We start from the raw sequence: 144,039 nt of genomic DNA on the forward strand, positions 1-144,039 counted from the left end.
AGATTGAGAAAGGAGAGAGAGAGAGAGAGAGAGAGAGAGATTATGACTGGTGGTGTTTATTGTAAGTGTTTGTTGACTTTTTGGACTCCTTTATCATTTGTAATGTTGCCTCCCATTGCATGACTGTCACTCTCAATGTGTGATACTTGACAGCCCTGTCTTTTATATGTACCTGGTTTGTATATAGTTTACTGTTAAGTAAAATACTTTTATATTTTTGTTCTGTTTTTTTCTTTTTTTTTTTTAAGTTATTATTCCAAGTCTTCTGATGCTATACATTTGAACTGCACATTATTATTAACTGTTAATTTTACATTCTTGCATTGTCCAGTGTAATGTTATAGTGATACAAGATACCATACTAAATATATAAAAGCAGAAGAATAAAAATTGCTCATGTTTATCAATTTAGCAAGTAGACTATGGTTATGGGTACTGATGTTCACTCCATGGTCTGAAGTTACTTGTGTAGGAAAAAACTTGGACAGCTGTAGTTCAACACGTACAGATGTCAAATTTATATGAGAAAAAAAATGACACAAATTTCACTATATGGTCAATTTGAAATCTTAAAAGTGTATACAAGGAATTTTAACTGCTTACAGTTGGATACTGTAGAATAATTTTATTAATCTAGTCATCCAAGTTCAGTCCCTGAAGGATCAACTGACGAATCACGAGAATTGTAGAGAAAAAAGTCAGAATTCTCACAGTACATTTGAAATTCGGAAATCAACACCAATAGAGTTAATTTCAACACTTTAAAAGTGTATATATGGGAACCACATTCAAAGTGTTAATTCAACACTTTCAAAAGTGTTGACTCTCACAACACAGACACAGTGTTACAATTAAACTCTAATAGAGTAAAATATTAACACCAATGCAGATAACAACAACACTGTTACAGAGTTGAGTGCAGCTTTGTAGAAAACACTGGCAGAGTTAAAATTCTACACTGTTCTGGTGTTGACCTAACACTTAAGAAAAATGGAAATCACAATCTACTCAACTTTATACGAGTCAAATATTACACCATCCTGGTGTTGATAGAACACCTTTTTAGAAATACCAACAACACTAAAGAAGTTAACTTTTTTCTTATTAGGGTTCTGCATTACTCATCATTTAATCTGAGTCAATCAATACATCAATAATAATCTGAATTAAAACACATCACTCCATATAACTCCTTCAAAAATTTATTCCAGCTGTTGTGAAAAATCCTTGAACCTTAAGAGAATATATTATAGTTAATATTATTATATTAATACCAAGGCAATATATAACTAGAGATTATGTTAACCAGAAGTCAGAGGGAGGAAGAGGAACTGTCTATTATAGTAACTCAGCAGATAGGAGAAGAAATAATGTACACAGGGGATTCAGGGCCAGAATCGGGAGAGAGAGAGAGAGAGAGAGAGAATATTCTTTGAAAATAGAGTGATATGCCTTAAGGGAAGTATGATTGGAGTCATAAGACACACGTTGCAATAACTTTAAGGTAATATTTAACTAGAGAATAAAATAACCACACTGGAGTCAGAGGGAATGTTTATATGTTTATTATAAACAAACTTAGTAATCAGAGGGAGAAGAAAGAATGTAAACTGGAGATCCAGGGCCAGGACCAGGGGAAGGAGATGCCAAGACAGGAGTGAGAGGATGAATATAGGCATGAGGAGGAGAGACGGGAGTCCCGAGCTCAGGGTAGCAAAGCTCAACATGAGGACAGCCATCAGTTTGAGTTCTCTGGTCCACGAGGTTAGCCAGAGGGGTTTGAGAGGAGGAAGTGCTAGTAGGAGGCCCCCTCACAATATGGACCAGCAGATGAGGATGCTCAGGAAGGTCAGGAGAATAGAGCTGTTCCAGACATGCAATGAGCTCATGGGTGAAGGACGAGGATGGTGAGGTAAGGACCTGATGGTGCGACCAGGATGAGTTGGTTGACCTCGAGGCGAAGGATCTGAGGGGAGATAAGGGGAGTTAGAGGAGATAGAGGAACCGGAAGCTTGAGCTATGTGTAAGCAAGCCCAGCCTGGGCAAGGACAGGCTGAGATCATAACAAAATTCAAGCACTTAGCAGGTTAGAGGAGTCATCAAAGAACTCCATTTTTGTACACAAGCAGCATTATAGCAGCAAAAGCTTAGCAATAGTGACAACATTATAGCAGCAATAGTTTAGCAATAGTGACAATATAAGATGACAATAATCGTTAAAAATCATGTATAGAAGAAAATAGCAAAGGAGAAACTTACTCATTGTAGTTGAATGAAGGATTAATCCTCAGGACGTCCGTCATGAAAAAACTGAGAGGCAAATGTAACATTGACCAGGAAGTAAAGCTCTTTTGAGCCCATTTTTAATAACAAAATTGTTGTTTAGAATAAAAACGACCTTGGTTCCCAGACCATGGCTCAGAATTGTTATGTAGAAGGAAAACCCAGGGTCGCAGGCCTGGGCTCCCAGACCTGGGCCCCGGGGAACTAAGAGGAGGAAAATCCATAAATGGGCATATGGGTAAAAGGTGATGGAAAACAAGGGGATTGTAGGGAACAGGATGTTACAAAACATATGAGGTAATTCCGGTAAATAAGGTGATATGATGAAAAACATACTGGAAACGGGCCTGTGAGGAGGGGAACCAATGAGGAGGTGCCTAGAAGCGCCAGGGTATATATAGAGGAGAATTTTTCGGCCCAAATTGGTATGTGTAAAAAACCCGTTTCTCTGCAGGACCGTCCTGAGAGTTTTTTGTTTTTATTTTTGCATGCCGATGCTCTTCATGAAGATGCTCTTTTTTGGGTTTTTGGGATTTCTTTTGTTACTTTCAACTTGGCAATTTCTCTTAGAGAATTGTGGGCTGATTGACCACAATAAAGAAGTTTGCTCATTCTCATCCAGGTCTGAGGAGCGTTCTCATTGTTTTATTTGTATTAATGGTAGTGCTATCAGTAAATTAAGTTTAATTAAAAACTATAAAGTATAAAAGTATTATAAAGTATATAAGTACAAATCACCCTGCGATGTGTCGACTTGGAGACGGGCTCTAAGTTCTGACTCAGCACATGAACACCAAGCCGTCACATTTATTACAAATAACAATCCAAAATGATGTAAAATAGACTGTCATTGCCATAGGACATTTGTAAATCAAATGGCTTGTAGTAAAACAATTCTTCAGGCTTTCTGATTACAAGACCGTGCTCTTGTGCAACAATACTGAAAGCATGAAGATGTTCAACAAACTCGGATTCCATACATGAGGTCAACAAATAAATTACATCCTTGAAAAAAATTTTAACAATTTTTCCAAAGGCAGGTGCATCATCAACCAGGTCTAAACAAACAACAAGACCTCAGTGATACTCAGTACCACAACATTTAACCCATGGTGTGACTGTTACCTCACTAGAGGGATCAATGTGGAGCTGCTGTGAAATAAAATCACAGTGTTCAAGGTCAGACAACAATTTATTTGAAACCGGACCTATGGATGGAGTACAATGGATGTTTTTTGTAATACTGTCCATCACAAAAATCTCGATACATATCACTTTGCTGTTTCCCTTGAATGAGATTACACATTTCATCATTCCTAAAAATGAACTCAAGAGTCTTCAGAAGGGGGATATATATGAACGTGTCATTAACTGGAATCTGTTCAAACATTCCAGAGATTTTATTTCTTCTTGAATCGTATCTGACACCTAAAGGCATTTCAATAGGCTCGACAACCCCCCATTTCTCACTGAAATATTTCCTCCATTTTGTATCGTATTAAAATCAGAGAACGGATTATGAAAACTATTAAAAACATCGTCAACTGAACCTCTACTTGTGCTATCAACTGGCATGACATTTAAAATTCTCTCTCTTAAAAATCATTAACAAAATCCTCCATGCTTTCAACAACTGACATAATTAAAGTGTTTGCAACACCGTTACCCTGCAATTTGGCTATTATCGATGCACACATTTCCCTGGAACTATCCCTTGAAACAGAAGAACAATCTTGCAAACTTGCATCATTATCTGATCTTTGCTCTGTGTCAGACACAACAAGTGACACTGCTTCATCAGGATTTGGAGCTTGTTGATGTTGTAGTGATATATTTGCACCGCTTGATGCTACACCCCCAAAATGAAATTTAGTTAAATGTTTTCTAAACCCTGCATAACTTTTGAATTGCAAGTTACAACCAACCTGAGCACAAACTAGCTCAAATTTCTTCCCAGGGTACAAAGCATGTACAAGTTTAAGGTACCGAATTAATTTGACTGTTGTAGCAAGCAGTGATTTACAGATGTAGCATCTAAACATCATTCAAGAATTTAGCTCTGAGCTCCTTTGCCCTTGGGCTCTCACTTGTGGTGCCAACATCAATTCCGTAGACAGTAGTTTGGACAAAAGTGTATAGATTTTTGAGTGGAAGATCATAGCTGATGCTGAAGACAAAATGGACCTTGAAGAGTTCATCAATTGCTGCTAGTGAAGAGGATGCTTGACAGGGGATGATCTTTTTATCAACCATGATGAAGAACTGACTGGTGGCTTCCTTGCTGCACCCTGAGGCAAGAATGTATGGTTAAACTATGGTATAGTTATCTTCTGTCTCAAGGTGTTCCTGTATACTCCGGCATGTCTGAATGGAAAAAAAAAAAAAAAATACTATTAATACTAATGACAAATTAATAAGTACAGCTTAATCAGTTAAACATTTATTTTAATCTTTTTAGCTTAACTGAACATCGTAAAGAACAGGAGAGAGTCCAGAAGAAAAGTATATGCACCAACCGGCTGTTAATTTAATTTAGGTTGAGAATTATCAATTTGCTATATTAACCCCCATTTTAGAGTTTATCTCATATTGAATTATCAACTGTAGAAATGGATTGATTCGAGGTACAACACTCATAGCCCATGTTTTATGTCACCAGTTACCTACTTTGTGAAATACCACCAGATGGTCAACAGCCTGACAAGCACTGATCTTATGGATTTTCTTTCTTCCTGAAGCCTGGGGTGATAAGAGATGCAGAAGCAGAAGGAATGAAGATGTGTCACTGTCCCGATCTGAAAAACACAGATCATATGTAAATGTGTATAATAAGTTTAGTAGATTTAAGCTGCAAAGCCAGTGCAAGTTATTGGTGTACAACTCTACCTGGGGAGTCTTGTGCCTCGCTGCCTTCTCTGTTCTGTTTGGCAGATGACAGTAATCTTTTCAGCAGTGGAGTAGGAGTCAAGGTTTCTGCTGGTCTGATAACCTTTGCTTTGAAAGCAGTTGGCCACCTTTCCAAAAGTCTGGAAGCAGTTTCTGACCCAAAGACAAGAGTGAAGTCCTGAAGAATTTGAAGCAGAAGAAAACATGTAAAGGAATGACCATAAAACATTAATTCTATTCACAAGCTTAATGTGTTCAGTTTCAACGAAGGAGACAATTTAACAGATCTCTGATTTCAATTCAATTAGCATTTCAATTTGCTTAAAGTAACACTCCACCGTTTTTAGAAATAGTGCTTATTAAACTTCTTTCCTACATTTAGATATGTGGCCAAATGCATTTGTCTCAGTGCATGCATTGTTTTAGTATGGCAGGGTCACCGCTAGCTTAGCATAATGAATGGAATCATATGTTGCCAGCTAGCATGTCCAGAGTAAAAGTGATCCAAAAAAAAAAAAAAAAAACCCTAATTACTTCTTGTGGCCTGCGTATTCACAACGAGTACAAGTGATGCAGATTAAGACTATGCGATTTCCTAGGCAGATATTGACTTTGATATTGATATTATGGGGAAGCATAGGCGAAGCACTGCTACTTGGGCACAGAGATATCACGCAACACATTGCGATCGCTCAACAGCCGGAGGACATGAGGATGAGAGCCATGATATCTCTGCGCCCAAGTAGCAGTGCTTCGCCTGTGCTTCCCCATAATATAGTCCCAAGTCAATATATGCCTAGGAAATCGCCTAGTCTTAATCTGCATCGCTATTTGTACTCATTGTGAATATGCAGGCCACAAGACAATGACAAGTAATCTGTTAAAATTTGTCACCATATACGATATAATATTACCAACTGTGCATATTTAGTTACATTTCCATACATTTCCAAAGTATATAAAATGCAAACTTTTTTGCGTCTTTACTCACCACTTGCTGTTTCTCTGAGGGAAATGACACACTCCTGCCTGACGATGCTGTTTGCTGTTTTGGCGTTTTAGTATATGGTTTAATGTATTTTAAACTTTCGAACATCAGAAATCATCGTGTACCCACTCATAAATATCTACAAATTTATTTTTGTTTTGAAAATTGCAGTAATTGCAGCTTTAGTGTCTTTACTCACCGACCGTTATCTGACTGAAGCGAGGAGAAAATGGCGCTTAGAAAATTCTAAATTAGGTCGCTGCAGAAATACACGGATGTTGGAAATAACACTGACAGGTGTTGGTTACCTGTAACTCTGTACTTTTACACTGTCACAATTCAGCTACTAACATGTATAGTGTTAATTTCTCAAGATTTAACACTACAGTTTCAACACTTCACTCTGAAATGCTTTAACACTGGGAATTTAATGCTCATGAATTTGCTGTGCTGAGATATAAAGTCAGAATTATCTTTTATTATTATTTATTGATTTATTTTTATTTTTTTTAAATGAGGCAGAAACAAGCCCCCATAGACATTTTACAATAAAGGGAAACATTAGGTTTTAAAAATATATTTCTTCTTTTTCTACCTTAATGGTGAACATATTGTCTGTAACGGAGTGGTACAAAGAAGCTACGTTTCCTGAATAAAAAGAATAATATTAATAATAATAATATTAATAAGGATTTTGTGTCTGAGGTGGGAAAATATGGTTATTTGGGTGGACTAACATATCTTTAAGTTTACTCTTAATAAAGATTTTGAAGATTACAAAGTGAAAATGTCACGTTTTGTAGAATGACACGTGAATGTTGTAACCTGGAAGTATGTAAACGTGACACTTCATTATAAAATTAGGAGAAATGTTCAGACAGTTACAGAAGAATGTGTTTAACAGATTAGACACATTACTTAATGTCATAACATCGTTTTACCAGCAGATGGCGGAAATGGATTGTTGTATTTTCTTATGTACAATTTCTTTTACAGTTAGTGACATGTATTTATGATTACTGTGTTCACATTTACAAACCTCTTCACACAGTTAGAACAACAACAGTCTATGTGACTGAATCACCTTTCACTGCTTTGTATTATGGAAAAGCATATGGAATTCTTCTATTGTTTAAACTCATCAAAACTTCAACAAAACTGTGTATCTACAGAACATTTTTCACCTTTACATATTGTTTTATAAACTAATCAATATAATTAAAAAAGTCCAACCAAATTATCTTCATTATTATAATAAAATATATTTATTCAAAGTTTTAATAAAATAAATAAACCAATAAACTAAGAATAATGTAACAAATGCAGTATATCATTAAGTGTATTATTAATGTATTAATTATATATTAATATATATATGTGTTACTGAAGTAAATAAGTGTATTGAAGTGTAGGTGTTAAAAATGCAAACAAAATAATAATAATAATAATAATAATAAGAAGAAGAAGAAGAAGAAGAAGAAGAATTAAATGTAAATATAATCATTAGCCTAATGTTAGCTAACCTGCTAGCGACCATAGCTGTCAGTTTAAATTCCGTACTAAAATCCTGAAAGGAGTTGATGAGCTTAGATAATGAGAATTTAGTTTATTTCCACAATCTAATATTCAAGTCCATTAAAAAGTCACTTTTCACAACCCTGACTACTGGATTTACACTAAATCCTACTTAGACTAGTGATTAGTCAGATCTGGTGATAAATGGCTTGGTGACAGATGTATGTTGTCTACCTAGAGAACTTCACTAATCATTTCATTTACACAACATCATAGTGACTATAAAGGTGGTTAGCTTGCTGAAGTCAGTTTGAACAATTATACAGGAGCATTTTTTAATAGATGTGGGTGGTGGACAGGGGCAGGAGGTTTTAGACAGTTTAATCAGGTGACTTGTACAGTGAATTTAAACTGTTTAAATCTAACAAAACATTATCTACAGGGTATGAATATTAAGATGTTGTTGTTACAGAATTCAAACAGTAAAGTAAATGAATACCCGACTCTGCTTAGCTTCAGAGATCAGACGAGATCTGCATTTATTTATTTGTTTGTTTGTTTGTTTACTTTATTTGTTTATTTATTATTAAAATATTTAGGGGGCATGGTGGCTTAGTGGTTAGCATGTTCGCCTCACACCTCCAGGGTTGGGGGTTCGATTCCCACCTCCGCCTTGTGTGTGTGGAGTTTGCATGTTCTCCCCGTGCCTCGGGGGTTTCCTCCGGGTACTCCGGTTTCCTCCCTCAGTCCAAAGACATGCATGGTAGGTTGATTGGCATCTCTGGAAAATTGTCCGTAGTGTGTGATTGCGTGAGTGAATGAGAGTGTGTGTGTGTGTGTGTGCCCTGTGATGGGTTGGCACTCCATCCAGGGTGTATCCTGCCTTGATGCCCGATGACGCCTGAGATAGGCACAGGCTCCCCGTGACCCGAGGTAGTCCAGATAAGCGGTAGAAGATGAAATTAAATATATATACGTGTGTGTGTGTGTGTGTTTTTTTCTTTTTGGTTACTGTAATGAGTCTGTCTGTGTTTTGCCCTGTTTCTGTCTGCTGGTCTGACTTGCTGTTAATTGTTTGCTCCGCCCACTCATTTGTTACCATGGACACTGATTGAACTCTAGCTCCCCCCAGGTGTGTCGTCTTAGTCTCTAATTGTCTCTGTGTTGTGATCGGTTCCTGTTTGGTGTATCTACTCTGTTTGTTCACTTCCCTGGTGTTAATTGTTATGGTGTGTTCATGTCTATGTTCCTGTTTCGAGTTTTGCTCAGTGTTCTGTCCTGTTTTGCCTGCTTGTCTGTTTGCCTGTTTCTTGTTTTGGTTTATTAAAAGTTTAAAATGCATTTGGATCCTCACTCGCCTTTGCCTCACCGCGACAGTTACTGTACTTCTTTCCCAGATTGCACTTTTTATCATCATTGTACATAGACTATTTTTTTGTTTATTTATTTGTTTATTTGTTTGTTTGTTTCAACACAAGCATTACTATTTTCTCCCCAATCTTCTTCCTTCGAATTTCCATTCATCCAATTTTTTTAAAAGTTTTTATCTAAATGAATAACTGACCTTGTACAGAAGACAAACACTTTTACAAATCAGTTTTGCAACACAAGGACACAATCAGTGAGGGATTAATGTAGTAAATTTTATTTGACGTCCAGTAAAATAGATATATTTTATTTGATTTTCTACTGTACTTTATTATTTCCTTTTTTCAGCTTGTGAAACACAACTCCATCTGGTTGTTTACGCCATTTCACTGTGATCTTCTCTGTCCCCAAATCATCCTTCAGTTTCTGGTTGATCTGAAGAACAGAATAATACTTTTATTACTAAATAATGCAGGATAGAGACTCACCTGTAGGAAAGATACAGAAACTGTATACAACAGTCAGAATCTGATTACAATACAGTTTATATATGTGTCAGAGTTTGATGAATACTGGGAAATGTACATTATAAGTCTTGTGGAGGATGAGACCCACCTGCTCCAAGATGGCCATCATCACTGCAGGATCATTCACATCCTCTTTGTGGACCAGCGCCAGCTGTTGATGTCATTGTAGAGTCCAATCCAAGCACTGGAACTGAATTGTTGTCTCTGTGCTTCATTCTGAAGTCGGACCATGTTGTCATTACTGTCACTGATAGCCAGGTCAATGTGTGTGGCTCTGCAGTAAGCCTGAGCATCACTCCAGGTTTTCCCCTTCTGGATCAGGTAATACTGAAGAGTGACAGACAGGACGAGAGGAACTGTGGGTAAATTATAAACATTTTATGCAAATTACCTCAGTCACAAATTTTACTTATTTTAATTAACTCCTCTCATAAGTTTCCTTCATTTGATTGTGCAACTTCAAACTGAACATTTATATAATGAAACTTTTTTTTATAATTTTTCTTTGGTACAAAACAAGAAATTATTTTAAATCAGCAGACACACACACAATCTCACACACTCACACACATACTTCTCTCACCTGTGAAAAACAGGAGCATAAAGAGACATTTATTATAAAGAGTATAAAGACACATCCATTACTGATGTGTAGATAAACACACTAAGACAAAAGAAATGTGATTAAAATCCCTCAGCAGTTCTGATCAGCAGTAAAACTGATAACTAAGTACCACATCACTACATTATATGATTATAACTGAATTTAAACACCGATTAGTTCGGGGGAGGCAAACTCAGTATTCATGTAATTATTGAATGTAAAAACTCAAGCAATGTTCATTTGGACAAGTTTATTTTATTTTAAACTGTCAGAAGAACAGAGGATGTCTGCACACAAGTATTATAACTGAAAACAAATCCAAAGGCAGATAAAACCAAAAAAAGCACAAAGTAAAAGACAGGTTAGTAAACAGCAGGTAATAAATCTGAACCAGACTTTGATCACACAGAGCAAAACACAGGCTGTAATTTAAATTGAGAACAGGGAAGACAGGACATGAGGATTAGTAACATCACAACCAGAGAGAAAACAGAACATGAGGATTAGTAACATCACAACCAGAGAGAACACAGAACATGAGGATTAGTAACATCACGACCAGAGAGAACACAGAACATGAGGATTAGTAACATCACAACCAGAGAGAACACAGAACATGAGGATTAGTAACATCACAACCAGAGAGAACACAGAACATGAGGATTAGTAACATCACAACCAGAGAGAACACAGAACAACAAATTAAACATCATAAATGATAAACTGATAATGAACTATTTTTTAACCTAAAGACTGGAATTAATTTTGTGACACTATCTGCTGTGACAGTGAAGATTTTCCCATTGTGTTGTTTCAACATTCCTGCTCTCCACCATTCATCTCACTCCATTAAAGAGACAAATATTGTATTTACTGTAAAACTGAAAAAAAAAAAAAAAAAAAAAAATTAGAAGAAGAAGAAAAAGAAGAAGAAGAATCTGGACTGCAGGCAGCTGATTTAACACCCAAACTCTTCTATACTTCTATACATATTTTATATACCTTTCAGCATTCATAATGTCTTCCAACACATGCAAGCTGCCCAGACCGTATGTACTTACACACCTCATAACATCAGAGATGCTGCCATTTAAACGGAACAATGAGGAACAATTGTATTTAAAGTATCAAACTTTTTACGTGCTCTTTCACAGATTTGAGTGTCCCTGCCTTTTAACGCTAATCATGTTACAGACCTGATAATTAACTACACCAGTGTTACTCATTGCGCGGCTCGCGAGCCTCCTGCGGCTCGCCAAGCTTTAATATGCGGCTCGCATGGCAGTAAATAATACGATGATAAGATCATGTGGTTAAAATTTATTTTTCATTTAAATAACATTAAAAACAATCAGGGAAGCATAGAAAAGCATGCATGTTTACTGTACACATGGACTAAAAAATGGATCGATTTCTTATCAAACAATCGTGTGCACAAAATGAACAACAAAGCAATGTGACAGTGACAAAAGAGGTAACTGATGGGGAGCATCATGCATCATCCGCAACTCGAGTAATTATTGTATTGCAATATTGTACATTGTATTTAAGCAGATAAGCTATTTAAGACTGAATAACTTGGCATACTTTGCGGTGAAAGTGGCTCTCCTATTGACTTTGTCCTATCCGTGTGGCTCACATGAAAAAAATAGTGAAGACCACTGAACTACACAGTCTTATTCCTGTGTGTATGTGTTTATATCCCTAAGTGTGTGTGGGTGTCTTTTTTGTTTCCATATTTATGACAAACTTGTGGACAAAAAGATCTTAGGTAACTTGACTTCTGTTTTAAATGGAAGATGTAGAAAGATATCTTGATATACTTCCTTTGTGTTTAACACACCATGAACATTTAAGATCATAACACTTCTACTTCACTTAATAAGAAGCAGTAGAGCCAGATGAGGATGTTTCTCATTAACAACAGCAGCTCAGTGTGTTAGATGCAGGATAAAGACATTTGAAGCACATGTACTGATGGCACTATAACTGAGTTTAAAAGCTCTTTATTAACTACCGACCTGCTGAACAAAGAGCGGTCACATTTTATTACTTTAAAACAACACAAAAACAGTAATAATAAATTTGAAGTTTTCCACCAAATGTGTGGGTGTTTGTGTGTGTGTTCCTGCACACCACCTGCATGTGACATTCTCACTCCTCACACAACTGCTATTCTAAATAAGGATACATAATGTAAGAAGTGTTTTTAAATGTTTCTCTGTTTGTTACCAAATGATAAGAAGAAGAGAACATAGATTAAATAATTAATAAGCTAAAAAATACCCAAAGAATACTAGCATTGTGGATAGATGTTGACCGCCATCGTGTGGCCACGTTTAAGAAATGCAGGTCACTCACACCTTAGAAATTATTTGTAGTAGTAATAATTTATTAGTTCATTTATTTACTATTACTGCTAAAACTAATAGTACTAGTACTACTGCAATTAGACCAATCTTACACAAAATCAAACATGATGAAAGAATACAAGGTGTAAAAACAACGGCAGGAAGAATGGTTAAGATTACAGTTTATGCTGATATAACAATTTCAATTAATATTTACTTTAAATTAAAGGTGATAATGAGACATTTCAAGAAATATAAAGAAATATCTGGAGCTAATCTGAATCAAAACGAAACAGAAGCGTTATGGATGAGCAATAGTGTTGTTCCACCCCAGACACCCGGAGCAAAGAAGAGGTGAAAGTATTAGGCTTAACAATTACAAACGTCCTGAACACAACTGGGGAGAGAAATAATATTAAATAAAAACTGGAAATAGCTAATTATTAAATCAAGAATTTAATATTTTTGTATTCAAATGTATGATTGTAAAACACATGATATGTACTTGTGAATGAGCTTTTTATAAAGTTATTTGAAATCTCTTAATAAATTTGGAAAAAAAAAAAAAAAAGCAAAGCATTCAATTGTAATTACAAATTGAAGTACTGATAGAATACATAAAGTGGCTATCCTTTGGGGTGTGTGTGGCTCACTCACACGCAGAAAGGAGATTTGCACGTTGTATGAAAAAGTGGGTGGCTCTTAAAAGAGCCTTTGTGTTGATAAAGACGGCGGTAAGGCGCTTTACTTGGAGCTGGTGTACTTGGTGACGGCCTTTGTGCCCTCAGACACGGCGTGCTTAGCCAACTCTCCGGGAAGCAACAGACGCACGGCAGTCTGGATCTCCCTAGAGGTGATGGTGGAGCGCTTGTTGTAATGAGCCAGACGAGAAGACTCACCGGCGATGCGCTCAAAAATGTCGTTGACGAACGAGTTCATGATGCCCATGGCCTTAGAAGAAATCCCGGTATCAGGGTGCACCTGCTTCAGGACTTTGTACACGTAGATGGCGTAACTCTCCTTCCTGGTCTTTCTGCGCTTCTTGCCGCCTTTAGCTGCCGTCTTGGTCACGGCTTTCTTGGATCCCTTCTTGGGCGCGGTCTTAGCTGGTTCAGGCATACTGTTGCTGCTCGAGTGAACTGCGAGAGAATGAGTAACACCCACCTAGCGGCTGGTCTATTTACAGTCTGACATTGTAATTAGGCACAAGAGAACAAACGTTTGTTATTGGTCATAATCCCAAAGCTCCTGACGCGGAGCGCCTCCTCCCGCTCCTCCTACACACTTACTCCTCCCCACTGTCCCCTCTGTGCTTTGTTCCCCTTCCGCCGTTTTACACTCAACTTTGTGCTTTATGACAAAAGAAAAGGGGAAAAAAAATCCTGTTTCTTCCACCAAACTTTACACGCGTTTCACACACACACACAAAATAGAAAATAAAATGATAGAGCTGTATATAAATCAATTAAATTATAATAGCGATTATATAAATACATAGGATATTACTTTATACGGCTTTTGACGTCATTTGCGTCCCCACCCACAAACACACACTCGCAGTAAAGAAGGAAAATCTCTCCGTGGATATTTGGGTGGCTCTTAAAAGAGCCGTTGTGTTGACGTGGTTCGGTGTTGAACGTTTATCCGCCGAAGCCGTACAGAGTGCGTCCCTGGCGTTTCAGGGCGTACACCACATCCATGGCGGTGACGGTCTTTCTTTTGGCGTGCTCGGTGTAGGTGACGGCGTCGCGGATGACGTTCTCCAAGAAGACTTTGAGCACACCGCGAGTCTCTTCGTAAATCAAACCGGAAATACGCTTAACACCGCCACGGCGAGCCAGACGGCGAATAGCCGGCTTGGTGATTCCCTGGATGTTATCGCGAAGGACCTTACGATGACGCTTTGCGCCCCCTTTGCCGAGTCCCTTACCGCCTTTTCCTCTACCAGACATGATGCTGCTCTATCGAAGTGAAGCCGCTCAAAAAGAATACACCACACAGAGGCCAAATATTTATCCTCCATCTCCTGGACCCAGTTGAGAACAGGCAAGGAGGCGGGTCTAAGACCAGTACTCACACAAAGAACCCGTTCATAAACAGAGAAAGCCAAAGCTTTTAACTTACTAGTGTATTTTTCTGCTGCAACCTCTCTGTACATACAAGGATCATCATTATAATTATTGTTGTTGTTTATAAGTCTTAGTAGTAGTAGTAGTAGTAGAATTTAACCCAAGGTATGCAAAGTGAGTATTTCAATAAAAATATACAGACCAACACCCAGCAATGTATAGAGCTTAGTAACAGCACTCTGTGGTTGTACAACATTAACCTGCACTGTTTAGATGTAAAACATCCATTTGAGCACATCTGTGGCTTGAGAACTGTATTCTATACTCCTAGGTCCACTACTAGGAGGCCCGGTGTTCCCCGTTCGTCTGGGTACATTATAAACCGAGCCCATGTTTAACCCTGATAGTAGATTACAGGCAACACAGAAAGGAATGTAAAGACAACATTCAGGAGTCATTTTATCAGCTGTAAAACACAAAATATTACAGAATCTATAAGGTTTAAAGTCTAAATGAGCTATATTGTCTCCAACACTAATCTCATTCTAAAACTCAGTGTCATTCACAAAGAAAGCTCATTGAAGTCAAAATTCAAATATCAAACGTGTCTAGACACAGGGCTCACTGTAAATGGGATCATTTGAACAGCTATGTTAGATTACATCTATATAAGTAGACTCTGTTTCTTATAAATGAACAAGACAACAGCTGAACAACAGAGTCTGATACACTGTACACTCTATTTCACTGAAAGCAGAGCAATGAAATGTGATTCTGATAGTTGTGTGTGACTGCCAGAATCTGGAAACTAACATATAAACTGGTTATAAACTGTGACATGCCGTATTCAATCAAAGGGTTAACCAAGATTCAGAATTGAAGACAGAACCAAACAATACACAAACAATAAAAGAAAGAAATCAAAAGCAATACAGAATGTACAGACAAACTGAAACACGTTTATATATCGTCGCTGTCGGGTGGAATCCTCGTATCTCCAAAAACATTACTTTTCAGGAAATTAAAAAACGCCGTACCTTATCTGATTAAATAATAATAATAATAATAATAATAATAAATCAGCCTTCCGTTTCTTTATTCAGTAAGGCAATAATCTTATTTTACCAGCTCCAGTTGGACTCTGCTTCATTAAATATTCAGATATACTAAGAGGAGATGATGACTACATGTGGTCTTTGAGGACAACATCCTCATCATCAATACAACCTTGTCAGACTATGTATTTATAATCACACCGTCCAGTGTCACCCACATGAGGAGGAGGATCCCCCTTAAGTCCTGTTCCTCTCAAGGTTTCTCCCTAAGGGTGTTTTTCCTCAACACAGTCACCTCAGGCTTGTTCATTTGGAATCAATACAAACACATTTAAATATAATTCTAATACTAACCTTGAGGTTTTTGTTTTATATTAATCTCTATATATCCATATTGTGTTCATGTTCTGTAAAGCTGCTTTGAGACATCTATTGCTAAAAGCACTATACAAATAAATGTGTATTTATTTTCAATTACTCTTCTTATCCCTGAACACAATATTCCTAACACAAACACTCTGTAAATCACTTCTGTTAAGCAGATTCACATTTTACATACATGTGATTATATATTTTAATATTATACACACAAACACAAAGTGAGCTTTATACAACAAACTCTGAGTACACACAGACAGATATGAAAAAGGGCTCATTTATCCGAGAGAATGTGGTGGCTCTTAAAAGAGCCTTTGTGTACGTTAGACAGAATTGAGGTTTAAGCGCGCTCTCCGCGAATACGGCGGGCCAGCTGAATGTCCTTAGGCATGATGGTCACCCTCTTGGCGTGAATGGCGCACAGGTTGGTGTCCTCGAACAGACCGACCAGGTACGCCTCGCTAGCCTCCTGCAAGGCCATGACGGCCGAGCTCTGGAAACGCAAGTCGGTCTTGAAATCCTGAGCGATTTCTCTCACCAGGCGCTGGAAGGGCAGTTTGCGGATAAGCAGCTCAGTAGACTTCTGATAACGGCGGATCTCCCTCAGAGCCACGGTGCCAGGCCTGTAACGGTGAGGCTTCTTCACGCCGCCGGTAGCCGGGGCGCTCTTGCGAGCAGCCTTAGTGGCGAGCTGCTTCCTGGGCGCTTTGCCACCAGTGGACTTGCGGGCGGTCTGCTTGGTTCTTGCCATGGCGTCGAGCTGTGAACTTCACGGAGGAAAAACACAATATGCAGCGCTGGCGAACGCTGTCTTTTTAAGCCCTAAAGCCGCCCTGTTCTCATTGGGCGGATTGAAAGCAGTCGTCTGCCATTGGATAGAACACGTTACGTCACCTGATGACTATTGGACGGTTCTCTGTCACGGACACCGTTTGATACCCAAACCGCCCGCCCCTATTTTACTGGCGCTCTCAGTAGCACAGCGCTTTTGTTTTCTGTCAGCAATCATTTAGTCAGCAGGCTTCATTATTTATTATCATCATCATTAATTATTATTATTGTCGTCTGTCATCCGTCTTTAAACAAGACCAGTAATTATTAATGTTAGATCTTAACGCTTATTTGGGGAATTGTCTTTATAAAGTTCACACTCACAGCATTAATAAAAACTAGGATGAAATTGCACTTTTCCAGTAAAAGTGGGTGGCTCTTAAAAGAGCCTTTTTGGGGGGCGAGAAACGCAGCGCCGAGCGAGTTTACTTGGTCTTGACGGCCTTCTCGGTCTTCTTGGGCAGCAGCACGGCCTGAATGTTGGGCAGTACACCTCCCTGAGCGATGGTCACTCCTCCGAGCAGTTTGTTCAGCTCCTCGTCGTTACGCACAGCGAGCTGCAGGTGGCGGGGAATGATACGGGTCTTCTTGTTGTCACGGGCGGCGTTGCCAGCCAACTCGAGAATCTCAGCGGTCAGATACTCGAGCACGGCGGCCAAGTAAACCGGGGCGCCGGCACCGACGCGCTGGGCGTAATTACCTTTACGCAGAAGCCTGTGCACACGACCCACGGGGAACTGCAGTCCGGCCCTGGATGAACGAGTCTTGGCCTTAGCCCTAGTTTTACCGCCGGTTTTGCCTCTTCCGCTCATCTTGTAGCTCAGATACGTTCTAAGAACAACAACGAAATAACAGCGCTGTTCTTCTAGCACTCTGCGATATAACCTTCACGTCAACTCTCTTATTGGCTAAGATACTTGTGACGGAAGAACCAATCCGAGACACGCCGTAGAATTCCAGGGTCAGTCCACCATTCTATTGTACGCCACACGCCCCTCCCACTCCCGTGTGTGTGCGCGCGTGAGTGAGTGTGTGGGAGAGAGAGAATGAAATTAAAATAAAAAAAAGACTAAATGCATATGATTGTAGAGAGAAAATATTTTGTAAACTGATTTATGATCAGTATCTTGATTATTCACTGGTTTTATATCTATAAAGCATATATTAGTATAGAAGAGAGTAAAGGCAAATGCACATGGATTTAAAATGTAAACTGTCCAATTGTCCCTAGTTGTCCATACGTTTATGTGAAGGTGAATGTACAAGTCTGTAGCTGCCTAAACACTCGGTACAGAATCCACTAAAGTCATCATTTTGTTTATCAGAATAGGAAACAGCTGTTTAAGGGAAAATATGGGTGGCTCTTAAAAGAGCCGTTTGAGGAGTAAAAAAAAAAACATGAGAAACACCGTTTACTTCTTCTTGGGAGCCTTTTTGGCCTTCGCCGCTTTGGGCTTTACAGCCTTTACCTTCTTGGGGGTCGCCGTCTTTTTGGCCCTCTTGGGGCTCTTGGCTGCTTTCTTGGGGCTCGCCGGCTTTTTGGCCTTCTTGGGGCTTTTGGTGGCTTTCTTGACGGCAGCGACGGGCTTCTTCGTCTTCTTGGGAGACTTTTTGGCTGCGGGTTTCTTGGCCGCTACTTTCTTGGGCTTCTTAGCCGCGGCGGGCTTTTTGGCGGCCGCCTTTGTCGCGGCTTTCTTTGCGGGCTTCTTAACTTCGGTCTGCTTCTTGTTCAGCTTGAAAGATCCAGACGCGCCGGTCCCTTTGGTCTGCACCAGAGTGCCTTTAGTAACGAGGCCCTTGACGGCGAGCTTGACGCGAGAGTTGTTCTTCTCCACGTCGTATCCGCCGGCAGCCAAAGCTTTCTTCAGGGCGGCAAGAGACACGCCGCTCCTCTCCTTGGACAAGGAAACCGCTTTGACGATGAGCTCGCCGACGCTAGGGCCTGTTTTCTTGGTCCTCGAAGCTGCTTTCTTCTTGGGCGCTTTGGCCGGCGCGGCGGCGGGAGCGGGAGCGACTTCAGCCATTTCTCTCTCTCTCTCTCTGGGAGCTAATAGTAGAATAAACGAGTGTACCGCTGTACGCTGTGTAACACAGGAACCTTCCCCCTCTCGACCGGGGGGCTGGGCTTAAAAGTAAGCATGAGAACGTTGTAGACTCAACCCGGCCGTGGTTGAACGACTGCGCTTCCGAGACACAGTGACAAGTGTGTTTTCTCACGGCGTTTCTCAGCGAAAATACGACGCTGCAGACAAGATCCCGAGCGTTCAGCAACAGGTTGGTTGAGCAGGGACTTTGGTGCTCGCTTCGTGCTCGCGTCGGGTCTCGGGAAAAAGGACAATGTCGTGCAGCGAGCACAAAAGTGTACGGCGCGTCTGGGGCTCGCTCCGGCTTGCAGCGCATTTAGGGCGATGTGGCGTGTAAAAAGTAGACAAAAAGAGGCACGGGGCTTGTAAGTCGTGTTTACCGAGTTGCGGGAGAACCTTGTGAATGACATTGATGTATTTGTATCGACTGAGTGTCGTGTGTAATAATTGTAACGGAGCTCCGTTTGTGCTGCGTAAAGCACATGTATACTAGAGACAGACAGACAGTGCGAGTTGTGGGTGTCCATTTGCGTGTTTCTTTGTTTCTGTTTGCTTGTTTAGATTTGTTGCTGTTGTTGTGTTCCCTTGTTTGTGCTTGTACCTTTGTCATGATCTGGTCTTCCACACTCTGGCCTGGCGCAATCTCTCTCTCTCTCTCTCTCTCTCTCTCTCTCTCTCTCTCTCTCTGTGAGATGCCCTTCTCCCTGACAGCTCTCAATAAAACTTCAGCTAGTGATAAACAAAATTAAACACTATTTGTTTTTTTTTTCTTTCATTTAATTAATTATTACATCTGATTGAGTGATCAATTACATGAAAGTAGTTAAAAAAACAGACTACGCAAGGCTCTGTTTTTAATTATTTTCATTTCTTTACACTGTCCATGTTCTCCTACCTTTGCGAGTCTAGCTCCCCTGTCCCTTTGTGTTTCGAGTCCTCATGTTCTGTCTGTAATTTCTTGTCATTTGGATCATTAAAGTAATAAGCTAAAGTAATAAGTAATAGCTGCTTTCCCCCACCTAAATTTTCATGATTTTCAACTCTTATATTAATAGATATGACATCATTATAGATAATTATTTGTGTATTAATAAAGTGTCCACTTTCAGTAAATGATACTAATACAAATTCTATGTAATAGAGTATGGTGATTATTCTGGGGAAGGAACAGATTGATCTTTTGTCCTTTACCTGGCCTCTACTCAGGAGCGCTGCTTCTTTAGTGTCTTTCCATATAATAGTGAAGTCCTTTGGGGAGATTTTCTTTTTGTTGTTGTTTTTTTCCCCCTCATTAAAATTAGCATAAAGCATCATAGTGTCTGGTGATGATTATATTTAATAAAAATCATATTCAATAACCAATAAACAAATATAATGAATTTACTGACAGTCACTATAACTCTAATGTATAACATTTTTAAATGCTGTCTATGTTCAGTTTAACATTCTTGCTGGCTTTAAGTCTGACGTAAGAAAACATTTCCATAAAAAATGCAAATACACGATTTAGTCATAAAAGTCTTATGCTGTCCTTATTCTTATCCTAACATCCCCATGTTTGTTCTGCTGATCCACAGGACTTATATCTTAGACTTTATATCTCAGAACACTGACTTTTTCCTTGCCACACATGCACTAGATGGCGACATCTGACCGCAGTAAGTGAACCACACAATGTGCTGCATCTGTTACTGCTCTCTTTCAGTAAACTTTCATCCTCAACATTAGTGTGCAGAACATTTCACGTCAACAACGTATTACATTACTGTACAATATTTAATACTTTAAAAGTAAATCTGACTAAATCCATGTGATGTTACCGGCACATTACCAGCATCAGTAAAGCTGATATAGACCAACATCTTCACAGAATGTTTATCTAACACAGTTGGATCTCTAAACTGCCCCAATAGTATAAAACCATTCTAATACTTGGTTAACAGTGTTAAAAATTAATGCATCTTTTGTTATACTTTAATGTTTTAGTTGTCATCAAAATGTATACAGTGTTGAAGTTACACACCATAGTAGTCAGAGCACTGCAACATTTTTATTAAATAATTTCAGGCCATCCATTCATCTTCCATCAATTTTCCAAAATGTCTTAACCTCTGTAAAGTCACAGGAGGCTATCCCAGCATCGAGGGCTAGAGGCAGGGTACACCCAGATCATTCTCACACACACACACACACACACACACACTAGGATAGACATCAGCAATTCAAAAATGTAAAATTAACAGTGAATAATAATGTGCAGTTCACATGTATAGCTTCAGAAGATATGGAATAATAACTTTTATTAATAAAATAAAACACAAGGGATTATTCACATTAGTCACAAAAAGACATCATTGCTATAATTTTTTGCAACTATACAGATAATACCTAGGGTAATATAATGTCCAAGCTCATACTGAGCTTGATTTAATGGATGTCTGTATAAACTTGTGATAATGATGTGGCCAAACAATGAAGGCAAAAAAAAAACATAGTGTAAAATGTATACACAGTGTGTGACAATCACTTTAGGATATTTTCAAATATTCTGAATATGATCTTCAGTCAAACCCAAGACCAAGGATTTTCATTCATCTTCTGAATTTGTCACATCTAAGGGGAACTTTTTGGTGGACCCAGAGTTTTAGTGATACAGTGAAAAGGAACTGAGTGAATAGGTTTAATCAAGTTAAAATGAAACATAATTAGAATAGTGATAAAGAGCATGTCAAACCATGTAGACATTGTACATCTCCAGAATTGTGATTGAAAAAAAAAAAAAATCACAATGGTTACATATAGTTGAAGGTTACTATTAGTAGTAGTATTTATAATTATTATTATTATTATTATTATTATTATTATTATTATTATTATTATTTGTTTGTTTTACCCTGTGCTACTTTTGCACATTTTAGAATATTGCATCTACAACTACTATCAACAACAACAAAAAAACTAATATAAAAGCAATAAATTACCTAATTAAAACTGTTATGAACACTATTTGATCTTATATGTTGTTAGACAAATGTCAAAATTGCAAATACATTTAGTTCTAGATTGATAATTGATATAATTGATAACTAGATTACAATTTCCATATACAGTTAGGACCATATATATTTGGACACAGGCACAATATTAGATTTATTTTGGTATTTACCAAAACATATTCAAGCTATAGTTGTATAGGTATAGTGGGCTGAAAGTCTCTCAGCTTTAATTTGAGGGTATTTAAATCCAAATTGGAGGAAGGGTTTAGGAATTACAGCTCTTGAGAGTAGCCAGCCCCATTTTTTTCAAGGGACCAGAAGTAATTGGACAGTTGAATCAAAAGCTGTTTCATGGACAGGTGTAGGCTATTCCTTCATTATTTCTTCATCAATTAAGCCGGTAACAAGTCTGGAGTTTATTCTAAGTGTGGTATTTGCACCTGGAATCTGTTGCTGTGAACCTACATCATGCCTTCAAAGGAGCTCTCCATGCAAGTCAAACAGGCCATCATTAGGCTTCATAAACAAAACAAATCCATCAGAGAGATAGCAGGAACATTAGGAGTGGCCAGATCGACAGTTTGGTACCTTTCTGAGAAAAAAATAGAATGCAATGGTGAGCTCAGCAACATAAAAAGGCCTGGCCGTCCACAGAAGACAACAGTAGTAGATGATCGCAAACCATTCATAAGCCTCAAGAATAGAAAGGCCAGACTTTGTCAAAAAATAAATAAATAAATAAATAAATCTAAAAAAAGCCTGACCGGATCTGGAAAAGCATTCTTTGAATATACACTGAATATAATTTCTCTACACATCATGTCTTTCCATCAAGTCAAGCTGACACTGTACTTAGGGTTCTCTAAGTAATGTCTGTGGTGTTTCTGCTTTATCCATTTGTGTTTTATTCCATAAAATAATAAACCAGATAAATTAAGAGTATAAAACTTTGTTTCTTTTTTTTTCTTTCAGTTTTACAGTAGATACAATATTTGTCTCTTTAATGGATCTTTACTGAGTCAGATGAATTGTCCATGATGGAGAGCAGGAATGTTGAATCAACACAATGGGAAAATCTTCAGTGTTACAGCAGCATGTGATAGCAGCACAAACTTTAAGGAGTAGACGGAGTCTTTAACAGTATATATTAATAACTGCATATCAAGATGCATGCCAAACTGAAACCATAGCTGCCTCGAGATGTCCACTCACTGTGAACAATCCACAATGATGCTTTAAGATATAAAGACACTGCATCTTACAGTCCTGAGTTATCAGGTAAGCAAAGACACTGTATGGACTGAAGCTGAAACAGATTAACATCCATTACACAGACAACAATGACTCACCATGTTTGTGGTAAGATTTTCAGGACATTAATGAATAAAAGCCCCCTCCAGAGTCTACAACATCTCCATCAATGATGACAAGCAATAGAATGTAATCAAAACCATAGATGGTAATCAACTTCAGGAAGGCCGACACACCCACAGATATGGTAGTATTAATAGGGTCAGCAGCATTAAGTTCCTGTATGTATACCTGGTTGATGACCCATGGCTATTGTCAAGAAGTAAGACAATACTTACTTAATGTGTCTTTTGCTTTATATTATGAACAGTACAATGTATCTATTATTTTTAATTTGTTTATATAATATAATTATTTTATTTTGAACAATTAAGGAAATTAGAAGAGATTAAAGCTTTCTCAATTGCAGAGAACTGCTCAAGCCTTTATTCTGAAAAGTATAAAGTACATTTACGCCATTTGGAAGATTCCCTTATCCTGTCTGAGATGCAGTTGACATGGCAAGGATGAAAAACAACCCAAATGCAGGGTTAACCAAAACAAAATGATAAATGATAATAAAAAAAAAAAAAAAAAAAGAAAAAAAACATTGACAGGGAAAAAAAAGTATTGTATAAGTATTGGCGGAGTTATCAGTTCATGTTTGTAACGTGTTTCAGGAAGAAGGTCAAGTTCACAGAGATGTCTGAATGCACAACCTGGTTATTTTCTTTATTTGCCAAAAGCATAGCGTTTTGTTAATATGAAGGCACTCAAATAAAAGTAGACACTTCACAGTTTTGAATGATGTATTATATGTATGTGTATGACTATGAATGACGGAGTTTTTTAAGTGGACTTCACGCTGAAGAGGAAAAAATGCGCCAAAGGCACGCCGGTGCGCCGTTCGACCCCAGAGGGTTAAATTCACCTTAAGATTCAATGCAAGGTTTATACTTAAAATACGCATCTAAATTGGTTGGTAAAGGAAACGGTTACTTGCATTGGCTTGCTGCACAAGAGTCCGGATGCAACAGAGAAATCTCTGAAGAGTCAGTTAGGGTGGGGTCAGATGTTCTTCTAAGTTCTCCTGAAGATCAGAGCAGTTGTTGTTCTTGGAAGTGAAGCTTGTCAGAAGTTCTTTGAAGGAAGAAAGAGTCGTCTCCAAGCTGTTCCGAAAGTCTGACCACAGATTGGTGGTGTTTGTGACATTTTAAAGTTCCCGAACTCCACCCATCTTTGGGGTTATGGCCAATACTATGGCCTGAAATTATTTAATAAAAATGTTGCAGTGCTCTGACTACTATGGTGTGTAACTTCAACACTGTATACATTTTGATGACAACTAAAACATTAAAGTATAACAAAAGATGCATTAATTTTTAACACTGTTAACCAAGTATTAGAATGGTTTTATACTATTGGGGCAGTTTAGAGATCCAACTGTGTTAGATAAACATTCTGTGAAGATGTTGGTCTATATCAGCTTTACTGATGCTGGTAATGTGCCGGTAACATCACATGGATTTAGTCAGATTTACTTTTAAAGTATTAAATATTGTACAGTAATGTAATACGTTGTTGACGTGAAATGTTCTGCACACTAATGTTGAGGATGAAAGTTTACTGAAAGAGAGCAGTAACAGATGCAGCACATTGTGTGGTTCACTTACTGCGGTCAGATGTCGCCATCTAGTGCATGTGTGGCAAGGAAAAAGTCAGTGTTCTGAGATATAAAGTCTAAGATATAAGTCCTGTGGATCAGCAGAACAAACATGGGGATGTTAGGATAAGAATAAGGACAGCATAAGACTTTTATGACTAAATCGTGTATTTGCATTTTTTATGGAAATGTTTTCTTACGTCAGACTTAAAGCCAGCAAGAATGTTAAACTGAACATAGACAGCATTTAAAAATGTTATACATTAGAGTTATAGTGACTGTCAGTAAATTCATTATATTTGTTTATTGGTTATTGAATATGATTTTTATTAAATATAATCATCACCAGACACTATGATGCTTTATGCTAATTTTAATGAGGGGGAAAAAAACAACAACAAAAAGAAAATCTCCCCAAAGGACTTCACTATTATATGGAAAGACACTAAAGAAGCAGCGCTCCTGAGTAGAGGCCAGGTAAAGGACAAAAGATCAATCTGTTCCTTCCCCAGAATAATCACCATGCTCTATTACATAGAATTTGTATTAGTATCATTTACTGAAAGTGGACACTTTATTAATACACAAATAATTATCTATAATGATGTCATATCTATTAATATAAGAGTTGAAAATCATGAAAATTTAGGTGGGGGAAAGCAGCTATTACTTATTACTTTAGCTTATTACTTTAATGATCCAAATGACAAGAAATTACAGACAGAACATGAGGACTCGAAACACAAAGGGACAGGGGAGCTAGACTCGCAAAGGTAGGAGAACATGGACAGTGTAAAGAAATGAAAATAATTAAAAACAGAGCCTTGCGTAGTCTGTTTTTTTAACTACTTTCATGTAATTGATCACTCAATCAGATGTAATAATTAATTAAATGAAAGAAAAAAAAAACAAATAGTGTTTAATTTTGTTTATCACTAGCTGAAGTTTTATTGAGAGCTGTCAGGGAGAAGGGCATCTCACAGAGAGAGAGAGAGAGAGAGAGAGAGAGAGAGAGAGAGAGAGAGAGAGAGAGAGAGAGAAAGATTGCGCCAGGCCAGAGTGTGGAAGACCAGATCATGACAAAGGTACAAGCACAAACAAGGGAACACAACAACAGCAACAAATCTAAACAAGCAAACAGAAACAAAGAAACACGCAAATGGACACCCACAACTCGCACTGTCTGTCTGTCTCTAGTATACATGTGCTTTACGCAGCACAAACGGAGCTCCGTTACAATTATTACACACGACACTCAGTCGATACAAATACATCAATGTCATTCACAAGGTTCTCCCGCAACTCGGTAAACACGACTTACAAGCCCCGTGCCTCTTTTTGTCTACTTTTTACACGCCACATCGCCCTAAATGCGCTGCAAGCCGGAGCGAGCCCCAGACGCGCCGTACACTTTTGTGCTCGCTGCACGACATTGTCCTTTTTCCCGAGACCCGACGCGAGCACGAAGCGAGCACCAAAGTCCCTGCTCAACCAACCTGTTGCTGAACGCTCGGGATCTTGTCTGCAGCGTCGTATTTTCGCTGAGAAACGCCGTGAGAAAACACACTTGTCACTGTGTCTCGGAAGCGCAGTCGTTCAACCACGGCCGGGTTGAGTCTACAACGTTCTCATGCTTACTTTTAAGCCCAGCCCCCCGGTCGAGAGGGGGAAGGTTCCTGTGTTACACAGCGTACAGCGGTACACTCGTTTATTCTACTATTAGCTCCCAGAGAGAGAGAGAGAGAAATGGCTGAAGTCGCTCCCGCTCCCGCCGCCGCGCCGGCCAAAGCGCCCAAGAAGAAAGCAGCTTCGAGGACCAAGAAAACAGGCCCTAGCGTCGGCGAGCTCATCGTCAAAGCGGTTTCCTCGTCCAAGGAGAGGAGCGGCGTGTCTCTTGCCGCCCTGAAGAAAGCTTTGGCTGCCGGCGGATACGACGTGGAGAAGAACAACTCTCGCGTCAAGCTCGCCGTCAAGGGCCTCGTTACTAAAGGCACTCTGGTGCAGACCAAAGGGACCGGCGCGTCTGGATCTTTCAAGCTGAACAAGAAGCAGACCGAAGTTAAGAAGCCCGCAAAGAAAGCCGCGACAAAGGCGGCCGCCAAAAAGCCCGCCGCGGCTAAGAAGCCCAAGAAAGTAGCGGCCAAGAAACCCGCAGCCAAAAAGTCTCCCAAGAAGACGAAGAAGCCCGTCGCTGCCGTCAAGAAAGCCACCAAAAGCCCCAAGAAGGCCAAAAAGCCGGCGAGCCCCAAGAAAGCAGCCAAGAGCCCCAAGAGGGCCAAAAAGACGGCGACCCCCAAGAAGGTAAAGGCTGTAAAGCCCAAAGCGGCGAAGGCCAAAAAGGCTCCCAAGAAGAAGTAAACGGTGTTTCTCATGTTTTTTTTTTACTCCTCAAACGGCTCTTTTAAGAGCCACCCATATTTTCCCTTAAACAGCTGTTTCCTATTCTGATAAACAAAATGATGACTTTAGTGGATTCTGTACCGAGTGTTTAGGCAGCTACAGACTTGTACATTCACCTTCACATAAACGTATGGACAACTAGGGACAATTGGACAGTTTACATTTTAAATCCATGTGCATTTGCCTTTACTCTCTTCTATACTAATATATGCTTTATAGATATAAAACCAGTGAATAATCAAGATACTGATCATAAATCAGTTTACAAAATATTTTCTCTCTACAATCATATGCATTTAGTCTTTTTTTTATTTTAATTTCATTCTCTCTCTCCCACACACTCACTCACGCGCGCACACACACGGGAGTGGGAGGGGCGTGTGGCGTACAATAGAATGGTGGACTGACCCTGGAATTCTACGGCGTGTCTCGGATTGGTTCTTCCGTCACAAGTATCTTAGCCAATAAGAGAGTTGACGTGAAGGTTATATCGCAGAGTGCTAGAAGAACAGCGCTGTTATTTCGTTGTTGTTCTTAGAACGTATCTGAGCTACAAGATGAGCGGAAGAGGCAAAACCGGCGGTAAAACTAGGGCTAAGGCCAAGACTCGTTCATCCAGGGCCGGACTGCAGTTCCCCGTGGGTCGTGTGCACAGGCTTCTGCGTAAAGGTAATTACGCCCAGCGCGTCGGTGCCGGCGCCCCGGTTTACTTGGCCGCCGTGCTCGAGTATCTGACCGCTGAGATTCTCGAGTTGGCTGGCAACGCCGCCCGTGACAACAAGAAGACCCGTATCATTCCCCGCCACCTGCAGCTCGCTGTGCGTAACGACGAGGAGCTGAACAAACTGCTCGGAGGAGTGACCATCGCTCAGGGAGGTGTACTGCCCAACATTCAGGCCGTGCTGCTGCCCAAGAAGACCGAGAAGGCCGTCAAGACCAAGTAAACTCGCTCGGCGCTGCGTTTCTCGCCCCCCAAAAAGGCTCTTTTAAGAGCCACCCACTTTTACTGGAAAAGTGCAATTTCATCCTAGTTTTTATTAATGCTGTGAGTGTGAACTTTATAAAGACAATTCCCCAAATAAGCGTTAAGATCTAACATTAATAATTACTGGTCTTGTTTAAAGACGGATGACAGACGACAATAATAATAATTAATGATGATGATAATAAATAATGAAGCCTGCTGACTAAATGATTGCTGACAGAAAACAAAAGCGCTGTGCTACTGAGAGCGCCAGTAAAATAGGGGCGGGCGGTTTGGGTATCAAACGGTGTCCGTGACAGAGAACCGTCCAATAGTCATCAGGTGACGTAACGTGTTCTATCCAATGGCAGACGACTGCTTTCAATCCGCCCAATGAGAACAGGGCGGCTTTAGGGCTTAAAAAGACAGCGTTCGCCAGCGCTGCATATTGTGTTTTTCCTCCGTGAAGTTCACAGCTCGACGCCATGGCAAGAACCAAGCAGACCGCCCGCAAGTCCACTGGTGGCAAAGCGCCCAGGAAGCAGCTCGCCACTAAGGCTGCTCGCAAGAGCGCCCCGGCTACCGGCGGCGTGAAGAAGCCTCACCGTTACAGGCCTGGCACCGTGGCTCTGAGGGAGATCCGCCGTTATCAGAAGTCTACTGAGCTGCTTATCCGCAAGCTGCCCTTCCAGCGCCTGGTGAGAGAAATCGCTCAGGATTTCAAGACCGACTTGCGTTTCCAGAGCTCGGCCGTCATGGCCTTGCAGGAGGCTAGCGAGGCGTACCTGGTCGGTCTGTTCGAGGACACCAACCTGTGCGCCATTCACGCCAAGAGGGTGACCATCATGCCTAAGGACATTCAGCTGGCCCGCCGTATTCGCGGAGAGCGCGCTTAAACCTCAATTCTGTCTAACGTACACAAAGGCTCTTTTAAGAGCCACCACATTCTCTCGGATAAATGAGCCCTTTTTCATATCTGTCTGTGTGTACTCAGAGTTTGTTGTATAAAGCTCACTTTGTGTTTGTGTGTATAATATTAAAATATATAATCACATGTATGTAAAATGTGAATCTGCTTAACAGAAATGATTTACAGAGTGTTTGTGTTAGGAATATTGTGTTCAGGGATAAGAAGAGTAATTGAAAATAAATACACATTTATTTGTATAGTGCTTTTAGCAATAGATGTCTCAAAGCAGCTTTACAGAACATGAACACAATATGGATATATAGAGATTAATATAAAACAAAAACCTCAAGGTTAGTATTAGAATTATATTTAAATGTGTTTGTATTGATTCCAAATGAACAAGCCTGAGGTGACTGTGTTGAGGAAAAACACCCTTAGGGAGAAACCTTGAGAGGAACCGGACTTAAGGGGGATCCTCCTCCTCATGTGGGTGACACTGGACGGTGTGATTATAAATACATAGTCTGACAAGGTTGTATTGATGATGAGGATGTTGTCCTCAAAGACCACATGTAGTCATCATCTCCTCTTAGTATATCTGAATATTTAATGAAGCAGAGTCCAACTGGAGCTGGTAAAATAAGATTATTGCCTTACTGAATAAAGAAACGGAAGGCTGATTTATTATTATTATTATTATTATTATTATTTAATCAGATAAGGTACGGCGTTTTTTAATTTCCTGAAAAGTAATGTTTTTGGAGATACGAGGATTCCACCCGACAGCGACGATATATAAACGTGTTTCAGTTTGTCTGTACATTCTGTATTGCTTTTGATTTCTTTCTTTTATTGTTTGTGTATTGTTTGGTTCTGTCTTCAATTCTGAATCTTGGTTAACCCTTTGATTGAATACGGCATGTCACAGTTTATAACCAGTTTATATGTTAGTTTCCAGATTCTGGCAGTCACACACAACTATCAGAATCACATTTCATTGCTCTGCTTTCAGTGAAATAGAGTGTACAGTGTATCAGACTCTGTTGTTCAGCTGTTGTCTTGTTCATTTATAAGAAACAGAGTCTACTTATATAGATGTAATCTAACATAGCTGTTCAAATGATCCCATTTACAGTGAGCCCTGTGTCTAGACACGTTTGATATTTGAATTTTGACTTCAATGAGCTTTCTTTGTGAATGACACTGAGTTTTAGAATGAGATTAGTGTTGGAGACAATATAGCTCATTTAGACTTTAAACCTTATAGATTCTGTAATATTTTGTGTTTTACAGCTGATAAAATGACTCCTGAATGTTGTCTTTACATTCCTTTCTGTGTTGCCTGTAATCTACTATCAGGGTTAAACATGGGCTCGGTTTATAATGTACCCAGACGAACGGGGAACACCGGGCCTCCTAGTAGTGGACCTAGGAGTATAGAATACAGTTCTCAAGCCACAGATGTGCTCAAATGGATGTTTTACATCTAAACAGTGCAGGTTAATGTTGTACAACCACAGAGTGCTGTTACTAAGCTCTATACATTGCTGGGTGTTGGTCTGTATATTTTTATTGAAATACTCACTTTGTATACCTTGGGTTAAATTCTACTACTACTACTACTACTACTAAGACTTATAAACAACAACAATAATTATAATGATGATCCTTGTATGTACAGAGAGGTTGCAGCAGAAAAATACACTAGTAAGTTAAAAGCTTTGGCTTTCTCTGTTTATGAACGGGTTCTTTGTGTGAGTACTGGTCTTAGACCCGCCTCCTTGCCTGTTCTCAACTGGGTCCAGGAGATGGAGGATAAATATTTGGCCTCTGTGTGGTGTATTCTTTTTGAGCGGCTTCACTTCGATAGAGCAGCATCATGTCTGGTAGAGGAAAAGGCGGTAAGGGACTCGGCAAAGGGGGCGCAAAGCGTCATCGTAAGGTCCTTCGCGATAACATCCAGGGAATCACCAAGCCGGCTATTCGCCGTCTGGCTCGCCGTGGCGGTGTTAAGCGTATTTCCGGTTTGATTTACGAAGAGACTCGCGGTGTGCTCAAAGTCTTCTTGGAGAACGTCATCCGCGACGCCGTCACCTACACCGAGCACGCCAAAAGAAAGACCGTCACCGCCATGGATGTGGTGTACGCCCTGAAACGCCAGGGACGCACTCTGTACGGCTTCGGCGGATAAACGTTCAACACCGAACCACGTCAATACAACGGCTCTTTTAAGAGCCACCCAAATATCCACGGAGAGATTTTCCTTCTTTACTGCGAGTGTGTGTTTGTGGGTGGGGACGCAAATGACGTCAAAAGCCGTATAAAGTAATATCCTATGTATTTATATAATCGCTATTATAATTTAATTGATTTATATACAGCTCTATCATTTTATTTTCTATTTTGTGTGTGTGTGTGAAACGCGTGTAAAGTTTGGTGGAAGAAACAGGATTTTTTTTCCCCTTTTCTTTTGTCATAAAGCACAAAGTTGAGTGTAAAACGGCGGAAGGGGAACAAAGCACAGAGGGGACAGTGGGGAGGATTAAGTGTGTAGGAGTAGCGGGAGGAGGCGCTCCGCGTCAGGAGCTTTGGGATTATGACCAATAACAAACGTTTGTTCTCTTGTGCCTAATTACAATGTCAGACTGTAAATAGACCAGCCGCTAGGTGGGTGTTACTCATTCTCTCGCAGTTCACTCGAGCAGCAACAGTATGCCTGAACCAGCTAAGACCGCGCCCAAGAAGGGATCCAAGAAAGCCGTGACCAAGACGGCAGCTAAAGGCGGCAAGAAGCGCAGAAAGACCAGGAAGGAGAGTTACGCCATCTACGTGTACAAAGTCCTGAAGCAGGTGCACCCTGATACCGGGATTTCTTCTAAGGCCATGGGCATCATGAACTCGTTCGTCAACGACATTTTTGAGCGCATCGCCGGTGAGTCTTCTCGTCTGGCTCATTACAACAAGCGCTCCACCATCACCTCTAGGGAGATCCAGACTGCCGTGCGTCTGTTGCTTCCCGGAGAGTTGGCCAAGCACGCCGTGTCTGAGGGCACAAAGGCCGTCACCAAGTACACCAGCTCCAAGTAAAGCGCCTTACCGCCGTCTTTATCAACACAAAGGCTCTTTTAAGAGCCACCCACTTTTTCATACAACGTGCAAATCTCCTTTCTGCGTGTGAGTGAGCCACACACACCCCAAAGGATAGCCACTTTATGTATTCTATCAGTACTTCAATTTGTAATTACAATTGAATGCTTTGCTTTTTTTTTTTTTTTTTTTTTTTTTTTTTTGCAAATTTATTGAAATATTTCAAATAGCTTTATAAAAAGCTTATTCACAAGTACATATCATGTGTTTTACAATCATACATTTGAATACAAAAATATTAAATTCTTGATTTAATAATTAGCTATTTCCAGTTTTTATTTAATATTATTTCTCTCCCCAGTTGTGTTCAGGACGTTTGTAATTGTTAAGCCTAATACTTTCACCTCTTCTTTGCTCCGGGTGTCTGGGGTGGAACAACACTATTGCTCATCCATAACGCTTCTGTTTCGTTTTGATTCCGATTAGCTCCAGATATTTCTTTATATTTCTTGAAATGTCTCATTATCACCTTTAATTTAAAGTAAATATTAATTGAAATTGTTATATCAGCATAAACTGTAATCTTAACCATTCTTCCTGCCGTTGTTTTTACACCTTGTATTCTTTCATCATGTTTGATTTTGTGTAAGATTGGTCTAATTGCAGTAGTACTAGTACTATTAGTTTTAGCAGTAATAGTAAATAAATGAACTAAAATTACTACTACAAATAATAATAATAATAAATATCTAATAATAAATATTTAATAATAATATTAACTCTGACTTGCACAACTCAGTGCTACTTTATACACTATATACACTATTTACACGCCATTCTGCACCTGGACACTTGAGCAACACCCGCCTAGCGGCTGCTCTATTTACAGTCTGACATTGTAATTCTGCACAAGAGAACAAACGTGTGTTATTGGTCATAATCCCAAAGTTCCTGATGCGGAGCGCCTCCTCCCGCTCCCCCTACACACTGTCCCCTCTGTGCTTTGTTCCCCTTCCGCCGTTTTACACTCAACTTTGTGCTTTATGACAAAAGAAAAGGGTACCTCGGGTCACGGGGAGTCTGTGCCTACCTCAGCCGTCATTGGGCATCAAGGCAGGATACACCCTGGACGGAGTGCCAACCCATCGCAGGGCACACACACACTCTCATTCCCTCACGCAATCACACACTACGGACAATTTTTCAGAGATGCCAATCAACCTACCATGCATGTCTTTGGACCGGGGGAGGAAACCAGAGTACCCGGAGGAAACCCCCGAGGCACGGGGAGAACATGCAAACTCCACACACACAAGGTGGAGGCGGGAAACAAACCCCGACCCTGGCGGTGTGAGGCGAACGTGCTAACCACTAAGTTACCGTGCCCCTCAGCTTTTAAATTACTAGTGTATTTTTCTGCTGCAACCTCTCTGTACACACAAGGATCATCATTATTAGGGGTCAAGCCCCGAAGGGGCGTAGACACCTATTGTTATTGTCGGTTTTCTTCTTCTTCTTCTTCTTCTTCTTCTTCTTCTTCTTCTTCTTATTATTATTATTATTATTATTCCTCTTCTGCCATTGAAGTCAATGGCAGCCCATAGAACCGTACGTAGGAAAGTTATGTAATTTGGCACACATGTAGAGGCCAGTCTTAGAAGTTACTATAGCAACTTTTGTGTGTCTAGCTCAAACCCTCTAGCGCCACCAACAGTCCAAATATCCAATTATGTTCATGTTCATAACTGCTGACTCGTAAAGCCTAGAAACAAAATTCTCGCATATTTTGGATCCTTTGCTCATGCCGATTCGAATGCACCATATGACGTCATTTCTGTCATGAATACCTGTCCGCCATTTTGAATTTTCCGTAAAACCTACTTTTTTACGAACTCCTCCTAGACCGTTTGTCCGATTTGCATGTACTTTGGTATGTAGCATCTAGAGACACCCGAGACAAAAGGATATCAAAAGCTTTTTGATAGACCAATGCCTTCTCGTATACCGTGGCAACATACATGGTGGCGAGCACGCCAAAACAGACGTGAGGCTGTATCTTTGTAAAACTTATGCGTGTCGACACGCAACTTGGCATATGTCATACAACGTTTCGTGACAGCGCCACCTGGTGGCCATGAGATTTTAAAAACAGCTATTTTCGCTTATAACTACTGCAAACTTGAGTCTAAAATCATGAAGGAGGTGTTGTTAGACTCCTTGAGGCATGCTGAGTCAAACGATACCAAACGATTTTCGGACGGCCATTTTGTGTGTCGGCCATTTTGAATTTTTACATTAAGTTCAGTATTTTACGAATGCAATGGCAATGGCAACATAACAATATGCTTTCTTTTATTGCAGAAACGTACTATGGTGAACACAACACTACATCAGGATGACACTTACCATTTTACATACAGTAGGTGTATCAGATTGGTAGATCTGTCGTGTTGTAACGAACAGTTGGTGTGATTGACATTCAAAAGGAAGTCATCCTGATGTAGTGGTGTGTTCACCATAGTACATTTTCCTGCAATTTAACAAAGCCCAATAATGTTATGTTGTTATTGGTTGTAAAATTTATTGGTTGTTATTGGTTGTTGGTAGTAAAAATTATAAAGGCAAAATAAATGTATATAACAAAATGATGAATAACTACACCTACTGTATGTAAAATGGTATGTGTCATCCTGATGTAGTGGTGTGTTCACCATAGTACGTTTCTGCAATAAAAGAAAGCATATTGTTATGTTGTTATTTATTTTGTTATTTATTAAGTTAAAATAAAAATATAAAGGCAAAATTAATGTATATAACAAAATTATAAATATAAATGCACTTTCTTTATGTAAAATGGTAAATGTATTACTGATTACTGATGATCGCTACGAAACTTGGTACGGTTCATCAGTGACATGTTCTGAGCGCATCTGATCGGCTTGACCCCGGTATCGCTGCTTGCAGCTATATTTATACTTACTATACTTCTCGAGCTCTGTTTTCGAGCTATTGTGTTTCATTTTGTTAAATGTTCCAGTCAGCCTGTTCCTTCTATCGCTGTAAAGTTTAGTAACTATTGCTTTCATCCTTTTGTTCTACTACATTGTAAGTTGAAAGCTTTAATAGAGAGCGTTTAAAAAAACCTTCCACCAATATACCCAGATTGAAAATGTTTTCAGAGGAAGAAAATTAAATTCAAAATTACAAATTCAAAAATTAAAACGCACCAATGGAGTGCGGCTTAGTGTTTCTCCACCAATGAGAGTCAAATCAGGAAGAGGAAATGCCCCGTCTCCATGACGACGGAGCCGAGAAGTATAAATAACTCCACCCCCAAATTTAAGACCATTCCTTGTTCTCGCTACAGACTCATTACGTTTGAACTTTGAGAATTCAAGGTCAAGTTCAACTTTTTAAAGAAGCTTGTATTTAGATTCACATTAAAGCCACTGTCTTCAAAATGGTAAGTATTATCTGTCTTATTATTTGTCTACCATTAAAATTGTTAGCTACCGATCAGTTTATTCATACTTTATGTATGACATTTGTAGAATCGTTAAAGTTTATTAAACCTTAATGTATGCAATATAATGTTTTTTTATAATGTCTTTGTACTGAATTTACTAAACATTTTACACTGTTTGATATTTAATCTAAGGTTTCACACTTAATTATTTCCTTGTATGAAATAATAATGGACATTTAGAATCAGAATCAGAAGGAGATTTATTGCCAAGGATGATTGTGCAAACAATGAATTTGTTTTAGTGTAAAACCCTTCCACTACACAGAGACAACACACAGAAAATAAATTTAAAAAAATAAAATAAAAAAAAAAACACTCATTTAAATACAAATATACAAACAATTTTAAAAGTAAATAAATTGTCTGCGGGGGCATGGTGGCTTAGTGGTTAGCACGTTCGCCTCACACCTCCAGGGTTGGGGTTCGATTCCCGCCTCCACCTTGTGTGTGTGTGGAGTTTGCATGTTCTCCCCGTGTCTCGGGGGTTTCCTCCGGGTACTCCGGTTTCCTCCCCCGGTCCAAAGACATGCATGGTAGGTTGATTGGCATCTCTGGAAAATTGTCCGTAGTGTGTGATTGCATAAGTGAATGAGAGTGTGTGTGTGTGTGTGTGTGTGTGTGTGTGTGCCCTGCGATGGGTTGGCACTCCGTCCAGGGTGTATCCTGCCTTGATGCCCGATGACGCCTGAGATAGGCACAGGCTCCCCGTGACCCGAGGTAGTTCGGATAAGCGGTAGAAGATGAATGAATAAATTGTCTGCTAAGGAGCAGATGGCTTTGTGCATGCTGAGCAACACCACGGCCATTGCCGAGGCCTGGGCTTGTCTCGATCACAAGTTTGATCTGATGTACGCCAAGAGTGCCTTTTTTTTTTTTATTATGTTCAGAAGAAATTTACTGTGCTCTGTTTTAGCAGTTACTCACACACACACACACACACACACACACACACACACACACACACACACACATACATACATACTGTATAAATGTAGAAATTATATGTTTAATGTGGAGATAGAAAGTTATCTGATTTTCATATCTGCACTGCCAGGAAGTTAAATATTGTGTTCAACAGCACAACAAATATGGCACACAGCAAGAATAAAATGTCTCACATCTGTCCTTTTTGTTTCTACAGCGTGAGTGCATCTCTATCCACGTGGGTCAGGCTGGTGTCCAGATTGGCAATGCCTGCTGGGAACTCTATTGTCTTGAACACGGCATCCAGCCGGACGGACAGATGCCCAGCGACAAAACCATCGGAGGTGGAGATGATTCCTTCAACACTTTCTTTAGTGAGACTGGAGCTGGAAAACACGTCCCGAGGGCTGTGTTTGTGGATCTGGAGCCTACTGTTATAGGTAAGATTAAGATCTTATGGCACATGACTTTCAGTTACTAGTGCTCTGGATGTTCATATAATTGATTTATATTTGATTTCTTTTTTCCTTTAGATGAGGTGCGTACTGGAATATACCGTCAGCTGTTTCATCCTGAGCAGCTCATCACAGGAAAGGAGGACGCTGCTAACAACTACGCTCGTGGTCACTACACCATTGGCAAGGAGCTGATTGACCTGGTACTGGACAGGTGCCGGAAACTGGTGAGCATTTTTTGGGCAATCACTTTGTAAAATGATCAATATTCTTTTGAAAAATCATTCTGACCAGCTTTTTAATTATCTCTCCAGGCTGATCAGTGTACAGGGCTCCAGGGTTTCCTGGTTTTCCACAGCTTCGGTGGTGGAACCGGTTCTGGTTTCACCTCCTTGCTGTTGGAACGCCTGTCTGTTGACTACGGTAAGAAGTCCAAGCTGGAGTTCTCCATCTACCCAGCTCCCCAGGTGTCTACAGCTGTGGTGGAGCCCTACAACTCCATCCTGACCACACACACCACCCTAGAGCACTCTGACTGTGCCTTTATGGTAGACAATGAAGCCATCTATGACATTTGCCGTAGGAACCTAGATATTGAGCGTCCTACTTACACCAATCTCAATAGGCTTATTAGCCAGATTGTGTCCTCAATCACTGCATCTCTCCGTTTTGATGGTGCCCTCAATGTCGATCTTACTGAATTCCAGACCAACTTGGTGCCCTACCCCCGTATTCATTTCCCACTGGCCACCTATGCTCCAGTAATCTCTGCAGAGAAGGCTTATCACGAGCAGCTCTCTGTGGCCGAAATCACAAACGCCTGCTTTGAGCCCGCCAATCAGATGGTAAAATGTGACCCACGTCACGGCAAGTACATGGCCTGCTGCCTGCTATACCGTGGTGATGTGGTGCCCAAAGATGTGAATGCTGCAATCGGCAACATAAAGACAAAGCGCAGCATCCAGTTTGTGGACTGGTGTCCCACTGGGTTCAAGGTGGGCATCAACTACCAACCCCCCACTGTGGTTCCAGGTGGAGACCTAGCCAAGGTGCAGAGGGCCGTCTGCATGCTGAGCAACACCACGGCCATTGCCGAGGCCTGGGCCCGTCTCGATCACAAGTTTGATCTGATGTACGCCAAGCGTGCCTTCGTGCACTGGTATGTGGGTGAGGGTATGGAGGAGGGCGAGTTCTCTGAGGCCAGAGAGGACACAGCTGCCCTGGAGAAGGATTATGAAGAAGTTGGTGTTGACTCCATTGAAGGTGAGGGAGAAGAAGAGGGAGAAGAGTATTAAAATTTTAGATGAAAGTCATTGTCTACTGTGAGATGTAATGAATCTTAAATAAAAAAATAAAAAATTAATTAATTAATTAAAAAATCACTGTATGCAAAAACATAAAAATAAAACTTCTTTCCAGTTCACACACTTGTTTGTCTTTAATTGCATTGTCCAAGAAAAAATTCCAATAGAAAAAGGAAAAAAAAAAACTCAATTTCCAATACAAAACAGTTTTAGTAGCCAACACACATTGTGGAAGCTTTGAGAAAATAGCACACTGGTAGGCATGTGCAAGAGTTATAAGGCTCACAATTTATTTGTCAGGAATGGCTTGGACTGTTCCCTGCCAGGACACTAGGAGGGCCATCTGGCAGGTCTTGTTGTGTGCTGTGTGATTTTGTTTTTGCTTTTGTGTATCGTGTGTTGCACCGCCCTATCCTTAATCCATTAACACACCTGTTCCTTGTGTTTCAATGATAGGCACAAGACAACAGGTTTATATATGGATGACATGCTGAGTTCTTGTTTTTGGTTTGTTGTTTTCTGTTTCAATGGTCCTAGAGTTTGTAGTCTTTCTTATTGTCATTAATTAAAAGCCTTTTAATATTATAACACAGCATCTTTCACAACATTTTTGGTGTACCAATATTTAAAGATATTGCACATTTACAAATAGCGATAGATTTTGTTAATATGACTTCATCCAGGAGAACAGAAATCAGGCCATTGTGTGTGATTTTCATTTACCTAAAAAGGAAAACCCTGTTTCCTTTCAAAATCATGTACTGTTCTGGAAGCATATATGCTATCAGTATAAACACTTTTACCTTGTGCTAATTTACATGCTTCTGTTAGAGCAATTAACTCTGCTGCTGCAGAGAGGTGTCCTGCTGTGATTCAGCTTTCACTATTTTATATTCTGTGATTAATGCATGTCTTACGTAACTATGGCCTGTTTTCTGGTTTCCGATGGCTGATCCATCTACAAATAGTGCAAGGTCTGGATTCTGTGATGGCATCTCCTTTACATTGGACCTGTCAATTTAATTTTAGGGGGCACGGTGGCTTAGTGGTTAACACGTTCACTGAGAATCAGTACACAGAGCAAACAGAATGTGGAGCAATCATGTCCAAAAATGCTAATCCAAAACACAGAAATGAAAAATACAGAAACAATGGTTAAAATACAGAGAGGCAATAACATGGTTTGGTAATAGTAACAAATCCCCCGTGGACGATACCATGTACATGTGGATTATGTCCTCAACTCCGGAATTGTTCAAAAGTCGGGAGATTTGTCTCCCCCTGGCAGACAGAGTGGGGAGCCACTGTTAAAGCCGTCACATATGTACAATTTATGTAAGCGTAATTACATCATTACTTTATAAAACTATGAAACCAACTTTTGTCATCCTTTTTTAATTTTTACTTAAAATATTAACTGACACATAATCTCTCAAACACATGCCCTCTTCTGGTAACATAGTCAATGATCTTTAACTGTTGTAAGCTGTAACTGTTCCAATGGCTTCTCCATTGCAAACTCTAAAGTTATGATAACGCTCATTGAATCAAAGAGCAGCATGACCCATTGAATTATTTCAATTAATAAAATACACATTAAAATCCCAGGAGAATCTCGTTTGTGTCTGTGATGGTGGGGAAACACTGGGCATACTGTATAAATTTTGTCCTCAGATATATGCATGAAGGAATCACAAAATTATGCTACCATTATTATTTGATTTTTTTTGTATTAAATTACATTTCTATGACTGAGAGTGTAAATTTAAGTGCACTTTCATATTAAAGGAGTCATTCAGTGCCCAGTTATGCAAAAGGGTTCAAGAACAGTATATGAAAGCAGCCAGTATGGAGTTATATTTGCCAAATGAGTTCTACAGACAAAAAGAGAAAAAGAACAAGACTAACAGTGTTTTAATATCTACATTTTAAGGTTATTTCAAAGATAAAATGTGATAAAAATTCTGAGACCACTGTAAAGTGGATTTGGCCATATGCAGAATGAATCTTTATTGTAATCTTATAAAATAAGAGAGATTGTAAAGATTATGTCTTATAATAATTAAATATGTTAACTTTTAAATAGGGGGGGCACGGTGGCTTAGTGGTTAGCACGTTCACCTCACACCTCCAGGGTCAGGGTTTGATTCCCGCCTCCACCTTGTGTGTGTGTGGAGTTAGCATGTTCTCCCCGTGCCTCGGGGGTTTCCTCTGGGTACTCTGGTTTCCTCCCCCGGTCCAAAGACATGCATGGTAGGTTGATTGGCATCTCTGGAAAATTGTCCGTAGTGTGTGATTGCATAAGTGAATGAGAGTGTGTGTGTGTGTGTGTGTGTGTGTGTGTGTGTGTGCCCTGCGATGGGTTGGCACTCCGTCCAGGGTGTATCCTGCCTTGATGCCTGATGACGCCTGAGATAGGCACAGGCACTTTCACATCTTTAGGCAAACAAAAAAAAATTCTCTAAAACAATACATGCATTTTCAGTGAAAACCTACTACAAATTCCCTAGTACATAATCATTATTTTAAAAATGTATATAGGTTTTCTGTATATTTTTCCATGCTTTTCTTAAAAATAGACCAAACATCTATATGTTTTTTTTTTTCTTTTTGGTTACTGTAATAAGTCTGTCTGTGTTTTGCCCTGTTTCTGTCTGCTGGTCTGCCTTGCTGTTAATTGAAATTAACCCCCCCCCCCCCCCCACTGTACTTCTACTGTACTTTATTATTTCCTTCTTTCAGCTTGTGAAACACAACTCCATCTGGTTGTTTACGCCATTTCACTGTGATCTTCTCTGTCCCCAAATCATCCTTCAGTTTCTGGTTGATCTGATGAACAGAATAATACTTTTATTACTAAATAATGCAGGATAGAGACTCACATGTAGGAAATGATACAGAAACTGTATACAACAGTCAGAATCTGATTACAATACAGTTTATATATGTGTCAGAGTTTGATGAATACTGGGAAATGTACATTATAAGTCTTGTGGAGGATGAGACCCACCTGCTCCAAGATGGCCATCATCACTGCAGGATCATTCACATCCTCTTTGTGGACCAGCACCAGCTGTTGATGGGATTGTAGAGTCCAATCCAAGCACTGGAACTGAATTGTTGTCTCTGTGCTTCATTCTGAAGTCGGACCATGTTGTCATTACTGTCAATGATAGCCAGGTCAATGTGTGTGGCTCTGCAGTAAGCCTGAGCATCACCCCAGGTTTTCCCCTGTTGGATCAGGTGGTACTGACAAGTGACAGACAGGACAAGAGGAACTGTGGGTAAATTATAAACATTTTATTCAAATTACCTCAGTCACAAATTTTACTTATTTTACTTAACTCCTCTCATACGTTTCATTCATTTGGTTGTGCAACTTCAAACTGAACATTTATATAATGAATTTTTTTTTTTTTTTATAGTTTTTCTTTGGTACAAAACAAGAAATTATTTTAAATCAGCAGACACACACACACACAAACACACACACACACAATCTCACACACACACACTCACACACACACACACATACTTCTCTCACCTGTGAAAAACAGGAGCATAAAGAGACATTTTTTATAAAGAGTATAAAGACACATCCATTACTGATGTGTAGATAAACTCAATAAGACAAAAGAAATGTGATTAAAATCCCTCAGCAGTTCTGATCAGCAGTAAAACTGATAACTAAGTACCACATCACTACATTATATGATTATAACTGAATTTAAACACCGATTAGTTCGGGGGAGGCAAACTCAGTATTCATGTAATTATTGAATGTAAAAACTCAAGCAATGTTCATTTGGACAAGTTTATTTTATTTTAAACTGTCAGAAGAACAGAGGATGTCTGCACACAAGTACAGGGGAGCTTTTATTATACCTGAAAAAAAATCCAAAGGCAGATAAAACCAAAAAAAGCACAAAGTAAAAGAAAAAGACAGGTTAGTAAACAGCAGGTAATAAATCTGAACCAGACTTTGATCACACAGAGCAAAACACAGGCTGAAATTTAAATTGAGAACAGGGAAGACAGGACATGAGGCTTAGTAACATCACAACCAGAGAGAACACAGGACATGAGGATTAGTAACATCACAACCAGAGAGAACACAGAACATGAGGATTAGTAACATCACAACCAGAGAGAACACAGGACATGAGGATTAGTAACATCACAACCAGAGAGAACACAGAACATGAGGATTAGTAACATCACGACCAGAGAGAACACAGGACATGAGGATTAGTAACATCACAACCAGAGAGAACACAGAACATGAGGATTAGTAACATCACAACCAGAGAGAACACAGAACACCAAATTAAACATCATAAATGATAAATTGATAATGAACTATTTTTTAAACTAAAGACTGGAAATAATTTTGTGACACTGCTGTGACAGTGAAGATTTTCCCATTGTGTTGTTTCAACATTCCTGCTTTCCACCATTCATCTCACTCAGTAAAGATCCATTAAAGAGACAAATATTGTATTTACTGTAAAACTGAAAAAAAAAAAAAAAAAAAAAAAAAAAAAAAAAAAAAAAAATTAGAAGAGGAAGAAGAAAAAAAAAGAATCTGGACTGCAGGCAGCCGATTTAGCACCCAAACTCTTCTACGATGAAGGCATGCTGTTGTAATAGCTGCAGTGTGTTTTTCATTGTCCTGCTGAGATACACAAGGCCATCCCTGAAAAAGACGTCATCTGGAGAGGAGCTTATGTTGCTCTAAAACCTTTATATACCTTTCAGAATTCATAATGTCTTCCAACACATGCAAGCTGCCCAGACCGTACAGTACAGTATGTACTTATACACCTCATAACATCAGAGATGCTGGCATTTAAACGGAACAATGAGGAACAATTGTATTTAAAGTATCGAACTTTTTACGTGCTCTTTCACAGATTGGAGTGTCTCTGCCTTTTAAAGCTAATCATGTTACAGACCTGATGATTAACTACACAGTCTTATTCCTGTGTGTATGTGTTTATATCCCTAAGTGTGTGTGAGTGTCTTTTTTGTTTCCATATTTAAGACAAACTTGTGGACAAAAAGATCTATTAGGCAACTTGACTTCTGTTTTAAATGAAAGATGTACAAAGATATCTTGATATACTTCCTTTGTGTTTAACACACCATGAACATTTAAGAAAATAACACTTCTACTTCACTTAATAAGAAGCAGTAGGGCCAGATGAGGATGTTTCTCATTAACAACAGCAGCTCAGTGTGTTAGATGCAGGATAAAGACATTTGAAGCACATGTTCTGATGGCACTATAACTGAGTTTAAAAGCTCTTTATTAACTACCGACCTGCTGAACAAAGAGCTGTCACATTTTATTACTTTAAAACAACACAAAAACAGTAATAATAAATTTGAAGTTTTCCACCAAATGTGTGGGTGTTTGTGTGTGTGTGTGTGTGTGTGTGTGTGTGTGTGTGTGTGTGTGTGTGTGTGTGTTTGTGTTCCTGCACACCACCTGCATGTGACATTTTCTCACTCCTCACACAACTGCTATTCTAAATAAGGATACATAATGTAAGAAGTGTTTTTAAATGTTTCTCTGTTTGTTACCAAATGATAAGAAGAAGAGAACATAGATTAAATAATTAATAAGCTAAAAAATACACAAAGAATACTAGCATTGTGGATAGATGTTGACCGCCATCGTGTGGCCACGTTTAGCAAGTGCAGGTCACTCACACCTTAGAAATAATTTGTAGTAAATATTATTATTATTATTATTATTATTATTATTATTTGTAGTAGTAATAATTTATTAGTTATTTTTTATTATTTACTACTACTGCTAATACTAATAGTACTAATAGTACTGCAATTAGACCAATCTTACACAAAACCAAACATGATGAAAGAATACAAGGTGTAAAAACAACGGCAGGAAGAGTGGTTAAGGTTACAGTTTATGCTGATCATATAACAATTTTAATTAATATTCACTTTGAATTAAAGGTGATAATGAGCTAAACTGAATCAAAACCAAACAGAAGCTGTATGGATGAGCAATAGTGCAACTCTAGTGTAAACCCTCGACACCCAAACCAAAGAAGAGGTGAAAGTATTAGGCTTAACAATTACAAACAGTAAATGTGCTGAACACAACTGGGGAGAGAAATAATATTAAATAAGAACTGAAAATGAAAACTGGAAATAGCTAATTATAAATCAAGAATTCAGTTAATTAAAACATTTGTATTATCTAAATTATTGTCTTTCCCTCTGACAATAAAATGATAATTAAATTAAATAAAATGTGTAGGTTTTATATGGAGAAACAATAGAGAAGTTACAACACAAACATTTCTATACAAACCAAAAAACTAGGAGGTCTGGGTGCTACTGAGCTGGGTAATAAATTAAACATAGCTTTTTGTAAACATGTGACACAGGCAATGTAAAAAGGGAGTGAATGGATAACTCATGGAGAAAGAGGATAGGAAGAGCGAGAGAAAACTTTTTATAAATTAGTATACAGAGAATTTACATTTAACCCTCTGGGGTCTGACCTTTTTGTGACACTGGCAGAGGTTCTGACATGCTCTTACATTTGGTCTTTTTTCAGTTACTTCAAAACATATTAATGGCTAATATCACATAACACTGTATTCAGCACAAACTGGGCTACAATATTATGTAAGTAAAATGTATGTACATGTTTGTATTTTTAAGTAAATGATGTTTATGTGTGGTTAGTAAAAAAAAAGAAAAAGAAAAGTTGCTGAAATAAGGCCAAGAAACACATACTAAACATTTGTTCACAAACTCTTGTAGAGTTGAGAATTTGCTACAAAAAGATGTAAAAAACCATTTTACCCACTAATTCACATGAAACAATACATTGATTTAACTTTTGTAAGACAGTTTTTGTTGTGTAAAGGCAATATGCGAGGGCGGGTTAATGGTCATGAATATTGATGATTCACACCTGAGGAGGCCCAACCCCTAATGGCTTAGTCTGGATTGTGTTGACAAAAGAATGAGTGTGGGGGGACTCAAAGAGAAAATCTTATGCTTGTAGTTTACTAAAATAGTGTACAATAAAGTACAAAAGACTTTTATATCTGTACTTGACAAAATAAAACTTTTATTTTACCAATGTTAAAAAACACTTGAACAATACAATAGAGTCAAGAATCAAGAAGGTTTATTGTATGGAATGATTCTTTACAATATAAAAATATATAAAGATATAAATTTGTAAGCCATCACACACTGTCTGCTGCCTGCTGCTTGCCTGGATGATGGTCTTGAGTCTCTTTGCAACAGGTGCATTATCACTGTCAGTGTTAAATCTGTAAATAAATAAATAAATGGTTAGGGCTAGAAATTTTTTTAACTTAGAATAAAATATAAAATAAAATTATTTCTCAGTATTTTACTGTAGCAGTGACACTTTAATAAACTGTACTTACACATTAGTCTCAGTTGCTTTAAGAGCTGAAAGAGACCTACGGCATGTGTGAGTAGCAGGTGATGGTAAAGGTAAAGGTGATGCAGACACATTCCTAAAAAAACATAATTAGTCTCATCGTTTATTTTCCAAAGTACTAAGCAACACATTAGTAATATTAATATATAACTAATATATACTAATATACAATATAACAGAAAAATGGGTACATGTGGACGTACTCTTTTTTGTTTCCAGTTGCGTTGCTGCGTGCCCTCGTGCGAGTATCAGACAAAGGTGAACATGTTGCAGCCACATTCCTAAAAAAATATCATAATTAGTATCATGTATTTGCAAAGTACAAAGCAACACACCAGTATTACTAATACTGAGAACATAAAAAAGGGTAAATGTGGCTTACACTGGATGAATGTCGCTCGTGTTGCTGCGTGCCCTTGTGCGAGTATCAGACGAACTTGAACGTGTTGCAGCCACATTCCTAAAAAAATATCATAATTAGTATCATGTATTTTCAAAGTACAAAGCAACACAACTAATATAATGTATTTTCCACATCAGTAATACAAATATTCTGCATGCATAATAGAAAAAAATGGTTACATGTGGACATACTTCTTATTGTTCTCGTTGCTGCATGCCCCCGTGCGAGGATCAAACGAAGGTGAAAGTGTTGCAGCCGGTGCAGGTGAAGACAAGAGTGATGCAGCCACATTCCTACAAAAGTTTTTAATAATTAATATAATGTATTCTCCACAGTAACATACTTATAAAGCAATAACTAAGGCAGTTAAGCATAGCTGAGATAAGATAATTGGGTACAGAAATGCGCTGTATATGTTTGTTAACAGGCCATTACCGGACATATTTATGGCTAAACATTAACACATGACATATCTCCGGGCACATTTACAGCTCATCGACACCACATCGATACATTTACACCCGAACAGATAGTCACGTAAACAAGACTAGTTGAGGCATAAACACTAGTCAAAATATATTCTAAATAGTGATATTGCTATTCCTATTACATTAATCAGCATACAGCTTAATAAGAACTAACATTTTAAGGTAAATAAAAGTTGCCAATTACGAGACGTTTCTATAAAGTCACTCTTAATATCTGCTTGCAAATAGTCTGTATACAATACAGTATATATAATTTTACATCACACAAGATTTCAACAAATGTAAGTAAAACTTACTCTTCAGAAATCATATCCTCAGCTGGATCAATTCGCTCTTCAAAATACAAACGTTCGTAATCGGAGTCCTGCTCTTCATCTGAGGAAACGGTGAAACTCTTCCTCGCTGTTAAAACTTTGTGCTTCTTATAGCATTGTTTGGGGGCATTGATCTTATTTGCATAGCCCGCTCAGGTAATTTTCATATGAATGGCATGCACGGCGGTAGATGGGATCACATTAGTGGTAATGTGATCCCACTAAAAACTGTACCTCTCTTTACTTACATACATATTACACAAAAAGACAATATTTGCTTTCGAGTTTAATTATCTCATTTAAAAGTAGACATTTCAGGCTTTCATTAGACATATGTATCATGTTCGTGTGATAAGTATTGGCGGAGTTATCAGTTCATGTTTGTAACATGTTTCAGGAAGAAGGGCAAGTTCACAGAGATGTCTGAATGCACAACCTGGTTATTTTCTTTATTTGCCAAAAGCACAGCGTTTTGTTGTTAATATGAAGGCACTCAAATAAAAGTAGACACTTCACAGTTTCAAATGATGCATTACATGTATGTGTATGACTATGAATGACGGAGTATTTTAAGTGGACTTCACGTTGAAGAGGAAAAAATGCGCCAAAGGCACGCCGCCGCGCCGTTCGACCCCAGAGGGTTAAATAAAAGACTGGTTTAAACAATCTAACAAAAGTATATACATGAAAATAAATAAGTACAAGTATAGTGAAATATAAACATCTTACTTTAAATGAAAGTGAACAATGTATTAAAAATGTAAACTTAAAGCTTATATCTGAAAACATTAGTAATGTAATATGGCCTGTTTGAAGACTTGCTGTGTGATTAGGGCTGGGCGTTAAAACGATACCAATATGTATCTCGATAGACGTGAACAATAGCGATAAAAAATGTGCTCAATAAAACGTTCGATATTTTTTATTCTTCGTCGGAAGAAAACAGAGGATGCGAAGCAAGTTTGGTTGCATTAACAAAGGCAGTCGCTCTTTGGATGTTAGCATGTCACTCCCTATGTTGCTAGGTTACCAATCATGTAACAGTATCAAGTCTGGTTGCGCCATATTGTTGTCTCGTGCCGGTTCCGCTTCAGTAACCGGCGACTGATAAGCTGAAAATGAGCGCCGCAGCAGGTGAGGAAATTGTAAATAAAAGAGGAAAAGTCAGCTACTTTTTCATATTTCTGCAGGTTTTATATTTCAATGTTACTGTACTGTTTCAGGTTTGTTTTTTTATATTACAGATGTATCTCAGTTTGAGGCGGAAACGATTCCTCGAGTAACTCTTTTATATAGCAATTATTTTGTGTGCATGTGTGTGTGTGTGTGTTTGTGTGTGTGTGTGTGTGTGTGTGTGTGTGTGTGGGACAACGCGCTTATGTCAAAGTGGAAGGAGATGCAAGGAGTTAGCGGTCTTTTGATTTGAGGGCGCGTGCACGTGCTAGTGCGGGCTGCAAATGGAAGGGTGCGGTAACAATGTCAATGAGCAAAGAGAAGAAACAAACAGGAGAAAATGACAGAAAATGTCCAAGTTTTGGGATCATTTCAAATCGAAAAGTAAAGAAAATGCTGTGGTGTGTGTCCATTGCAAGATCGAGCTGGCATACCACAACAGGTTGTCAACAGCATGTCATCCATGCTTATATATGCTTAAAGCACTTGGTGTGAAACCATGCATGGCCTCTAGTTCCAAGTTCCTGTCCATGTTTTTGCCTCTTAAACACCACAAAGCATTCCAAGAAGACAGTAAAGGCTTATGTTATGCCTGAGCTGTAGATTTAGAATCTTTTAGTTCTGAAGTTAAGTTGCATGACTTAAAGGCAGTATTTTTGTATTATTATTATTATTATTATTATTATTATTATTATTATTATTTATTTATTTATTTTAATGTATGCCTTAGTTTTGATACTTTAAAAAGTAATTTGAAAGTAATTTTTGTTGTTGTTTTTGCATCTCAGAAAAGGGTTCATTTAAAACCCAGAATGTTTGGCACTTAAATGTACTTAATTCTTCTCAGTCAACTTTGTCATTGTTCACAGTACAAATACAGAGAAACAATGGGTAATATCTAAATGTTTATTTTAATAGAAAATATTATTGTATGCATTGCATATTGTCGCTGTCGGGCAGAATCCTCGTATCTCCAAAACCATTTCAGGAAAGTTTTCAGGAAATTAAAAAAACGGCATATTTTTTGAGTTACTAAACATGGTATCGTTAAAGTTGTTATTATACCTTATATTGCTATCATTTACTGTTGTGTACCAACATTAACACAACATTTTCCCAAAGTCACATTTTATCGGCGATACAAGCTGCCGCGAAGCTCTCCCGCGGAGTGAAGAAGAGGTGGAGTTACAAGATTTCTCAGACAGTTAAAGTGTCCAATGGAGTTAAGAGATTTGCGAGACTATTTTCAAGACTTTAGATTGGTTAATAACTTGCATTTAAAAATGCAATATAATATAAAATATAAATATAAAATGCATTTAAAAAATGAAAGTTAATTTTTCCAAAAAAGGAAACCAATTAGTTGTTCATTTTAAGAGACCCGTCTTATTTTCTCTTGTATATTTAATATTGCTCTTTAATTAAGCAAAAATACATTTTATCTGATTACTCAATTAATCTATGAAATTTTCGGCAGAATACTCGATTACTAAAATATTCGATAGCTACAGCCCTAATCTCAGTCTACCTCACTTTTATTTATGTTTATAAAACCAGCACATTTTTAAACACTTTATTCACCAGAAGGTGAACAGCTAGTGAACTTCCTCGCACTAAACTTGCACTAAATTCTCAGGTTTCTCTATGTTTTCTTACATTTTCTTTCATTTTGCACCTTAAATGTTGAGATAATTATTAAGTGCTCATTGTGACTTTAGACTTATGTTTACATTTTAATTATGTGAGTTTTCCATAGTTGTTGACATTTCTGTCTTAATAACTGAGGGGAGTATGATCAGAGGAAGGTTCAGTTTAAAAAAAAAATGTTTAAATGTAATATATTTTTCTCCTGGTCCTTACTTTAAAGGGGTCATAAATATCAATAATTATCGATATCAACCGATATGAAACACTGATATCGTGATACAGTTTTTAATCATATCGCCCAGCCCTATGTGTGATGTGTAGTTAAATATAGTTGTTTATATAGTTCATTTACAAAAGAATGCCCTGTAAATTAACAGGGAACTTCAAAACTTTAAAACATTGTTCAAAGTTACAATGAAAAAAGTTTTAAACTCATGGTATCTTAAGTATGTAACCTAGTGAACCAGCATTAATGTATCCAATGAAAGAGATTTAAGCACTTATGTACTTTGCTCTGGATAAGAGAGTCTGACAAATGCTGTAAATGATTTTAAAGAGAAAGAAAAAAATTAACAACTTTTTATAAATTGTACACAATCAGCTGAAATATGGCATAAAACAAAAAACTTAGATTTAAATATAATGTGAAAAATATATATGAAAAAAAACACTAATGTGTTGTAATATATTGTAATAATATACAGTAAGTTAACAAATATGTGATGGAACTTTACTGGCTAATTGTTTGTATCGTCAATACAAACCAGTGCCATATTCCTGCTGATGTAGTATACAAACAAATTGTGAGCTAAAAACACAAAAGAACATAAACCGACAATCAAAAAACAATTTACATTGGACTTTATTAAAAATGGTTTGCTGATAGATGCTTGTAAATGTGTAAATTTGTCTAAAATGTTAAAGCAGATATGACCAAATTTCTGTTTTTTGCAAGTCATTTTTTTATTATTTAAATGAATGATTGTAAAACATGATTTTTTTTTTTAAATAAAAAAGTAATTTAAATGAAGTCTTTCAAATAAAGTTTTGGGAAAAAAACAAAGCAAGACCGGTAGCAAAGAATCTAATTATAGTTACACATTAAAATACAGAAGCACTGATGGAATACGTACGTGAATAAAGTGGTTATTCTTGGTTTTGCTGTGCGTGCGTGTGTGTTTCACTCATGCAGAAAGAAGATTTGCACGTTGTATGAAAAAAGTGGGTGGCTCTTAAAAGAGCCTTTGTGTTGATAAAGACGGCGGTAAGGCGCTTTACTTGGAGCTGGTGTACTTGGTGACGGCCTTTGTGCCCTCAGACACGGCGTGCTTGGCCAACTCTCCGGGAAGCAACAGACGCACGGCAGTCTGGATCTCCCTAGAGGTGATGGTGGAGCGCTTGTTGTAATGAGCCAGACGAGAAGACTCACCGGCGATGCGCTCAAAAATATCGTTGACGAACGAGTTCATGATGCCCATGGCCTTAGAAGAGATACCGGTATCAGGGTGCACCTGCTTCAGGACTTTGTACACGTAGATGGCGTAACTCTCCTTCCTGGTCTTTCTGCGCTTCTTGCCGCCTTTAGCTGCCGTCTTGGTCACGGCTTTCTTGGATCCCTTCTTGGGCGCGGTCTTAGCTGGTTCAGGCATGCTGTTGCTGTTCGAGTGAAGTGCGAGAGAATGCGTAACACCCACCTAGCGGCTGCTCTATATACAGTCTGACATTGTAATTAGGCACAAGAGAACAAACGTTTGTTATTGGTCATAATCCCAAAGTTCCTGATGCGGAGCGCCTCCTCCCGCTCCTCCTACACACTTACTCCTCCCCACTGTCCCCTCTGTGCTTTGTTCCCCTTCCGCCGTTTTACACTCAACTTTGTGCTTTATGACAAAAGAAAAGGGGAAAAAAATCCTGTTTCTTCCACCAAACTTTACACGCGTTTCACATACACACACAATATATGAAAAACAAAAGATATATATAAATCTTGTAAAAACTTATAACATTGTACTAAAGAGCATTTATTATATAAATATATATCGGTTATTGCTTCATACGGCTTTTGACGTCATTTGCATCATACACACACACAAGATGAAAAAAAGAGAAATATAGAGAGGTATATCAAATCAATTAACTTATATAATATTGTACTAAAGAGCATCTATTATATAAATATATATTGGATATTGCTTTATACGGCTTTTGATGTCATTTGTGTCTCCAGTCATGTTATCAGCTGTAAAACACAAAATATTACCGAATCTATAAGGTTTAGAGTCTAAATGAGCTATATTGTCTCCAACACTAATCTCATTCACAACATTTACATTTACAGCATTTGGCAGACGCCCTTATCCAGAGCGACGTACATAAGTGCTTAAATCTCTAACATTGAATACATTAATGCTGGCTCACTAAGTTACATACTTAAGATACCATGAGTTTAAAACATTTGTTCAAAGTTACAATGAAAAAGTGTCAAAGGTGTGTTTTTTTTTTAATGCGAAAGAATTAAGGAAAGAAGTGCTAGTTGAAGTGTTTCCTGAATAAGTAGGTCTTCAACCGCCGCTTGAAAAGAGATTCACAAGAGATCAGATTAGATCTATTAGAGATAGATTACATGTATATAAGTAGACTCTGTTTGTTATAGATAAACAAGACAACAGCTGAACAACAGAGTCTGATACACTGTACACTTTATTGTACTGAAAGCAGAGCAATGAAGTGCGTTTATATATATATATATATATATACACACACACACAGTTAGGTCCATATATATTTGGACACAGGCTCAATTTTCATACTTTTGTCTATATATACCACAGAATAAAATTAAAATGAAAAAAAAAAAAAAAAAGAAAAAAAGATGCCTTTGAAGAGCAGACTTTCAGCTTTAATTCAAAAGGTTGAACAAAAATAAGTAAAAGGTTCAGGAACTGCAACCATTTTTTATGCACAGCCCCCAATTTTCAGGGGCTCAAATGTAATTGGATAAATGAATATAATGATAAATAAAATGTTATTTTTTAATATTTTGTTGAAGATCCTTTGCAGGCAATGACTGCCTGAAGTCTGGAGCCCATGGATATCACCAGAGACTGGGTTTCCTCCTTTCTGATGCTTTGCCAGGCCTTAACTGCAGCTGTCTTCAGTTGATGTTTGTTGGGTCTTTCTGCCTTTAGTCATCTACTACTGTTATCTTCCATGGACGGCCAGGCTTTTTTATGTTGCTGAGCTCACCATTGCATTCTATTTTTTCTCAGAATGTACCAAACTGTCGATCTGGCCACTCCTAATGTTCCTGCTATCTCTCTGATGGATTTGTTTTGTTTATGAAGCCTAATGATGGCCTGTTTGACTTGCATGGAGAGCTCCTTTGAAGGCATGATGTAGGTTCACAGCAACAGATTCCAGGTACATATACCACACAGAATAAACTCCAGACCTGTTACCTGCTTAATTGATGAAGAAATAATGAAGGAATAGCCTACACCTGTCCATGAAACAGCTTTTGATTACTGTCCAATTACTTTTGGTCCCTTGAAAAAAGGGGACTGGCTACTCTCAAGAGCTGTAATTCCTAAACCCTTCCTCCAATTCGAATTTAAATACCCTCAAATTAAAGCTGAGAGGCTTACAGCCCACTATACCTATACAACTATAGATTGAATATGTTTTAGTAAATACCTAAAAAAAAATAATAAAAAATTGTGCCTGTGTCCAAATATTTATGGACCTAACTGTATAGAAAAATTGTACTCTACTTCTAAAGATTATCAGTCAAGAACTAAATGTATTGTTGCAATTTTGAAATTTGGCCAACAACATATAAGATCAAATAGTATTCATAACAGTGAAGTTTTAATTATGTCATTTATTGCTTTTATATTAGTTTTCTTCTTCTTGTTGTTGTTAGTAGTAGTAGAAGCAATATTCTAAATGTGCAAATGTAGCACTGGGTAAAAGGAAAAAAAAAGAAAAAACAACTACTACTACTAATAGTAACCTGAAACTATTTGTAACCATTGAGTTTTTTTAATAGAATTTACTACTAATACCACCACTACAACTACTACTACTACTGATATCAGCAGCAACAGTACAACTACTACTTAAAGGAGCAAATTGTAGGAGCAAATAGAAGCAAAATTGGCAATCAAACATTCATCGTAATTCTAGAGCTCTGTACCTGAGGTCATAATTAGCTCATAATAATCAACACTGGTGAATTTTGCTCTCTTTTAGTTTAAACACTCTTTTTTGTCGATGCTACTATATTTTAATACGTAATTACAAATCATGTTCATGCTCTGTTAAGCTGCTTTGAGACAACAGCCATTGCTAAATGCACAATACAAATAAATGTGTATTTATGTATCAATTACTCTTCTTATCCCTGAACACAATATTCCTAACACAAACACTCTATACTCTATGTCTGTAAACCATTTCTCTAAAGCAGATTCACACAAGATGTATAGATATCACATGTATGTGAATCTGCTTTAGAGAAATGGTTTACACACACACACACATATATACACACATATATATAAATATATATATATACACATATATACATACACATATACACAGATATGAAGAAGTGCTCATTTATCCGAGAGAATGTGGTGGCTCTTAAAAGAGCCTTTGTGTACGTTAGACAGAATTGAGGTTTAAGCGCGCTCTCCGCGAATACGGCGGGCCAGCTGAATGTCCTTAGGCATGATGGTCACCCTCTTGGCGTGAATGGCGCACAGGTTGGTGTCCTCGAACAGACCGACCAGGTACGCCTCGCTAGCCTCCTGCAAGGCCATGACGGCCGAGCTCTGGAAACGCAAGTCGGTCTTGAAATCCTGAGCGATTTCTCTCACCAGGCGCTGGAAGGGCAGTTTGCGGATAAGCAGCTCAGTAGACTTCTGATAACGGCGGATCTCCCTCAGAGCCACGGTGCCGGGCCTGTAACGGTGAGGCTTCTTCACGCCGCCGGTAGCCGGGGCGCTCTTGCGAGCAGCCTTAGTGGCGAGTTGCTTCCTGGGCGCTTTGCCACCAGTGGACTTACGGGCGGTCTGCTTGGTTCTGGCCATAGCGTCGAGCTGTGAACTTCACGGAGGAAAACCACAATAAGCAGCGCTGGCGAACGCTGTCTTTTTAAGCCCTAAAGCCGCCCTGTTCTCATTGGGCGGATTGAAAGCAGTCGTCTGCCATTGGATAGAACACGTTACGTCACCTGATGACTATTGGACGGTTCTCTGTCACGGACACCGTTTGATACCCAAACCGCCCGCCCCTATTTTACTGGCGCTCTCAGTAGCACAGCGCTTTTGTTTTCTGTCAGCAATCATTTAGTCAGCAGGCTTCATTATTTATTATCATCATCATTAATTATTATTATTGTCGTCTGTCATCCGTCTTTAAACAAGACCAGTTATTATTAATGTTAGATCTTAACGCTTATTTGGGGAATTGTCTTTATAAAGTTCACACTCACAGCATTAATAAAAACTAGGATGAAATTGCACTTTTCCAGTAAAAGTGGGTGGCTCTTAAAAGAGCCTTTTTGGGGGGCGAGAAACGCAGCGCCGAGCGAGTTTACTTGGTCTTGACGGCCTTCTCGGTCTTCTTGGGCAGCAGCACGGCCTGAATGTTGGGCAGTACACCTCCCTGAGCGATGGTCACTCCTCCGAGCAGTTTGTTCAGCTCCTCGTCGTTACGCACAGCGAGCTGCAGGTGGCGGGGAATGATACGGGTCTTCTTGTTGTCACGGGCGGCGTTGCCAGCCAACTCGAGAATCTCAGCGGTCAGATACTCGAGCACGGCGGCCAAGTAAACCGGGGCGCCGGCACCGACGCGCTGGGCGTAATTACCTTTACGCAGAAGCCTGTGCACACGACCCACGGGGAACTGCAGTCCGGCCCTGGATGAACGAGTCTTGGCCTTAGCCCTAGTTTTACCGCCGGTTTTGCCTCTTCCGCTCATCTTGTAGCTCAGATACGTTCTAAGAACAACAACGAAATAACAGCGCTGTTCTTCTAGCACTCTGCGATATAACCTTCACGTCAACTCTCTTATTGGCTAAGATACTTGTGACGGAAGAACCAATCCGAGACACGCCGTAGAATTCCAGGGTCAGTCCACCATTCTATTGTACGCCACACGCCCCTCCCACTCCCGTGTGTGTGCGCGTGAGTGAGTGTGTGGGAGAGAGAGAATGAAATTAAAATAAAAAAAAGACTAAATGCATATGATTGTAGAGAGAAAATATTTTGTAAACTGATTTATGATCAGTATCTTGATTATTCACTGGTTTTATATCTATAAAGCATATATTAGTATAGAAGAGAGTAAAGACAAATGCACATGGATTTAAAATGTAAACTGTCCAATTGTCCCTAGTTGTCCATACGTTTATGTGAAGGTGAATGTACAAGTCTGTAGCTGCCTAAACACTCGGTACAGAATCCACTAAAGTCATCATTTTGTTTATCAGAATAGGAAACAGCTGTTTAAGGGAAAATATGGGTGGCTCTTAAAAGAGCCGTTTGAGGAGTAAAAAACATGAGAAACACTGTTTACTTCTTCTTGGGAGCCTTTTTGGCCTTCGCCGCTTTGGGCTTTACAGCCTTTACCTTCTTGGGGGTCGCCGTCTTTTTGGCCCTCTTGGCTGCTTTCTTGGGGCTCGCCGGCTTTTTGGCCTTCTTGGGGCTCTTGGCTGCTTTCTTGGGGCTCGCCGGCTTTTTGGCCTTCTTGGGGCTTTTGGTGGCTTTCTTGACGGCAGCGACGGGCTTCTTCGTCTTCTTGGGAGACCTTTTGGCTGCGGGTTTCTTGGCCGCTACTTTCTTGGGCTTCTTAGCCGCGGCGGACTTTTTGGCGGCCGCCTTTGTCGCTTTGGGCGCGGCTTTCTTTGCGGGCTTCTTAACTTCGGTCTGCTTCTTGTTCAGCTTGAAAGATCCAGACGCGCCGGTCCCTTTGGTCTGCACCAGAGTGCCTTTAGTAACGAGGCCCTTGACGGCGAGCTTGACGCGAGAGTTGTTCTTCTCCACGTCGTATCCGCCGGCAGCCAAAGCTTTCTTCAGGGCGGCAAAAGACACGCCGCTCCTCTCCTTGGACGAGGAAACCGCTTTGACGATGAGCTCGCCGACGCTAGGGCCTGTTTTCTTGGTCCTCGAAGCTGCCTTCTTCTTGGGCGCTTTGGCCGGCGCGGCGGCGGGAGCGGGAGCGACTTCAGCCATTTCTCTCTCTCTCTCTGGGAGCTAATATTAGAATAAACGAGTGTACCGCTGTACGCTGTGTAACACAGGAACCTTCCCCCTCTCGACCGGGGGCTGGGCTTAAATGTAAGCATGAGAACGTTGTAGACTCAACCCGGCCGTGGTTGAACGACTGCGCTTCCGAGACACAGTGACAAGTGTGTTTTCTCACGGCGTTTCTCAGCGAAAATACGACGCTGCAGACAAGATCCCGAGCGTTCAGCAATAGGTTGGTTGAGCAGGGACTTTGGTGCTCGCTTCGTGCTCGCGTCGGGTCTCGGGAAAAAGGACAATGTCGTGCAGCGAGCACAAAAGTGTACGGCGCGTCTGGGGCTCGCTTTTAGGGCTCGCATTTAGGGCGATGTGGCGTGTAAAAAGTAGACAAAAAGAGGCACCGAGTTTACCGAGTTGCGGGAGAACCTTGTGAATGACACTGATGTATTTGTATCGACTGAGTGTCGTGTGTAATAATTGTAACGGAGCTCCGTTTGTGCTGCGTAAAGCACATGTATACTAGAGACAGACAGACAGTCCTGGCGCAAGCTCTCTCTCTCTGTCTCTGTCTCTGTCTCTCTCTGTCTCTCTCTGTGTGAGATGCCCTTCTCCCTGACAGCTCTCAATAAAACTTCAGCTAGTGATAAAGAAATTAAACACTATTTTTTATTATTATTTAATTAATTATTACCTGGGGGCACGGTGGCTTAGTGGTTAGCACGTTCGCCTCACACCTCCAGGGTCGGGGTTCGATTCCCGCCTCCACCTTGTGTGTGTGGAGTTTGCATGTTCTCCCCGTGCCTTGGGGGTTTCCTCTGGGTACTCCGGTTTCCTCCCCCGGTCCAAAGACATGCATGGTAGGTTGATTGGCATCTCTGGAAAATTGTCCCTAGTGTGTGATTGCGTGAGTGAATGAGAGTGTGTGTGTGTGTGCCCTGCGATGGGTTGGCACTCCGTCCAGGGTGTATCCTGCCTTGATGCCCAATGACGCCTGAGATGACGCTCCCCGTGACCCGAGGTAGTTCGGATAAGCGGTAGAAGATGAATGAATGAATGAATGAATGAATGAATGAATGAATAATTATTACCTCTGTTTGAGTGATCAATTACATGAAAGTAGTTAAAAAATAATTTAATTGAATTTTTTTTCAAGAATTCATTTCAGATTTTCACCTTCTAACATTCACTTTAAAAAATCACTAGATCTCAGCTCAGAACGAGCTCATATATGAAACATCACTTCAAATGTTTACTCACAGTTCATGTTAAAGTCTGTAATGCAGCTGAATTGACAAAGTTCACTGTTTATCAGTTCAGTCATATAAATAAATGGATAAAAGAGAGAAAAACACCAGTGGGCAGAGAGATGACCCTGATGTAGAGCTAAGAGTCCTGGTGCCACCCACTGTACTTTTAGTTAGTTTAGATTAGGGTATGCAGCTAATTTTTCTTTGCTGTCAATTTTTCGCTGGGGAAAAAAAAAAAAACATACACAAGGCTCTGTTTTTAATTCTGTTTATTTCTTTACACTGCCCATGTTCTCCTACCTTAGTGAGTCCTGAGTCCTCATGTTCTGTCTGTAATTTCTTGTCATTTGAATCATTAAAGTAATAAGCAGTAATAAGCAGACGTGGCTGCTTATGGTTAGAGAGTCTGAATTGTAACCCGAAGGTTGTGGGTTTGAGTCTCGGGCCGGCCATGACTGAGGTGCCCTTGAGCAAGGCACCGAACCCCCCCAACTGCTCCCCGGGTGCCGAAGCATAAAATGGCTGCCCACAGCTCCGGATGTGTGTTCACGGTGTGTGTGCACTTTGGATGGGTTAAATGCAGAGAACAAATTCTGAGTATGGGACACAGTACTTAGCCGTGTGTTACTTCACTTTCACTTTCAAAAAGTAATACCTGCTTTCCCCCTCCTAAATTTTCATTTTCACCTCTTATATTAATAGATATGACATTATTAATACACAAATAATTATACATAATGAAGTGTCCACTTTCAGTAAATGACACTAATACAAATTCTATGTAATAGAGCATGGTGATTATTCTGGGGAAGGAACAGATTGATTTTTTGTCCTTTACCTGGCCTCTACTCAGGAGCACTGCTTCTTTAGAGTCTTTTCATATAATAGTGAAGTCCTTTGGGGAGATTTTCTTTTTGTTTTTGTTGTTTTTTTTTTACCATTAAAATTAGCATTAAGCATCATAGGGTCTGGTGTTGATTTATATTTAATAAAAATCATATTCAATAACCAATAAACAAATATAATGAATTTACTGACAGTCACTATAACTCTAATGTATAACATTTTTAAATGCTGTCTATGTTCAGTTTAACATTCCTGCTGGGTTTAAGTCTAATATAAGAAAATACATGATTTAGTCATAAAAGTCTTATTCTGTCCTTATTCTTATCCTAACATCCCCATGTTTGTTCTGCTGATCCACACTCACCTGGTATGAAGTTCAGGACTTAAGATTTATATCTTAGGGTTTTTTTTACACCTGGGGTCTCATTTATAAAGCGTGCGTACGCACAAAACGGGGCTGGAAATGTGCGTACGCCAGTTTTCGCGCAAAGGTTGTGATCTATAAAAAACAAACTTGACGGGAAAATGTGCGCACCTTTAAGCAAACTTTGAGCTGTGTGTACGCACATTCTGGAGACTGTGAGACACTGTGAGACAGGGAATTGGCGACACAGATGGTGAGGTCGTGAACTGAAGTTAGATTGTAGAAAATACATGTGAGAAGAACGATTATAAGAATTACTGACATTTAATTTTCACTCTATTTCATACGTTTTATCCACATTATCATGAGGATTAAATCCAACAGTGTTATTTGTGCCGATTGTTTTAGGCTATATACATCTAGTAAAATCTAAACGTAATTCAAAATGTATTAAAAATAAAACAATAATAATAATAATCAGCGCTACTCCGTCCAGGGTGTATCCTGCCTTGATGCCCAATGACGCCTGAGGATAGGCACAGGCTCCCCGTGACCCGAGTAGTTCGGATAAGCGGTAGAAGATGAATGAATGAATGAATGAATAAATGAATAATCAGCGCTGCCTTACAGTCACATTGTCCACAACAGGAGCGCAGGAGGAGACGGCGCGACTACATGTGATACAGAATAGCATGAAATACCCTTTTATTAGAGCACTGCAGAGCACAGTGTAAAAATGAAATATTTTCCTTAATGTACATAAATCATAAAATGTCAAAGTCTGCAAATACAGTCATGAAGCACAATCGCTACTCATCATCAGTCCTAACTATTACGGTGTTCATTACAAAACCGTCATGAAGAAGTATGTGTTCACTATAACATTTTCATCTTAAATTTTCGCCCACAAATTAATTCTGTGATTTTTAGGTGTTAACGATCAGTCTAATTGCTAGAAACATATAAATCCTCTGGTGACCCGGGTATGTAATGCTTCATGATGGCACTGCTGGCACTGTTGGAGGATTACGCCGATGGCAGAATAAGGAGAGAATGAGTTTTCAGGGACCATGATGATATCCTGGCCCATTATGATGACTGGCTAATAAGCCAATTTAGATTCCCTAGAGCTGTGCTCTTAGATCTATGTGTTGAATTGGGTCCAGTATTAGAGAGGGCAACACGCCGGAAGCATGCAATCCCAGTCCAAATACAAGTCCTCACCACTCTGGGGTTCTTGGGAACCGGCTGTTTCCAGCGGGAATTGGCAGACAGGTAAATTATTTATATAAAAAAAACTAGAAGTAATCCTCAACTTTGTCTCTAAGACCTTTTTGTATATGAAATAATTCTATTGGAATCTATCATCTCACCCTATAGGTCTGGTATATCACAGCCGTCCCTGAGTGCCATAATATCTGTCGTTTTGAATGGTATACTTAATATGGGTAGTCGATACATCAGGTTCCCCTACACTGTGCGAGAACAGGCTGAAATTACAATGCAATTTGCAGCAATGTCTGGTTTCCCAAATGTAATCGGCGCAATTGACTGCGCTCATGTTGCTATAAGGGCACCATCTGAAAATGAATTTGCTTATGTTAATAGAAAGCATGTGCATTCTATTAATGTGCAAATCATATGTGACTCCAACATGACCCTCACAAACATTGTGGCACGCTGGCCTGGTTCAACACATGATTCCTTTATCTTGACACATAGCAGTGTAGGGAACAGACTAAATGCAGGTGCAGTACGTGATGGCTGGCTTATTGGTGAGTTTAACAATATTAAAAAGTAGAAACTAACAGTTTTGTTTTTAATATAATTTTAACAATGTTGCTTTTAATATAATTATAACCTGCAGGCGACAGTGGCTACCCCCTGAGAAGCTGGCTCTTCACCCCATTTTTAAACCCGCAGAGCGCAGAGGAAACTCATTATAATGAGGTCCACTCTTGTGCCTGCGCAGTGATTTGCATTGACTTTTTATGGTTAAAAATGTACAGGGCGGGATTTGAGGCTGGTTCACGTACGCACATCTGCGTGTGATCTGTGATTTATAAAGGGAACATTGCTTAGAGGAGTGCATACGCACGGTTTTATAAATCAGAATTTTTTTTGGCATATGCCATTTTTGGCTTTTGGGCGTACGTAAACTTTTAGTAGGGATCCTACGCACAGTTTTATAAATGAGACCCCAGGTGTAAAAAGGCCCTTAGACTTTATTTCTCAGAACACTGACTTTTTCCTTGCGACACACATCCACTAGATGGCGACATCTGACCGCAGTAAGTGAACCACACAATGTGCTGCATCTGTTACTGCTCTCTTTCAGTAAACTTCCATCCTTAACATTAGTGTGCAGAACATTTCACGTCAACAACGTATTACATTACTGTACAATATTTAATACTTTAAAAGTAAATCTGACTACATCCATGTGATGTTACCGGCACATTACCAGCATCGGTAAAGCTGATATAGACCAACATCTTCACAGAATGTTTATCTAACACAGTTATATATCTAAACTGCCCCAATAGTATAAACCCATTCTAATACTTTGTTAACAGTGTTAAAAATGAATGCATCTTTTGTTATACTTTAATGTATACAGTGTTAAAGTTACACACCATAGTAGTCAGAGCACTGCAACATAATTAATTAAATAATTTCAGTCCATCCATTCATCATCCATCAATTTTCCAAAATGTCTTAACCTATGTAAAGTCACAGGAGGATAGGAGCCGATCCCAGCATCTCGGGCTACAGGCAGGGTACACCCAGTACACCCTGAGCATTCTCACACACACACACACACACACTAGGCAAGACATCAGCAATTCAAGAATGTAAAATTAACAGTGAATAATAATGTGCAGTTCACATGTATAGCATCAGAAGATATGGAATAATAACGTAAATAAAATAAAACACATTATTCACATTAGTCACAAAAAGACATCATTGCTATAATTTTGTGTAACTATACAGATAATCTATTGTACCTAGGGTAATATAATATCCAAGCTCATACTGAGCTGGATTTAATGGATGTCTGTATAAAATTGTGATAATGATGTGGCCAAACAAAGAAAGCAAAAACATAGTGTAAAATGTATACACAGTGTGTGACAATCATTTTAGGATATTTTCAAATATTCTGAATATGATCTTCAGTCAAACCCAAGACCAAGGATTTTCATTCATTTTCTGAATTTGTCACATCTAAGGGGAACTTTTTGGTGGACCCAGAGTTTTAGTGATACAGTGTAAAGAAACCGAGTGAAAAGGAACTGAGTGAATAGGTTTAATCAAGTTCAAATGAAACATAATTAGAATAGTGATAAAGAGCATGTTGAACCATGTAGACATTGTACATCTCCAGAATTGTGATTAAAAAAAAATCACAATGGTTACATATAGTTGAAGGTTACTATTATTAGTATTAGTAGTAGTATTATTATTTATTTATTTACTTTTTCTTGTTACTTTTGCACATTTTAGAATATTGCTTCTACTACTACTATCAACAAAAACAACAAGAAGAAAACTAATATAAAGCAATAAATTGCATAATTAAAACTTACTGTTATGAATACTATTTGATCTTATATGTTGTTGGCCAAATTTAAAAAATGCAACAATACATTTAGTTCTTGACTGATAATCTTTAGAATTACAATTCTTATTAGAGTACAATTTTCATATACAGTTAGGTCCATATATATTTGGACACAGGCACATTTTCTTCTTTCTTTTTTTTTTTAGATACATGCCAAAACATATTCAAACTATAGTTGTATAGGTATAGTGGGCGGAAAGTCTCTCAGCTTTAATTTGAGGGTATTTAAATCCAAATTGGAGGAAGGGTTTAGGAATTACAGCTCTTGAGAATAGCCAGTCCCCTTTTTTCAAGGGACCAAAAGTAATTGGACAGTTAAATAAAAAGCTGTTTCATGGACAGGTGTAGGCTATTCCTTCATTATTTCTTCATCAATTAAGCAGGTAACAGGTCTGGAGTTCATTCTAAGTGTGGTATTTGCACTTGGAATCTGTTGCTGTGATCCTACATCATGCCTTCAATGATCCAAAACACACTGCAAAAGCAACCCAATCACCTGATCTCAACCTGATTGAACATGCATTTCACTTGCTGAAGGCAAAACTAAAGGCAGAAAGACCCATGAACAAACATTAACGCAAGACAGCTGCAGTTAAGGTCTGGCAAAGCATCAGAAAGGAGGAAACCCAGTCTCTGGTGATGTCCATGGGCAGTTTATGAAAATTGTGCCTGTGTCCTCCAAATATATATGGAACTAACTGTGTGTGTGTGTATATACAGTGTATATATATATATATATATATATATATATATATATATATATATATATATATAGGATTCATCACATGATCAAAGCTGGTCACTTTTGCACATAACGCCTGCTGTGAATGATGCAGTGGTAGTGTAGAGATTTTAGGAAGTCTGAATTACCTTGCACTGCGCAATGAAGCCTGCATGCCAGCCCGTCATGGCGCGAGGCCCGTCTGTTGTCACCGGCTCTATAATGGCACCTTTTTCTCCACGGAGCAGATTTTCACCGTGTTGTAGATGTCAATTCCCCTTATTGTTGTCTACAGGGGCAGAAGTGTCAGCAGTTCTTCTTTTGTAGTGAAATCATCAAACACCATTCAGATGAATATCATCAGCTGAGCTGTGCTGGGGCTGTCAACCGACTCGTCACACTGGATGCTAAACCACCTGCATGTGGCGAGATCTCAGTCCAGTTTCTCTGTTAAGGTCTTGGACATAGATGACACTCTTCTAGCCATCATACTTGCTCCAAGTTGGACGTCGGAGAGGGCAGAGATGACTTCAGAACCATGCTTCTCATCTTTATGTTTGCAACAATCATCATAGCTTCTTTAAAAACCTCCCCATCCGAAAAGGCTTTATTGTCCTTTATCAAAAAATGTGCAGCTATAAAGGAAGCTTCAGTTGCTTTTTGTCATTTTTTTCAGCGGCCTCGTGAAAAAAACACTGTTGTTTGACCAAAGCTGCCTTCAACCCACAAGCTGTTTTTGTCCTTAATGCGCTGCCGGGTGGGTAGTTAGCATTGAAACTTTCGTGACACGTACTGAAGTGTCTTGCCACATTGTGCCGCTTTGCCGTCTCAACAATTGTCCCGCAAATGAGACACACACACACTTTTCTTTGACTGACGTAAAAAAAGAACTCTTCCTCCCAAACACTGTGAAAATGGTATGTTTTCTGTTGCTTTTCTGCCATGTTTTTGGGGGGGTAAATCACAACTGACTCCTCATCGTTGCTGCACCGCTTCCTTGTCAGTAGTGAAACGTGACGTGCGTGCAATATTGACATTTGACTTCAGAAAAGGCCAGAGTTCGTTATATACATAAAACATTTTTGTTTTTAAATTTTTTTAAAATTAAATAAAATTAAATTAAATATCATCATTTTAAAATCTACATTAATGCAAGTGTTTTTTATTCAAAAACTACAGCAAGAACATTTTTTAGACTGAGCTATATTTTGACCAGTGCTGTTTTTAGAACATGCCTCGCGGGTGCCTTAAGTGCTCCTTGCGGGCAACCAGGTGCCCGCGGGCACCGCGTTGGTGACCCCGGTATAGAGAAACCACATTTTGTGTATAATTAAATTGCCAACATCAATAAACTATAAAGGACTGAAAAATTGACGCATGATTGGCAGCAGTAATATTTATGTAGACTAACAGTTATATCAAATCTGAAGTTAATATTTAATTCTTAGGTGTGGTAGGTTTCAAACCGAGTCAGTCTTGTGGGCAGGGAGACGTGATTTTTCATGAAGTTTGCATAAAAATCTCATTGAAAATTTAAAAAAAAAATAATAAATAAATAAAACGCATGAAAAAAGTGTATAGGAATCACACATGGCAATCTATCTCTCCTTTAATTTTTCTTTCCCTTGTAGGAATTTCCCAGGTCCATCAGACAGTTCTGATGGACTTGTCTTTAAAAAGATCATTACATTTCATGGGTTTCTCCTGTGTTGCTGGTCTCCTGGATGCTGCCTCAATCTGTCTCACCTCATGTTCATTATTGATGTCTCCACTCCAACCCTCTGTGATGTAGAGCTCAGTGTAGATCTCATTCAGACGTGCTGAGCTTCCATGCTGTGAGATTCCATCATTAATTCTTCTAAACTTCTCTCTCAGATTGGACTTCAACTTTGGCTGATACACAGAGGCGAGTTCTAATAAACAAAGCAATAACTAATTTTGAAATAAATAATTTTAATGCAAAATCATTCGAACACTGCTATTAATTCCTGACAGATGTACTAAATATTTTTAGAGCTGAACCAAAAACATAACAGAAAAGCAGCAGATGTACATGATACTAAAAGTTTAAAAATAATAAATAAATAAAAAACTCACAATGGTTACAAATAGTTGCAGGGTACTAGTGTTATTAGTAGTAGTACTATTTTTTTTTTTTAACCCAGTGCTACATTTGCACATTTTAGAAAATTGCTTCTGCTACTAATACCGCTACTACTACTACTACTATTACTACTACTACTACTACTACTACTACTACTACTACTACTGTTGTCAACAACAACAACAACAATAAAACTAATATAAAAGCAATAAAGTACATAATTAAAACTTCACTGTTATGAATACTATTTGATCTTATACTGTATGTTGTTGGCCAAATTTCAAAATTGCAACAATACATTTAGTTCTTGACTGATAATCTTTAGAAGTAGATTACAATTTTCATATACAGTTAGGTCCATATATATTTGGACACAGGCACATTTTCTTCTTTCTTTTTTTTTTTTTAGATACGTGCCAAAACATATTCAAACTATAGTTGTATAGGTATAGTGGGCGGAAAGACTCTCAGCTTTAATTTGAGGGTATTTAAATCCAAATTGGAGGAAGGGTTTAGGAATTACAGCTCTTGAAAATAGCCAGTCCCCTTTTTTCAAGGGACCAAAAGTAATTGGACAGTTAAATCAAAAGCTGTTTCATGGACAGGTGTAGGCTATTCCTTCATTATTTCTTCATCAATTAAGCAGGTAACAGGTCTGGAGTTCATTCTAAGTGTGGTATTTGCACCTGGAATCTGTTGCTGTGAACCTACATCATGCCTTCAAAGGAGCTCTCCATGCAAGTCAAACAGGACATCATTAGGCTTCATAAACAAAACAAATCCATCAGAGAGATAACGAGAACATTAGGAGTGGCCAGATCAACAGTTTGGTACATTCTGAGAAAAAATAGAATGCAATGGTGAGCTCAGCAACATAAAAAGGCCTGGCCGTGCACGGAAGACAACAGTAGTAGATGATCGCAAACCATTCATAAGCCTCAAAAATAGAAAGGCCAGATTAGACTCTGTCAAAAAAAAAAAAACATCTAAAAAAGCCTGACCGGTTCTGGAAAAGCATTCTTTGGACATATGAAACTACCAAAAAGCAAACAGATACCAAAAAGTGTAATACTGAATATAATTTCTCTACACATCAACAAAGCGGTTACATGATGATTAACAGGCAATTAGGAACAGGTGAGTCCAGATGTAAAACACATGACACAACACGCTCCATGAAGGCCCACTAAAGTTCCAGCAGGGAATGTTGGAGCAGAGTCCTGACATATCCAGAGTATTATTTAAAAGTGCTTTGAAGTCTATCAATGAGCAGATCAATCCCGGTTCAATAAGACACAGACTAAGGATACAATCAGTCTAAAACTTTGTTGCGAGGAAATATAGCATACATACATTTTATCTTATACAAAGTCTGAAATTGGCTGCTATACCCCTGCTCTCCGGAGTGATCTTTGTACCTTTGGTTAATCTCCATTGAGTTTGCTAAACCAATATCTAAATATTTGTGACTGTAACTTAAATGATATGTTTGTATTAATGTGTGTTATTTATTACATATACCAAGTAAAACCACAACACAAACTCCATTTCCCAGCAAACACAGCATCCTACTAACATCTTTGTCTTTGCTCATGTTTGTGTCCACTGTTTTGCTTTGGATATCCTGCTTGCTGATTGCTCGACTTTGGTCTGTTTATCACAGAGATTTTACCTTACATTTTGGAATTGTCTTCCTGGTTAAACAGAACACTTACCTGCACTTGTGTCTAACTGTTCTAACAATATGATAAATTATCCTTCCTATAAAAGCTCATCCACACAGCCTTGTATAATGGATGGTATTGTACAGTGTTGTGTACAGTCTAATGTCTGACTCTTTAAAATGTATCGTGTTTGTTTTTTTCTCACTCGACATTTCTGTAGTGAGAAGGAATGACAATAAAAATTAATTGAAGTTTAAGCTCAATTTTTAAAGTTTAAGCTCAAATTTTATTTACTTCATATTATTATTATTTTAACACACACTTTAATACACTTATTTACTTCAGTTACACACACACACACACACACATATATATATATATAGGATATATATATATATATATACTTAATACATTAATAATACACTTAATAATATACTGCATTTGTTACATTATTTTGTAATGATACACACGCCACGGGCCAGGGTAAGCAAAACCAAAGTGATATTTTATTGAAGTCCGTGAACAGATGCATCGTAAATGGAACTGTGAGAAGCACCACAAAGTTGCAGCATGCACAAACACACACGCTGTGGAAAAACACAGGGATAAGACAGACAGGATCCTTGACTGGAGCTAGTGGGTACTGGAGAATTGAAAGAACTGTTGCTCCGAAAGCAAGGGAGAAGGAAGGAGAGCCGTTTGTTATAAAGCAAACGGGAGTCTGGAGCTTGAGTGACTGCAAGGAAAAATCACGTTAGTACATACGAGACCAGACAAGAACTGAGTGATTGAGAGTGGCTTATATAGGGTATGTGTTGATTGATAAATGCGGAGCAGGTGGTGCTGATTAGTACTCAGGGGAATGTGAATGCTGGTGAGTGAGAGAAGGACCTGGTGACTCCGTGACATATTTTTAGTCTTTTGGTTTATTTATTTTATTAAAACTTTGAATAAATACATTTTATTATAATAATAATAAAGATAATTTGCTTGGACTTTTTTAATTATATTGATTAGTTTATAATACAATATGTAAAGGTGAAAAATGTTCTGTAGATACACAGTTTTGTTGAAGTTTTGATGAGTTTAAACAATAGAAGAATTCATGAAGAATTCATGAAGCTGAGTTTATTTAATGCTTTTCCATAATACAAAGCAGTGAAAGGTGATTCAGTCACATAGACTGTTGTTGTTCTAACTGTGTGAAGAGGTTTGTAAATGTGAACACAGTAATCATAAATACATGTCACTAACTGTAAAAGAAATTGTACATAAAAAAAAATCAATCCTTTTCAGCCATCTGCTGGTAAAACGATGTTATGACATTAAGTAATGTGTCTAATCTGTTAAACACATTCTTCTGTAACTGTCTGAACATTTCTCCTCCTTTTATAATGAAGTGTCACGTTTACATACTTCCAGGTTACAACATTCACGTGTCATTCTACAAATGTGACATTTTCACTTTGTAATCTTCAAAATCTTTATTAAGAGCAAACTTAAAGATATGTTAGTCCACCCAAATAACCATATTTTCCCACCTCAGACACACAATCCTTATTAATATTATTATTAATAATATTATTCTTTTTATTCAGGAAAGGGAGCCTTTTTTTAACTCTGTTACAGACAATATGTTCACCATTAAGGTAGAAAAAAAAATATATTTAACCTAATGTTTTCCTTTATTCTAAAATGTCTATGGAGGCTTGTTTCTGCCTCGTTTAAATAATAATAATAATAATAATAATAATAATAATAATTAAAGCTGCAAGCAGCATTACCCAGGTTCAAGCGTTTAAGGCCTTTAGGGAGTTTAAGGCCTTAAAGGATTTTCACATACACAAAGTGACCCACAAGTTACCGAGGGTGGCACCCGCTCCTAACCTAGTGTCTCTAATACAGAAAAGCTTACCAACGTGTTGCACAATATATGTCATGTGAAGCACTCACCTGTCCAGTTTTCCCTAAAATAAACAGTCATATCCATAAAGCGAAGAAACACAAGCATCCAGAAGCTTTAATTATTATTATAGATTTAATTATTATTATTATTATTATTATTATTATTATTATTTAGGGTTCAAGCGCGAAGCGCTGGAAACCTATTGTTTTTGTTAGGATTTTTATTATTAGGGTTCAAGCACGAAGCGCTGGAACACTATTGTATTCGTTCTGATTTTTATTAGGGTTCCATCGCGAAGCGCTGGAACACTATTGTATTCGTTCTGATTTTTAGGGTTCAAGCGCGAAGCGCTGGAAACCTATTGTTTTTGTTAGGATTTTTATTATTAATATTATTATTATTATTATTATTATTCAGTCCAAACCGTAAGGCCTAGAGAGCTCAAACTTGGTCAGATGGTAGTACTGGTCACAGTTACTCAGGGCCAAGGTCACAGCGAAATCGGCCAATCTGGGGCGCTTCAGCGCCCCTCAAAGCCTTTGTGCCCATAACTCCCAAACTGTATGTCCAAATCTCAAGTGCTTTATATCATTGGAATCCTTGGCTCATGACATGAAAAAACGTATATCTCCGATTTCATTTCCTCCCTGAAAACTTTTTTGCTATAACGCATTTTGTCTGAAACCTACTTTTGCGAACTAGTCCTACTCCTGCTATCTAGCGCCACCAACAGTCCAAAAACTGTAAGGCAAAGATTCTGATTCTCAGAATAAGAATCAGAATCTTAAGAATCCGATTCTTTGCTGACTCGTATGAAAGAGGTCAAACTGAGGTCACAGTTCAAAAACACAAAAGGCAAAGATTCTGATTCTCAGAATCAGAATCTTTGCCTTTTGTGTTTTTGAACTGTGACCTCAGTTTGACCTCTTTCACACATGTCCCAAGTTTGGTGTTGATAGCTCATTTAGAGGGTCACTTTGTGTATGTGACTTGCCGGTCACTTTGTGTATGTGATTTGAGGGTCACTTTGTGTATGTGACTTGAGGGTCACTTTGTGTATGTGACTTGCGGGTCACTCGTTCTGCATCTGGATGCTTGTGTTTCTTCGCTTTATGGATATGTCTTTGTTTATTTTAGGGAAAACTGGACAGGTGAGTACTTCACGGTTCAAAAACCATGGCGATTGGCCACTTTGTGGCACTATAACGGAAAATTCACTAAAAACAGCCATTTTAAAAAAAAAAAGCCCTCTAGCGCCACCAACAGTCCAAAAACCCAATTTTGTGCTGACTTGTAAGGCAAAGATTCTGATTCTGGTTCTGACTCAGAGCGGGTGTGGCTTAACCTGGGGCTTAAGTAGGTGGGGCTTGTCTTGAAATGGGCAGGCTTTAACCTGTAATAATTAATTTGTAATATTTATAACACTAGCTTACTACCTTTATGTTTTTATGAAATACAGCAAAAACGTGTCAGACACACAGTGTCTGGTTACTGGTTAGAGACAGTTGAAGGTTTAAAAAAGAAAAAAAATCTCCGACAGGCAGAGACACAATGCGAGTCGCATTCTACCCAGCAAGCACCACGTCTGAACGAACCCACGTTTACCAGAACTCTACTGGTTAGTAAGTACGTATTATTAATGTTACAACCCGAAGTAAAAAGCTGAAGAAACCCTAAACGTTAACGGAAAAGACCCGCAAACCCGAGTGACTGAGGGAGAGACAGAGAGCTGTTCTGTGTGTGACTGTGAGTGAGCAGAGCGAGACACAGCAACACAATACATCTGTATGTGTGTAGGGGAGGGGCGCTGTGACTAGCCTATCACAGAACGCTGACACAATCAGCTAGCCAATGATAATTTTCATACAATCCGAGCACAGATATTGACTCATATTACTCGTATAATACTCGTACTCGGCAGAAGTGCTTTATCCGTACTGGATACTCGTTTCAGCCAAGTATTCGGCTCATGTCTAATGGATATGACTTTGTTTATTTTAGGGAAAACTGGACGGGTGAGTACTTCACATGACATATATTGTGGCACCCTCTGTAGCATGACATATGTAGCATGACATGACATATATTGTCATGTCAATCCAAAGGCCTTAAATGCTTGAACCCGGAAAATGCTGCTTGCAGCTTTAATTATTATTATTATTATTATTATTATTATTATTATTATTATTATTATTATTATTAGGGTTCAAGCCCAAAGCGTTTTATCCGAAATTTTATCGTATTTTATCCGAAACCTACTTTTGCTAACTAATCCTAGGTTTTTCGCCTGATCGAGACCTTTTTGGTAATTTTTGGTAAATTAAAAGAAATTTTGATTCAGGCTCCTTAAGGGGCCCCAAAACGTTCGGACTGTGAGGAGCCGGTTTTACTAAAATGTCAATAACTCAAGAACTAAATGAGCTATCAACACCAAACTTGGGACACATGTGAAAGAGGTCAAACTGAGGTCACAGTTAAAAAACCGCGGGGATTGTTTGTTCTTGTTCTCTCTCTCTCTCTTTGCTCCACTATCTATCTTTTCAGATCCCTACCATTGGACATCTCCTGTCAATCTTCATTATCCTGTGTGACATCACCCGTCGATCCACCAATCAACCAGAATCAGAATCAGAATTAGAATCAGAAACAGAGACAGAAACACAAGGAGAAAGATGTGTGATAATTTGTTAGAGGTCTCTATTGTTGTTCATTCGGTTTTAGTATTTCAGACTGTTCATGTATCCCAATTTCTTAGTTATTTTGTGTATGTGACTTGCGGTCACTTTGTGTATGTGACTTGCGGGTCACTTTGTGTATGTGACTTGCGGGTCACTTTGTGTATGTGACTTAAGGGTCACTTTGTGTATGTGACTTGCTGGTCACTTTGTGTATGTGACTTGCTGGTCACTTTGTGTATGTGACTTGCAGGTCACTTTGTGTATGTGACTTGAGGGTTACTTTGTGTATGTGACTTGAGGGTCACTTTGTGTAGGTGACTTGCCGGTCACTTTGTGTATGTGACTTGCGGGTCACTCGTTCTGCATCTGGATGCTTGTGTTTCTTCGCTTTATGGATATGACTTTGTTTATTTTGGGGAAAACTGGTCAGGTGAGTACTTCACATGACATATATTGTGCAAAACGTTGGTAAGCTTTTCTGTATTAGAGACACTAGGTTAGGAGCGGGTGCCACCCTCTGTAACTTGCGGGTCACTTTGTGTATGTGCAATCCTTTAAGGCCTTAAACTCCCTAAAGGCCTTAAACGCTTGAACCCAGGAAATGCTGCTTGCAGCTTTAATTTTCTCTGCAATTCTTGTGATTCTATTCTATTGCTTCATAATATAATGCACCATATATTTTATCATTCTGACGTCATTTCTTCCCCTTACTGATTTAGATGTTGATCTTTCGATTTTAGATCTTGCTGTATGGTCATGGATAACATTATAGAGTATTATTTTCATTGTGCTATCACAAATAGAGAGATCCTGATTTTACTGTGGAGACACACTACATAGCCAGAAGCCAGTGCATACAGATTTGGATGGATCATTTTGAACAACTTAAAGAAGATGGACACTTTGTTGACAGCTTTATTGACAAATGTCTCATTCAGTTTTGCTTCCAGCATTTTATTCAGTTAACACATTTAGTATAATGTCAGAGAATCATTTGTGACCCCACCTGTGAAACCCTGGCTAAAGTCACATGATCTAATTTAGAGCTTCAAAGAATTCATGACCAAAAAAATTACATAAATATGCAATTAGTGATTATTACTGTAAATGATAGAATAAAAACTAAACTATCCGTATATAATACTCAAACTTTTATTTATAACATGAAAAATACTGAAATTAGTGATTTTATAGACACTACATTTTATATTTCTGCACAAATATATATGAACTTGGCTTGTATACATTGACTTTGGTCGTCTCTGTATTCATTTTAGACACAAAACACATGCAGATTCTTATATTATTCGTTTCAGGAACTTATTTCCTGTCGTATGAAAATGTAAACAGACCATAATATGTTGTGGAAGTTCCGAGTTTAGAGAGATTTAAAGAATAAAGTAAAACATCATCAATCATTGGCTCAAAATTACCTCATGCATCTCCTGACCAAGCTAATCTGACCAGGCCAAGGTCTTCTAGATGACTTATTGGACATTGTTTATGGACAACTCGTCCCCAGTCCCTACTGCCCTTGTCATAATCTTAACAAAACCTACTGATGACGATGTCAGTCTCTGGTCATGACGCACACAGGGTACAAGCATAGAAGGACAAAGCCTTATGAACATCTTAAGATTAGAAATTTCCACCACAATTCCCCCCTTTTGTCCCTGGGACAATACACAAAATTTCAATAATCATTAATCTGTAACCAAATCCAAACTCTAAATAATATATGCTATTACTAATAAACAACTACTTGATCCACAGTATTATTAATCATTTGCTTAATCAGTATCACTTAATCAGTTATGAGTATATTCTCATATGGCTTAGGCTAAGTTTAATCATGTATAATCTCACATAAGCATATCATTTCCCTTGTAAGGTTTTCATGAACGCGTCATAAAATACATGAACTTCAGTGGAAAATACGCTGTTTTTGTGGGGACAGAACCCAAACAGAAATGCAGTTAAAGGCAAAGCATTAAACATCAATCTCATTGTAACTTTTCTAGAGTTAAAAAAGTCAAAAGTTCTCAAATTCAGTGAAATAGTCATCGTCGAATGGAGGAATTCTGTATCATTCCATTCTGTATCATTGTCAACATCGTCTAGTTTCACAAGTTGTTTGGTCGTTAGGTTGGACATTATGATGTGATGGATGCATTTATATGCGCAAGGGCCAAACAAACATAATAAGATCACTACCACACTCACTGGGATTATTATTGATAGATAAGGAGTCTACTGTCCAAATAGTGTATACCAAAGTCCCCAACTATGATCTCCGTGTTCATCTCATTTCATTTGGTTTGCTACTTTATGCATATCATGCAGTGCATCGGAGATAGACCCATGATCGTCATCATTAGAAGGAATGAATGTGCAACATTGATCTCCTATCATGGCACATACACCTCCTTCTTTAGCTAATAAAACACCTAAGGCTATTCTATTTTGTGTTATAGTCAATCTAAGTGCGGCGGGTTCTTGTTTGATACCCTCTGCTGCCCGATTAGTGGAGTTAATATAAGTGGCAAGCCGATAATTTGTGACTTCTAGTTGATTCCAGACCTGAGTCATCCTACTGTATATTGTGGGAAGATGGAATCAAAGAATTTACTTAGTTTACTTTTTAGTCTATGTTCTGGCGGGGGAAAATCATCATCGGAAACGTCTCTTTTGGCCCGCTTTATGGGTGAGTGTGAGTGAAGTATGACCACACCAGGGTACTTAAACCTTGCTAAAGTACATACTCCCCCCAGTTACAGGGTAAGGCCAAATACACATTTTTACCACAGACCTAATACCAATCGTCAGCCCTGAGTAGTGTTCCGGTGTCAGATGGATGAATAAGAGAACACTCTGCCTGTGGGCAGGTCCCGTCATCCGAATATGGGTAATATAAGTGAGTGCATCTCTTGCTGGCGATATTACCTAATGGTATCTTTCCTGTTCCTACAAAACAGTGTGTGTAGTTTAATTTAGGAGGAGGCTGTGCAATGAATGTGTTAATTCTCGTTTGATTTACCTTGGGTGTTCGTTTCAACACACTCATTAGAGTCCGTAGACATACTGTATAGTGGCATTAGTTAAACCAGTCCTCCCAGGTCCTCCGTCTTCACACCATAGGGAGGCTGGTGAATTTATCACCAGACTTAAATGGGTACCATTCGGCACTCCATACGCATCTTGCTTAAACATGCAGTAAGAACTTTTACAGTATTGGGCTATGACCTTCAGTTCACTACAATTACTTTTCATGGGAATCATTGTGTGTTTGCTTGCAGATGTGGGGACCATCATGCACACATAACAGGACTCATTTGTGATAATTTTGGCAGTGTAATGTAATTGGTGAGTTGCCAGTAAGTGTTTTCATACACATCTCTGCAGCTTCTAATAGAAGTGGGATTTTCTGGAGTTCTGAATTCTCTTTTATTAACAGGCAGATCATGAAGATGCCAAGTGTCGAAAGTGTCACATTTACCTCTCTCACTTAGTTTATTAATTTAGTTAACATTTGTGTTCACATTTGTGTGTGTGTGTGTGTCGATGTTACTCTTTTCAGATGATGCTGCTTCTTCTCAGTGTTGGAGAGTAGGTGTTATACTGGTGTTTCTTCTGTTTTCTTCTGACTCAGACAATTTACGCGTCGTAGAGAGTCAGTTGGAGCTGACGGGAGAGGTTACTAGCATGTCACCGTGTGCCCTGATGCTCCCTTTCGTTCTTCTTAACAGTTGTCGGATGCTGTTTTCTCCTCTGGCTCAGGGACCCTCTTACAGTGGCTAACGTGAATCCACGTTGCTCTCTCTGCAACCTTCACCGCAGTCTGCGTGGTCAGAAGTACCTGTAATGGTCCCAACCACTGCCTGGCTCTCCAGCTTTTCCTCCTGAAATCCTTCACCACCACCCAGTCACCTGGTTTGAGATTGTGCAGATCTGTTTGCGTCACCTTGGGCAGTGCTTCCTTCACCTGCTTATGGATTTGAGACAAAATAGAGGACAAATTTGCACAATAACACAGCATTTCATCTTCACACTGGCTTGTGGTTAATCTGGGTGTGTGTCTAGGCTCAATTCCTGTATTTGGGGGTCTGCCAAACAGTATCTCAAACAGGCTTAAATTCACTCTCCCCCTGGTTCTTGTTCTCATGTATAATAACATGATTGGGAGGGCCTTTACCCATGATAGGCCTGTTTCATCACAGCATTTGGACAATTTGTTTTTCAGTGTTCCATTTTCTTGCTCTACTGCCCTTCCGCTGGCAGGGTGGTATGCACAGTGTTGTCTGAGATCTATACCCAAGTACTCTCCCATCCGTCTGCTTGGTTTACAAAGGGAGTTCCATTGTCACTACTGATTTTGTCAGGGATTCTCCAACGAGGGATAATTTCAGACAGGAGTGCTTTAGCTACCGCACTTGCATCCTGTTTGGAAGTGGGGAAAGCTTCCACCCACTTAGAGAACATGTCCACTATTAAATCACAATAACAACAATAGGGTCAGTGAAGGCAAGGCAGATATTGTGACTTCTTAATTCAGAGCAGATATTTTTTGTCATCACCAACATTTCAGGAACATCTTATCTGTTTTGTAGCTCAACTTCTGACAAGATAACCACACTATTTTAAATACATTTTAAAACTCTTTAGTGTCGAAAAAATCTATTGTTTACAGAGCACTAAAAAAACCCTAAATGGCAAAAAAATGACCTTATCTTGGTTTTCACAGGCAGGCTCACACTTTAGATCAGAGGTCACCAACCTTTTTAAGACTGAGGGCTACTTCAAGGGAACTGAGTAGTAGGAAGGGCTACCGGTTTGATACAAACTTCCTCAAGAGCAAAATTGCACAGATCACTTTTTAATAATAATAATAATAATAATAATAATAATAATAATAATAATAATATTATGGTGAAGAGACTGCTCACATGTCAATGTTAATTATTCTCCACAATTATTAACAATGATTTATAGAACAATGATGTAAGGAATATTCACAAGTAATTTAGTCTTTTTCAAAAAATGTTCTCATTTCTGTGCACCATTTTTAGTTTAATGTTATGGTGTTTTCAATGAACACGTTATCTCTTCTTTGTCTGTAAATGTCTGTTAGTGGGAAGCCTGGCACTGAATTCTGCTCACCAGTGTACTGTAATCTGGTGAATAATTTGACACTGCAAGTCTGATTGAGTCTTGTAAATGTGCATCAGTAAGGCGTGTTCTGTGTTTGTTCTTGATAAAGTTCATTTTAGAAAAGGCTGATTCACAGAGATAGGTTGAACCAAAAAGGCATGCAAATTTCATAGTTGCTGTGCATACACCACTGTACATTTCTGTGTCCACAAGGCACCAAAAGTTTGATGCAGACTGATGGGCTTTGAGGTGAAGGTCATTTTGCAACATTAGGATTTCTATCTCTACCTGTCCAGCATCCAATTTGAACAGAGCACTTAGTTGCTCAGCAGTGCATGTCATGTTCACTTGCATGAACGGATTTGTAACGGCTTTTTCTGTCCTTAATGCGCTGCCGGGTGGGTAGTTAGCACTGAAACTTTCGTGACGCAGACTGAAGTGTCTCGCCACATTGTGCCACTTTGCCGTTGCAACAGTCGTCCCGCAAATGAGACACACACACTTTTCTTTGATTGACGTAAAAAGAACTCTTCCTCCCAAACACTGTGAAAATGGTATGTTTTCTGTCATTTTTCTGCCATTTTTTGGGGGGTAAATCACAACTAACTCCTCATCGTTGCTGCACCACTTCCTTGTGTCAGGAGTCGGACGTGACGTGCGCGCAACATTGACATTTGACTTCAGAAAAGGCCAGAGTTCGTTATATACATAAAACATTTTTGTTTGAATTTTTTTTAATTAAATAAAATGATATTAAATATTGTCATTTTAAAATCTACGTTAATGCAAGCGTTTTTTATTCAAAAACTACAGCAAGAAAGTTTTTTTAGGCGTAGCTATATTTTGACCAGTGCTATTTTTCAGTGCGGGCGCCTTAAGTGCTCCTTGCGGGCGACCAGGTGCCCGCGGGCACCGCGTTGGTGACCCCTGCTTTAGATTATATATTATCTTATAAAATTAATTTATATAATTAATTAATAATTTAACCTTTTAAAATATTCAGTATACGTGGCATCTGCATACATAAGATAATAGGAGTTTTCCTTATTTGTTTCTATTATGAAGGAGGTTCTTGTTGAAACAGTAAGTGCTTGGAATTGCCACAGGATACAGACAACTCACAGCCCACATGCTGCCAGTGGTCAACCTTCGCTTTGCTGTTCCCAGTTTATATGGAGTGCAGAATTACTTCCATCCAGTTGATCAAACAAAACTGGTCATTTACAGAGAAGACTGTTTATTTAAGGACTACCCTTGTGATGAGGATGTATTTCACCTCTGTGTGGAACTTATGGCTGAACATAATCTTGTCATGCCAGATGATGTTTATGTAATTACACATCTCTACCTTAGACTTCGTCAGTTGATCCTTCAGGGACCGGACTTGGATGACTAGATTAACAAAAGTATTCTACAGTATCCAACTGTAAGCAGTTTAAATTCCTTGTATACACTTTTAAGATTTCAAATTGACCATATAGTGAAATTGGTGTCATTTTTTCCTCATATAAATTTGACATCTGTACGTGTTGAACTACAGCTGTCCAAGTTTTTTCCTATACAAGTAACCTCAGACCATGGAGCGAACATCAGTACCCATAACCATAGTCTACTTGCTAAACTGATAAACATGAGCAATGTTTATTCTTCTGCTTTTATATATTTAGTATGGTATCTTGTATCACTATAACATTACACTGGACAAAAATGAATAATAACGTGCAGTTCAAGTGTGTTTATATATATCCATCCATCCATCCATTTTCTACCCTTTATACGGGGCCAGGTCGTATCACACATTGAGTGTGACATTCACACATTTGGGTCTTTTCTCACGCTCTCCCGCCACACATCTTATTTCTCACGCAGAAAATCTTTTTGACTATTTATCATATATTTAATAAGCCGCAGCGCCCAAAACGTATCAGTCCGCACTGCTGTCTCTATGGAACCAAGCGCGTCTCCCCAGAGTTCTTAGTCGAGCTGACACTTATTATCCAATCAGAAAAGAGGCTACACAATAGCCAATCGGAAAATAGCACTATCTGGGTAAGATTTAATGCAACAACCAAAAAAAAAACACACATACTCATTAGAGAGGGTATTTTTGATAGTTGGTTTGAACAAAACCTCAACACGAAACATGGATGGGACATTGTCCTCAATCATGACCCTAAAAATGTCTGGGCTTGTGCTGAACTGTTTTATATGGGAGCAACATTACAAATGATAAAGGAGTCTGTCGGAACTTAGAGCCCGTCTCCAAGTCGGCACATATCAGGGTGAATTATACTGATATACTTTATAATACTTTTATACTATATAATTGTTACTTAAACTTACTTTACTGATAGCACTAACATTAATACGAATTAAAACAATGGGAAAGCTCCTCAGACCTGGATGAGAACGAGCAAACTTCTTTATTGTGGTCAATCAGCTAACAATTCTCAAAGAGAAATTGCCAATTTGAAAGTAACAAAAGAAATCCCAAAAACCCAAAAAGAAAAGAAAAAGCATCTTCATGAAGAGCATCGGCATGCAAAAACAAAAACCCTCAGGACGGTCCTGCAAAGTAACGGGATTTTTTACGCATACACATTTGGTCCCAAAAATTCTCCTCTATATATACGCTTCCAAGCGCCTCCTTATCGGTTCCCCTCCTCACAGACCCATTTCATATCACCTTATCCTTATGTCTCATATGTTTTTGTAACGTCCTGTTCCTTACAATCCCCTTGTTTTTCCTTCACCTTTTGCCCATATGCCCATTTATGGATTTTCCTCCCCTTAGTTCCCCGGGGCCCAGGTCCGGAAGCCCAGGCCTGTGACCCTGGGTCTTCTTCGTTCGACATAACAATTATATCTAAACAATAATTTTGTTATTAAAAGTGTGCTCAAAAAAGAGCCTTACCCCCTGGTCGAAGTTACATTTGCCTCTAAGTTATTTTCCATGCCAGACGTCCTGAAGATTAATCCTTCATTCAACTGCAATGGGTAAGTTTCTCCTTTGTTATTTTCTTCTATACATGATTTTTAATAATCATAAGCCACTCTATGAGTCTGATTTTATGTTAAAGGTTATTATGTTAAAAGAAAGCTCTTATCTATTTGTCATCTTATATTGTCACTATTGCTAAACTCTTGCTAAACTATTGCTGCTATACTGTTGTCATTATTGTTAAGCTATTGCTACTATAATGTTGCTTGTGTACATAAAAGTAAACATGGAGTTCTTTGATGACTCCTCTAAACTGCTAAAAGCTTCAACTTTGTTTTGATCGCATGTTTCATGTTATGATCTCAGCCTGTCCTTGCTCAGGCTGGAATTGTTTACCCTTATCTCAAGCTCCCGTTCCTCTATCTCCTCTAACTCCCCTTATCTCTCCTCAGACCCTTCGCCTCGAGGTCAGTCAACTCATCCTGGTCGCCCCATCAGGTCCTCGCCTCACCATCCTCGTCCTTCTCCCTACCCAAGGCCAGTGCCCGCTGATGTCATGGAGAGCTATCGCCGCTTCCAGCTACTTCATATCTCCCATGAGCTCATTACGTGTCTGGAACAGCTCTGTTCTCCTGACCTCCCCGAGCATCCTCATCTACTGTTCCATATTGTGAGGGGGCCTCTTACTAGCACTTCCTCGACTCAAACCCCCCTACCTAACCTCGTGGACCAGAGAACCCAAACTGATGGCTGTCCTCATGTTGAGCCTTGCAACCCTGAGCTCGGGACTCCCGATTCTCCTCCTCGTCCCCCAGTGCCTCATGCCCATGTCCGTCCTCTCAGTCCGGCCTTGGCATCTCCTCCCTCTGATTATGACCCTGGATCTCCAGACTATTCCCCTACTTCTCCCTCTGATTACTAAGATTATTTATAATAAACAATAAACCTATATCCATTCCCTCTGACTTCAATGTGGTTATTTTATATACATATATTATCTTCAATTAATTATTACACCACATATCTTATAACCCTGTTTCCACATTATTCCATCCCCTGTCTATAATAGACAGTCCACCTTCTGACTTATATTGCCTTGTTATTAATATAATAATAATTAATATAATAATAATAATAATAATAATAATAGTATAATGTGTTCTCTTAAGGTTCAAGGATTTTTCCCAACAAGTCCAAAAAGGTAAACACCATCAGTCATAATATCTCTCTCTCTCTCTCTCTCTCTCTCTCTCAATCTTGCCCACACACACACACACACACACACAAATTAATAAATGGAAATTGAACAAATACTTGGTATGTGGTTAAATTGTGGTCAGTGATCCTTACCAAACACCAGGTGCAGTTCTAGGATTTTATCTTTAGGGGGTTTTAGCCCTCAGTGAGAATTTAAAACAAGAAGAGTTTTATATTATATATTATATGACTACACAGTAAGACAAAAGTTATGGTATTATTTAAAATGGCAAAAGTGGACACCAAAATTTTATGCATGATGTAATGATGCCAGTCTTGAATCAAATTAGTTCATGTATAGCACTATTTGGACGGGACTACTGTAGTTTTCCAAACGACGTTTGAGTTTGAATTTTTTTCAGCCGACGTCTGTCATTTCATGTATGGATTCGGACGGGACTAACATCTCTGTGTTTATTACAGAGGTAGGAGTGTCAGTGTTTTACATGTGGGCATTGCACCAGATCACATGTCCAGAATGCGTGGATTGCGTATGGTCATATGACCGATCAATAGTAAAATGGTAGCAAACACATTTACATCCATTATTGGTGTGCAGAAAGCAGAAACCTGAATACCGGTGCGCTAGGGTTAATACGGTAGTTCACGTTGACCAAAACAGACAAGAAAACACGTTTTGGAAAAAACATTTTCGGCAATCACAGACACTCGCATTCAGACGGGATTAGGTTTCTCAGAGGAGCGCCGATTTTGCATAAAAACAGTAGGTAATTTGCTCTGGAATTTTTACACAGGTTGTGTGAGAAAAAGACAGACATGGTAGATTCGGACAGAACTAAAATCATAAAGTACGTCTGTGAAACTGAAATTTCTCTAACGACCCCCGTAAAACTAGTCCTGTCCGAATAGGGCTTAATTGAGTCCTCTTCGTATTCATGGCAAGTTTTGAAGACAGGCAAGCGTGACATCTCCAACCCCCCGCAACCCCAATTTTTTTTATTGGTTGTTGCGTTAAATCTTACCAAGATTGTGCTATTTTCTGATTGGCTATTGTGTATCCTCTTTTTTTGATTGGCTGATAAGTGTCAGGCTCGACTAAGAACGGAGACGCGCTTGGTTCCTGCCCGGTTCCATAGAGACAGCGGTGCGGACTGATACATTTTGGGCACTGCAGCTTATTAAATATATGATAAATAGTCAAAAAAGTTTTTCTGTGTGAGAAATACGATGTGTGGCGGGAGAGTGTGAGAAAAGACCCAAATGCGTGACTGACACTCTCAATGCGCGACACTTGACAGCCCTGCATGACATCAAAATTTTAACTTGCCGGCTGCAGCAAACCAAAAATGCGTCTGCTTCTGTGTCGTATTTCGCAAGTCGGCAGTTATGACGCATATTTTGAGCAACAAAAAAATTAAACACGGTTTATTTTAATGTTACAAGAGCATCATAATCTTAGAATTTAGAATTACATTTTTTTTTTAAAAAAACTAACAAACTAAAATAAAATAAATTGAAATTAAATATTTATTTTCCAAATCTACAGGGAGCCGCAGCAGAGAGATGAAAGAGCCACTTGCGGCTCCGGAGCCGCTGGTTGCCGACCCCTGGTGTAGGGGGAGAGAATATACAGTTTGTACAAAATAAATAACATTACACCTATGTCCTCATAAACAACATGCAATTTAAAAAAACACTGAATATGAATGCAATTATGTCTAATAAAAGTTGGTTTAAAGCACTTAATGACATTTTTCCATTTTCCATGAATTTTGCTATATATCCTAATCATTCTTAACACGTATTCATTACTTCCATTAGCTTTGTTTTTATTTTAAATTCATACATTGCTTAAATTATTACATCATTAGCTAACTGTGTGATGTACATTTCTGAAATTACAAAAATTGGACACAGCTATCTGATAACAGATCACTAAACTGTAATGTTGATATTCATTCTCTGTAAAGCTGCTGTGAAACAATATGTACTGTATTGTGAAAAGCGCTATACAAATAAATGTGAGTTGAACAGAATTAATCTATTTACTCCTATTAATTCCTTTTAGTATGAGCTAATTAAACTATAATAATTGCTCACTAATAACTCACTAGTAATAATAACTAATAATTGCTCACGCAGTGACCGTGAATTCACTATTTATATATTAATATATGTATATTAATATTTTAACTTTAAACTAATAGTTTGGTAATGATTTGAAGTACTTTATTCCTGTATACTTTATTATAAAGTGTTACCCTAATTCCTCAGTGCATATCGATATAGATATCCTCTCTTGTGTTTTTTATTTTTATTTTTGTAGTTGAACATGCCATCGCTGTGTTTACCGCCCTGCCACTGCTCTTCCCATCTGGCTCTGCAGCGCCCAAGAAACTGGTCCCAATCAGTGAGGCTTTTTTCCACATTCTTACAGTGAGTAAGATTTGCCATGCAAAATAATAAAAATTAAAATAAAATAACCTCAACCTTCATGTCTGGCCGGATTTTTCGAAGAACTAAATCTGCTACCGTTGGGGCAACCGGTACAGCCAGTTCTCACCTCGTACCAGGTTTCAAATCCAGGGCTAATCACCCGAATTTGAGTAAAAACCAGCATCGATTCCGAAATCAACAAAAGAAGTACAAATTCCGGGCAACAAAAACTCGTTTTCGTTTGGTCGCTGCTTGAAATCTCACCAGAGATCTCAGTCTATGACAGGGCATGCAAATGCTCTCGATAACGCAACGGTCATTCGAAGACAAAAACGACAACATCAACGAAACACAAACCCGAAGGCCCCGTTTTGACCAAGGTCGGCCACAATAATATCAACTTACAACGTTCGAACACTCAAGAAAATCGGCAAACTACATCAGCTAATTCATGGGTGTATCGAAAATGGAATAGAAATCGTTGCCATACAAGAACATCGGTGGCAAACTAATCAAGTTGACACGCACACGGAGACGCTTGAAGACGGAAACACCTGGCGTTTTGACTATTCCTCAGCAACATCAGAGGGTCAAGGTGGAATAGGCATCCTAATGAACACTAGACTTTTGAAGAGTCTCAGCTCTATGGTGAAGATATCTGAACGAATAATGGTGGCAAACTTCGTAGGCAATCCAGCAACAACAATAGTAATAGCCTATGCACCAACCGAGGATAAATGCGACTCAGAGAAAGATAAGTTCTACGAAGACCTTCAAAAGTGTGCGAAAGATGTCCCAATCCACAATGTCCTTCTGATACTAGGAGATTTCAACGTTCGTATCGGCAAGGACCGACACTTGACCAACCCAAAATCAATCGGGCCTCACACTTTCCATGAAGAAAGTAACGATAATGGCAAGAGGCTAGTCGACTTCTGTGAAATGGCCAACATGAGACCAACACAAGCAAGATTCCTGCATCCCAAATTTAGAATATGGACTTGGCAACATCCAAGCAACAGAGATAAGGATGAAGGAAATAGAGCGCAGTTGGACCATATCCTAATCAACGGGAAATGGATAAATTCAGTCGAGAATACAAGAGCTTATAGCACGGTCAAATGTGGGTCAGATCACAGAATTGTCAGTGCCCGTATCAAGATCAAGCTACGAGTTGAATGACACAACAGGTGTATCAGAACTAAATTTGATTGGGAGAAGCTCAAAACGAGTCAAGAGCTTCAAGCCCAGTTCAACATAACAGTGAGAAACTGATTCGATGCTCTCAACGAAGAAAACAAAGTCAACAACTTACAAACCAAATACAACATCTTCAAAAGGTCCATGGAGGAGACAGCAAGCGAACTGCTCAGAAAGCTAAGAAAACCCAAGGCCAAGCATTGGGTCTCAAAAGCAACAACTAGCATACTAGAGAAGAGAAACCGAGCGAAAAAGGCCTTCAAAAGTAGTTGTCTGGAGAGAGATAAGGAAATCTGGCAAAACTTTAATCAAGAGTTGGAATCGGCCTATGCAAACATCTCAGTTCTACATCTCAAAGGCAAGCTACAACAACTCAAATCAGCAGCAGCCTCTGGTCACCTTAGAACAACATGGGAGATTGTTAATGAACTTGGTGGGAAGAACATGTCAAAACATCAACATAAAATGAAAAGAGCAAACGGAAGTAGTATTAGCAACAAAAAGGATCTATGAGACGAGTGGAGTAACTACTTTAGAGATCTTCTCAATGTTCATTCCAATTTATCGAACGCCGATTCAATACTCCCGGCACCAAGTGACCTGGAAATAAACGTTGGTCCCATTACATATCAAGAGACCTTCGATGCCGCACAACAGCTTAAAAATGGCAAAGCACCAGGATGCGACCTTTCAATCACACCTGAAGCGCTCAAATATGGAGGCCCCATGATAATTGAACTTCTCCATCAAATGCAATGATGTTTACGACCAAGAGACTGCACCAAGGCAACTAACAACTAACATCATAGTTCCTCTTGCCAAGAAAGGTGATCTTACTCTTATGACCAACTACAGAGGAATCAGTCTTATGTCGATGGCAACAAAAGTCTACAACAAAATTCTACTCAACGAATAAGAGAGCCTATAGATAAGATCTTAAGACCCAATCAGGCGGGCTTTCGTCGTGGAAGAAGTTGCACCGATCAAGTACACATCATACGCAGATTGATAGAAAGTGCCGATGACAAAAACCTGCCTCTCTACATAACCTTCGTAGATTTTAAGAAGGCATTTGACTCAATAGATAGAAGGAAAATGTTTGAGATCCTGCATCATTATGGAATCCCAATCAAGTTGGTCAACACAATCAAGACCATATACAACAACTCTAAAAGCGCAGTCCTAGTCGAAGGAGAACTAACAGATGAATTTGACATAACAACCGGAGTCCTACAAGGAGACACTCTTGCACCCTTTCTCTTCATCATCGTCATTGATTATGTCCTGAAGAATACAGAACTCAATCATGCGAGATCCCATGGCATCAACAAAGGCGAAAACGGCTTTGTTTCTCAACCAAGACAATGTCGACGAGAACCAGCAATAGCAATTTTTGACCTTGATTTTGCAGACGATCTCGCACTACTGGAAGGTAACCTAGAAAGAGCTCAATCCCATCTTGATGAAACTGCCAAACAAGCAGAACAGGTCGGGCTCATGGTGAATGTGACGAAAACAGAAGCATTCACTAACCAGGATAAGAGTAAAAACTTAAAGCTAGGTAGCCAAAGGATTGAGTGGGTTAAAAACTTCAAGTACCTGGGGTCAATGGTCAAGTCGAGCGAAACTGACATCAGCACAAGAAAGGCCCTTGCGTGGGCAGCCTTCTGGAAAATGAAGGATATATTTCGCTCAAAGAACCTTCCCATCTGTCTCAAAACAAATATTTTCCAAGCAGCATGCTTACCTATACTTCTGTATGGCTGCGAAAGCTGGATTATAACAGAGAAGCTCAAACAAAGCCTCAACAGTTTTGCCACCAACTGCTACAGAGTAATGCTCAACATCAAGCGCTTGGACAAAGTCTCAAATGCAATGATATACCATACGATCGGTATTGACCCGCTATACCTCCAGATACAACGGAGGCAACTTAGATATGTCGATCATTGTCTACGGAAACCAGAGTTCGAGCTGATCAACAAGTACGTTCTCTATCAACCATTGGAAAGACACGGGCGAAGAAAGCGTGGTAAACCCAAGCTTCTCTACCCACAGTACATAGGCAAATTGATCAACAGCGAGATACCACCAACAGTTGATGAAATGAGAACAGCAGCAAGAAACAGAACAGAATGGAAGAAGATTGTTGACGCCTGCAAACCACAAATATTTGCAGCCGACTGATGATGATGATGATGATGATGAACCTCAACCCAGTCTTTGGGTAGAAAAAAATACCCATAATAACCAGTCTTTTAGAAGGGTGTAAATGCTGTTTATTTATGTTTTATACTGGATGCATATTTACCCATGAAGAGCCTCAAACTTGACACAGATGTTTCCTTTTCCCTCATTAACCCTTTCCACCTCACAACAAATGAAACACAAACATTACTTATTTTGCTTTGTGGCTGTGTTTGTATCTAAATTCTGTATTTATGTATTTCGTTTTCTAGCCCTCTGAGGATCCTGACACCTACATCCACTGGTGTGTGCTTTCTAGTCCTGTCTTGCTGGTTGGAGAGGAAAACTGAGGGCACTGAGAAACTTGAGGACAAATGACGGGTGTGTGTGTGTGTGTGTGTGTGTGGGTGTGTGTGTGTCCCTTAGTTCACATGTACATCAGATGCTTAAATGTTGTTCAAATGAAAATGTTTTATTTATTTCTAAATCTATATATTTGTCTTTATTAATATTTCTAATGCATATATTTAATGTTCTTTAATTTAAGACTCCATTTCCCTTGGTACCTTTTTAATTTGAATCACTTTGTGCTGCTAAAACCCTTTATTGAATCACTTTGTTCTGCTGAAACATTAGTGTAACCCAGCTAGGGTTATATTAAGTATCATTTCTTTTATTTTCAAGTAATGGGGCATTTATGAGTGTGTGTGTGTGAGTGTGTGGGTGTGTGTGTGGAGGCTGTGTTGTGAGGCTTCTTTTCCTCAACCCTAAAAGCATTGATTTATTTTGTTATAAGTTAACTGTTTTGTACATACTTTTGTTATTTCTTGACCTATTAAGTTGTTGATAATTCTTTGGGAAGGGATTTGTAGAGAGTTGGGTGCCATTTTCTTTCACATGTTGTTTTCTCTTGTTTAAGCTAGTTAGGAAGTTAGTTTAGTATTGTAAATTTTGTTTTGTTTTCTTTGGTAGTTTAGTTAGTTTCTTTCTAACAGTTAGAGGGTTTATGTTTCTTATTTTGGCCTTGCCCCCTCTTGAAGCCTTGAAATCCTCCCATATTTGGAAAATAAAAGAACTTGTTTTCGATATTGAGTTTTGGTCTTACTCGTTCCCCCAACCCTAGACTTGCTGGGGACGTAACACCGTTTTTGAAAGCGTTTAGTGTCATGAGAACCAGACGGTGACATTTCATTCTGTAGTGGAACATACAAAAGCAATAATGGATTTGACACTTTATTTTAGATAGAATTTTAGGTTGCAACTAAAATACAAAAAAAAAAAAAATAAAAGAGAAAAAAATAAAAATGAATAAATAACCATATATAAATAGATAACCACATATATAAATAACCATATATAAATATGAACAGCCATCAAAGAGGCTTCAAACATTAAAAATTCAGATTAGTCAATGGTTGGTATTTTGTGCAGCTTTTCCTCAATTGAACACATTTAAAGTATGTCGTTCCTCAGTCATAAAAAACCCATAAAGCTGGTTCAAATAAAACAGTTTCTGATTATTTTGTGTCTCGATAACTAATATAGCTTAATTTCCTTTAGTAACAATAGCCAATAGAACATTGAGTAATTCCCCAAACCTATTAACTATTTTAAAAAGATGCCCAAATTTTATACATTTTTGCATCATTTAAAAGATTTCACTTTTAAAAAATTGGAAAATGGTAAAGAATAGTCATGAATTATTCATTTAGAATATACACTCCTTAGATAATATATATTATATATAATATATATAATATTTATATTATATATATATATATATATATATATATATATATATATATATATATATATATATATATATATATACACACACATATATATATGTATATATATGTATATATATATAGATTCAAAACACTGATGCTGGCCTACAAAGCCAAAAACTGGACCAGCTCCCTCTTACCTCAAAGCCCTCATCACTCCGCGCACTGCAACCCGCACCCTCCGATCTACCAGCACTGCTCGACTGGTTCCACCATCTCTCAGGGTAAGAGGTAAGTTTACTACAAGACTCTTCTCTGTACTGGCACCAAGGTGGTGGAATGAACTTCCCCTAGAGGTCCGGACAGCTGAGTCACTGGCTATTTTCAAGCGGCGGTTGAAGACCTACTTCTTCAGGAAACACTTCAACTAGCACTTCTTTCCTTATCTTTTGCATTTAAAAAAAAAAAAAAAAAAAAAAAAAAACACCCTTTGACACTTTTTCATTGTAACTTTGAACAAATGTTTTAAACTCATGGTATCTTAAGTACTGTAAACAAACAAGCAAAAATGACACACAAGCATAATCATGCAAAGGACAAAGGCATAGATTAGTTCTGTGTAACAAAGCAAAACCAACGTTACTCACCTATCGAGAAGGAAAATGCGCCTCGGCATCTTAAGTAAAGTTGGCCACATATTCACAGATTGGATTGAATTAATACTTGGTGACAGGAAATTGTCCAAGAAAGGAGAACAGATAAATAAGATATCAATGGTAGAAAGGCCAGCTCAAAAGTTGGTTTTGCTATTAGAATCAGAATGAACTGATTTACATGTGGACTTTATATTTCTTCAAACACACAAAGGTTAAAGAAACATAAATGGAAATTATTCATGTTTAAGAGACATTTATAATTTGGTGGGAGTGTATCAGACGTATTTGAATATTTTCTTTATTATAAATTTAATTTGTTTAAATAACATTTTGTTCAATTTTGATATAAATGCGGGACTCTTATTTTGAAAAGCGGCAGCATCCATTGCAGTCATGGATCACGGTTGTGAAAAGCATCACAGCACTACGGTTCTCAGCTCTAAAGTTTTATATTTTTGTTAACACCCCCTAAAGAGCATAAGCTCTTACTGTGATCTGTTGGAGTTAACAAGGATCAATAAAACTTCATTAAGACCATCAGTAAAGTTTTGGTCGTCATTAGGATGGGGTCAGCTACACTTTATAATTTGTATTTATTTGCATAGATATATAAAAGTGAAATGTTTTGTTTGTATTTTAATATTTGTATATTAATTTATTTCACTGACACTGAAATGCAGAAAAACGAATCAGAATCAGAATCAGAATCAGGTTTATTGGCCAAGGGTGTTGACACACACAAGGAACTTTAACATAACATTATACTACACAGGACAGGACAGTACAGACTGTGGTAAGCTCTGGGTGAAACTCGAACACAAACTTACACTTACAAACTTATCTGGACGTGAGAAACTGTGAATGATACAGTTATTGAGCTGAAAGCTGAGAGAAAGATCAGTGAAATTCTGTGTTTATTACAATCTCATGATGATGAGAATGTTTACATGTGTTTTAAATCACAGACTAAATGTTTTAGTGTCATTCATTAGGTTTAACACTGCAGACAGACATAAGTGAGTTAAACAGACTAATCAGTAAAACCTCATACTGTTACATGTGTGGACTGAATGATGTGATTTCTTACTGTAAAGGTTAAAAACACAGGAGGAAGTAAATGGCTGAATCTTCATCACAAACAGAAGGCAGAAAAAGGGGGAACATGGAAGAACCATAATTATGTAAGTTATACAGTTTATGCATGATTAGTTTTCTGTATGTTTTAATGAAGTACTGTCACTATTATAATCTATATTGTTATAAAAATGATCTCAGTGAATGGCTTAATTGTCTTAACTGCCTTATGTAACAAGAATAAGAGTTGTGTTATAATACACAAACATCTTAGAAAGACATTATTTACACTGATCCTGTAACTATGGAGGATTTATATTACTTTATTAGTTATAAATTCAATATGTAATTCAATAAAGAATATTTAATGAAATGTAAGAAATAAATAAGACCTCATTAGAATTATATTTATTATTGTTTTATTTATTTCTTTATAGTTTGTATTTATTTGCATAGATATATAAAATTGAAATGTTTTGTTTGCTATTTTAATATGTGGATATTAATTTATTTCACTGACACTGAAAGGCAGAAAAATGAATCAGAATCAGAATCAGGTTTATTGGCCAAGGGTGTTGACACACACAAAGAACTTGGCTCCAGCTGTTTTTGACTCTCAAAAGTACAGACATATATAACATTATACTACACAAGACAGGACAATACAGACTGTACAAGAAAATGCAGACAATGTGATACAATATAGACAGTATGAGTATTAAATATAATACAGAATATATGACTGGTCAGTTATGTACATAAAGTGGGAGAGGTGCATGGTAGTGCTAATAACAATATGCAGCAGCAGTAGTGTGTGTAACATACACAGATAATGTGATGACTGACAGTTCTGATAATGCAGTACTTGTACTGTAGATATGAAGCAGGGAATATAATTATGGTGAGTTGGTAATCAGGGTGATTGATTCAAATTTAAATGATTGAAAAAACAAAACCTTGAAAATAAGCATCATGAAAAACTGCTGCTGTGGAGTAGCACAGGACGTGAGTGACTCGTCCATAGTCATAAACAGAGAGAAGTAGCGCCGGTTACAATGTTCTTCCGCAAGACGCATGCAGTTCTGTTTATTAACTGCTAGAGCGTGAAACAAAAACAGCAGCATGACAAATAAACTGCGTACCTGTGTAGTGTGTACGTGTGTCTCTTTTGGTAAAGTTTATCGTTAATTTGATACTCATTTTAAAAATCGGGAGTCATGTAAACATGACGTCACGTGCGTCTTTTGGAAACATGGAAGTCCTGGCGTTTGGACCAGAGTGAAAATAAATGACATATCACTGTATATCACCAGTACGTGTGAAAACACTCACTCACTTTGCTGTATTTATTCATTCCTCACACACAGAGGATTTAACCTGAACCAGTCTCTCTCTCTCTCTCACACTCTCTGTGTGTGTGTGTGTGTGCGTGTGTGTGTGGCCTGCCAGATTTTTCTTTAAAAGAAAAAAGACAGAATCAGGTGAGAGACTAGGGACAGTCCATAATGATCTTGTGAAAGGAATTTGTCATGTAATAAAAAGTTAAAAGCTCAATAATAATAATAATAATAATAATAATAATAATAATAATAATAATAAAGACATTTAAAATGACACGCCTCGGTGTGCCTTTTGATCATAACCTTAGCTTCAGCACCCCTGAAAAGGAGCTCAGCACCCCTAAAGCTCTGACCTTAGACTCACCCCTGCTATGTAGATGACAATATGAAGCGGAGTTATCCATCTGGCCATGAAAAGTGAAAAAAAAAGTAGACCAGTACAAAAAGTAGCGTGATAGCACTCCTAAATGACAATGTTTATAGTCTCTCAAGGTTACAACAACGTTAATGCAATATGGAAACCAATGGATTTACATTGGAATGAGTATAATGCCAGGTCAATATGAATGCACATCCCTCAGTAAATAATAATCATCAGGGATCAAGTATTGCTCTAATGCATACTATAAAACACAGTGATACTGTATGGCAAGCATTTTAGCTTTTATACATTCACATGATATGGATTTTTGATATCAATTCAGTTTTCAATACTTAAAATGTAAATATTAAGAGTGTGATTTCTAGTAGTAACCATATTTTTTATATCAGGAATTACATTTTACACTAGTAAAAACGTAATTGCTGATATCTGCTATTGCATATTCACTAGTTGAATATTGCAAGAGCCAAGTCATATTATAAATAGTATTTTATATTTGAAAATGGATAAAGAGGAATCTGAGGGAGGCAGTTTAAGTGGGGCTTATAAAATGAATAATAGTAGTTATCCAAACCTTACAGGTGCTATGCTGAAATTTGTTAGTAGAGGAGATGCTGTCAAGTGTGAATGTGTGGCAAATGGTTTACATGGCTCACGGGTCAGGTAGGAGGGCCCCTTAGCAGAATTTTGCTTAGGGCCCCAGGGAGGTCAGGATCGGCTCTGGACCCATTTTTTATAAGTTATAAACATTCATCTGAAATACCCTTTAGGTTATGCAGTAAATAGCATTTAAACAAAGTAACTGCAAGAAAAAGCTTGTGCTTTGTATTAACCATTTGTTGATTACGTAAAACTTTCCACTTATTGCTGTAAATTTAAGTTGGTTATATCAACATATGTCAAATTAAGTTATGCAATATCAACCCATTTTTTTTATAAGTTATAGGGTATTTCACATGAATGTTTATAAGTTAATAAGTTAATAAGTAAATAGCATTTAAACAGTAACTGCAATCACCGCACAACATGGTGAAAACAGGAAAAAATGTTTTTTCAGGATTTTCTTTTGAATCCCTGAGAGGAGATCGATTAGTATTGGGGGTTGTGTCAGTGGTCTATCAAGGCTAAATGTTATGAAGCAGCTAAAATAAAGACTGTGGGGAGACATAAATAATGCATATTTTATTTTTTATAAATAATGCATAATTATTTTTTTAATAATTCATATTTTATTTTACGTGTACACATGGACATGAGGGTGATGCCGTTTTTTTTTTAATAAATGAATATATTACGAGTGTAGGGCAGGGGCGGTTCTAGGATTTCATCTTTAGGGGGTTTTAGCCCTCAGAGAGAATTTAAAAGAAGAGTTTTATATTATATATTATATGACAACTCTAGTAATAAGAATAGTGAAATTTCACTGCTTTTGGTTGTCGTCTTTGCGTCTTTCCGCCGATTAACGTTATAGATAAACGCCTCCAGCTCTGACTGCGCGTGCACGCTGCACGTACCTGTGCTTCTCCGTTCAAATAAAGCAGACAGCTGAAGACGCACTTTTGAAAGATTATAACGCATCTGCGTAAAAGCAAAGTAAAAAAAATCGCTCTTGGATCAAACTGATAAATAATTTTCTTTCCCATCGACGACATGTCGGCGGCATTTTAACGTAATTTTTATTGTTTATTTATGAAAGTAAAAATTATCCTTATAGTTTTAGGGTGGCTGAGATCACCTACAGGGGGTCTGAAGCCACCCTAAAAAAGGTCTAGAAGTGTGTAGGGGCATCTGTATTCGGCCTGAACGTAATGAAACAGGCGTATTGTTTACATCTATTTGACTGCATGCAGCACTGCGCAGACAAATCAATCTACTGTATGACATCAAAGTTCCGCGAGAGCCATTCAAAAGCTTATCACGCTCGCGTTACATTGATCTCATGTGTCAATCGATCTGCGCCGTGCAGGTTGCTAATCTCTCTATTGTGATATGTCTCAATGGCAAATAATCAGACAAAAATGCTAAATTAGTACATAACTACATAAGAACAACCTCTATATTGCGATATGCTCAATGCAAATAATCAGACTAAAAGTCATGTGTTAAACAGTGTTTACTGTTTAGAGAACATGAACTGGAGCTTATTTTTAATTAAAAAAATACCTCAGCATCAAATATTGTATTTAGATAACATTGTATTTTATAAAATATATAAATAATGACTTTTACACGATATAGAAAACTAAAAGATATTTATTGACTGATAACACTTTACAGATCTTACAACACACACTGAAAAAAATGATTCATTCAATTTACTAAATTTATTTAAGGTAAGTGGTCGTAATCAATTTATTTTAGCTACATTTAAACAAAAAAATTATAAAAACCATTTTTTTTTTAACAAATTTTTGTTTAATTGTAGCTTAATTAAATTAAATAAATTAGCTTATTATTCATATATAATAAGAATAACAATGATACATTTATATTGCGCTCAAAGTGCTTTAAATATGGAATGAGGGATTTCATTCAGGATGAGCTATTTGCCATATCCTCTACTACACCATAATATATAAAAAACAAACCACTAATTACACCAAATAACACTCATTATTCAGATTTAAAAGCGATTTGGAAATACAAAACAAACTATTTGCTGCAATACTGATAAACTATCGCTAATAACCCCATCAACAAACCAACAGAAGCATTTTTTCCGTAACACCAAACGTCACATGAGGAAATCCAAAGTTGCATCGAGTGGTACCACAAAGCCAGCCGTGACAGCGGAGATAGTCGCAGATGTGACTGTTTATGTAACCGGCAAAAGAAAATAACACATATTGTCTACTCGTCAGCCTACATGAAACACGACTACCCTCTACAGGTTTTGTATTTCCTGCGCTGAACAATTTGACCCCCCTTCGATAGAGTCTCGCAGAATGGCGGAGGTACTCGCGGCATTCTTCTCTCCGAGGTGGGCTTTTTAAAAGGCCACATCTGTACAGCATTTATCAACAATGTGTAACATTTTCTTTTCTAGTTTCTCATGACTCCAGGAGTCTCCTGTCTAAAGATCTGCTGCTGTGTCCGATCTGTGTGGATGTGCTCACTGATCCAGTCACCACTCCATGTGGACACAACCTCTGTAAGAGCTGCCTTACACAGTGCTGGGACATGAGTCAACACTGTCGCTGTCCATTATGTAACAAGAAATTCACCAAGAGACCTGAACTGAAGATTAATACAACACAGAGAGACGTTGCAGATCGATTCAAGAAGAACAGTGGTTCTGACAAACCTGAGGTTCTTTGTGATGCCTGCAGTGGAGAGAAGCTGAAGGCCCTAAAATCCTGTCTGTATTGTGGACTGAGTTTCTGTAAAATTCATTTAGAGCCACATTATCATGTTCCAAAACTTAAGAAACACAAACTAATAAACCCTGTGGAGAACCTGGTGGCCAACATATGCCAGAAACATGAGAGAGTTCAGGACCGACTGAAGAAGATAAAAGAGATCAAACACTCAGTAAAACAAAGCAAAGTGTGTACAAACATGACATGAGTTAATATCTGATACATTCAGTAGTTTTATTTTTATTTGTAGAAATGAACAAAGTTCACTATCAGTGTTATCTGATGGAAGTGAAAATGTGTTCCTCCTTTAGAGAAGCACAGAGAAAGAGAAAGCAGACAGTGTTAAAGTCTTCAAAGCTCTGATTCGCTCCATTGAGAGAAGGCAGGCTGAGCTGCCGGAGATGATGGAGGAGAAGCAGAAAGCAGCAGAGAGGCAGGCTGAAGGACTCATTAAAGAGCTGGAGCAGGAAATTAGTGTGCTAACGAGGAGAGACACTGAGCTGGAGCAGCTCTCACACACTGAGAAGCATCTCCACCTCCTACAGGTCAGTGTTCCTCTCTCTGTTCACTGACAATGCAGAACATCACAGAACAACACTCACCATGCTGAGGGATTTCTGCTCTCTCCTGCGCTACTGTAGATTTACTCCTACATGTGCAGCCCTCCACACACCAAGAACTGGACTGAGATCAGCATTAACACTGGTGTGAATGTGTACACTGTGACGACAGCTCTGTCTCAGCTTCAGCAGACTCTGAATGAGAAACTCACTAAATCACTCAATGACAAGTTAAAGAAAACAGGTGAGAAATTATTTTGTACTTTAGATTTGATAAAAAAAAAGTCTCTAATAATAGACTAAAGTAGATGTTTTGCAAAATCTAAATATTAAATACCAATAACTGATCTGAAAGCTAATGACAGTGATGTTTTGTTGTAATTAGTTTCCACAGAACTGAAGAGGATTCAGCAGTATGCAGGTACAGTGAGCTTTCTGAATTCCTCTCATATTAAAATGTGGTGCTTTACACCTCTCCTCTTGTCTCATTTAACCATCTCCTCTTTTGAATTCCATGCCATTTCAGTTACCTCTCCAATTAACCTTGTTATCATTGTTGTTTACCGCCCTCCTGGTCCCCTAGGTGACTTCCTGGAAGAAATGGACACACTGCTTAGTGCTTTCCCTTCTGATAGCTCCCCCCTGACAGTGCTTGGTGACTTCAACCTCCCCTCTGACAAGCTACATTCTTCTTCCCTCCTGTCTCTTCTTGACTCATTCACACTCACACTCAACAGCTACATCCCCACACACAAAGGAGGCAATGTGCTGGACCTGGTTTTCACCCGTCCTTCTCCAGCTACAGACGTGACTGCTACCCCACTACACGTCTCTGATCATCACCTGGTATCCTTTACCATCACTCTCCCTACCCTACCTAAAACTACCTCTCACCCCCTCGCTCTTACCCGCCGCAACCTTTACTCTGTCTCCCCTTCTTCTGTAGCTTCTGGCACTCTTTCTTCCCTTCCTGATCCTGAGTCTTTTTCCTCACTGCCCTTGGACTCGGCCACAGATACTTTCCTCTCATCTCTTTCCTCAACTATGGACTTCCTCTGCCCTATGTCCACTAAACCCAAGAAAACTTCTTGTTCTGCTCCTTGGCTTTCAGATGTGCTGCGCAACAATCGAAGAGAGCTAAGATCATCAGAGAGAAAGTGGAAGAAATCACAACTTGATGCAGATCTTGATTCTTACCGAACACTCATGGCCAAGTTCTCCTCAGATGTGACTTCTGCCAAGACTTCCTTCTACAAGGAAAAGCTTGAAGCTTCCTCACATGACCCTCGGAAATTCCACAACATCATCTCTTCTCTGCTCAACCCCCCGGTTCCACCTTCTTCATCCTCCCTGACTGCAGAAGACTTTGCTTCTTTCTACCAGGAGAAGATTGAGGAAATCTGCCGGACCTTCACTTCAGCCCCGACTGCACTTACATCTCAGAGTATGGACTCCCCTACACCTTTGTTGTCACATTTCTCAACTGTAACAGCAGAAGAGATTCTAAAACTCATCCAGTCTTGCAATCCTACCACCTGCCCATTGGATCCACTCCCTTCCACTATGCTCCAGACCATCTCGCAAGACCTTCTGCCCTTCATTACAACTATCACCAATAGATCCATAGCATCTGGTCAGGTACCAACTACCTTCAAGAGAGCAAGGGTTATTCCCATCCTGAAGAAACCTGCTCTGGATCCATCAGACATCAGTAACTACAGACCGGTATCACTTCTCTCGTTTCTTTCAAAAATTCTTGAACGCATTGTCTTTAATCAACTGTCTGTTTTATCTTTTGCATTTAAAAAAAAAAAAAAAAAAAAAAAAAACACCTTTGACACTTTCATTGTAACTTTGAACAAATGTTTTAAACTCATGGTATCTTAAGTATGTAACTTAGTGAGCCAGCATTAATGTATTCAATGTTAGAGATTTAAGCACTTATGTACGTCGCTCTGGATAAGGGCGTCTGCCAAATGCTGTAAATGTAAATGTAAATGTAAAATGTACATATCAGCATTACACCACTGCATCATCAGACTTATTTTCATCTGTAGATCTCTCCAGATAAAAGGAGTATTAAAGTGTCTCATTATCCTCCTCACTATAGCTCCTTATTACTGTCATGCACTAAAGCCCTTAATGTCAGCACTTCCTGGTTTGCTGCACCACTTCCAGGTCAGCAGCCATCTTGGATTTGTACTTCCAGGGCGGCGGCCATTTAAGGTGTCAGGCACTATAAAAGGACGCTGCCTTCACATGGTCCTTTGCCAGATGGTTTTCTCAGCTTGCTCTGTGATTCATCCAGCCTTCACACCAGACCTGAGGACCCGCCTCAGAAACCTGGCTCAGACCACCGCGGCCCATGAGAAGCAGATATCTGACCATACGAAGGCCATCAATGAACTCATCAACCGGCTCAGCGCTCTCTCCAGTTTAGCCACCTTGGCACCAGTGACTCTCGGGACCGTTCCTGCTCCTCCGGTATCGACTCCAGCCCGGGAGCCACATATGCCTCACCCTGAGCGTTTCTCCGGAGAACCAGGAATGTGCCGGCCGTTCCTCATGCAATGTGCAGTCATATTTGAGTTGCAACCCTCTGTGTTCCCATCTATTGCTCCAAGGTGGCTTATGTTATCTCGCTGCTGACCGGCAAGGCCAGACTGTGGGCTACCGCCGAGTGGGAACGTCAGTCATCTCTCTGCCTTTCCTATGAAGCATTCAGCAGAGAGCTTCTCAAGATTCGCATCTCTACCTAAAGCCTTCACTGACTCTGGAGCAGATTCTGAGTTTCTGGATGAAGAATTGGCCAACCAACTGGGCATCAAGACTGAGCCATTGCCGTCGATTCTCCAAGTCTGGGCGCTGGATGGCCAGATTTTACATAAGGTCTCACATCGAACCCAACCGGTACAACTGACGGTTGCCGAACATCACCACGAGTGGATAACATTCCTGATAATTCCATCGCCTCAAGCGCCCATAATGCTGGGGTTCCCCTGGCTTCAGAAACACAATCCCCACCTGGACTGGACCAGTGGCCACATCTGCCTTCACTGCCTCAACCCAAAACCCCAGACTCAGCATTCAGTCACTGAAGAACCTCCACCAGACCTCAGTTCTGTACCCCGGGACTACCATGACTTAGGAGTTGTCTTCAGCAAGACCAGAGCCTCGGTCCTCCCTCCTCATCGGCCCTACGACTGCGCCATTGACCTCCTGCCTGGAACTACTCCCCATGGCCATGACACAGTACATCCAGGATTCTCTCAAGGCCGGCATCTTTCGTCCCTCTTCATCTCCAGCGGGGACAGGGTTTTTCTTTGTGGGGAAAAAGGATGGTTCACTCCGCCCTTGTATTGATTACAGAGGGCTTAATGCCATTACCATTAAGAACCGGTACCTCCTGCCTCTCTTGACCTCTGCCTTTGAACTCCTTCGTGGAGCTACCATTTTCTCTAAATTGGACCTACGTAATGCCTACCACCTTATCCGTATTTGGGAGGGAGACGAGTGGAAGACGGCTTTCAATACCCCCTCAGGTCACTATGAATATCTGGTCATGCCATTTGGCCTGACCAATGCGCCGACAGTTTTCCAGGCCTTGGTCAACGATGTCCTGTGAGGCCTTCTGAACAAATTTGTCTTTGTTTACTTGGACGATATTCTGATCTTTTCCCGCTCCTTGGAGGAACACAGAAATCATGTTCGAGTCATGCGCCAACGCCTCCTTGAGAACCATCTGTATGTGAAAGCAGAGAAATGTGAATTCCACACCACCAGTACCACCTTTTTGGCTTCATTCTCTCACCCGGCAGCATACAGATGGACTCCAACCGGGTTAAGGCAGTGAGGGACTGGCCTACCCCAGAGAACAGAAAGCAGCTTCAGCGCTTCCTGGGGTTTGCAAATTTTTATTGCAAGTTCATCAGGGGCTTCAGCACCGTAGCTGTCCCCCTACATCGGCTAACCTCCACACCTCAAGCCTTATCTGAGGTGTGGAATCCTGAGGCTGAGCAAGCTTTCACCAGACTCAAGGACCTCTTCACGACAGCCCCCATCCTGGATCTCCCTGACCCAGACCGGCAGTTTATTGTGGAGGTGGATGCATCTGATGTCGGCGTGGGGGCCATTCTGTCTCAGCGATCCGCCAAAGACTACCGGCTCCATCCCTGTGCCTTCTTCTCTAGGCGCCTCAGTCCGGCTGAACCGAAATATCCTATAGGCGAATGGGAACTCTTGGCCGTCAAGTTGGCCCTGGAGGAATGGCGCCACTGGTTGGAGGGTGCTGGGCAGCACTTTCTAGTCTGGACGGACTACCGGAATCTTGAATATCTTTGCTCGGCCAAGCGTCTGAATTCCAGACAAGCCCGTTGGTGCCTTTTCTTTGGGTGTTTTAATTTCACCCTGTTCTACCGCACAGGATCCAAGAATGCTCTATCACGGCAGTTCACCATGGAGGATGATGGAGAAACTGTCGTGGAGCATATACTTTCTTCCTCCGTCATGGTCCGAGCCCTTCGCCTGGACATTGAAAGGAAGGTCCAGCAGGCCAGCTCCAGTCTCCCGGTCTCAGAGGGCTGTCCAGAGGGAAGGTTGTTCATTCCTGACCATCTACGCTCCCAAGTCCTCCAATGGTGCCACAGCTCTCACCTGTTCTGTCACCCTGGCTCGGCCTGCACCTTGTCTGTCCTCCAGCAACGCTTCTGGTGGCCTAAGATAAGGAAGGATGTCCGTGAGTTCGTGGCGGCATGTCCTGTCTGCGCTCAGCATAAGACACCTCGGGGTTCCCCAGCTGGCTTGCTCCGTCCGCTTCCTGTCCCCAGACGGCCCTGGTCTCATGTCTCCATAGACTTTGTTACGGGCTTACCCCCGTCCGCTTGGTTCACCACCATCCTCTCTGTGGTGGATCGATTCTCCAAGATGACCCATTTCATTGCCTTTCCCAAACTTCCGTCAGCCAAGGAAACAGCCCTGCTCATGCTCCAGCATGTCTTTCGCCTGCATGGCCTCCCACACAACATTGTATCCGATCGTGGACCTCAGTTCACCTCCAACTTCTGGAGAGAGTTTTGCCAGCTCCTGGGGGTCACCATCAGCCTGTCTTCTGGGTTCCACCCTCAGTCTAACGTACAAACTGAGTGGCTGAACCAGGAACTAGAGAAAGGACTTCGCATCCTCTGCTCCAAAGAACCCACATCCTGGTCCTCTAATCTGGTGTGGGTGGAATACGCCCACAAATCCCTGCCATCAGCTGCCACGGGTCTCTCCCCCTTCCAGGCCGCATATGGATACCAGCCTCCACTGTTCTCCAAACAGGAAATGGAGGCATCAGTTCCCTCGGTTTTTGCCCTGGTCAGGCGCTGCCGATGTGTCTGGAGAAAGGCACGTGCGGTCCTACTCTGTTCTTCCAGGTGCTACGCCCGGTGGGCCAATCGCAAGCGCTGTCCGGCACCCCCGTATCGTGTTGGTCAGAGGGTCTGGCTATCCACCAGAGACCTGCCGCTTAAGGTTACCTGCAGGAAACTTGCCCCACGCTTTGTATCTCCAAGGTGCTCAATCCAGTGGCGGTCAGACTCAAGCTCCCCAGAGCCCTACGTATTCACCCTAGCGTCCATGTCTCCAGACTCAAGCCAGTTCAAGCCTGCTCGCTGGTTCCCTCCACCAGGCCCCCTACACCCGCCCGGTTCATTGATGGGGGCCCTGCTTACACTGTTTGCCGGCTCCTGCGTTCCAGATGTCACGGTAGGGGATGGCAGACGGTCCAGAGGATCGCTCCTGGGTTCCAGCTCACCACATTTTGGATGCTGACCTCATCGAGCAGTTTCATCGTGACCATCCTGACCAGCCTGGAGGGAGGTCATGAGACGCCCAGTGGAGGGAGGGGTACTGTCAGCACTTCCTGGTTTGCTGCACCACTTCCAGGTCAGCGGCAATCTTGGATTTGCACTTCCAGGGCGGCGGCCATTTTAGGTGTCAGGCACTATAAAAGGACGTTACCTTCACATGGTCCTTTGCCAGATGGTTTTCTCAGCTTGCTCTGTGATTCATCCAGCCTTGTTCCTGTTCTGCCCTGCCTGGTTTGATTTGGTTTGTTTTTGGTTTCTGTGTTTTGCCTGCCCTGTATTATTCTGCCTGCCTGTGTACCAGATTATTGGACTGTTCTTCATTCTGTGTTTTCGCCTGCCCTGTATTACTCTGCCTGCCTGCCTGTGTACTGGACTATTGGACTGTTTTCACTCTGTGTCTTCGCCTGCCCTGTATCACTCTGTCTGCCTGTGTACCAGTTTATTGGACTGTTTTCACTCTGTGTTTTGCCTGCCCTGTATTACCCTGCCTGCCTGTGTACCGGATTATTGGACTGTTTATTACGCTGAGTGTTTGCCTGCCTTGCCTGATTATTGTGTTGAACTCATTAAAGACTTTAATTATTTACATCGGCATCCTGCATTTGAGTCCTCCCTTCCGGCCAACCCTGAACTTAAACCCTTTTCTACTTTAGAAACACTGATCATCTTCTTACCTTTCACTAATAAAATATTGCAGGAACAGATGTATGTTTGTACAGAGATTAACTTTATACCTTTTTTAACTGCATGATAAAAGATGGATTTCTTTGACTATCAGTGGTAAATGTAATCTTTATGCTGTCCAAAAGGTGAGAGTTTTAAAGTCATGCAGTTAGAAAAGAGTTTTTACACCATGCAGTGTTTCTGTCATTTACAGATAAACTTGAACATAAGTCATTTTTACATTAACACTAACCCTAAATAAGTGTCTTTGATAAAATATTTTTTTGTACCAGTTAAAGAAAACGTGTAGAAATTCAGGCCTGTGTTTTTCAGACCTAAACTACAGACACAGTTTTCTGTATAGAGACAATTACTGAACTATTTTGTCCATTTGTATCAAGATTTTTCCTTAAATGTGTTTCTCTTATGTTCTGTGCCTCTTTCTGTCTTTCCTGAGTGATAAAAATCACAAACACAAATATATCACTAAAGTAAAGATGCAAAAGGAAAATATTTTATATTTCTCATCAGAATCAGGAAAATCTCTATATGTTCTCACTGATGACAGAGAGAGAGAGAGAGAGAGAGAGAGTGTTTGGGAATGTGTGGTGTGAGTGTGTGTGTGTGTGTGTGTGTGTAAATGTGTAAATGTGTAAATGTGTAAATTAGTATATCTGCTTATGGTGGTGTGAGTTATGATTTCTTCAATCTTCATCATTTACCCAAACATCTACCTTTTAGTGTAAAACTCTACCAAACAAACAAGTAAACAAACAAATAACTAACAAACTTGAGAGGAAACATTTAAAATGTGATTATTCAGTATCCTATCAGGTAACACAATACATGTCAAGCTCTTCAACATTTCACTGAATTCATATGGATCATTTTATTCTCACAAAACACAGAAATAAGGCATTATGTATTTGAACAAGCTACAGTAAGTTCAGAAGTACAGACTCTAGGAAAATCCACTGGTGTCCCAGATTCTCCTCTGTCTTCATCATATACATAGTAAAATGTTCAAATCTCACTATAAGAAGAAGCAGCACCTCTGGAGCAGAGGGCCTTTTGCACAGGGGCCCAGCAGGGGCAGCTTTAACCCCAATCCTCTGCTCATCAACACAGAGACTTAACCACTTTAACTACCACTGCCCCAAAGAAATAACACCAAATAACAAACAAATAAATAAATAAATGATGTTTATATGTGGGGGCATGGTGGCTTAGTGGTTAGCACATTCGCCTCACACCTCCAGGGATGTGGGTTCGATTCCCGCCTCCGCCTTGTGTGTGTGGAGTTTGCATGTTCTCCCCGTGCCTCGGGGGTTTCCTCCGGGTACTCCGGTTTCCTCCCCCGGTCCAAAGACATGCATGGAAGGTTGATTGGCATCTCTGGAAAATTGTCCCTAGTGTGTGTGATTGCGTGAGTGAATGAGTGTGTGTGTGTGCCCTGTGATGGGTTGGCACTCCGTCCAGGGTGTATCCTGCCTTGATGCCCGATGATGCCTGAGATAGGCACAGGCTCCCCGTGACCCGAGGTAGTTCGGATAAGCGGTAGAAGATGAATGAATGAATGAATGAATGAATGTTTATGTGTTTTAATCACTTACAGACTGCCTTCATTTGGACTTATGCTCTGTATAATATTTTTAATGAAACAATCATAAATGCTTGTGGACAACAGATAGATTAGACATGAATGGATGGACTGAATCAGTAGATTGACTGAATGCGAGATAAAATGATAGGAATTATGTAGAGACACTATGTTGAGACACTATTATGTAGAGAAATTTTACAAAGCTAATTTTATTTCAATTAATTTATTTTAATGTAAAAAATGTCTGGAAGCAAATTCATTCACACCAAATCTATTTATTAAACGTGATGATTTGTAAAACCATAAATAGTATGAGTCACATAAACACAGGAGAAATAATTTTTATATAAAGTAACTGGTAGAAGCTCTAGTGCAGAGACATTATTGTTGATGACAGCTAACTGGAAGTAAATGTTACACTAGATACTTTTAATTTTACTTTCCATATCAAAATTTTCTTATGTAATGAGAAGTTATGTGAATCCATGTGCAGGAGTTAAAATTTAGATTTAAGATTTAATTTACATTTTTTAGATGTTCAGAGATTCATATTTTATAATTCAGATTTTCAAAATAACTGTTTTGTGTCCTGACATTAAATAAACCCCCAAAGGTTTGAGTCCAAATTCCACAACTTGGAGTAAATCCCTGTTCTTTCCCCTTCACTGTTCAGCTTTATGATTGGATTGAATTCAGCTTCACTTGTAGAAATGAAAGATTCTAGATATTAGTAAAACATTGTGTGGAAATAATGAATGATTCTGAATGATTTGTTACACCGTGTATGTGGAAAAGTGATGAGTATAAAACTCTTTGTCTATCAGAGGGGAATGTTGTTGTTTTGCTGGACAAAGAATGCTGAAAGATTTATAATCATACAGTTAAAAAAGAATATAAAAACACACAGTTTCTCTCAATCACTTGAGAGTCCCATGTTTTATTTCTAAATGTAAAACGTCCCAGATTTTTATCACTAGAGACACTCAAGGTTTTTACCTCAAATGTTTTTCTCTCATGTTCTGTGACTCTCTGTGTATTTCCTGAAAAACAAACATTACAAACACAAATTAATCACTAAAATTTCAGAAGGAACCTTTTTATATTTCCTATCTGTAACAGACTCCTATTATAAACTGTATTTTTGAAATTTCAATGAAATAAAATTTAAAAAATCTACAAATCCTTTTATAAATCAATAATGAATATGATCCACTGGATGATGATGTAATATTTTTTACATGTTTAATCATATCACACACTGTGTTTCTCTCAGTGGATGTGACTCTGGATCCTGATACAGCTCATCCATATCTCATCCTGTCTGCTGATGGAAAACAAGTGACAGATGGAGACACAAGACAGAATCTCCCTGATACACCACAGAGGTTTAATTGGTGTATCTGTGTTCTGGGAAAGCAAAGTTTCTCCTCAGGGAGATTTTATTATGAGGTGCAGGTCAGAGGGAAAACTGACTGGACATTAGGAGTCACGAGAGAGAACATTAACAGGAAGAGGACAATTACACAGACTCCTCAGAATGGATTCTGGATTGTGATCCTGAGGAATGAGAATCAGTATAAGGCTTGTGCTGGTCCCTCTGTCCGCCTCACACTGAGAGAGAAGGTGGAGGTTGTGGGGGTGTTTGTGGACTATGAGGAGGGTCTGGTCTCCTTTTATGATGTGAAGTCCAGATCTCATATCTACTCTTTCACTGGTCAGACTTTCACTGAGAAACTCTATCCATTGTTCAGTCCTTGTTTCAATGAAGGAGGTAAAAATGCAGCACCACTGATCATCTCTCCTGTATTTAACACTGAATAAATTTAAACCTCACAAATTTGATCATCAGATGGTAAGAGTAAAAAGAATTTGTTTACTTTTTTGGTTAGATTTTAGAAACACATATATCATTTTAAAATGCTGTACATATTATTTTAATACCTGGTTTTAATTGTAATCCTACAGTCTGTTTGTTATGAATATGTGACATTATGACTGTGGAACTTTGTCATTACAAATCACATATTAAACTATTTATCCAGCAATCAGGATATTGTGTGTTTGTTTTTTGTTTATGGGAATGTATTTTATTTCGCTGTGTTGGTGTGTTTTTTGTTACATTATAAATAGTTGGAGTAATTCATAGTTTATTTATAAGATGAAAAAATTTGTTGTTATTCCATGATGGAGGGAGGGGAGAGAGAGAGAGAGAGAGAGAGAGAGAGAGAGAGAGAGAGAGTGAGAGACAGAGAGAGACAGAGACACAGAGAGAGAGACACAGAGAGAGAGAGACAGAGAGAGAGATCCTTTATTTGCACAAGTCACGTAAAAAACAACAATCAGCATGACTCAATAACTATATAAATAAATAAATAAATAAATAAATAAATAAATAAATAAATAAGAGTATTAAAATAATTCAAATAAATTAGGTTAACTGATAATACTAATAATCATCATTAGCTTAGCTCTGGTGCAAAGCATAGTTCTCCTTCAATGACAGCACATAGACCATTGTTACAACACCACACTGACTGAAACATGTGCAGGTTATTCATGCTGTTATAGAAATTCAAATCTGACAGTACTCTTGATTTTTGGTTAACGGTGGTTTGTACAGTGTCTCCACTCTGGTTTAATATCATCATTAAAACCAAGTACATTTCTCCATGGGGTGTTGACCCTCACACTCAGTTTATTCTTATTTAAAACCTTAACACAGGCTCTGTAGAGCAGCTTCCCCGACACTGTCCCAAAGTCCATCTCCCCCTCGCCCCGGCACTCCAGGAGGGGAACTTCACACCCGTCGAGGTCAGGAGCGATGATCAGCTGGGGAAAGGGTTCCTCCTCTGCAGGACCGGTCTCTGTATACTGATAGTCCCTCAGCCGAACACGCTCCTCAGATGTTAGGGATGACCTCCAGCGGTGGAAGAGTTGACTGACAACACGCAGGGACCGCATTCCCATACGCGCTGCCAGGTCCTCCACCTTCGACAGGTCAGCTCCCGCGATGTTCACAAGCTCCCGGAGTGTCACAATGCCTGTGGAGATATTTTAAGAAATAATATTTAAATAATATTTTAATCAGTTGCTACTTTCATTCGTGCATTTAAAAGTAGCATGCAATTTTAAATAGTTATGCAATTTTATATAATTATTTAAAGACTTATTTGGTTAATATGTTATTATTAAATAACTATATACACTTGTATTAAGCCAAGGAATCTGTGCATTATTCGTATCGTATTGGTTTTTACCTTCTCCTCTTGAAAAGTTGACACAGTACAATCATCAGATGTTGAGGTTCTCTTTGGGAGTGACAAGATTGGACAGGATTAGGAACGAGTACAACAGAGGGACAGTCCATGTTGGACGTTTGGGGGACAAAGTTAGGGAGGCAAGATTAAGATGGTTTGGACATGTTCAGAGGAGGGAGAGTGAGTATATTGGTAGGAAAATGTTGGACATGGAGCTGCCAGGCAGGAGGCAAAGAGGAAGGCCAAAGAGGAGGTATATGGATGTAATTAATGAGGATTTGAAGCTAGTGGGTGCAAGTGTTGAGGATGCAGAAGATAGGGATAGGTGGAGAGAGATGATTCGCTGTGGCGACCCCTGAAGGGAAAAGCCAAAAGAAGAAGAAAGATCGGTTTGATCATTAACCCTTCATGACCTTTTATGTCACTTCACCTAGGATGAACCAAAATCCCATTGTCTGACCTTTTTGTTGGCAAAGTCACTTATGAGGTCTTTGAAGTCCAGCTGTCTGCTTAGTTGGCTTTCAACTGAAAGTCAGGCAAGGCTATTAAACCTTTCTTGAGTTTGTGTAGACCTGAGATAGTTATTGACAAGCTTCAACTTGCTGAAAGCTCTTTCTGCACCAGAAACAGAGACATGTAGGGTGCAGAAGATGTGCACTGCAACACACACCTCTCCAAAAATGCTCTGGAGCTGCATCCTGTAGATTGAAATTTTCTCTGATTGCAGAATTAGGTTTCTGTCTTCAATGGACTGCAGCATTTTCTTCCATACAGTGAGAAGTACTATGGCTTTGAAGGACATGAAGTACTGTTTTAGACCACTGGCCTCTGACCTAGCTTCATTGGTTAAACTGCACTTTGCAAGGATGGTGTCCAGAGCTTCTATAATTGATGGCAAGTGGTTTGCTACAGGTTTACCTGCAGCTATGTGTGCACTCCACCTGGTCTCTGATAAGCGTTGAAGGGAGCAGCCTGTCTGACTTTTATTGCCCAATGCTCGGGACTTGCACTAAAGAAATTGTACAAGCGGTTCAAACAGCCAAAAAATGTGGAAACATCAGGACAAGACTCTGCTGCTTGTACACCAACAAGATTCAGAGAGTGCGAGGCACAGGGTGAATATATGGCAAGAGGGTGTATTTTCTTTATTTCAGCCTGAACCCCTTTTACTTTGCCGGACATATTTGCCCCATTATCAAACCCTTGTCCTCTGCAATCTGAAATTTACAAATTTACAGATCCCTTTCCTTCAATATTTCTTCCAAGATCTTTTTTCCACAATAAATTCAATAAATTCATTTTGTGATTCTGAATATGATTAAATGCATCATCAGCAGACAGGTGCGTGACATAATGTTACTTTTATATGTATAAGCGCTTTATACAATATAATGCTTGCGACATGCGTCATGACTCGTATCTAGTTTTTCTTATGCGCGCCGGTAATAAAAAAAAAATATATAAATAAAAATAACCTGACAGCCCGGCAACAGTTTTCCCACAAAAGTAAATCGGGCCCCGAAAAGACACCGCTAAACTGTCATAAAGAATGTCTTGATCGACTGGGATACAGCAGCTCTTTTGGCCTCCCTCTCCTTCTTTTCATGGCGTTTCTGGTTCCCTGATTTATGTTTTCGTATCATTTTCAATCCAGGTCATCCAGGTTGTTTCCCAGGTCAGTGTCAATCCACAGAAGCTCTCCCAGTCTGTAACTGTGAGAAACTTTCCCTGCACAGAGCACCTTTCCTGAGCTACCTGTCTTAAAAGCAGAGGGACACTGTGATGGACTTTGGATTGGCCTGAGACAGGGGGAAACCGGGGTACCCGGAGGAAACCCCCAAGGCATGGGGAGAACATGCAAACTCCACACACACAAGGCGGAGGCGGGAATCGAACCCCGACCCTGGAGGTGTGAGGCGAAATTACTATACTTTTACTAATACTTTTGCTAACTAGTCCTAGGTTTTTTGCCTGATCAAGACCAATCCAGTGCAGTAATATTCTCTGGAGTCTCAATGACAATAATTTTTGAAAAAAAGTCGAAATTTTGATTCAGGGTCCTTAAGGGGCCCCAAAACGTTTGGACTGTGAGGAGCCAGTTTTACTAAAATGTCAATAACTCAAGAACTAAATGAGCTATCAACACCAAACCTGGGACACGTGTGAAAGAGGTCAAACTGAGGTCACGATTGTTTGTTCTTGTTCTCTCTCTCTCTTTGCTCCACTATCTATCTTTTCAAATCCCTACCATTGGACATCTGTCAATCTTCATTATCCTGTGTGACATCACAGTCCAAACACAGTTCTAGAATCAGAGATTCTTCTGATTCTAGAATCTCTGAGCCCTGAGTTAGTGCTCTCCTCCAAGCACATTCAGCTTCAATTAGAGGGCTCTATTGTTGTTCATTTGGTTTTAGTATGTCAGACGGTTCATGTATCCCAATTTCTTAGTTATTTTGTGTATAAAAACTTGCGGGTCACTTTGTGTATGTGACTTGCCGGTCACTTTGTGTATGTGACTTGAGGGTCACTTTGTGTACTGTATGTGACTTGCCGGTCACTTTGTGTATGTGACTTGCGGGTCACTTGTTCTGCATCTGGATGCTTGTGTTTCTTGGCTTTATGGATATGACTTTGTTTATTTTAGGGAAAACTGGACAGGTGAGTACTTCACATGACATATATTGTGCAACACATTGGTAAGCTTTTCTGTATTAGAGACACTAGGTTAGGAGCGGGTGCCACCCTCTGTAACTTGCGGGTCACTTTGTGTATGTGAAAATCCTTTAAGGCCTTAAACCCCCTAAAGGCCTTAAACGCTTGAACCCGGGAAATGCTGCTTGCAGCTTTAATTATTATTATTATTATTATTATTATTATTCCGCCCTAGAAACGATCGTGCAGCCCAAACCATAAAGCCTAGAGAGCTCAAACTTGGTCAGATGGTAGTACTGGTCACAGTTACTCAGGGCCAAGGTCTCAGCGGAATCAGACAATTTGGGGCACTTCAGCACCCCTCAACGCTTTTGTGCCCATAACTCCTAAACCGTATGTCCAAATCTCAAGTGCTTTATATCATTGGAATCCTTGGCTCATGACTTAAAAAACGATTTCATTTCCGCCATTAAATTTTTTCGCTATAGTGCATTTTGTCCAAAACCTACTTTTGCTAACTAGTCCTAGGTTTTTCGCCTGATCAAGACCAATCCAGTGCAGTAATATTCTCTGGAGTCTCAATGTCAATGATTTTCGAAAAAAAGTCGAAATTTTGATTCAGGGTCCTTAAGGGGCCCCAAAACGTTTGGACTGTGAGGAGCCAGTTTTACTAAAACGTCAATAACTCAAGAACTAAATGAGCTATCAACACCAAACCTGGGACACATGTGAAAGAGGTCAAACTGAGGTCACAGTTCAAAAACCGCGGCGATTGGCCACTTGGTGGTGCTATAACGGAAAAATCACTAAAAACAGCCATTTTTTAAAAAAAAACTCTCTGGCGCCCCCAACAGTCCAAAAACCCAATTTTGTGCTGACTTGTAAGGCAAAGATTCTGATTCTGGTTCTAACTCGGAGTGGGTGGGGCCTAACCCGGAAGTGGGCGGGGCTTTAACCGGTAATAATTAATTTGTAATATTTATAACACTGGCTTACTACCTAATTATTGTTATTATTATTATTATTATTCCGCCCTAGAAACGGTCGTGCAGCCCAAACCGTAAGGCCTAGAGAGCTCAAACTTGGTCAGATGGTAGTACTGGTCACAGCTACTTCTCTCCGTTTATGACTATGGACGAGTCACTCACGTCCTGTGCTACTCCACAGCGGCGGCGACCCGCTGGACTAAAATATTAATAAAAATTTTAGGGGTGCTGAGCTCCTTTTTAGCCTCGCCCATGCTATACAGTAAACATTGATACACGCTGTAAAACGAAGCAGGGGATAATAATTAATTTGTAATATTTATAACACTAGCTTACTACCTTTATGTTTTCATGAAATACAGCAAAAACGTGCCAGACACTCAGTGTCTGGTTACTGGTTAGAGACAGCTGAAGGTTTAAAAAAGAAAAAAATCTCCGACAGGCAGAGACGCAATGCAAGTCGCATTCTACCAAGCAAGTACCACGTCTGGATGAACCCACGTTTACCAGAACTCTACTGGTTAGTAAGTACGTATTATTAACGTTACAACCCGAAGTAAAAAGCTGAAGGAACCCTAAACGTTAACGGAAAAGACCCGCGAACCCGAGTGACTGAGGGAGAGACAGAGAGCTGTTCTGTGTGTGACTGTGAGTGAGCAGAGCGAGACACAGCAACACAATACATCTGTATGTGTGTAGGGGAGGGGCTCTGTGACTAGCCTATCACTGTATGGGAGGGGCGCTTTGACTAGCCTATCACTGTAGGGGAGGGGCGCTGTGACTAGCCTATCACTGTAGGGGAGGGGCGCTGTGACTAGCCTATCACTGTAGGGGAGGGGCGCTGTGACTAGCCTATCACTGTAGGGGAGGGGCGCTGTGACTAGCCTATCACAGAACGCTGACACAATCAGCTAGCCAATGATGATTTTCATACAATCCGTGCACAGATATTGACTCGTATTACTCGTATAATACTCGTACTCGGCAGAAGTGCTTTATCCGTACCGGATACTCGTTTCAGCCGAGTATCCGGCTCATCTCTAATGGATATGACTTTGTTTATTTTAGGGAAAACTGGACGGGTGAGTACTTCACATGACATATGTTGTGGCACCCTCTGCACCCATGACATATATTGTCATGTCAAGCCAAAGGCCTTAAACGCTTGAACCCGGGAAATGCTGCTTGCAGCTTTAATTATTGTTATTATTATTATTATTCCGCCCTAGAAACGGTCGTGCAGCCCAAACCGTAAGGCCTAGAGAGCTCAAACTTGGTCAGATGGTAGTACTGGTCACAGCTACTTCTCTCCGTTTATGACTATGGACGAGTCACTCACGTCCTGTGCTACTCCACAGCGGCGGCGACCCGCTGGACTAAAATATTAATAAAAATTTTAGGGGTGCTGAGCTCCTTTTTAGCCTCGCCCATGCTATACAGTAAACATTGATACACGCTGTAAAACGAAGCAGGGGAGGCGGGGCCTTGCGTAATTTGCGGGGGCCGATCGGCTCTGAATGGGTCGATATTGTCGACCCATTGTCGACCCTCGTCTGAATTCCTATACAAATTAGGATCGCCGAGTCAACTTGACCTTGTCTGTTTTGACTGCTTATAAAAAATGAAGTATATATGATAGCCTTTTTTTTCACCTTTTTTGTCTAACTTGTTTACAACATATTAACATATATTTTGCAAAAAAATTGTAATATTTGGTATAATAAACCTCATTAATATGCACAAATTCCTCATTTTCTAGTAAAAAAAACAGAAATTTTGAATTATTTTCACTCTAGAGGCACAAAAGTTAATGCACAATTACAGGCTGGTATATTTCAAAGCCAGGAGATTGTTTTGAAACCATTTTGACCATTTTTAATGTCAGTAAACAATAAATAATATATAATAATAATAATAATAATAATAATAATAATAATAATAATAATAATAATAATGGGGGCACGGTGGCTTAGTGGTTAGCATGTTCGCCTCACACCTCCAGGGTCGGGGTTCAATTCCCGCCTCCACCTTGTGTGTGTGGAGTTTGCATGTTCTCCCCGTGCCTCGGGGGTTTCCTCCGGGTACTCCGGTTTCCTCCCCCGGTCCAAAGACATGCATGGTAGGTTGATTGGCATCTCTGGAAAATTGTCCCTAGTGTGTGATTGCGTGAGTGAATGAGAGTGTGTGTGCCCTGCGATGGGTTGGCACTCCGTCCAGGGTGTATCCTGCCTTGATGCCCGATGACGCCTGAGATAGGCATTAGGAAATCAATTTTTTTTAAATGTAAATTAATAATATAAACATATTATACAATCTTAAAAACTTTTGAGTGTTTAAGAGAAACAGGGTTCTTATGCGCCACCTGGTGGATATTCTGTGAAGCGAAACACATTAAGGTGATTGCTAAGATAGTCCCCCCGCACAGAAGTGCGGGAAGCCGCAGCAAACTGCGGCAAGAATTGCAGAATGCCGCGGGAAAAGACGTTCGTTCTTAAAGGCCACATCTATATGAAGTTCAGGACTTAAGACTTATATCTTAGGGTTTTTTTACACTTGGTCACTTCATGCGTTTTCTGTGATCCGATAGCTATCCGATGGTAAAAAGACCTGGTCTAAATGCCCTCCGAAACGGTTTCGAGACGGATATAAATCCGATGGTTCAAACCACTTCAGGAGGCAGGTGAAACTGGACAGGTGTAAATGAATGTAGTTGTTCAAGCCACATACATCAGCGCTATACTCCTCCCAAACAGAAGTACGTCACTCGCAGGTCTCGCGAGTCGTGCATCACGCCACAAACAAACATGTTTTCCCACCAGTGCTGGTTCCGATCTTTCACCCAGGCGTCTCGTTGGGTCTTAAGCAACTGCATACACCAAAACGTGTTCCATTTCAATTACCCCGGAAATGAGGTAAAATATATTAGCATTTTGGCCGGGAGTAAAAAGATCTGATTGATATCCGATTCACCAAGACACATTTATATTTATATATAAATTTATAATTGATATTTATAATTATTTATAATTTACATTTATAATTAATAATTATCTCACCGATCTCAAAATAAAAGCTCAGTCCTGCAACTTTGGTGATCTCAAAAACTCAATGATAAGGGATCAGATTGTATATGGGACAAATGAAAAGAAGCTAAGAGAAAAGCTGTTGAGGGACGCGGATCTCACACTGGCATGTGCAATAAAAATATGTCAAGCTAATGAGCTGGCAAAGCAACATACTGTTACTTTTAAAGCGGCGCCATATGACCAAGAAAGTGAGTGACCAAGAAATGAGAGGAAAATCACAGTTCAAGTTCAAACAAAAAGACAAAAAGAGAGACGATGATCAAGCACAGTTTGACTGTAAGAAGTGTGGTGAAAAGCACAGACTGAGACAATGCCCTGCATTTGGAAAAACGTGCAAAGTGTAAAAAGCAAAATCACTATGTGAAAATGTGTCATACCAGAAAAAAGATACACATAGTACAGGATGACCCAGATGACAGTGATGATTTGAGTGAGACATTTTTCATCAAAATGGTGTTGTGTGAGAAAAGCTACGTACAGCCCCAAAGTGCAAGTGACAAAGAACATGCTGTACGTGCAGTAAAAGATGATAAATGGACTGCATGTCTGTCAGTCAATGGGACACTAGTAACCTTCAAAATTGACACCGGAGCCAAAGCCAACTTGATCAATGAGAATGATCTGAAAGCTCTTGAAGAGAAACCAAAAAGAGTTGCAGACAAGGCAGTGTCATTAAAAGCATACAACAATCAGCCAATAAAAACTATGGGTAGTTGTAGGCTCAAATTGACTGCAAAAGGCAGACAACACCACTTGATGTTTACAATAGTGCCAAGTGGACATGAGTCAATCCTTGGAGACAAAGCATCCGAAGATCTTGGACTAGTCAAGAGGATCTACCAGATCAACAGTGACAACATAAAAATTGACAATCAAATCAAAAGGCTGTCACAAAGCGAAGGTAGTACAAGTATTGTGAACAAATATGCGACTGTCTTTAAAGGACATGGTACACTACCTTACACTTACAAAATACAGCTCAAGGAAGATGCTAAACCTGTAGTGCATGCCCCTAGGAGAGTGCCAGCACCCCTTAAAGCAGGCCTTAAAAAGGAACTGGACAGAATGACACAGATGGGAGTCATCGAGCGAGTGGAGGAGCCCACAGACTGGGTAAATTCCATCACATGTGTTAAAAAAAGAAACTCCCCTGAGTTACGTGTCTGCCTAGATCCTAAAGATTTGAATGAAAATATTAAAAGAGAACATTATCAAATACCAAAGAGAGAAGAAATTCTGAGTGACATGGCCGGTGCAAAGTACTTCAGCAAATTAGACGCCTCGCATGGATTTTGGCAGCTGAAACTGGACCCAGAAAGCAGCAGGTACACCACCTTTAACACACCATTTGGGCGTTACTGTTTTCTGAGGCTGCCATTTGGCATCAAGTCAGCGCCAGAGATCTTTCATAGAGCTATGGAGTCAATCATAGAGGGTCCGGAAGGAACACGAGTGTACATTGATGACATAGTTGTCTGGGGAAACACAAAACAACAACATGATGAGAGACTTGAGAAGCTGTTACAGAGAGTGAAAAAGTACGGACTAAAACTAAAGAGGGAGAAATGTCTTGTTGGAGTGACAGAAATGACATTCTTAGGAGACAAGCTCACAGCAAACGGCGTGCTTCCAGAAAAAACAAAAGTGCAAGCCATACTGAATATGCCGGCTCCAACTGATAAAAAAGGAGTTTTGCGAGCAATGGGGATGGTTAACTTTCTGGGTAAGTTCATTCCCAACCTCTCCTCAAAAACTAAATGCCTCAGAGAACTACTGCATCACAACGTTGCATTTGAGTGGACCACAAAACATGAAAAAGAATGGAAAGAACTGAAGAGAACTGTGACTGCTGAACCAGTTTTAACCTACTTTGATCCAACAAAACCAACCAAAGTTTCCACTAATGCATCAAAAGATTGACTAGGAGCCGTATTGCTACAAATGAATGAACAAAAATGGCAACCTGTAGCATATGCATCGAGATCAATGACAGAGACTGAAAAACGCTATGCTCAGATTGAGAAGGAGATGCTGGGCCTAGTGTTTGGGTGTGGTAAATTTCACACTTATGTTTATGGACTGCCCACATTCACAGCAGAAACTGATCATAAACCACTTATATCAATCCGTAAAAAGAATCTCAATGACATGTCGCCCAGAATCCAACGTATGATGATGACATTGCAGCGCTATGACTTTGACCTAATATACACACCAGGTAAATACATAGTGCTTGCTGACACACTTTCTAGAGCACCAGAACTCAACAGTGGCACAGCTGAGAACACCGCAGCAGAAGATATTGAAACACACATCAACATGGTCACTGCCTCACTGCCTGCATCAGACACCATACTGCAGCAGATTGTTAAAGAGACAGCAAAAGACTCCATGTTAAACAAAGTGTCTCACTGCGTAAACAACGGCTGGCCGAAAGGAGTTTGCCCACAGTTTTTCCCGGTGCGGGCAGAGCTGTGTATGTCAAAAGGTCTCCTGCTGAGAAAGAACAGGATTGTTATCCCACAGACCATGCGCAAGGACTTACTTCACCGTCTTCATGAAGGACACCTAGGAGTGGAAAAATGTAAGAGAAGAGCACGTGAAGCCATCTACTGGCCAGGTATCAACAAAGACATAGAGGAAATGATTGAGAAATGCGACATCTGCCTCAGACACCACTACAAACAAGTCAGGGAGCCAATGCTGGTGGCCGACCTTCCCACTGCTCCTTGGCAAAAGGTGGGCACAGATTTATTTCATCTGAATGGCAAGGACTATCTTCTTGTTATAGACTATTACTCGAACTACCCTGAGATTGCGCAACTCTCCAGCACCACCGCACAGTCTGTTATAGTGCACATGAAAGGGTTCTTTGCCAGACACGGAATCCCTCAATGTGTTGTGAGTGACAATGGTCCGCAGTATGACTGTGGAGAGTTTAAAGAGTTTGCGAAGCACTACGGATTTCAGCATGTCACCTCAAGCCCATTGTACCCACAAGCCAATGGTCAGGCTGAAAAGGGAGTACAAATTGTTAAGAGACTACTGAAGAAAGCCGAGGACGGTAAGACTGATCCTCACCTTGCTTTACTAAGCTACAGAGCTGCACCTCTGGAGTGTGGAGCGTCCCCTGCTGAGCTGCTTATGTGTCGCAAGCTCCGCACCACACTACCGCAATTGCAACCAGGAGGAGACAATAACAACTGCATTAACAACAAAAAGAGACTCAAAATCAGACAAAAAATGGCCTATGACAGAGCTACTAAAAGTCTGGAACCTCTTTGTGTAAATGACACTGTGAGAATTGAGGGACCTAATTGCTGGGACCGAAAAGCGACCGTGCTCGGTGAAGTCGGACCTAGATCTTACGTTGTGGAAACAGAGGATGGACATAAAGTGAGGAGAAACAGAAGGAGTCTGTTAAAGACTCATGGAGACACTGACAAACAGGGTGAAACTGAATCTGAAAAACAAGATGATACACCAAATGCACACCAAGCTGAGCCTAATACCACAGCCTCTCAAATGACTGAACCAATCAGAAGGTCTACTAGACCTAGAAAACCACCTGAGAGACTTATTGAAAAAGTATAATGCTTTACATTGTTGTTTAGAGTAGAGTGCCTTGTTATTGTTATTGTTATTTCTTTATGAGGTACTTGTATTGTGCAACATGTTGACCTTTTGTATGGTCGTAAGGATTTATTACACGGAAAGTTAAAAGTTAAGTTAAAAGAAAAAAAAAGAACTGTTTAATTAACTTTTGTTTTATAACTTTGGAAAGGGGATGTAATGATAGGCATTCTATCATGTAACCACAAGGTGGCAATATAGCCTTTGCTTATGTTGTGGATAGACGAACAAGCAGACGGAAGTTGTGGAATATAACATGCTGTGGAAGTCTATAAAAATAAAACATAGCTTCCTGCACAAATGTTCATGTGTGACTTCTAGTATAACAGAAGGCTGAACATTACATTAACCAGTAGAGTTCTGGTAAACGTGGGTTCGTTCAGACGTGGTGCTTGCTTGGTAGAATGCGACTCGCATTGCGTCTCTGCCTGTCGGAGATTTTTTTCTTTTTTAAACCTTCAGCTGTCTCTAACCAGTAACCAGACACTGAGTGTCTGACACGTTTTTGCTGTATTTCATAAAAACAAAGGTAGTAAGCTAGTGTTATAAATATTACAAATTAATTATTACCTGTTAAAGCCCTGCCCATTTCAAGACAAGCCCCGCCTACTTCTGGGTTAGGCCCCACCCACTCCGAGTACGGATACAGATACAGATAATTCATATGGTTAACAGATACAGATAATGCTGTACTCGCTCATCCCTAGTTAACAGTGTTAAAAAGTACACCCTGATCATTCACACACACACACACACACACACACACACACACACACACACACACACACACACACAGACATCAGCAATTCAAGAATGTAAAATTAACAGTGAATAATAATGTGCAGTTCAAATGTATAGCATCAGAAGATATGGAATAATAAAGTAAATAAAATAAAACACATTCACATTAGTCACAAAAAGACACCACTGCTATAATTTTGTGTAACTATACAGATAATCTATTGTACCTAGGGTAATATAATATCCAAGCTCATACTGAGCTGGATTTAATGGATGTCTGTATAAAATTGTGATAATGATGTGGCCAAACAAAGAAAGCAAAAACATAGTGTAAAATGTATACACAGTGTGTGACAATCATTTTAGGATATTTTCAAATATTCTGAATATGATCTTCAGTCAAACCCAAGACTAAGGATTTTCATTCATTTTCTGAATTTGTCACATCTAAAGGGAACTTTTTGGTGGACCCAGAGTTTTAGTGATACAGTGTAAAGAAACCGAGTGAAAAGGAACTGAGTGAATAGGTTTAATCAAGTTAAAATGAAACTAATTAGAATAGTGATAAAGAGCATGTTGAACCATGTAGACATTGTACATCTCCAGAATTGTGATTTAAAAAAAACACACAATGGTTACATATAGTTGAAGGTTACTATTATTAGTAGTAGTATTATTTCTAATTATTTATTATTATTATTGTTTGTTTGTTTTACCCTGTGCTACTTTTGCATATTTTAGAATATTGCTTCTACTACTACTATCAACAACAACAACAAAAAAACTAATATAAAAGCAATAAATGACATAATTAAAACTTCACTGTTATGAATACTATTTGATCTTATATGTTGTTGGACAAATGTCAAAATTGCAACAATACATTTAGTTCTAGATTGATAATCTTTCAAACTAGATTACAATTTTCATATACAGTTAGGTCCATATATATTTGGACACAGGCACAATATTAGATTTATTTTGGATTTACCAAAACATATTCAAGCTATAGTTGTATATTTATAGTGGGCTAAAAGTCTCTCAGCTTTAATTTGAGGGTATTTAAATCCAAATTGGAGGAAGGGTTTAGGAATTACAGCTCTTGAGAGTAGACAGCCCCCTTTTTCAAGGGACCAAAAGTAATCGGACAGCTTTTTTGAATCAAAAGCTGTTTCATGGACAGGTGTAGGCTATTCCTTCATTATTTCTTCATCAATTAAGCAGGTAACAGGTCTGGAGTTTATTCTAAGTGTGGTATTTGCACTTGGAATCTGTTGCTGTGAACCTACATCATGCCTTCAAAGGAGCTCTCCATGCAAGTCAAACAGGCCATCATTAGGCTTCATAAACAAAACAAATCCATCAGAGAGATAACGAGAACATTAGGAGTGGCCAGATCAACAGTTTGGTACATTCTGAGAAAAAATAGAATGCAATGGTGAGCTCAGCAACATAAAAAGGCCTGGCCATCCACGGAAGACAACAGTAGTAGATGATCACAAACCATTCATAAGCCTCAAGAATAGAAAGGCCAGACTTTGTCAAAATAAAAATAAAAAAATCTAAAAAAAGCCTGACCGGATCTGGAAAAGCATTCTTTGGACGTATGAAACTACCAAAAACCAAACAAAAAGTGTAACACTGAATATAATTTCTCTACACATCATGTCTTTCCTCAAGTCAAGCTGATACTGTACTTTTCTCAGGTTCTCTAAGTAATGTCTGTGGTGTTTCTGCTCTATTCATTTGTGTTTTATTCCATAAAATAATAAACCAGATAAATTAAGAGTATAAAACTTTCTGTTTCTTTTTTTTTCTTTCAGTTTTACAGTAGATACAATATTTGTCTCTTTAATGGATCTTTACTGAGTGAGATGAATTGTCCATGATGGAGAGCAGGAATGTTGAATCAACACAATGGGAAAATCTTCAGTGTTACAGCAGCATGTGATAGCAGCACAAACTTTAAGGAGTAGACGGAGTCTTTAACAGCATATATTAATAACTGCATATCAAGATGCATGCCAAACTGAAACCATAGCTGCCTCGAGATGTCCACTCACTGTGAACAATCCACAATGATGCTTTAAGATATAAAGACACTGCATCTTACAGATTGGCCAAAAACATCCTGTCTTGAGTTATCAGGTAAGCAAAGACACTGTACTTAACATCCATTACACAGACAACAATGACTCACCATGTTTGTGGTAAGACTTTCAGCACATTAATGAATAAAAGCCCCCTCCAGAGTTTACATAGTTAAATAGAATGTACTGTAATTAAAACCATAGATGGTAATCAACTTCATGTAGGCCGACACACACACAGATAGTTTATGGTAGTATTAATAGGGTCAGCAGCATTAAGTTCCTGTATGTATACCTGGTGGATGACCCATGGCTATTGTCAAGAAGTAAGAGCTGTGTGTCTTTTCCTTTATATTATGAACAGTACAATGTATCTATTATTTTTAATTTGTTTAGATATATGGGGGGCACTGTAACTTAGTGGTTAGCACGTTCGCCTCACACCTCCAGGGTTGGGGGTTCGATTCCCGCCTCCGCCTTGTGTGTGTGGAGTTTGCATGTTCTCCCCGTGCCTCGGGGGTTTTTTCCGTGTACTCTGGTTTCCTCCCCCGGTCCAAAGACATGCATGGTAGGTTGATTGGCATCTCTGGAAAATTGTCCGTAGTGTGTGATTGTGTGAGTGAATGAGAGTGTGTGTGTGTGTGCCCTGCAATAGGTTGTCACTCCGTCCAGGGTGTATCCTGCCTTGATGCCCGATGACGCCTGAGATAGGCACAGGCTCCCCGTGACCCAAGGTAGTTCGGATAAGCGGTAGAAAATGAATGAAGGAATGAATGAATAATCTACAGGGAGTGCAGAATTATTAGGGAAGTTGTATTTTTGAGGATTAATTTTATTATTGAACAACAACCATGTTCTCAATGAACCCAAAAAACTCATTAATAGCAAAGCTGAATATTTTTGGAAGTAGTTTTTAGTTTGTTTGTAGTTTTAGCTATTTTAGGAGGATATCTGTGTGTGCAGGTGACTATTACTGTGCATAATTATTAGGCAACTTAACAAAAAACAAATATATACCCATTTCAATTATTTATTTTCACCAGTGAAACCAATATTACATCTCAACATTCACTAATATACATTTCTGACATTCAAAAACAAAACAAAAACAAACCAGTGACCAATATAGCCACCTTTCTTTGCAAGGACACTCAAAAGCCTGCCATCCATGGATTCTGTCAGTGTTTTGATCTGTTCACCGTCAACATTGCGTGCAGCAGCAACCACAGCCTCCCAGACACTCTTCAGAGAGGTGTACTGTTTTCCCTCCTTGTAAATCTCACATTTGATGATGGACCACAGGTTCTCTATGGGGTTCAGATCAGGTGAACAAGGAGGCCATGTCATTAGTTTTTCTTCTTTTAGACCCTTTCTTGCCAGCCACGCTGTGGAGTACTTGGACGCGTGTGATGGAGCATTGTCCTGCATGAAAATCATGTTTTTCTTGAAGGATGCAGACTTCTTCCTGTACCACTGCTTGAAGAAGGTGTCTTCCAGAAACTGGCAGTAGGACTGGGAGTTGAGCTTGACCCCATCCTCAACCCGAAAAGGCCCCACAAGCTCATCTTTGATGATACCAGCCCAAACCAGTACTCCACCTCCACCTTGCTGGCGTCTCAGTCGGACTGGAGCTCTCTGCCCTTTACCGATCCAGCCACGAGCCCATCCATCTGGCCCATCAAGACTCACTCTCATTTCATCAGTCCATAAAACCTTAGAAAAATCAGTCTTCAGATATTTCTTGGCCCAGTCTTGACGTTTCAGCTTGTGTGTCTTGTTCAGTGGTGGTCGTTTTTCAGCCTTTCTTACCTTGGCCATGTCTCTGAGTATTGCACACCTTGTGCTTTTGGGCACTCCAGTGATGTTGCAGCTCTGAAATATGGCAAAACTGGTGGCAAGTGGCATCTTGGCAGCTGCACGCTTGACTTTTCTCAGTTCATGGGCAGTTATTTTGCGCCTTGGTTTTTCCACACGCTTCTTGCGACCCTGTTGACTATTTTGAATGAAACGCTTGATTGTTCGATGATCACGCTTCAGAAGCTTGGCAATTTTAAGAGTGCTGCATCCCTCTGCAAGATATCTCACTATTTTTGACTTTTCGGAGCCTGTCAAGTCCTTCTTTTGACCCATTTTGCCAAAGGAAAGGAAGTTGCCTAATAATTATGCACACCTGATATAGGGTGTAGATGTCATTAGACCACACCCCTTCTCATTACAGAGATGCACATCACCTAATATGCTTAATTGGTTGTAGGCTTTCGAGCCTATACAGCTTGGAGTAAGACAACATGCATAAAGAGGATGATGTGGTCAAAATACTCATTTGCCTAATAATTCTGCACTCCCTGTATATTTGGGAAATGTTTTTTTTTTTTTTTGCTTGAAAGGCATTCATGTGATAATAGTCTAGTTGTGATATAAATTAATTTTATAAGATAATATATAATCTAAAGTGTGAGCCTACCTGTGAAAACCAAGCTAAGGTCATTTTTTGGCCGTTTAGGTTTTTTTAGGGCTCTGTAAACAATAGATTTTTTCGACACTAAAGAGTTTTAAAATGTATTTAAAATAGTGTGGTTATCTTGTCAGAAGTTGAGCTACAAAACAGATAAGATGTTCCTGAAATGTTGGTGATGACAAAAAATATCTGCTCTGAATTAAGAAGTCACAATATCTGCCTTGCCTTCACTGACCCTATTGTTGTTATTGTGATTTAATATTATGGTCTGTTTACATTTTCAAATGACAGGAAATAAGTTCCTGAAACAAATGATATAAGAATCTTCATGTGTTTCTGTGTCTAAAATGAATACAGAGACGATCAAAGTCAATGTTTACAAGCCAAGTTCATGTATATTTGTGCAGAAATATAAAGTGTAGTGTCTATAAAATCACTAATTACTAGGGATGAGCGAGTACAGCATTATCTGTACCTGTATCTGTTAACCTGTACTCGGAGTGGGTGGGGCCTAACCCGGAAGAAGGGACTTGTCTTGAAATGGGCGGGGCTTTAACCGGTATGTTATTTTAAGCATGCAATTGATATGGGTTGATCAGAAATTGTTATATTTATTGCTGATTAGAAAAATATTTACAGGACAGCATCAGGATTGAGCTTCAGATCAATGGTTTTGATCACGATAGCAAACGAACTATATTACAGAACAAGTTTTGCAACAATGAAAACAAAACAATGCAGTGCAATTATGAAGTAAAATGTAATGAACAACATAACTTTCTTTTTTAACTTTTAATTTTTTTATGATCAGTGTGATTTTTTTTTGTATTTCCACACCAGGTGTGTGTGTGTGTGAGTGTGTGTAGCTTAATAATTAATTTGTAATATTTATAACACTAGCTTACTACCTTTATGTTTTTATGAAATACAGCAAAAACGTGTCAGACACTCAGTGTCTGGTTACTGGTTAGAGACAGCTGAAGGTTTAAAAAAGAAAAAAATCTCCGACAGGCATAGACGCAATGCGAGTCGCATTTTACCAAGCAAGCACCACGTCTGAACGAACCCACGTTTACCAGAACTCTACTGGTTAGTAAGTACGTATTATTAACGTTACAACCCGAAGTAAAAAGCTGAAGAAACCCTAAACGTTAACGGAAAAGACCCGCGAACCCGAGTGACTGAGGGAGAGACAGAGAGCTGTTCTGTGTGTGACTGTGAGCGAGCAGAGCGAGACACAGCAACACAATACATCTGTATGTGTGTAGGGGAGGGGTGCTGTGACTAGCCTATCACTGTAGGGGAGGGGCACTGTGACTAGCCTATCACAGAACGCTGACACAATCATATTTACATTTACATTTACAGCATTTGGCAGACGCCCTTATCCAGAGCGACGTACATAAGTGCTTAAATCTCTAACATTGAATACATTAATGCTGGCTCACTAAGTTACATACTTAAGATACCATGAGTTTAAAACATTTGTTCAAAGTTACAATGAAAGTGTCAAAGGTGTGTTTTTTTTTTTTTTTTAATGCAAAAGATAATGAAAGAAATGCTAGTTGAAGTGTTTCCTGAATAAGTAGGTCTTCAACCGCCGCTTGAAAATAGCCAGTGACTCAGCTGTCCGGACCTCTAGGGGAAGTTCGTTCCACCACCTTGGTGCCAGTACAGAGAAGAGTCTTGTAGTATACTTGCCTCTTACCCTGAGAGATGGTGGAACCAGTCGAGCAGTGCTGGTAGATCGGAGGGTGCGGGGTGCAGTGCGAGGAGTTATGAGGGCTTTGAGGTAAGAGGGAGCTGGTCCATTTTTGGCTTTGTAGGCCAGCATCAGTGTTTTGAATCAGATACCCAATGATGATTTTCATTGAATCCGAGCACAGATATTGACTCATATTACTCGTATAATACTCGTACTTGGCAGAAGTGCTTTATCCGTACTGGATACTCGTTTCAGCCAAGTATCCGGCTCATCTCTACTAATTACAGTATTTTTCATGTTATAAATAAAAGTTTGAGTATTATATACGGATAGTTTAGTTTTTATTCTATCATTTACAGTAATAATCACTAATTGCATATTTAGGTCATTTTTATGGTCATTAATTCTTTGAAGCTCTAAATTAGATCAAGTGACTTTAGCCAGGGTTTCACAGGTGGGGTCACAAATGATTCATGCTGGAAGCAAAACTGAATGAGACATTTGTCAATAAAGCGGTCAACAAAGTGTCCATCTTCTTTAAGTTGTTCAAAATGATCCATCCAAATCTGTATGCACTGGCTTCTGGCTATGTAGTGTGTCTCCACAGTAAAATCAGAATCTCTCTATTTGTGATAGCACAATGAAAATAATACTCTATAATGTTATTCATGACCATACAGCAAGATATAAAATCGAAAGATTAAAAGTCAAGATCGAATATCAGTAAGTGGTAGAAATGACGTCAGAATGATAAAATATATGGTGCATTATATTACGAAGCAATAGAATAGAATCACAAGAATTGCAGAAAAAAAAAAGGTCAGAATTCTGAGATATAAAGTCAGAATTATTATTATTATTATTATTATTATTATTATTATTATTATTATTATTATTTAATTATTTATTTATTTTTTAAACGAGGCAGAACCAAGCTTCCATAGACATTTTACAATAAAGGAAAACATTAGGTTTTAAAAATATATTTCTTCTTTTTCCTACCTTAATGGTGAACATGTTGTCTGTAACAGAGTGGTACAAAAAAGCTCCCTTTCCTGAATAAAAATAATATTAATAAGGATTTTGTGTCTGAGGTGGGAAAATATGGTTATTTGGGTGGAGTAATCTTTAAGTTTGCTCTTGATAAAGATTTTGATGATTACAAAGTGAAAATGTCACGTTTTGTAGAATGACGTGAATTTTGGAACCTGGAAGTATATAAATGTGACACTTCATTATAAAAGGAAGAGAAATGTTCAGACAGTTACAGAAGAATATGTGTTTAACAGATTAGACACATTATTTAATGTCATAACATCATTTCACCAGCAGATGGCGGAAAAGGATTGTTGTATTTTTATGTACAATTTCTTTTACAGTTATTGACATGTATTTATTGTTCACATTTACAAACCTCTTCACACAGTTAGACAACAGTCTATATGACTGAATCCCCTTTCACTGCTTTGTATTATGGAAAAGCATTAAATAAACTCAGATTTCAAACTACATGAATGCTTCGTATTGCCCAAACTCGTCAAAACTGTGTATCTACAGAACATTTTTCACCTTTACATACTGTTTTAAAAACTAATCAATATCATTTTTAAAATGTCCAAGCAAATTCTCTATATTGTTATAATAAAATATATTTATTTAAAGTTTTAATGAAATAAACCAATAGACTAAAAATTATGTAACTAAAGTATATTAAGTATATTATAAATGTATTAAGTATATATTAAGATAAACATGTAACTGAAGTAAATGAGTGTATTAAAGTCTGTGTTAAAAAAATAAATAAGAAGAAGAAGAAGAAGAAGAAGAAGAAGAAGAATTAAATGTAAATATAATCATTAGCCTAATATTAAATAATTGTGAAATAATGAACTTGTGAAAGGAATTTGTCTTTTAATAAAAAGTTAAAAGCTCAATAATAATAATAATAATAATAATAATAATAATAATAATAAAGACATTTAAAATGACACGCCTCGGTGTGCCTTTTGATCATAACCTTAGCTTCAGCACCCCTGAAAAGGAGCTCAGCACCCCAAAGCTCTGACCCTAGAATCGCCCCTGCTGTGTAGATGACAATATGAAGCGGAGTTATCCATCTGGCCATGAAAAGTGAAAAAAAACGTGGACCAGTACAAAAAGTAGCGTGATAGCACTCCTAAATGACAATGTTTATAGTCTCTCAAGGTTACAACAACGTTAATGCAATATGGAAACCAATGGATTTACATTGGAATGAGCATAATGCCAGGTCAATATGAATGCACATTCCTCAATAAATAATAACCATCAGGGATCAAGTATTGCTCTAATGCATACTATAAAACACAGTGACACGGTATGGCAAGCATTTTAGCTTTTATACATTCATACAATTTTGCTTAGGGCCCCCGTGGTCAGGATCGGCTCTGGACCCATTTTTTATATGTTATAAACATTCATCTGAAATACCCTTTAAGTTATGCAATAAATAGCATTTAAACAAAGTAACTGCAAGAAAAAGCTTGTGCTTTGTATTAACCATTTGTTGATTACGTAAAACTTTCCACTTATTCCTGTAAATTTAAGTTGGTTATATCAACATATGTCAAATTAAGTTATGCAATATCGACCCATTTTTTATAGTGTATTTCAGATGAATGTTTATAAGTTATGCAGTAAATAGCATTTAACACTAGATTTACTGACTTTTTTTATTTTCTGGTACGGGTCCCAAGGTGTGATTCCCCCCGTTGAGATTTTCACAGTTCTTCAGCTCGATTCTCCTCCTGCTTTTGTTGTGCAAACACACCCATCACCCATGAGGCCTGGCACATTTGCATTTGTTCACTCAGAGTAGCTCAGATCCAAGGCAGGCCAAACCTCTGTGTGTGACATGGAAACCTTCAGAAATGCCCACCGTCTATACAAAATAGTCTGTTTTATTTATAACAAATTGTGTGAAAAAAGAATGAAAAGTTGCTAATACAATGACAACTTGTGCAGACCTGGGGTCTATTTGACTCATCTGGAAAGTTTAATGTGTCATAACTTGGGTTTCCTTCCACATATTTGCCTGAAATTTACCAGGATTGTTCCAAATTCTGAACTTTGCAAGTAAAATTAATTTTGTCTATTTTCGTTGGCAATGAACATACATACAGACACAAAAATGCACACATAAAATGCACACACACGCACACACACAAACACTGTTCAAAGCATTGGGCATTGCATTTCAGTTGGCCTCAAGACAGAACAAAAGCTATACATTTGTAAACATTTCACACACACACACACACACGCGCAAGCACGCACACACACACACAAATTGGGCATTGCATTTCATTAGGCCTCCAGAAAAAAAAGCTACACATTTGTAAATATTTCACACTTTTGATATGCCTTTGCCTAGCAGAGGGCAAAATATGATCTACTGAAATGATGCTCTACACACACACACACACACACACACACATGTTGTGTTTTCATATTCAAATCATATTTGTTTTCTCTCTCTTATTTATGAATTTAGTTGCTTTAGTCAGCTTTGACCTGGGGATGTTTGACATACACCAGCCAGTGGTTATCCAAAATAATATTTAATAATTTCTGCTTATTTTACTTAAAAACATGGCATAATTTCATGAGGTTTATTGTTTATACATTAAATATAATAAAAAGCATATGAGGTGTAAAGGAAATTTTATTCACACTTTTTCACAAGGTTTTATTATTTACTGACATTAAAAATGGTCAAAATGGTTTCAAAACAATCTCCTGGCTTTCAACGAGACAATGCCTCCGTCTAACAGACAAATTTGCTGCGATCTCTGACATCTGGACACGCTTCAACAAATTTGAAATGTGAAAGTTCTATTTAAAATAAAACAGACTTGTGTATCCATATATTGTGAATGTGTTTCTTTTGTATAAATATGGCAGATATTTCTGAAGGTTTCCATGTCACACACAAAGACTCTGTGGGTCCAGCTTGCGCAGTGAAGCACAAGCGATTTGCTACTGCACTGGGCATTCCAATGTCCTCCTCTTCCCACACAGTGCTGTCTTTTGCCGTCTGGCTCAGACAGGGCTTCCCAGTACCACGGTGCATCTTCCATGGAGGCATGTTGGGTTCTTGTTCCGTCTCAAAATTCACTTTTGGTGTTATAATTCAGTGATAGCCAATGAAAATGAAATGACATCATTTTATTCTGTATGTGTACGAACATGTCAAAAGCCATGGACCATAACTTCACTCAGCTTATGACATTTGTGTACAAACACACATTGGAGACTGAAGTGTTAGCAAGTTATATTTATAAGTTAATTTTATTCATGCCATTGTATTAGCAACTTTTCATTCTGTTTTCACACAATTTTTTTAATAAATAAAACAGACTATTTTGTATAGACGGCAGGCATTTCTGAAGGTTTCTATGTCACACACAGAGGTTTGGCCTGCCTTGGATCTGAGCTACTCTGAGTGAACAAATGCAAATGTGCCAGGCCTCATGGGTGATGGGGAAGAACTGTGAAAATTTCAACAGGGGGAATCACACCTTGGGACCTGCACCAGAAAATAAAAAAGTCAGTAAATCTAGTGTTAAACAGTAACTGCAATCACCCCACAACATGGTGAAAATCAGTTTTCTTTTGAATCCCTGAGAGGAGATCGATTAGTATTGGGGTTGTGTCAGTGGTCTATCAAGGCTAAATGTTATGAAGCAGCTAAAATAAAGACTGTGGGGAGACATAAATAATGCATATTTTATTTTTTATAAATAATGCATAATTATTTTTTTTAATAATTCACATTTTATTTTACACGCGCACACATGGACATGAGGGTGATGCCGTTTTTTTTTAAATAAATGAATATATTACGAGTGTAGGGCAGGGGCGGTTCTAGGATTTCATCTTTAGGGGGTTTTAGCCCTCAGAGAGAATTTAAAAGAAGAGTTTTATATTATATATTATATGACAACTCTGGTAATAAGAATAGTGAAATTTCACTGCTTTTGGTTGCTGTCTTTGCGTCTTTCCGCCGATTAACGTTATAGATAAACGCCTCCAGCTCTGACTGCGCGTGCACGCTGCGCGTACCCGTTCAAATAAAGCAGACAGCTGAAGACGCACTTTTGAAAGACTACAACGCATGTGCGTAAAAGCAAAGTAAAAAAAATCGCTCTTGGATCAAACTGATAAATAATTTTCTTTCCCATCGACAACATGTCCTGCATTTTAACGTAATTTTTATTGTTTATTTATGAAAGTAAAAATTATCCTTATAGTTTTAGGGTGGCTGAGATCACACACAGGGGGGCTGAAGCACCCTAAAAAAGGTCTAGAACCGTGTAGGGGCATCTGTATTTGGCCTGAACGTAATGAAACAGGCGTATTGTTTACATGTATTTGACTGCATGCAGCACTGCGCAGACAAATCAATCTATGACATCAAAGTTCCGCGAGAGCCATTCAAAAGCTTATCACTCTCGCGTTACATTGATCTCATGTGTCAATCGATCTGCACCGCGCAGGTTGCTAATCTCTCTATTGTGATATGTCTCAATGCAAATAATCAGACTAAAAGTCATGTGTTAAACAGTGTTTATTGTTTAGAGAACATGAACTGGAGCTTATTTTTAATTAAAAAAAATACCTCAGCATCACATATTGTATTTAGATAACATTGTATTTTATAAAATATATAAATAATGACTTAAACACGATATGGAAAACTAAAACAGATATTTATTGACTGATAACACTTTACAGATCTTACAACACACACTGAAAAAAAAATGATTCATTCAATTTACTAAATTTATTTAAGGTAAGTGGTCGCAATCAATTTATTTTAGCTACATTTAAACAAAAAAATTATAAAAAAAATTTTTTATGCATTTTTTGTTTAAATGTAGCTTAATTAAATTAAATAAATTAGCTTATTATTCATATATAATAAGAATAACAATATGATACATTTATATTGCGCTCAAAATGCTTTAGAAATGGAATGAGGGATTTCATTCAGGATGAGCTGTTTGCCATATCCTCTACTACACCATAATATATAAAAAACAAACCACTAATTACACCAAATAACACTCTTTATTCAGATTTAAAAGCGATTTGGAAATACAAAACAAACTATTTGCTGCAATACTGATAAACTATCGCTAATAACCCCATCAACAATGATGTTTACCATCAACAAACCAACAGAGGCATTTTTTCCGTAGCACACCGCACGTTGCCTGAGGAAATCCAAAGTTGCATCGAGCGGTACCACAAAGCCAGCCGTGACAGCAGAGATACTCACAGATGTGACTGTTTATGTAACCGGCAAAAGAAAATAACACATATTGTCGACTCGTCAGCCTACATGAAACACGACTGCCCTCTACAGGTTTTGTATTTCCTGCGCTGAACAATTTGACCCCCCTTCGATAGAGTCTCGCAGAATGCCGGAGGTCCTTGCGGCATTCTTCTCTCCGAGCCGGGCTTTTTAAAAGGCCACATCTGTACTTACTTACTTACTTACTTACTTACTTACTTACTTATTTCCAACATCAAACACAAAAGTAGTTGTATTTACATTTACACATTCATTCGTCACCCAGCAGATTCCACACTGCAAACATTTGGTGTAAAAACATCATAAATGTTTTCCATCTTATTTTCACTGTTAAAATGTGCATACAACTTTTTATATATATGATTCTGTTTTTTTTTTAAAAGACAAATCTAAAACAGTTCCCTCTCTTTTGGCTACAATTCTTTTTTCCCATATTGCACTTTTCATTAACGTCATACTCAAATTTACAAACTTTTTGTTTTTACTTTTTTTGTCTCGACCTAACATTACAATTCTATTCCATTCCAAATCATTTTCATTCCAATCCCCACTCACATCTTTGATTAAAATTTTACGTTGTTTAAAAAATAATTCCAAATCTTTACAATGTAAAAACATGTAGCGACATTAGCTCGCGAAGCAAGGTAAATATTTATAAGTAATTATAACGTGTTATAGTGACTCCTAAATATTTTAAGTTAAGTTGAAATTGACGGTAATGGGATTAACGTTACACTTATTTGGTCTGTTCGTCCGCCGATCTTTATTTGTGATCTATCTTTGTAATCTTTATTAATTCTATGAAGGAGGTATCTCCCCCAGCCGAGAAAGACGCACTTCCCTTTTACTTTATACCGTAATATAAATTAAATGAACTTAATAGAGCATGTAGTTCAGACCAGGTGTTGCAGGTACCTTAAGTTTGTGAGCGATAGTCAGAGACAATGACTTGTGGAACAAAAATATGCCGTTTAATGAATGAGACTCTCTTTCTCTTCATCTCTTTCCTCTTTACACTTTACACATTGGAGTTTGTTCCATTTGTTCCATATCTTGGTTACGATTATGTCAGTAAATACTGCTTTATGCCTTATAAAATATTCAAATCTCTCCAGTTTCACTTCCACACACTTCTCTTTCATATTTCTGTTCTTTTTCTGCTTCCATGTTATCTATTGTCCTTATCCACTTCTTTGGTGTTGAATCTTTGATTATTTTATATTTGTCCCTCAGTTCTATCTGATCATATTCCTCTTTTGTGTCTTGCATTGCATCCATAACAAACCGTTCTGGTAGAAACTTCTCTTTAAATTCATATAAAATGTCCCGTACTCTTGTTATCCCTGCTACCATCCACTTCTTAATAAATATTACTTTCCTTCGTTTTAAAATGTTTTTGTTTAAGAACAGAGATTGGATATCCAAAGCAAAACAGGGGGCACAAACATGAGCAAAGACAAAGATGTTAGTAGGCTGTTGTGTTTGCTGGGAAATGGAGTTTGTGTTGTGGTTTTACCTGGTATATGTAATAAATAACACACATTAATACAAACATAGCATTTAAGTTACAGTCACAAATATTTAGATATTGGTTTAGCAAACTCAATGAAGATTAACCAAAGGTACAAAGATCACTCCGGAGAGCAGGGGTGTAGCAGCCAATTTCAGACTTTGTATAAGATAAAATGTATGTATGCTATATTTCCACCCAACAAAGTTTTAGACTGATTGTATCCTTAGTCTGTGTCTTATTGAACCGGTATTGATCTGCTCATTGATAGACTTCAAAGCACTTTTAAATAATACTCTGGATATGTCAGGACTCTGCTCCAACATTCCCTGCTGGAACTTTAGTGGGCCTTCGTGAAGCGTGTTCTGTCATGTGTTTTACATCTGGACTTGTTGTGAAAAACAGCAAGGCATAGCTAAATAGCAATACAACATAATCAATATAATCATGAACGTTTATCATAATTCAAACCCATGAAATCAGCATATATTCGAGAATTGTATCATAATTCAGACTCATATAACATATAGGATAATATATACTCTATCAATTGTATAATCAATTATATAATCGTATAATCAATTATATAATCATATAATCAATTATATAATCGTGTAATTACAGTTAATCATATACAATATAGAATAAGAAGATAGTATAAAATTGAATTGAGGAAACTTACTCATTGTAACTGTAAAAGAAGATTAATTCGCAGGATGTCTCTTCTGTGTTATGGAAGATTGAGGTGCTGACAAGGAGGGGTAGGGACAAGAAGATCTCTGGAGCCCATTTTAAACAAGATTTTTAACAACGAAGCATATTTAATAACAATGCAGAAGTATGTCTGGAAAAATGGCAGAAAAAAACTAAGAGGTAGACTTGTTTTTCTGGTATTACGGAAAATTAAAAGGGCAGACGTGTTTTTTTGTAGAAATAAGGGGAAGTCATGTAGAGATTTTGCGAATTCAGGAGAATTTGAAAGGTCAGGCTGATTACGCAATAAGGAAACATTACCTGAATGAATGGAAGGCACTTAGAGGTGCCAGGGTATATATTGAAGGGATTTTCTAGGGAGGGGAAAAACTTTTTGGGTGGCATGGGGATGCTCTTTTGGGTTTTTCATTTGGTTGTTTTTGACTTAGAAATTTTTCTTAGAGCTCAGTAAAAGTGGTGGTTGATCAACTACAATAAAGAAGTTTTGCTCATTCTCATCCAGGTCTGAAGAATCTTCTCATTGTTTTATGTGTATCAATTACAGAGTTATCAGCAAAGTTTATTTTAAATAGTTAATAGTTAATATTAATTCGGCTACGGTTCACCCTGTGATGTGTCCACTCGGAGGCAGGCTCTGAGTTCCAACATATTTAATGGCGCCCAACGTGGGGCTTCGTAATGGTCAGCGTGATCTGCATCCGGAACCGGGACCACTCTCTCAGAAGGGCTACAGAGGCCGGCCATAATAACAAGGTAAGCAGACGCCTGTTATATTCAAAAGTCTGTGTATAGTGAATCTGTGGCCTGACAGGGGAGGGTGGCCCTGGGGAGGGAGGCGGACAGCTGCCCTCGAAGTCAAGAACTTTGAAGCGTGAAGTGAAACAAAAGAGCTGGATGAGAAACAGCAATAAATAAATTAGGAAATGGGAAATAGTGGATTGGTTTGAAAAAGAAGGAAACAGGAGAAGAGAAGAGAAATTAAAAGGAGAACAGAGTAAAGAACAGGAGAAAGAGAAGGCTACAGCCCCACCATCAGGTGAATGTGAGGAGCAGCTCCGGCCCCCAGCTTATAATGAACATTACCGATCTGAGTATTATGGGGAATACCCATCGCTACATTTATTAGCACATACCCATCGTTAAATTTATTAGCACATTCCATAGGATATTCCTGTGTGGACCGAAGGCCATACCGTCTCCCCTTGGATTGTCTGCCATTCTCCTCAATTTAGCATTATCAATTATTTCTATCATTTTAGCTTTTCCTACGGTCTGGCATAGGATTGCCTTCAGATCCACCGTTGTGCTCCCTCACACACATTTGGCAACCTTTGTATTAATCCAGTCACATCCATGAAGGTCCAAGGCACATAGTGTGCCTGCCTCCCTTTGACTATTAGGGGACACTGTGCTATTGTCCCTTGTGTTGTCTCCTCTTCTTCTTCTTCCTCTTCACTAGTGTCTTCAATTTTCCTTTCCTCCATTTCTTCTTGTTGGCTCTGCGCTTGTGATCTCGTTGTTATGTGTCTTTTTTTCTGTAATAAGTTCCATCTTAACTTGTCTCTCCTTCCCTTCACATAGGGCCTCATTTTCTCAGCTCTCAGTCTTCAGAGGTCTTGGCCATCCTTTCTTCCTGCACCCGCAGCCGTTTGTCCATTTCTGCAGTTGTTTCTCCTTGTTCATGCTGTAAGTTTCTCAGCCTTTGGCTTGTATTCTCTTGTTCCACTTCTAATTCTTTTAACTTTAGCTCCAGCTGGGATGCCTGTTGGAAGTCCCAGTGCCGCTTCTTCTGCTAGCTGGCTTTGTTCCAGAGCTTCTTTGGTTACCTCCTGTTTCCCTTTACAAATCCATTTGTCTCTGTTATCCAGTGGAGTTATTTTCACCCTCCCATCTAGTCTTGCCCACATGCCTCTTTCTCTTTGCTGTGGTTCTCCTCCTTCCAGCCGTTCTTCCTGGCCTATCAGGTCATCACTTTTTATGCTCAATGTCTCGCGTTTTTGATGGTCACCTGTATTGCCTGGTTCTTTTTCAGCTGTTAAACTTGCTCTCTCATCCTTATGCTGCCCACCTTTTTCCTGGCCTTCCATGAGAGTCCGCTGAACCTGAGTACTCAACTCGTCTAATGTCTTGCAGAGATTGCTCATATCTTCACAGTACTTGTTCGGTTGGTACTCTGACCCTGTACTGCTCCGGGTTAATCTATATAGGTCCCTAGGCTGTTGTTGCAGGTGTTCCCGTATCCTAGGAGTGCTATGGGCTGGTAGGGACTGCTGCCGACAGACTCACCTGTTCCTAATTGCCTGTTAATCATCATGTAACCGCTTTGTTTAGCCGTGTTTCTTGTTTTTGTGATTTTTTTTCCCCTGTCAATGTTTTTTTTTTTTCTTTTTTTATTATCATTTATCATTTGGTTTTGGTTAACCCTGCATTTGGGTTGTTTTTTATCCTTGCCATGTCAACTGCATCTCAGACAGGATAAGGGAATCTTCCAAATGCCGTAAATGTACTTTATACTTTTCAGAATAAAGGCTTGAGCAGTTCTCTGCAATTGAAAAAGCTTTAATCTCTTCTAATTTCCTTAATTGTTCAAAATAAAATAATCATAATTTATATATATATATATATATATATATATATATATATATATATATATATATATATATATATATATATAAAAACAAATTAAAAACTAGATTTGTAAAGTTCGTCGAGACAAACTTTGATGTTGGCTTTGACTGTGCAAGTATTCGCAAAGGCCGGTGCTTTTTGGAGGCGAGTGGACATAAGGGTCAGTGTTACTTTTGGAGGCAAGTGGACAGAAAGATTGTGAAAGCTACTGGACCGCTAGGGTGCCAATACTTTTGGAGGCAAGCGGACATGAGCATGTGACGTGATCCGAATACCCATGAGGTTTTTTTTTCCCCTCATTGTGCTGAGTGTTTTGATATGTCACATGTCCATGTTGTGCAAATTTTGGATTTCGCTTATTTTGGGGGCGGGGCTACACGTGACGTCACGTGACGTGACCAAAATACACGTGGGGCAGTTCCCCTCATTGTGCTGAGTGTTTTGATATGTCACATGTTCATGTTGTGCTAATGTTTTATTTTCACGTGACGACACGTGACGACACGTGACGTGACCATAACACACGTGAGGCACTTTCCCTCATTGGGCTGAGTGTTTTGATATATGACATGTACATGTTGTGCAAATTTTTGATTTTGCTTATTTTGGGGGCGGGGCTATACACGTGACGTCACGTGACGTGACCAAAATACACGTGAGGCACTTCCCCTCATTGGGCTGAGTGTTTTGATATATGACATGTCCATATTGTGCTCATTTTTGATTTCGCTTATTCTGGGGGCGGGGCTACACGTGACGTCACGTGATGTCACCAGTATACCCGGTGGGGTGCCAATACTTTTGGCAAAAAGTGGCTACTGAGGGTTTGGACATTTCATGTCAATACTGCAGTCATTATGGGATTCTACTTATTATTATACTGCATAGAACACAGGAGAGAAGCCGTGCCTGAGCTCTGCGCATGCTGCGTGTGAGAGATTAGAGGAATTTTAGGAATTCCCCATTCAAGTCTATGGGACGTTCCATCGTTGACTACGGGAAAACCGAAAGTTCCGTCGGAACGCCGAGACAAAAACTTCGTCCGGAGTAACGTCCTAAAGAACCTGTCCGAGTTTGGTGTAAATCGCTCGAAAACTTGCCGAGTTATAAACCTCCAAAGTTTATAATGGAAGTGGATACGAAAAAAAGGCCACTTTGAGCTTCCGTACCGGGAATGCCGGAATTCCGATCGCTTAGAAAAGTAATAGCAACAAACTTCAGACCAGGGTCTACGACATATCCGAATTTGGTGCATGTGGCTCGAAAGCCCTAGGAGGAGTTACTCTTGATAAATTTTTGGCTAATAATAATAATAATAACTAGAATGTACATTTCCTGAAGAAAATGTGAATGGTGCTTGCATGTGGCAAGTTCCCCTCATCGTGCTGAGTGTTTTGATATATGACATGTCCATGTTGTGCTAACTTTTTGATTTTGCTTATTTTGGGGGCGGGGCTACACGTGACGTCACGTGACGTGACTAAAACACGCGTGAGGGAGTTCCCCTCATCGGGCTGAGTGTTTTGATATATGACATGTCCATGTTGTGCTAACTTTTTGATTTCGCTTATTTTGCGGGCGGGGCTACACGTGACGTCACGTGACGTGACTAAAACACGCGTGAGGCAGTTCCCTTCATCGGGCTGAGTGTTTTGATATATGACATGTCCATGTTGTGCTAACTTTTTGATTTCGCTTATTTTGGGGGCGGGGCTACACGTGACGTCACGTGATATGACTAAAACACGCGTGAGGCAGTTCCCCTCATCGGGCTGAGTGTTTTGATATATAACATGTCCATGTTGTGCTAACTTTTTGATTTCGCTTACTTTGGGGGCGGGGCTACACGTGACGTCACGTGACGTGACCAAAACACGCGTGAGGCAGTTCCCCTCATCGGGCTGAGTGCTTTGATATATGACATGTCCATGTTGTGCTAACTTTTTGATTTCGCTTATTTTGGGGGAGGGGCTACACGTGATGTCACGTGAATACCCGGTGGGGTGCCAATACTTTTGGACAAAAGTGACTACCAAGTGTTTTGACATTTCATGTAAAAACTGCAGTCATTATGGAATTCTACTTATTATTATACTGCATAGAACAGTATTTTGGGGGCGGGGCTACACGTGACGTCACGTGAATACCCAGTGGGGTGCCAATACTTTTGGACAAAAGTGTATTGACTGGGGTCCAATACTTGTGGAATCATTGGATTGATAGTGTGGAGTTGATAGTTACATGTATTGAGAGTGTGCTTTACATCTACAGAGAGAACAAAAGAATTTTAAGAATTCCCCATTCAAGTCTATGGGAAAAAAATACCCCTTTGAGCTTCCGTACCGGGAATTCCGGAATTCCGATCGCTTATAAAAGTCATAGCACACCTGTCCTCAACGAGCCGGTCGATTTGACACCTCATTCATGGGTCTAGGACAAAAGCTGCGGGACAAGTTACGCGCCGAAAAAGTGTCCGGAAGAATAATAATAATAAAAATAATAATAATAATAATAATAATAATAAGTATGCAGAATAACAATAATGATGCTTTTCAAGCACCATTAACTAGATTTGTAAAGTTCGTCGAGACAAACTTTGATGTTGGCTTTGACGGTGCAAGTATTTGCAAAGGCTGGTGCTTTTTGGAGGCGAGTGGACATAAGGTTCAGTGTTACTTTTGGAGGCAAGTGGACAGAAAGATTGTGAAAGCTACTGGACCGCTAGGGTGCCAATACTTTTGGAGGCGAGCGGACATGAGCATGTGACGTGATCCGAAATACCCATGAGGCAGTTCCCCTCATTGTGCTGAGTGTTTTGATATGTCACATGTCCATGTTGTGCAAATTTTTGATTTTCACGTGACGTCACGTGACGTGGCCAGAATACACGTGAGGCAGTTCCCCTTATTGTGCTGAGTGTTTTGATATGTCACATGTCCATGTTGTGCAAATTTTTTATTTCGCTTATTTTGGGGGTGGGGCTACACGTGACGTCACGTGACGTGACCAAAATACACGTGGGGCAGTTCCCCTCATTGTGCTGACTGTTTTGATATGTCACATGTACATGTTGTGCTAATTTTTTATTTTCACGTGACGACACGTGACGTGACGTGACCATAACACACGTGAGGCACTTCCCCTCATTGGGCTGAGTGTTTTGATATATGACATGTCCATGTTGTGCTAATTTTTGATTTCGCTTATTTTGTGGGCGGGGCTACACGTGACGTCACGTGACGTGACAAAATACACGTGGGGCAGTTCCCCTCATTGTGCTGAGTGTTTTGATATGTCACATGTCCATGTTGTGCAAATTTTTGATTTCGCTTATTTTGGGGGCGGGGCTACACGTGACGTCACGTGACCAAAATACACGTGAGGCACTTCCCCTCATTGGGCTGAGTGTTTTGATATATGACACACGTGTAGCCCCGCCCCCAGAATAAGCGAAATCAAAAATGAGCACAATATGGACGTCACGTGATGTCACCAGTATACCCGGTGGGGTGCCAATACTTTTGGCAAAAAGTGGCTACTGAGGGTTTGGACATTTCATGTCAATACTGCAGTCATTATGGGATTCTACTTATTATTATACTGCATAGAACACAGGAGAGAAGCCGTGCCTGAGCTCTGCGCACACTGCGTGTGTGAGCTTAGAGGAATTTTAGGAATTCCCCATTCAAGTCTATGGGATGTTCCATCGTCGACTACGGGAAAACCGAAAGTTCCGTCGGAACGCCGAAACAAAAACTTCGTCCGGAGTAACGTCCTAAAGAACCTGTCCGAGTTTGGTGTAAGTCGCTCGAAAACTTGTCGAGTTATAAACTTCCAAAGTTTATAATGGAAGTGGATACGAAAAAAGGCCACTTTGAGCTTCCGTACCGGGAATGCCAGAATTCCGATCGCTTAGAAAAGTAATAGCAACAAACTTCAGACCAGGGTCTACGACATATCCGAATTTGGTGCATGTGGCTCGAAAGCCCTAGGACGAGTTACTCTTGATAAATTTTTGTCTAAGCTTAAATAGAAAAACAGAATGTTGGCTTCTACAAAGCCAACATAATAATAATAATAATAATAATAATAATAATAATAATAATAATAATAATAATAATAACTAGAATGTACATTTCCTGAAGAAAATGTGAATGGTGCTTGCACGTGGCAAGTTCCCCTCATCGGGCTGAGTGTTTTGATATATGACATGTCCATGTTGTGCAAACTTTTTGATTTCGCTTATTTTGGGGGCGGGGCTACATGTGATGTCACGTGAATACCCGGTGGTGTGCCAATACTTTTGGACAAAAGTGACTACCAAGTGTTTTGACATTTCATGTAAAAACTGCAGTCATTATGGAATTCTACTTTTTATTATACTGCATAGAACAGTATTTTGGGGGCGGGGCTACACGTGACGTCACGTGAATACCCGGTGGGGTGCCAATACTTTTGGACAAAAGTGTATTGACTGGGGGCCAATACTTGTGGAATCATTGGATTGATAGTGTGGAGTTGATAGTTACATGTATTGAGAGTGTGCTTTACATCTACAGAGAGAACAAAAGAATTTTAAGAATTCCCCATTCAAGTCTATGGGAAAAAAAAACCCCTTTGAGCTTCCGTACCGGGAATTCCGGAATTCCGATCGCTTATAAAAGTCATAGCACACCTGCCCTCAACGAGCCGGTCGATTTGACACCTCATTCATGGGTCTAGGACAAAAGCTAGGACAAAAGACGGCCAGGCCTTTTTATGTTGCTGAGCTCACCATTGCATTCTATTTTTTCTCAGAATGTACCAAACTGTTGATCTGACCACTCCTAATGTTCTCGCTATCTCTCTGATGGATTTGTTTTGTTTATGAAGCCTAATGATGGCCTGTTTGACTTGCATGGAGAGCTCCTTTGAAGGCATGATGTAGGTTCACAGCAACAGATTCCAAGTGCAAATACCACACTTAGAATGAACTCCAGACCTGTTACCTGCTTAATTGATGAAGAAATAATGAAGCAATAGCCTACACCTGTCCATGAAACAGCTTTTTATTTAACTGTCCAATTACTTTTGGTAAAGGTACTACTCTGGTTACTACTCTCAAGAGCTGTAATTCCTAAACCCTTCCTCCAATTTGGATTTAAATACCCTCAAATTAAAGCTGAGAGACTTTCAGCCCACTATACCTATACAACTATAGCTTGGTGTTTTGGTAAATACCAAAATAAATCTAATATTCTGCCTGTGTCCAAATATATATGGACCTAACTGTATATGAAAATTGTAATCTAGTTTGAAAGATTATTAATCTAGAACTAAATGTATTTTTGCAATTTTGACATTTGTCCAACAACATAGATCAACAAGATCAAATAGTATTCATAACAGTAAGATTTAATTATGTATTTTATTGCTTTTATATTAGTTTTCTTGTTGTTGTTGTTGATAGTAGATAGGGTTAGGGTTAGGGTTCGGGTTATAGATAGAATAGCAGATGCAATATTCTAAAATGTGCAAAAGTAGCACTGTGTAAAACAAACAATAATAATAATAATAATAATAATAATAATAATAATAAATATTATTATTATTATTATTATTATAAATACTACTACTAATATTAATAGTAACCTTCAACTATTTGTAACCATTGTGATTTTTTTTTTTTTAATCACAATTCTGGAGATTTACAATGTCTACATGGTTCGACATGCTCTTTATTCATTCATTCATTCATCTTCTACCGCTTATCCGAACTACCTCGGGTCACGGGGAGCCTGTGCCTATCTCAGGCGTCATCGGGCATCAAGGCAGGATACACCCTGGACGGAGTGCCAACCCATCGCAGGGCACACACACACACACACTCATTCACGCACGCAATCACACACACTAGGGACAATTTTCCTACCATGCATGTCTTTGGACCGGGGGAGGAAACCGGAGTACCCGGAGGAAACCCCAGAGGCACGGGGAGAACATGCAAACTCCACACACACAAGGTGGAGGCAGGAATCGAACCCCGACCCTGGAGGTGTGAGGCGACCGTGCTAACCACTAAGCCACCGTGCCCCCTGACATGCTCTTTATCACTATTCTAATTATGTTTCATTTTAACTTGATTAAACCTATTCACTCAGTTCCTTTTCACTTGGTTTCTTTACAATGTATCACTAAAACTCTGGGTCCACCAAAAAGTTCCCCTTAGATGTGACAAATTCAGAAAATGAATGAAAATCCTTGGTCTTGGGTTTGACTGAAGATCATATTCAGAATATTTGAAAATATCCTAAAATGATTGTCACACACTGTGTATACATTTTACACTATGTTTTTGCTTTCTTTGTTTGGCCACATCATTATCACATTACCCTAGGTACAATAGATTATCTGTATAGTTGCACAAAATTTTAGCAGTGGGGTCTTTTTGTGACTAATGTGAATAATCCCTTGTGTTTTATTTTATTAATACAAGTTATTATTCCATATTTTCTGAACCTATACATGTGAACTGCACATTATTATTCACTGTTAATTTTACATTTTTGAATTGCTGATGTCTATCCTAGTGTGTGTGTGTGTGTGTGTGTGAATGATCAGGGTGTACTGGGTGTACCCTGCCTGTAGCCCGAGATGCTGGGATAGGCTCCTATCCTCCTGTGACTTTACATAGGTTAAGACATTTTGCAAAATTGATGGATGATGAATGGATGGACTGAAATTATTTAATAAAAATGTTGCAGTGCTCTGACTACTATGGTGTGTAACTTCAACACTGTATACATTTTGATGACAACTAAAACATTAAAGTATAACAAAAGATGCATTAATTTTTAACACTGTTAACCAAGTATTAGAATAATTTATACTATTGGGGCAGTTTAGAGATCCAACTGTGTTAGATAAACATTCTGTGAAGATGTTGGTCTATATCATCTTTACTGATGCTGGTAACGTGCCGGTAACATTACATGGATGCAATAAAATTACTTTTAATGTATTAAATATTGTACAGTAATGTAATACATTGTTGACGTGAAATGTTCTGCACACTAATGTTGAGGATGAAAGTTTACTGAAAGTGAGCAGTAACAGATGCAGCACATTGTGTGGTTCACTTACTGCGGTCAGATGTCGCCATCCAGTGGATGTGTGTCTCAATTAAAAAGTCAGCGTTCTGAGATATAAAGTCTAAGATATACACGTAAGATATACAGATATACGCACGCTTTATAAATGAGACCCCTGGTCTTTTTACTATCGGATAGCTATCTGATCACAGAAAACGCATGAAGTGACCAGGTGTAAAAAACCCTAATATAGAAGTCTTAAGTCCTGAACTTCATACCAGGTGACTGTGGATCAGCAGAACAAACATGGGGATGTTAGGATAAGAATATGGACAGCATAAGACTTTTAAGACTAAATCGTGCATTTGCATTTTTATGGAAATGTTTTCTTACGTCAGACTTAAACCCAGCAAGAATGTTAAACTGAACATAGACAGCATTTAAAAATGTTA

At 39.1% G+C, this 144,039-nt stretch overlaps 14 protein-coding genes and 1 pseudogene across 15 annotated transcripts; 7 read left to right on the forward strand and 8 right to left on the reverse strand.

The window, feature by feature from the left end:
- Nucleotides 1-13,188: 13,188 nt before the first annotated feature.
- On the reverse strand, nucleotides 13,189-13,656 carry LOC132859001 (histone H2B-like). The gene has a single exon (XM_060889544.1). The coding sequence runs from the start codon at nucleotides 13,639-13,641 to the stop codon at nucleotides 13,267-13,269; it is 375 nt and encodes a 124-aa protein (XP_060745527.1). The 5' UTR covers nucleotides 13,642-13,656; the 3' UTR covers nucleotides 13,189-13,266.
- Nucleotides 13,657-14,109: 453 nt separating this feature from the next.
- On the reverse strand, nucleotides 14,110-16,792 carry LOC132858961 (histone H3-like). Its single transcript, XM_060889510.1, has 2 exons — nucleotides 16,447-16,792; nucleotides 14,110-14,481 (listed from the first exon to the last, which is right to left on the reverse strand). The coding sequence occupies exons 1-2, from the start codon at nucleotides 16,773-16,775 to the stop codon at nucleotides 14,163-14,165; spliced, it is 648 nt and encodes a 215-aa protein (XP_060745493.1). The 5' UTR covers nucleotides 16,776-16,792; the 3' UTR covers nucleotides 14,110-14,162.
- A 471-nt stretch (nucleotides 16,793-17,263) lies between these two features.
- Nucleotides 17,264-17,689, reverse strand: LOC132858931 (histone H2A-like). The gene has a single exon (XM_060889485.1). The coding sequence runs from the start codon at nucleotides 17,665-17,667 to the stop codon at nucleotides 17,281-17,283; it is 387 nt and encodes a 128-aa protein (XP_060745468.1). The 5' UTR covers nucleotides 17,668-17,689; the 3' UTR covers nucleotides 17,264-17,280.
- Nucleotides 17,690-18,267: 578 nt separating this feature from the next.
- Nucleotides 18,268-18,879, reverse strand: LOC132858915 (histone H1-like). Its single transcript, XM_060889469.1, has one exon. It carries the CDS (start codon nucleotides 18,877-18,879, stop codon nucleotides 18,268-18,270), a length of 612 nt encoding a protein of 203 aa, XP_060745452.1.
- A 7,692-nt stretch (nucleotides 18,880-26,571) lies between these two features.
- LOC132858914 (histone H1-like) lies at nucleotides 26,572-27,246 on the forward strand. Its single transcript, XM_060889468.1, has one exon. It carries the CDS (start codon nucleotides 26,635-26,637, stop codon nucleotides 27,244-27,246), a length of 612 nt encoding a protein of 203 aa, XP_060745451.1. The 5' UTR covers nucleotides 26,572-26,634.
- Nucleotides 27,247-27,827: 581 nt separating this feature from the next.
- LOC132858933 (histone H2A-like) lies at nucleotides 27,828-28,249 on the forward strand. The gene has a single exon (XM_060889486.1). The coding sequence runs from the start codon at nucleotides 27,846-27,848 to the stop codon at nucleotides 28,230-28,232; it is 387 nt and encodes a 128-aa protein (XP_060745469.1). The 5' UTR covers nucleotides 27,828-27,845; the 3' UTR covers nucleotides 28,233-28,249.
- Nucleotides 28,250-28,723: 474 nt separating this feature from the next.
- LOC132858926 (histone H3) lies at nucleotides 28,724-29,419 on the forward strand. Its single transcript, XM_060889481.1, has one exon. The coding sequence runs from the start codon at nucleotides 28,738-28,740 to the stop codon at nucleotides 29,146-29,148; it is 411 nt and encodes a 136-aa protein (XP_060745464.1). The 5' UTR covers nucleotides 28,724-28,737; the 3' UTR covers nucleotides 29,149-29,419.
- A 1,601-nt stretch (nucleotides 29,420-31,020) lies between these two features.
- LOC132858947 (histone H4) lies at nucleotides 31,021-31,370 on the forward strand. The gene has a single exon (XM_060889498.1). The coding sequence runs from the start codon at nucleotides 31,042-31,044 to the stop codon at nucleotides 31,351-31,353; it is 312 nt and encodes a 103-aa protein (XP_060745481.1). The 5' UTR covers nucleotides 31,021-31,041; the 3' UTR covers nucleotides 31,354-31,370.
- A 485-nt stretch (nucleotides 31,371-31,855) lies between these two features.
- Nucleotides 31,856-32,298, forward strand: LOC132858943 (histone H2B-like). Its single transcript, XM_060889495.1, has one exon. The coding sequence runs from the start codon at nucleotides 31,875-31,877 to the stop codon at nucleotides 32,247-32,249; it is 375 nt and encodes a 124-aa protein (XP_060745478.1). The 5' UTR covers nucleotides 31,856-31,874; the 3' UTR covers nucleotides 32,250-32,298.
- A 4,612-nt stretch (nucleotides 32,299-36,910) lies between these two features.
- On the forward strand, nucleotides 36,911-38,477 carry LOC132858893 (tubulin alpha-1 chain-like; annotated as a pseudogene).
- Nucleotides 38,478-51,170: 12,693 nt separating this feature from the next.
- On the reverse strand, nucleotides 51,171-51,624 carry LOC132858953 (histone H2B-like). Its single transcript, XM_060889502.1, has one exon. The coding sequence runs from the start codon at nucleotides 51,592-51,594 to the stop codon at nucleotides 51,220-51,222; it is 375 nt and encodes a 124-aa protein (XP_060745485.1). The 5' UTR covers nucleotides 51,595-51,624; the 3' UTR covers nucleotides 51,171-51,219.
- Nucleotides 51,625-54,565: 2,941 nt separating this feature from the next.
- On the reverse strand, nucleotides 54,566-55,078 carry LOC132858923 (histone H3). Its single transcript, XM_060889479.1, has one exon. It carries the CDS (start codon nucleotides 55,036-55,038, stop codon nucleotides 54,628-54,630), a length of 411 nt encoding a protein of 136 aa, XP_060745462.1. The 5' UTR covers nucleotides 55,039-55,078; the 3' UTR covers nucleotides 54,566-54,627.
- A 448-nt stretch (nucleotides 55,079-55,526) lies between these two features.
- On the reverse strand, nucleotides 55,527-55,951 carry LOC132858930 (histone H2A-like). Its single transcript, XM_060889484.1, has one exon. It carries the CDS (start codon nucleotides 55,928-55,930, stop codon nucleotides 55,544-55,546), a length of 387 nt encoding a protein of 128 aa, XP_060745467.1. The 5' UTR covers nucleotides 55,931-55,951; the 3' UTR covers nucleotides 55,527-55,543.
- Nucleotides 55,952-56,523: 572 nt separating this feature from the next.
- LOC132858907 (histone H1-like) lies at nucleotides 56,524-57,189 on the reverse strand. 2 transcript variants are annotated; one of them, XM_060889458.1, is made up of 2 exons: nucleotides 56,816-57,189; nucleotides 56,524-56,758 (listed from the first exon to the last, which is right to left on the reverse strand). In XM_060889458.1, the coding sequence occupies exons 1-2, from the start codon at nucleotides 57,181-57,183 to the stop codon at nucleotides 56,524-56,526; spliced, it is 603 nt and encodes a 200-aa protein (XP_060745441.1). In that variant the 5' UTR covers nucleotides 57,184-57,189. The 2 variants fall into 2 exon arrangements, with proteins under 2 accessions (XP_060745441.1, XP_060745440.1); XM_060889457.1 differs by having other exon boundaries at nucleotides 56,524-57,189.
- Nucleotides 57,190-95,400: 38,211 nt separating this feature from the next.
- LOC132859419 (E3 ubiquitin-protein ligase TRIM39-like) lies at nucleotides 95,401-106,768 on the forward strand. The gene is made up of 6 exons (XM_060890172.1): nucleotides 95,401-95,428; nucleotides 95,709-96,208; nucleotides 96,333-96,566; nucleotides 96,663-96,825; nucleotides 96,976-97,002; nucleotides 105,970-106,768. The coding sequence occupies exons 1-6, from the start codon at nucleotides 95,401-95,403 to the stop codon at nucleotides 106,515-106,517; spliced, it is 1,500 nt and encodes a 499-aa protein (XP_060746155.1). The 3' UTR covers nucleotides 106,518-106,768.
- Nucleotides 106,769-144,039: the final 37,271 nt, after the last annotated feature.

The sequence above is a fragment of the Tachysurus vachellii genome, chromosome 16 (genome assembly GCF_030014155.1).
Source record: "Tachysurus vachellii isolate PV-2020 chromosome 16, HZAU_Pvac_v1, whole genome shotgun sequence".
Lineage (NCBI taxonomy): Eukaryota > Metazoa > Chordata > Actinopteri > Siluriformes > Bagridae > Tachysurus > Tachysurus vachellii.

What these genes read in the sequence shown, in the direction of transcription:
- LOC132858907 (XM_060889457.1), bottom strand. Translation starts at nt 57,183, where the DNA reads ATGGCTGAAGTCGCTCCCGCTCCCGCCGCCGCGCCGGCCAAAGCGCCC.
- LOC132858943 (XM_060889495.1), top strand. Translation starts at nt 31,875, where the DNA reads ATGCCTGAACCAGCTAAGACCGCGCCCAAGAAGGGATCCAAGAAAGCC.
- LOC132858923 (XM_060889479.1), bottom strand. Translation starts at nt 55,038, where the DNA reads ATGGCCAGAACCAAGCAGACCGCCCGTAAGTCCACTGGTGGCAAAGCG.
- LOC132858933 (XM_060889486.1), top strand. Translation starts at nt 27,846, where the DNA reads ATGAGCGGAAGAGGCAAAACCGGCGGTAAAACTAGGGCTAAGGCCAAG.
- LOC132858953 (XM_060889502.1), bottom strand. Translation starts at nt 51,594, where the DNA reads ATGCCTGAACCAGCTAAGACCGCGCCCAAGAAGGGATCCAAGAAAGCC.
- LOC132859001 (XM_060889544.1), bottom strand. Translation starts at nt 13,641, where the DNA reads ATGCCTGAACCAGCTAAGACCGCGCCCAAGAAGGGATCCAAGAAAGCC.
- LOC132858931 (XM_060889485.1), bottom strand. Translation starts at nt 17,667, where the DNA reads ATGAGCGGAAGAGGCAAAACCGGCGGTAAAACTAGGGCTAAGGCCAAG.
- LOC132858926 (XM_060889481.1), top strand. Translation starts at nt 28,738, where the DNA reads ATGGCAAGAACCAAGCAGACCGCCCGCAAGTCCACTGGTGGCAAAGCG.
- LOC132859419 (XM_060890172.1), top strand. Translation starts at nt 95,401, where the DNA reads ATGAGGAAATCCAAAGTTGCATCGAGTG. An exon ending in ATCCAAAGTTGCATCGAGTG is followed by an intron (nt 95,429 to 95,708) that starts GTACCACAAAGC and finishes TTTCTTTTCTAG; the next exon opens with TTTCTCATGACTCCAGGAGT. An exon ending in TGACAAGTTAAAGAAAACAG is followed by an intron (nt 96,826 to 96,975) that starts GTGAGAAATTAT and finishes TAGTTTCCACAG; the next exon opens with AACTGAAGAGGATTCAGCAG.
- LOC132858947 (XM_060889498.1), top strand. Translation starts at nt 31,042, where the DNA reads ATGTCTGGTAGAGGAAAAGGCGGTAAGGGACTCGGCAAAGGGGGCGCA.
- LOC132858930 (XM_060889484.1), bottom strand. Translation starts at nt 55,930, where the DNA reads ATGAGCGGAAGAGGCAAAACCGGCGGTAAAACTAGGGCTAAGGCCAAG.
- LOC132858915 (XM_060889469.1), bottom strand. Translation starts at nt 18,879, where the DNA reads ATGGCTGAAGTCGCTCCCGCTCCCGCCGCCGCGCCGGCCAAAGCGCCC.
- LOC132858914 (XM_060889468.1), top strand. Translation starts at nt 26,635, where the DNA reads ATGGCTGAAGTCGCTCCCGCTCCCGCCGCCGCGCCGGCCAAAGCGCCC.
- LOC132858961 (XM_060889510.1), bottom strand. Translation starts at nt 16,775, where the DNA reads ATGGCAAGAACCAAGCAGACCGCCCGCAAGTCCACTGGTGGCAAAGCG. An exon ending in CTGTTCGAGGACACCAACCT is followed by an intron (nt 14,482 to 16,446) that starts GTGCGCCATTCA and finishes ACTTCGATAGAG; the next exon opens with CAGCATCATGTCTGGTAGAG.